The sequence below is a fragment of the Physcomitrium patens genome, chromosome 21, assembly GCF_059467195.1.
Source record: "Physcomitrium patens ecotype Gransden chromosome 21, ASM5946719v1, whole genome shotgun sequence".
NCBI lineage: Eukaryota > Viridiplantae > Streptophyta > Bryopsida > Funariales > Funariaceae > Physcomitrium > Physcomitrium patens.
Genome location: NC_143430.1, coordinates 10,495,065 through 10,638,580, shown reverse-complemented (window position 1 = coordinate 10,638,580; position 143,516 = coordinate 10,495,065). Strand labels below are relative to the sequence as shown.

Genomic DNA, 143,516 nt, shown 5'->3' with positions numbered 1-143,516 from the left:
TTGTTTAGATTTTTTTAGGATTTGGATAGAATTCAGTCAAGAATTGACTAGGATTTGGTTAGATTTTGTTTAGGATTTGATTAAGATTTTATTAGGATTTATTTAGGATTTGACTAGGATTTGATTAGATTTTGTTTAGGATTTGATTAGGATTTGATTAGGATTTGTTTAGGATTTGACTAGGATTTGGTTAGATTTTGTTTAGGATTTGATTGAGGTTTGGTTAGGATTTTTTTAGGATTTGACTAGGATTTGATTAAGGTTTATTTAGGATTTGATTAGAATTTGTTAGGGTTTGACTAGAGTTTGATTAGGACTTATTTAAGTTTTTTTTAGGATTTGATTAGGATTTGATTAAGATTTGTTTAGGATTTGGTTAGGATTTTTTAGAATTTGAGTAGAGTTTTATTAGGATTTGATTAGAATTTGTTAGAATTTGTTTAGAATTTGACTAGGATTTATTTAGGATTTGATTAAGATTTGACTAGGATTTGTCTAGAATTTGACTAAGATTTATTGAAGATTTGATTAGAATTTTTTTAGGATTTCTTTAGGATTTAACTAAGGTTTGATTAAGGTTTGTTTAGGATTTGATTAAGATTTGTTTAAGATTTGATTAAGTTTGATTAAGATTTTATTAGGATTTTTTAAGGATTTGACTAGGATTTATTTAGGATTTGATTAGGATTTGATTAAGGTTTAATTAAGGTTTCTATTTTAATATTTTATTAAGATTTCATAGCTTGACTAATGGCTTCATTGAATATTTGAGGATTTGGCATAGATAACAATTACTCCTTGACATTGTCTCTTAATTTCCAATGAAATTGGCTCATCAACACATCTTCTTCCTAATTTATATTACAAGCTAATTATTAAAAATTTGAGGCATATATTGATGCAGAATGCATTCTTTATCAAAGGCTTTGAATTTTAGTTGTTGAAGAATGAATCTTATCATGTTCACCAAATGCTTCCACAAATACTTCAAAATTATGCAATGTAGAAGAATTCTTTTCAAATAATGGAGTGAATGAATATAAAGCTTGACATGAGAGCAAGGTTCTAACCAAACTAATATAAGATACTTTAATGGAATATTGTTGAGGTTGAAGTAAGGTAATTATTCGTACTTGATTTACAAAGCTACAAAATTTTGAGTGAGTATTATTGAACTTTTTTGAAAGGCTGATCCTTTATTCTTTTCTTGTTATTGTTGTCAGATCATTGCCTTGAGTGGATGCACTTCCTATATTTGTTGAAGCAAATATAGTCATTTGAGAATTTGGAACCTCTATTACAATTTGATGTAATGGTTGATGTACTCTAGTCCCTTAACTATTATGTATGGTCATATATAGTTCTTCATTTTGCTTCAATAAAGTCTCTATCCTGATCTTCAATGCTTTAAGAGCATTAATAATAGAATCTAACTTGATCTCTTTGGAGTTTGTCATATTGACTTTAGTACCTTTTGCTATAAAAATTTAAAGAAATACATGTATTTAAAGGAAAAAAATAAATAAATAAATAAATAAATAAACTGATCTATGGTATAAAGAAAAGAAAAGAAAAACCAAAAAATCAAAAAAATATTAAGAAAAGAACGATATTAGTCTTGGAGAGGATAATCTGCAACCTCTAAAATACTATAGTACTTCTAAGAAGAGCAATAATCGACTTCCTATCAAGAAACACTAAACTTCTAATATTATTTTATGATAGACTTGACAAACTATTAGGGACCATATACAAGATAAAGATTCAAGACCAAGAAATGGAGTTAGCTCGACATTAGAATAATAATTGGCTACAAGGCAAGAAGGTCCTAAATAGACCATAAGGAATAAATTGTCGAGACTAAGGTTCTCCTCAGCCTCAACTCTTATATATACTAGGTCTTAGGAAGCTTCTTGAGAAGTTTTTATAAAACTTAGAAACAAAACAAGCCTAATATCTTTCTTTGAAAACTTCTTAGAACCTTCTAGAATCTCTTATATCCTTCTTCAGTGGTATGTATATGACAAATACCGGCTCTTTAGATGAGTAACATCCTTGCAGTCAAATATGGATACTTTAGATAGATAATATTTCACCTTTCAATATACCTCACATCTTATCTTTAAGATATTTGTAATGTATTTTTTTTTTTGTCGCTTGAGCTACTTAAAGCGCAATGTTATAAATTTGAATGTAGATGTTAATGTCGCTTGAGCTACTTGAAGCACAATATTATAAATTTTTTATTCTTTGATTTGAGAATAGATGAAATTTTTTAATACCTCAAAAAAATATTATTTCTATCAAGTTGCATGAATTTCATCCCATAGTTCTTATAAGTCGTCTTCCATAGAAGTATGATTATATCTCAATGCTATGAGTTTATACTATGATTGGTAAATCATACAATCTTTTTTCTTCAGCTATAACCATAAACTTTCTAATTCCAATAGAGTATTGCTTGTAGATATCAATAAGGAATTGCATAGATGTACTATGTCTTAATTCAATTACTTCATATGGAGTTATAAAATCAGGTTGAACTTATAATATTCATGAATTTTATCTTGACATGCTCTTTATGGAGTTATAACCTCATAGTTGCTTCATTGGTTATTCCTACCAACTTGTTTAATGTGTGACCTAAGATTTTGTATTATAATTTGATGTCTTGACTTGCCACTTTCTAAGTTTCTTCTTTTAAGTTGTGGTGTTGTGAGTCCATTATAATAGTAAAGATATCAATATTAATATGGAATTTTTTGTCCCCAAGTTCCTTGTCATGTCACTTTTATGGATGTTTATTTTTGGTGTCTTCCTTTTGCCTTTCTTTAAATATTTTTGATTGATCTTCAAGGTGGTGTTTATCCAAACTAAGCAACATATTTTCAATACTTGGTTATATACACTAAAACTATAAGGTTGATAATAGTATAAGAATATTGATCTTTGTGGAAATAATTCAATTTTCATGTAAAGGCATTGTTAATAATTATGCCCTCGTCTATTATTTTTCCATCTTTTGTTAAGAGATACATGTCTACAATAATATCCAAAATAATGTTGATGATAATACACTACAAATGGAGATATATTCCTTGATTTTGCACATGATCTTTACAGTATGTATATTATATCTACTGACTACATAAATTTTGTTGCTGATAATGTTGTTGTAATTGAGGTATAGCTACTCACACTTGAGTCCATAGTTGGTGACCTTAAAGAAATCAAATCCAAATATTACCTTAAGCTAATTTATGTTCTACACAATCTCCTTGCCTTTGATTATGCCCAAGTACTAGTTGTCTAATGATTTGCATTGTACCATACTTTGAACAAACTACAAGAACCAATTCTTATTTATAGTAGTTGAGAGTTGGTGGTAATAACTTTGAAATTCTATATTGTCAATTCATTCATTGTCTTATATGTCAATCCATGCTTGGATCTTGGGTGCCATAGAGAATTGCATATAAGAACAAGGTGTTGCTGCAAAGAGAGAAAAAAATATTAGAAATGAAGACTATAACAAGAAGATATAAAGATAAGAATTTGTGGGTACAAGATTTCAAGACAAGTGTATTGTGAGATGATAAATTATTATTATGAGGTGTTTGTATGAGGAACCACATTGATATAAAGATTTCCAAATGCCATCTTGTTGGCCATCATTTTCATTGTCAACAAGATGGATTGCTTTGTAATTATATTGTGTTTAAATTATGAAGTAGTGATGTAAGCCACTACAATCTCAAGGAAATATGTTAGGTACAACTTAAAATCGTGATTTTATGATGATTCTAGGTTATTATTGTTCTTGAGGATTTGACTAACATCTTTCAAAGAAATAGCCTACATACAAGTAAGGATCTAGTTCATAAGCTTATTTTAACAAAACTTATTTGTCTTATGATAGTAGCATGAAGACAATAGTTGTCTTGATTGATTAATAAAACTATATTATTAAGTAATACAAGCTAAATTCTATATAATCCATGCCATAATGGATTAAATTTTGTAATTTAAATTTTTGGATTTTAGAAGTATCAAATAATCAAGTCTCTTCTCTTAAATTATTAAGGTTTGTATTTCTTTTTATAAGATACAAACAATTTTTTTTAACTAAGCTTAATTTTGGTCATGGCATTGTGGTATAATTTGCCTATTTATTTGAAATCTTCTACACAAGCTACAAGTACTTTGATAGCCAAGACTTGCAAAGTTATAAGTTTATTAAATATAGGTATAATGTATTTTATAAAAAGTAAGAGTTGAATATCAAACACAAATTCAAATGGAATGCATTCCATTGAAATTTTATAAGCCTCACAATAGGTCTAAAGGGCAAACAATAAATATTATTCTAGTCAGTCTTATTTTTGTATATGAAGCATTATAGCATATTTATAATGGTTTTGTTGGTGGATTTTGGCAAGCCATTGCCTTAAGAGCAATAGATCATAGATATGTGATGTTTGATGATGAATGTATCTATAAGTTGTTTGATTTTCTTGTTTACAAATTACATGCCTTGATCCAAGATTATTTCAATTCAACATCCAAACTAGATAATAACACTTTTATAAAAAAAATTGGCAATGATTTAGGTGATATTAGTTTTCAATGTACATGCTTTGAACAATTTGGTGATATAATCAATTTCCATGAGTATATATTTATTTTTTTATTATATAAAAAATTTAATAGATCCAATAAAATCCAGCCTCTAATGTATAAATGGAGCAAGTAGTAATATGAGTTATAATAGGACTTGCTCTATTTATATAAATCCGAGTTTGATAATTTGACACAAACGATATAAAAAAATACACATAAAGACGTCCTTATACAACATAGATGACTAATATTATGCAATAAGAAGTTTCTTAATGGTGGTATCTACTATTTAGTGTCTTTCTATGGAACCATTATGTGATGCTTACATTAACTCATATTGTTGTGTTGTTGGGATGTATAATCAAGTAATACAATCTATCTTGAGTTTATATAGATTATTGTCAATATATATATATATATATATATATATAGTAGTATTCAATATCTAAAATTGAGTCTATATAATTTTGTATATGTGAATGGAATATGTCCAATAGTTAAATATGCAATGATATTGTACATCTAATTGTTTGCAAGAAAAGTGGCATTTACAACAGTATTGCATCTATATGAGCCTTGGAATAACTCATTGATATCCAAGTCCCTTATCATATAAGAGGCTCTCAAGACATAAATGGAAATCATGTTTTGATTTCTTAAATCCTAAATCTATTGGACTCACTTATATTATTAGTAAAAACAATTATACTTAGGATGCTTAAAATCACCAATCCAATGAATTAGTGTAGGAAATTTGAGACAAATAGTAAAAATATGGTTTTAATATAGAACTAAGTCCTTGATAGGATTTCTTTGAGAAAGAATTTTAAAATAAGTAGTTGCTCCTTAATTGAACCAATATAGTTTTATTCTATTAAAAATCAATTGGATTAGGAGCAGAATGTAAACTTGAAGTAGTCAATTCAAAACATTAGAAGATAATAGAAAAAAGAAATAGAAGGAGAGAAGAGGAAAAGAAAAGGATGAAGAAGAAGGAGAAGGAAAAAATAGCGAAAAGGAAGATAGACAACTAGTAGGAGAGAGTAGGGAAAGAAAAGTAAAAATAGAAAGAAAAGTAGAGAAAGAAAGATAAATCAGAAACAAGAAGGGAAGGATGGATTGGAGGGCGGGAGGTTGCCCCTGAATTCCAGCAGCCTCCCTGCCGCCGATAGGGGTCGGGGCCGCCCAGGATCCCATCTCTCTTGTTTTCGTTTTTATCCTCATCACACTTCCCCGAGCTCCGAGCACTTCGGAGTTCCCTTTCCCCTCTTCCTTTTTGTTCCGTGTGAATGCTGCAGCACTTCCTGATTCTCTTCTCGTTTTCATTGAGTTTTTTTTTGTTTTTTTGTGTATGAGTATACGCTATGGTGCAGCAAACAATGGCGTTACCATCTGTGCAACCATCTGCTCGCTGCTGTGCAGCAAGTAAGTCGCATGACCTTCGTGAGCGGCTGCGAACCAATGCGCCTGGTTTTTTCTTGGCTTTTGGAAGTTCTGTATCTTCCGGGCTGTGTATTGGAGACGGTTTCTAGCTGTGGCTTGGTAGTGCATTGTCATTGCTTGTGTAGCGGTGGCCTTGTTGCGGTCGACATCGACGACATGTTCTAGTCTTCCTCGTTTTTTTGCATTTGTAAAGTGCAGCTATGCAATTTGTTTTTTCCTCCATTTATTGATCAGGCTGCAGTGGAGAAGTGATATCGAAGGGTTGTAATCTGTGACACTATTTTTTCCCCCTGAATTCTGACTTTCCGCCAATCGCATCTTTGTTATTTTGCCACGATCCCTGGTTGGTTACTGTTTCCAAATTTGTGTGGGTGCTATTGTTACTAAAATGCCATATAGCAATATTTTTGGCGTACTTGCTACTGGCGATATACACGTGTCAGCAAAGTGCCACGTATTCCAGTCTTGAATTGTGCGACTGGACGAGGAATCTCGATTTAGGTGGTTGCCGTTGTGCACAGTGGGGTTGACTTGCGGCGGCTACTCTGAGCGATGTGGAGGGTGTATGCAAGAAGGAGCACTTATCTGTGCTGCAATTGGCTCTTGGTTTCCTTGAAGTCGGGTGAATAATTGTTCCCGCAGGGTATGATTCGGCTGCTCAACCTGAGTTGTGCCTTGAGAGTCCCCTGCAAGGAAGATTGCTGTTATTGGTGAATAGTCAACAATAATGTGATTCGATATCATCGGAGTTGTCATTATCCATTGAGAGCTCACAATTCCCATCAAGATCGTGAAGATTTTTGTAGTACATCGAATCCTTAATTCAGTCTCGATAGAGCATTGGCTACAGAGAAAGAATAGTTTGAAGTTCCTGCTGATTCAATGAAGGCGATATAAAGGTAGCATTGTTCTAGCTCAAGCCTTGTTGCCGACGAATGCATCTACCTCATTGGTATTGACAAGTGGGTATTCATCAATCATCTGAAGCATTGAAGCGTGAAGCCCAAGCCCTTATTGGGCTTCGTAGGGCTTAGAGAGCTTTTTGCATGACCTTCTTATTAGTTAGTATATTTAGAGACAAGGTTAAATCATTCTTGGTTTTGTCTTTTTTAATTTTTTTTTTAATTTTTATAATCAATAATCTTTGGTTTCTTTGACTTGGCACTAGCCATTCTTCTACTTTATTATCTTATAAATATGTTTGTACTTGGTTTTTACAATGTTTTATAAATTATCAATAAATATTTTGTATTATTAAGAATTTTTCTGGATTAATGTTTTTGACCAAAAACTAAACGTGGCTTTAAAAAGTTTTTCAATGCTCATTGACGCGTGACAAAATATTTGATAAAAGGAACATAAATAAAATAACTCTATTTTGTAGCATTCTAGATCAAAATAATTTGTCCAATTTGAAATATTATTCATAGGAAGAGACGCTCTTCCTTCTTTACCTTTTAACTACAGCTTCATATATACCAACCTTCAGGAATCGCACTCACATGTATGACTTCATGTACCATTTCATAGTTATCCTTATGTATAATACAAAATAAATAAATAAGTTAATAAATAAAAGGCTGCTTAGTTAGTTTGTGGTGGTGTTGATTTGGTTGCACTAATTAACCAAGGGACAACTGAGGACAATGAATGATCCGGACACTCAGCGCCGAACATCACACACCAACAGGAGGGAGTGATGCAAGAGGAGGAGGACGTGGTGTGTTTGAGGAAAAGAGCGTTGGCCGTGTGCGCAGTTAGTTGGCACTGCCTGGTTTGGTTTGCTTCCGCCGCAGTTCAGATCCGAAGGAGAGCACGAGGGATTGAGAAAGGGAGGGAGTTCTCTCGGGGTTGGGTTGAGTTGGGTTGGATTGGACTGGACTGATCAGGGAATGCGTCTGGTTCTGTGCTCCATCAGGTGTGTTCATTCATCTTCCTCGACCAGTCGTGGCCCCTTCACTGGATGGGACTCAGTCATGCGTCTCCCCAGAGCCCACTTGACTTAGTACACACCCAACTTCCCTCCCACTCGCCTGCTCACAGCACTCGGATTTCCATCTGCATCTGTTGGTCACACTAATGTCCCTGTCCGGAATTGACCAGCAATGGCCTTCACAATCTCCCTCCACCTGCCTCATCACCTGACTTGACTACTCATTGGATGACCCTGCCGCAACCGCCGACGTTGCGTTGCGTTGCACCTCGCCCGCACGACGCACTGCCGATTCTCGCATTTGATGCTGGTGATCAGCGTGGTGAGGTCATCAAAAGCTGCTGCTGCACCAGCGCTCGCCGCGAGCTCATCGCTTCGACATGGGGCCAACTTGGCGGAGACATGCAGACGGAACGGGCGATGCTCGATGCTGGTTGTGCCTCGAAGCTTCCACTATCGGGCTGCGGTGAACCGTGGCCTAGCCGCCGTCCTCGCACCAACAGCATCATGTCGGGAACTCGGTGACGGGCGACAACGGTCACAATTCTCTCGCGGACGAGGAGTGCCCAGTTCACTGCTCGCCTAGTACCCCGGGGCTCACCCAACGCTCAAGAAACCGGCGCCGGATGCTCGTAACCTGCCGGTTTTACGCGAAAGCGAATCATGACGCAGAGTAACTCGTGATCACACTCAACAGCTTCGGTTGGTACCGCAAGGACACTGCACCTGGAACCGAAAGTCGATAGGTGTACGTCGTCACCTGGCATCCGGCAACGCCGCTGTGAGTGGACGATGAAGCGGGCGCTACTGTGGTTACCGTGGTGCGTCAGAGGCAGCCGGGGTACGCATGGATTGTGCGAGGCGGGGGATTTGGTGAGCCGGACTGCGGTGCTTGGCCACGACAATCGGGTGAACGGTGTAACGGGCCTTCAAGGATTCAGCTTGTTGGATTGGACATGACTTTTCCAGCAGGGGTCGGCGCCCTCTCCGACTCTGGCATGCGTGGCCTGTGCCCTTCACCGATCCGCAACTTCGCCCGGCGTTTATACTTGAAGAAATTGCTTTACATATTGTTTCTAAAGTAAAGCAAGGGCGTTTGATGATAGTGAGTGTATTAGTATCTACTTATTCATATAGTTTTGTTTTGAAGGTCAAAATAAAACAACCTACATGTTATTTTAGAAAATTATACATGACCTTTACGATTTTTTTAATTTAATTAATACTGAAAGTTGTCTAAATTTAATATTATTGGTTTTTTTATTTTTTCTTTTTTAGATAATAGTAGTACATAATGTGGTAATGAAGTGAATCTTAATAGTAACTGATTTTGTAAAAATAAAAATAAAAAATAAAAAATTGTTTTACTTTTTCCATTGATGAATGATTTTATTCTAGTGTGATTTGATAGAGATATTTGTCTATCTATTAGTTTGTACTTGCTTACATTAACTCACAAGTAAATGCAAACCAGCTATTTGAACATATGCAGTTTATTTTTTATAAAAAAATAAGCTGCATATGTTTTTTATAAAAAAATAAACATATTATAAAATGTAGTTATCAACTTAAAAATGCAGCTGTAAAAACTATGGAATGTAAGATACTTAGGTAGATACGTTATTACCACATTGCAATATGTGAATAGAAATTATTCAGATTTTATGCTTACTAAAAAAAAAAAGATTGGCGTACAATTTATTCTTAAAAATTCCTTTTTATATTGGCTCGGGCTTTTAAAACTTCAGTAATAATTCTGATATAATTCGTAAGAAAGCGATTTACCATACTTTGTGATTTTAATGGACTTCATGTCATTAAAAATTTAAAAGCAAGTCTAAATCCTTCATAAATCTGGTATTTTTTAAATATAAAAATATAGAAGTGCCATAAATTATTCATTTACTTTTTTTTATGATTAGTTATAATGTCCACTGAAAACCCATTACACGAATCTGAATTTAATGTGTTTTTACCCAATCTTCCAACCATTCATTTAACAGATTTAAAAATGTTAACTAGAAAACAGTCGTGAAATGAATGTCAACTTTGTGGCAGATGTAGTGACTGAAATGAAGAGCAGAAAATTGTTGGCTGTTAAAAACTGGAGGCGTACACTGACATGAATTTGACACTAAAACTTATTCATTGGCATCCACATTCAAAAATAATATCATCCAAATGACTCGAGATCCAAAAACATCATCATCCAAACTGAGCCGCAGGATGAGCCCTCTGAGAGCTTCGACCACCATTAGAATGTTTTTGAATTGGGCGCCAACGCTGCAGCTGGGAACAATGTTGGATATGTAATCGAATAGTTCCCTTGTGCTTTGAAAGTTAGGTGTAGGGATGGGCTTGGATACAGAATTGTAGTGTGAGCTTTGTTGCAGGGCGGGTGGTTGGAGCTTGTAGGAGCGAAATGGCGGTTGACAAGAAGGCGCCCGCCCTGTCCTATGAGGAAGAGCGGAAGCAGCGAGTGATGGAGAACAAGAGAATAATGCAGGAGCTCGGCTTGGTGGACTTGTCGAATGAGTTGAAAAAATTGAAGAAGGATTCGGCAAAGAAGCCTGTGAAACGGAAGATGCTGGTGCAAGATGTAGCGGGATTGGAATCGCGGCGATCGTCGCGAGTTGCGGCTAAGCCCGCGGTGAGTTATCGTGACCAGCTGGACCTCTTACCTGGATTTCGTGCACGGTCGGGGACAGGAGGGGAGAGGCAGGGTTTGCCACGACGGTATCTGTCTGATACTGTGCGCTTGGCCACCATTGAGATGGCGGAGGAGGCGTTCAAAGCCATCAAGAATCCTGGATTTGTAAAGGCTATGTTACATTCCCACGTTTCTAGTTGTTTCTGGCTAGGACTGCCGCATCATTTTTGCAAGAAACATATGCCGTATGAAGATGAGAGGTTTACACTGGAAGATGAGGATGGAAAGGAATGGGAGTGTTTATATCTTGCTCGTAAAACAGGTCTGAGCGGCGGTTGGCGTGGCTTTTCTCTCGACCACGATTTGGTGGACGGAGATTGCTGCATTTTTGAGCTTGTTCGTCCACTTCGATTTAAAATCTATTTTTTCAGGTGTAGTGAGCAAGAGGATAGGGCAGAAGATGTAGAAGAGAAGAGATCGGCAGTGAAAGCTGAAAGCAAGAAGGCAATGACTGAGAAGAAAGCCAGCAAAGCAGTAACCAAGAAGAAACCAGGATTTTTCGAAGCCAGAAAGTCGAACAAATCTGCTTCAAAGAAGCTGGAAGTTACGGACGAAGAGGACGATGAATATCAGTCTCCAAAGAGGTCTGTGAATCATGATGATTCTTACGTGGTAGTCGCTTCTAGGGCTTCCAGCCGCAAGCGTGTCGAACATGAGGACGATGTTGGCAAATGTCTCACTCCACCAAGGAAACATTACAAAGGAACAAAGTCCAATCATCTGAAAGGAAATCAAGCTGACAACCCAATTGACCAGGAAAGTGTACAAAATGAAGTCGACGAAAAAGGTTCAGGGGAATCCGCTGCTGTGACCAAGACGAATCAAGCAGGTTTAGGTCTATCATCCGGCAGAGTGACCAGAAACTCTTCGAGAAGATCCTTAGGTACTTCGTAGGCGACATGAAGTGTGTTGTATTGACAGTGAGAAGGCAACACTTCAGATGAACTAGTCACGAAGATATTGTCTGTGGCACAAAACTTTTGCTCGGGCATTTGTGCCGGTAGTCATCGTAATTATCCCTCAAGCAGCATTGCTTCATTCTCAATCTCTACAATTTTTGAAGAATTGAAATCTGGGAATTTGAGAGTAGACAGAATCGATTCATGTACAGCGGGGGATTTAAACGACAGATCAAGTGAAAGAGATATGATGTACAGTTCTTGATAGTGCAGATCCATTACCATTCAACTTAAACAAAAGAAGATCGACTGTTGGAAAATTACGGTAGAATGACTTGCATGTGATCCAGGGATTTCGAGCTTCACCTTCATTGGTTTGAAAAGAGCAGGAAGATGCTCTCACGCCACCAAGTGACGCTAGGTACGTATTCAGCTTTTTCCCGCTATCAAAAGCTTGGAATAACCTTCGAATTTTTTTTGGAAGGCTTTTCATTGCATGGAATTTACGCACTTCCGTTGAGGATTTTACGATTTTGTTTTATTAGCTCTTCAATTATGTAGTGCATAATGTGTTATGCCTTCCCGGCAAAGTGAGCCGTGTCTTCGGATGGGAGAATGTTTTAGTTAGATCCTTTGCTGTTGGAATGAAGACAATGACTTTGTAGTTGGACTTTTTTAGTCTCGAATTCCAATGGTCAAATATTCGCAGAAGTAGGTACACATACACACATTGTTAATTCATTGTTAATACATTGCTAAACTTTGCATTAGAAAATGTCTGCTTGGGGTTGTTTGCATCTCGAACGATACAAGTGCGATTTTCAACTGCTATTTAATCCTCTGACTTCCTGGGTGGAGTTCAATGCATTTGAACGATTGCAAGTACTACTGCTAAGAACAGCTGGCTCATTCTATGAGTTTCTCTAAGGAGATGTCATCATGATGCAGCAAGTCACAGGATTGCCCGATTTAATTTTGCCTTCGTTGTTGAAGTTGGTGAACAAACCTTAGGTGTCGTCAAATTTAGTTGAGTTGTAGTTTTTACTTTCAGGAACTTATATTTTCTGCGATGGTGTAGGCTCTAAAACTTTGAGCAATCTTTTCCTATAAACTTCATGGTGGTGAGAAGCTTGTTGTGCGCTCCACTCTTGTTCTCAAAATCGGTGGAATAGAACATTATCAGATATTGCTGTAAGTTTGTAAAATAAACAAGTTTTCAACGCCATCGGCAATGCTGGTTCTCCGCTTGTTGCCTGGGTTCCTTAATACCATTCACAGCAAGGTAGAAATAGAAATTACTGTGGAGCCTCACGTTTCTAATGTTTTTGCGTAGTATGTACGAAACACCACCTAGATAAATTAGCATGGGATGTTGGAGTGCAAACCAATACATCCTACGATGAGAATTGTCGAAATCAATCAATATGATCCACCGACACTGAGGTTGTCGGCAACCAGATTGACCTAAGCAGGGTTGTTCAATTTGAGATGTCTTCCAATATCATCCACATCATCAACAGTAGCTGTATCCTCGCCTTCTAATTGATCCAGCATATCTTCGAAGATTCCGAAGGCTCTCTTTTTCGTGATCTCGTCACTCGAATCATCGGGACAGAGAAGCATCTCTCCTAGGATGTCGTTAACGATAGGCTTGTTCCCAATTTTTTTAATATAATACTGAACACCAGTCAAATTTGACTTGATGGAGTTGCGATGAACTAAAGGTGCGTCATCCTCAAAGATAGAATGTGTGAACAATAGAAGTGTTCAAAAACACTTGTAAATGACGTTTGTGAGAACGTTGGTAGTATTCAAAACAAAGGCAAGGGAGAAAGTTTAGTTGTTTGATATAAGAGTTTGTTGAGGGACTCTCTACAGTGCTTGATGCTAAATTAAAACTTGTTGTAGCCAAACTTGCAGCACAAGCAGCCAATGCCATGGCATTGCCAAGAGTCTTTGATTCATCATGGTCCATCATTGTTACAATACCACACAAGTTAAAAAAAAGAAGGAAACAACCTCATTGTTGCTAAACTATGAAAGTATAAGAGCAAATATAAAAAATCATTGGAGGTATTATTGCTATTGATAAAAAAATTGATAAAGCTTGTAATCAAAGATTTGAATAATTCCTTGAAATTTTGGTTAAAGCTACAAATCATGAATAACTTTAAAATTGTAGCTGAAAATATGATTATATTAGATAAGTGGAATGATTTCAGGATGGAAGAAGGATCTACTATAACAACCTATCTACAATATGTAAACTTATCCTTGAAACAATTGAAGGAAATAGATAAATATTCTAAGAACTCAATTATAATACACAAAATTTTAAATGAATTATTAAAAAAAAATTGACATATTCAAAAGTGTTGTTAAAAACAATGAAATGATATTAAATATTGATATATTTACTAGATTATTTCTAGCCAAGGTGATGATTTTCAAAAAAATCAATTCTAGTTAGAATCCAAACAAAGTATTAATAGTCAAGTTTATGAATGTGTTATAATAAAACAAAGCACGTGGAAGCTACTTCAAAGGTCCAAAAAGATATAGAACTTCAAACTATAACAAACAACAAAACTTTGAGGGTGGAATAAGTTTTAGAGGACAAAATATAAATCTTAGGAGAAACATAAGGATTTATGACAACTTAATACACCATTATAGATGCAATGTTATATTATGTGTGTTCTTGCTTGAGAATGCACCAAATACTTAGTTGAAGAAGGTAAGTAAAAATGCAGCAATAATCCTATCAAGTCTAATAGAATCTCAAATAAACTTTATGTAAACCTTAATAATCCTAATCAAACTTTGACCAATTTAACATAAATTTAAAAGAAGTTATTAAAAAATTACAAAGAAGTCCTAAATTAATATAAAAAATAATAAGAATTCTTAAAAAAATATATAAATAAACCTTAAAAGAAATAATAATAATCTTTAAAAATACTAAAAATAAAAACTTTTAAAGAAATAGTAAAAAAATCCTGAAAAAATACTAAAAATAAAATCTTAAATAAATTCTTATCAAATCTTAATTTAATCCTAACTAAAATCTTAATGAATCTTAATCAAACTCTAGATTTAATCCTAATTAAAATCCTAAATAAACCTTAATCAAATTCTAGATAAAATTCTAATAAAACTCTAATGAATCTCAAATTCTAAAGAAATTCCAAATCAAATCCTAAACAAATCCTAAACAAATCTTAATCAAACTCTAAATCTTAAACAAACTCTTAACAAATCCTATAGCAGATTGAAACCTCAATAACTAATAATCAAACTATTGATAATAACTCAAAATTTTCATACTTCTTAATATCTTAGCTAGAAACAAACATAAGAAAAATGAAATTGATCGCACTTACCAATTGAGAGAAATGCAAGATAATCCAATTGGTTGTTAAAGGGCCTCCTATTCTAATATTCCTTTCTTGAATTATTGAATTGCTTTCAAATTTTAACCAAACATTGGAAATTGAGTCTAATATCTATACAAAAAAATTTCACTTCAATCCAATTGAGAAATTGCAAAAGAACTTAGAAACACTCATTGACCTTCAAACTCCAATTTTTGAAACCTCAATCTTCAAAAACCCTCATATACTTCAATCTATCCATTCGATTGATTTCAAAATTTGCATATACATTTATAATTACCACACCAACACATTGTCAAAATTTTATCCTTGCATATACCACAAAACTCAAGAAATCCTCAAATTTATAAATATATTTTTATTTCTTAAACTTTCATTCTACTAAGAACATTACTAACTATAAAAATACCTTAAAATCTCAATACTGATTCAAATAACATGAAACTAATGCCTAAAAATCTCTTCTCTAGTCTACTTTTAATTTCCACTCTTTAATCTACAAAAAAACTCCAAAATCATTATATAGATGTAGTTTTGTATCTCCGGGTTTCATTTCAATCCTCGTTGATAACTAGTCTTCTTTGAATATTATTATTATTTTTGATAATTTGAGGTAAGTTTTACTTTAAAATATTTTTAATTCTCTCTTAAATATGTCTATCAATTTTTTATCTCATTTATTTTGATTTGGCTCATTTATGCCTCTACAAAGTAAATAAAAATTCTTTTTATAAAAGGTAGTATTAAGTCTAAATCTTTTACTACCTTTCTATCATTTATTTTTATTTTTCTATTACATCTTTCTATGAGGCTACTCTATAATAATATCTAGATTTTTATTTTTTACTATATAGTGATGTTATTATACAATAGCAATGTATCAAGCTATCTTGCTTGATTATGTGCCTCAAATATACTTATAATTATTTAGATAATATGAAAAAGTAGAAATATATAAAAATAGTTTAATTTAACAATATCTTATGAAAAAATTTCTTAGAAGCTTCAAAGACATGATTTCACATTTATACATGTCTAAAGATGATTAGTAGGTTAAAAACTTGGCCAACAAGTTAGTCACATGTTATATATATATATATATATATATATATAATAATAATAATAATAATAGCTTGTGGTATAAGCTAACAATATAGTGTACTTATAAGAAACTTATCTTGCAAGTTAAGATATATGTCTTATAAATTCAACACATGCTAGAGGTCCTATAAAACATTGCTACATAATTTTTAGGTAAATAGTATATATAGTGGCAAGAGTGAAGTCTTCTTTATTCTTGTTAAGTCTTTTTTTTGCTTCTAATCTAGTTTCAAGAGTCTTTAGTTTTTTAGCCTTTAGCAAAAGCCATTCTAATTTTTATTATATATATATATTTTTCTATTTCTAATTTGTAATTTCTCTTTGATTCATTTTTTACTTATTTATATATCTTCTTTGAATTCTTATCCTTGACAGATTGACAAGATATTTAATTCATTATTCTTATTTTATTTTTAGAATTAAGTGAATTATTCCACTTTTATTAATGTATTTCAAATATTATAGAGTACTTAATTTAAATTAATATTTATTTTTCTAAAATTTATTTATTTTCTAAAAAAATGAATTATCTCTCTTTGTCAAAATCTTCATTTGATATTAGAGATTGGAGATTATTATTTTTTTATTTTACTTGTGGATTTATTAAATTTTTTGAAACAAAAAAAAAATCATAGATGTTACACTCGATAGGAGTGAGAATAGATTTGCAACTATCACAAATCTTCATGAGCTTGTTAATACTCTTAAGCTAAAATTTTCACACATCACTAATGTCAACTAGGGAAGCACTATTCCTATACATAGGGAAGGAGTTTAGAATCTATGCCAAAAAATTATGTAATTGAAAGAAGTAAGTAGACTCACCTCACAACCAAATCCAAGAAGTCTTCCTTCTGTAAACACAAAAGATGTAAGGATTAGTATGACTAAGAAGTTTGATGGAATAAGATCAAAATTTTGAGGATTTTTGCAACAAATTAAACTCTATCTAAGATTACATCTTTTGTAATATCTTAATGGATTTATTCAAATTAAATTTATATGCATACTTTTATCTAATAATACTCTCTTTTACTTTGTACTTTTGATGGAAAAAGATTCATGATTATTTTATGATTTGAATTCATTTTTACAAGTATTTACAACTATATTTGGAAAAGGTGATCCAAAAAGAGTAGCAAAGATCAACGTCTTATCTTTACAACAAAGATCACAATCAATCACTATATATGCTGCTGAATTCCAAAATCTTACTTATAACATAGACTAGAACAACAAAGTCCTTATTAATCAATTTCAATATGAGTTAAAGGATAATGTCAAAGATTTGTTATTAACAATGCTAAAAACAAATTATTTGAAATAATTTATTGCTTAAGCCATTGCATGCAACAATTGACTATTTGAAAGGCATCAAAAACAAAGATTTAATCAAAAAAGGATAAATCAAGTAATAATGACAATTTTTAAGTTTTCAATAACTTATTTGTTGAGGCTACAATCAATATAAATTGATATGGTACGTTTTAAATTTCACATTGTGCAAGAAAAGATTCAACATTCTCAAGAGGATTTGTGCTTATATTATAGAGAGGCTAAGCATACTACTCAATATTATCTAAAACAAAAATGCAATCAAAAAATGAAGAGCATGGTTGCTAGAAAATACAATGTATTAAAAAATAAGTTTTTTTAGCTATAATAAGAACCATGTAATTGGAATCATGTGTAATATCTAAAAAAGGTCATATTTTTTCTTCAAATCTTTTATCTTATTTTATAATAGATGTATGCTTAGGACCTAAAAATAAGAAAATCTTTGCCTTATTAGATTTAAGTGCCTCAACTTATTTTATATACAAAGATTTTGTCAAAAAATAAAAATATCTTTAATTAAAAAATTAAATCCATACTTGTAAAAATCATAGATAGTCATTTTTTATCTTTTAAAAATATTACCTATAAGAATACTTTTTTAGATGTACTGATTAAAGATAATAATAATATAATAGTATTTAATGTGATAAGATCTCTCTTTAATCTAGTTATTTTAGGATTATCTTAATTAGAAAAATAAAAATTTTGAATAAATTGAATTTTTTGTAACCTTGACTTTTCATGTTATTTAATCTAAAATTTTGTTAATCAAGTACAAATCCAAAAGTTTGATACATCCAAATTCCTACTAATAAATGCAAGAGATTTCACACCAGCGGCAAAAAAAAGGTCATTTTTTGCTATACACGCCATGTCTAATTTTTATAGTAAAAAAATATTAAATAGTATCTTTAGCTAGTATCAAGATTTTTAGGATGTTTTTAAAAAGAAAAATATATATATTCTTTTAATGCATTGATCTTATGGTTGTTCAATTGATCTTTAAGAAGGAGCTCAGTTGCCATTTGAATCAATCTATAACTAATTATAGAATAAGTTGAATACACTAAAAGATTATATTGACAAGAACTTGGCCAAAAACTTCATATATCATTCAAAATCTCTAATGGGAGCTCCTATCTTATTTGTAAAGAGAAATGGTAGATCTTTACAAATGTGCATAAACTATTGAAGATTTAATAAGACTACTATTAAGAATAGACACTCTTTACTTTTGATTTGAAGACTTCTTGACCAACTCAATTAAAAAAAGATCTATACAAAAATAGATCTATGAAAAGCATACAACTTGGTATGCATTAAAGAAGGAGATGAATAAAAAATTATATTTCAAACAAAGTATGGATAATTTGAATATAATTACATGTCATTTGGATTCACAAATGCACCAACTATTTTTCAACATTTAATCAATAATATGTTTTGTGCATTTCTTCATGACTTTATTCTTTGTTAATTAGATAACATATTAATCTATTTTAAGAATATTGAAGAATATAAATTTTATATTTGTTATTTATTACAAAAATTAAGAGATGTAAGATTATATACCAAGATAGAAAAGTATGTGTTTCATACTACTCAAGTTGACTTCTTAGAATACATTATTTCAAATGATGGCCTTATAGTGGATCCAAAAAATCACAAGAACCTCAGGTATTTTATGTGAGCATGTATTTTGAATTATTGTCAAGTCCATTGGAGCATGTCTTTATTATGAATTATTTTTAAGATCACTTATCAATTCAAAAAACCACAAAATTTGTTAGATGTCTTTTTTGAATATTTTTATCTTGCACAAAAAGAAAAAAGATATTTTTTTTATTAACAAAAAATAATTTTTTGAAGCCAAAGTATTTTCATCTTCAAGCAATGAAATCAATATTAATTTTTGATTCAACCTTACTCAAGGAAGTTCAATCAAATATTTCCTCTAATCTTCTTGTTTATGATATTAAAAATAATTCTTTAAAGTCTTAAAATACTTCTAAGTTTAAATTTATAAATAATATATTTTATTTTTAAAAAAATTATATATTTTAAAAAGTAAAGTAAAATTCTATATTCTTCAAGCTTGTCAAAACTTTCCAATAGCTAAATATTTTAGATATAATAAGGCTTAGGAGCTAATATTTAAAGATTTATGGTGGCATCAAATGTGGAAGGCAGTCAAAGACTTTATACAACTATAATAGATTTGTTTAAGATCAAAAACTCCTTGTTATTCACTTTATAGACTTTTTCATCTATTATTTATTCCAAAACAACCATGGTCTTTTGTTTCTATAGATTTTATTATAGAACTTCTAGTCTTAAGTTTCTATAATTTAAGAATCTTGTAAATACATCAAAGAAGGTTCATACTTTTCATTAACGACATCCATCAAAATCAAGAAGAAGGATAATAAATCTTTGCTATAAAAGAACTATAGTTTATGAAAGTTTGTATCCAATTTTCTATCCTTGTTTGAAGTTTTTAAGTATTTATGGCAATAAGAAGATGAAAAATCAATAGTCAATAGATTCAACTAAAGAGCTATTGTTTGTTGACTTGTTGGATGATATATTATAATTAATACAAATTTTAAGAGAATATAATCAAGATAAAGATCTTCAAAAAAGACATGTTCTTCTTTAAATAGATAGAGAGATACAATACATTTGTCACATGAAATGCATATCAATAGCTTGTTGTATAAGTTAACAATGTAATACACTTCCAAAAAACTTATCTTGCAAGTTACGACATGTATCTAGTAAATTATACATATTTTAAAGATCCAATAAAATATTGCCATGTAACTCTTAAATTAATAGTATATATAGAAATAAGAGTGAAGCTTTCTTCACTTAGGGCAACACCTTCCTAGTTTTTAGTTTTTTTTAAAGATATTCTAGTTCTCTTCTTTTTGGCAATAGCCATTTTAATTTCAATAAAATATTATTTTTGAGTAAATATCTATTCTTTTTGAATTATAAAAAAATATATTGAATTTTTGGGTTTTTGATATCTATAGCTTTCACAGTTTGATAAGAGTACTAACTCATTATTCTTATCTTCTTATTAGAAGTAAATGGACTATTTTACTTCTATTATTGTATTTTGAAGGTTGTAAATTATCTACTTTCAATCTAATATATATATATATATATATATATATATATATATATTGTAATAATTATTTTTTCTTAAAAAAATAGACCACCTTTTTTTATAAATTTTTTTATTTGATATTAAAAGTTTTAAATTACTTTCTTCTAATTTAATTGTTAGATTTGTTTCAGTTGTCTATAGAAGAAAAAATTATAGATACTATTCTTGGTAGAAGTGAGAAAAAATTTGCAATGACTACAAACCTTCATAAACTTGTCAATACTTTTGGGATAAAAATCTCATGTATTTCTAATATTAACTATGGAGGTAGCATTCCAATACCTATAAGATAAGTCAATAATGAAGTTCAAACTCTATACCAAGAAATTGTACAATTGGAAGAAGTAAGAAGATGAAGTTCACAACTAAATCTGAGAAGTCTTACTACTACAAGTATGAAAGAAATAAGGATAAGTATGGCAAAGAAGTTGGATGGAATAAGATCAAAATTTGGAAGATTTTTACAACAAATAAAGATCTATCTAAAATTGAATCCTTTTCAATATCTTAATGGATTTATTCAAGTTAAATTAATAGATGCAATTCTCTTTGAGAGTATTCTCTCTTGATTTGTATCTTTGGTAAAAAAAGATTTATAAATATTATATGATTTAAATTCATTCTTAAAAGTCTTTATGGTCTTATTTAGAGAAAGTAATTGAAAAAAGATAATAGAGAGAAAATTCATATTTTTATGACAAAGATCATGTTGAGCCACCATATATATTGCTAAAATCCAAAACCTTGCTTGTAACATGGATTAAAATGAAAATCCTCTTATTAATAATTTTGATATAAATTATAAGATAATATCAACGATTTACTATTGATAATGCCAAAAATAAAATCATTAGAGAAATTTATTAGTAAAGCCATTGCATATGACAATTGACTCTTCTAAAGATGATAAGAACAAATATTTGATTAGAAAGGTACAAGTCAAGTCATGGCAACACCTTCTAAGTTCACAGAAGCTTATTCATCAAGATTAAAACCTATGCAAATTAACATGGTATGTTTCAAATCTCTTATTGAGCAAAAAATATTCAACACTATCAAAAAGGATTGTGTGTATATTATAGAAAATCTGAGCATACTATTCAATATTGTTCAAAGAATCAATGCAACTACAAAATAAAGAGCATGGTTGCCAAAAAACATAATGTGTCAAAAAACCAATTTTTCTAGCTACAATAGGAACCATGCAATTAGAATCTTGTATAGTATTTGATAAAGGTCCTATCCTCTCATTAAATTCTTCATCTTATTCTACAATAGAAATTTATTCAAAACCAAAAAATCACAAAGTCTTAGCTTTATTAGATTCAAGAGCATCAACTTCTTATATAGACAAAGACTTTATCAAAAAATAAGAAATATCTTTAATTAAAAAAATCAAATATATACATGTAGAAGTAATAGATGGTTGTTTGTAGTCTTTTAAAGATATTACCTATGAAACTATTTCTTTAGATATAGTAATTAGTAGTAATAATAGCTTAATAATATTTAATATAATTATTATTTTTTTAATTTGATTATTTTAAGATTATCGTAGTAAAAAAAAAATATAACCTTTAAATAAACTAGATTTCTTATTATTATATTGTAATACAACTATTTGATAAAAATATAATCAAAAATAAAATTTTAATTAATATCTAATCATTTTGAATCAATAATAATTTAAGACATTTAAATATGACTTTATAGAAGTGTCTTAGTTCATTTTCTTGTCTTAATAGCTAGTAGATTAATGGTTGGTTAATAATTTTATCTTCTTGGCTATAAAAATTCTTTTATTATATTAGAGAGACTATACATTAGTAAAAATAGGATAAAAGAGATAAATAATTAGTATGATTGATACTAGAATTAAGTTGAAGATAAGATTGGACTAAAATAATTCCTAGGATAAGTTAGATTGATATCCAAGGGTTGACTATTTGTAAGACAAGGTTGAAATCAGACCTCTAGCTACTAAAACCAATGCCTAGGATAAAATATGGAACATTTGGAGATAAGAAATTAGGATTAAAGAGCTAACTTTAAGCTTGTTCCAAAGACATAAGGTTTATTTTCATAGGATTTGGAATGACTTTGTTGTTTAAAGTTAGAGTTTATATTAGTGACTTTGAATTTATGCAATACAATTAGGGCTAGTACTGCTAGCTAGTTTGTATAATTGATATCACATCTATAACTCAAAATTTTCTAATACTTGGTTGATTACGTGTGCTAAGTGTTTGTAAAATTTTGTATTAATTTAATGGTGCGGTAGAGAGATATTTGATTTTTGATACAAGAAGATATCAGAAGTTGGTAGTTTGAGGTAGAATAGGATTTCTATGATATTTAAAGTTCTACTATTTGAAATAAGGTGGAATTTGGCATTCTATTAGAAGACTTAAATATCAAGCTATATACCAATTTTTTACTAAAGCTAGTAATTAAAGAAGGAGAAATCACTATTGGAACATTTGCATCAACTTTCAAATTGGCAGTTGAGTGATATTAGTGCGGTTTTTTGGATATATTCTCACAATTTATAAGTTGAATTGAGCTAAATTTTTTTGACCATGTAGAAGACTTATAGTAACATTTTTTTGAAATTTTTTTCATCAAGTAGATGGTTAAATTAAGAATTATAACTTTTTGAAGCTCAATAATTAGAATTAAACTTACAAAGAAAAATCAAAATTACCTAATTATAAAAGTAATAAGATAATTGGAGTTTGTGTATGATTGAGGTTACTAAGAAGAATGTTGTTGAGTACTTTGATATGACTTTAAATTCAAATTTCATTCTTTTTATATGGATGAAACCTATTAGGATTTTTTTAGATATTTGTAAAATACAACTTCACCTTCCACAATCAAATACTTGGTGCATTTTCAAATAAGATAATATATAATATGATATCATAACCTTGATTTTTTCTATAGTTTAGCCTAAGATTTTTCTAGTCAAATAGAAATTTATAAATCTAATATATCCAAATCATAGTTGATAGATGCAAAAGATTTCATGCATGTTATAAAAGAAGAGTCAAATTTTGCTACATATACCACACCTATTTTTTATGGAAAAAATATTTCAAGTAGCATTCTAAACCAATATGAAGATTATCAAGATATTTTTAAAAAGAAAAATATAAATATTCTTCCAAAGCATTGTCTTTATAATTGTTCTATTGATCTTGAAGAAAAAGCTCAACTACCATTTGGACTAATCTATAGCCTATTACAAAAAAAGTTGTATTTACTCAAAGAATACATTGATAAGAATTTGGTTAAAAACTTTATATACCATTCTAAATTTTTAGTAAAGTCTCTTTTCTTATTTGTGAAAAAAAAAGATGGATCTCTACAAATATGTGTAGACTATCAAAGAATCAATAAGATCACCATCAATAATAGATACCTTCTATATTTAATTTCAAGACTTTTTGATTAATTCAATTAAGCAAAGATCTATATCAAAATAGATATGTAAAAAGTATATAATTTAATACTGATTAAAAAAGGAGATGAATGAAAAACTAAATTTTAAACAAGATAGAGGTATTTTAAATATAATGTCATGCCTTTTGGACTTACAAATGTATTAATTTCTTTTCAATATTTAATAAATAATGTCTTTTGTAAGTTTCTTGATGACTTAATCATTTGTTATTTGGACAATATCTTAATGTATTCTAAAAACATACAAGAGTATGAACTTTATATTTTTTATGTATTACAAAAACTAAAAAATATAAGATTATATGCCAAGTCACAAAGTATATATTTTACACTACTAAAATTGAATTTTTAGGATATATTATTTCAAACAATGGCCTTATAATAGATCTTAAGAAGATCTAGACTATCATGGATTGGAAGATTTCAAAAATAGTCAAAGATATGCAATATTATTTGAAACTTGCCAATTATTACTTATTCTTTATTAAGATTTTTTTTCAAGATGTGGCTCTTCTTATATGTTTTAAATTTAAAGACATATTTGAGTAGGATAAAAAGTTGAAGTACCTTTTGAAGCCTTAAAGTTATTATTTATTTTTACATCAATCTTCTATTTTATCATTTTTTTTAACATATTTTTTTATGGAATTAGACTCATCAAACTTTACTATGAGTATGGTCTTATCACAAATGGAAATAGATGATAAGCTCTACTTCATAGCTTTTCATTCCAAAAAAAATTCAATAGTCAAGATTAACTATAAGATCCATAGCAAAGTATTTTTTGCAATCATGGATTTATTTTAAGAATGGTGTCATTATTTACAAGATACTTTAAGTCTAATCATTATATATATAGATCTCAAGAATCTCAAGTACTTTATATTGATACATATTTTGAATAATTGCCAAGCCTATTAGAACATGTCTTTATCAAGATTTGATTTTAAGATCATTTATTAATTCAAAAAAAAAAGTTTGTCAAACACCTTTTTTAAACATTTTTAATTTGCTCCAAAAGAAAGAGATGCATCTTTTGATCAAAAAATAATAATTTTCTTGAATCCAAAACATTTACATATTTGAGCAATGAAATCAATATTAATTATTGATTCAAATTTTTTCAAGCAAGTTCAATTGAGTATATCCTATGATCTTTTTGTTCATGATATTAAGAATAATTCTTCAAAGTTTCAAAATACTTCTAAGTTTGAGTTCAAGAACAATCTATTCTATTTTGAGGAATAATTATGTATTTCGAAAGATAAAGTATAATTATGTGTTCTTCAAGCTCGTCATAACTTTCTAACAACTAGATATTTTGTATACAAAAAGATTTTGGAGCTAATATCTAGAGATTTTTAGTGGCTTCAAATATGGAAGATAGTTTAAGACTTTGTACAATCATGTGATATTTATTGAAGATTAAAAATTCCTTATCATTGATCTTATAGACCTCTTCAATCATTACCTATTTTAGAATAATTATGATCTTTTGTTTTTATGGACTTTATTACAAATCTTCCAATCTTAGGTTCTTTTGGCTCTATATTTATAATAGTAGATTGATTCACCAAAATGGCACATTTTGTATCATATACAAATTCTATCACAAGTGAAGATGTAACTAAATTTTTGTTTGATAATATTTATTGCTATCATGGATTATCTAAAAATATTATATTAGATAGGAGGATGTGATTTATGTTATAATTTTTAAAAATTCTTTTTAAGATTTTGAAGGTAGATATAAAATTATATTTGACTTTCTATCTTCAAATTAATCACGAAATGGAATAAATAATTTAAATTTTGAGGTAATATTTGAAGTATACCATCATCTATCAATAAGATAATTGAACAATTTTTTTACCATTGGTAGAGTTTGCTTATAGTAACATGATACATTTTTCTATTCAACAAATATTTTTTATTTTTAATTATGGTTATCATCTATAACTTGATACTTTTGACTTTTTAAAAGTTGATAATCTTATAACAAAGGGTTTGATGACTTGTTTATCAAAACTATATGCAATAATAAAGGTACAATTAAAAGAAGTTCAAAAAGAACAAAAGATTAATACAAATGCTTATTGCAAGAAGCAACCTCAATTCTATGTTGGCAATAAGCTATGATTACTTTGTTGTAATATTAAGACTAGCTAACTTTGTGACAACTTGGATTATTATAGACTTCAACTATTTTTCATATATGAACAAATTAATCTAATTTCCTATTCATTATATCTATCGAAATCCATAAAGATCCATTATGTAATTCATATATCTCTTCTTGAGCCATACTAGACAATAGATATAACATAAAGACAACAAATACCAAATCTTCTTATAGAAGTGAATAATAATTAAGAGTATGAAGTTGAAGAAGTTTTAAACTTAAGGTAGTATCAAAATCGATTACAATATCTTATTCATTGGATAGATATAATATTAATAAATGCATATGGGAGCAAGTCAAGAATCTTATAAATACAACAAAGAAGGTTAATACTTTTCATTGATAACATCCATCAAAATCAAAATAAAGAATAGTAAATCTTGCTAGAAAAGAACTATAATTTAGAAAAGATTATATTTGACCTTCTATCATTATTTGTAATTTTTTTGTATTTATAGCACTAAAAAGTTAAAGAATCAATAGCTAGTAGACTCAACTTAAGAACTATTGTTTGCTAACTCATTGGAAAAGACATTGTAATTATTATAGCCTTTAAGATAACATAATCAAAATGAAGAACTTCAAAAACAACATGTTCTTTCTCAAATAAATGGCAAAATATAATACATTTAGTATTATTATCTTAGAAGAGACTCTCAATGTTTGGTGATTTTATTAGAGGTAGGAACGTCTTTTGATGGTATTACAAATGTTTTATTTGAAAGAAGTTATAAAAGCCTCAATAATGATTAAATAAGAAGGCAATTTTTTTGCCTCAAAATTGGATATTATCAATGGCTAAGAAGATCTATCAACTATCTTTAAAGGAAGCAAAGATCAAAAAATGTGGCAAATATAATTTGCCACATCTTGAACTTCTTCAATATATAATTACCGCTCCTCGTGGAACTTGTTTTTAAAAATGGGGGTAATATCATGGATATTTCTATACTTATTTAGATAATATGAATAACTAAAAATAGATAAAATTATATTATTTAAATATTATGAATAGATAAAAGTAAGTTAATATAAAAATATCTTATAAGAAAGCTTCATAGATATGATTTCACTTTTATATGTATCTATAGATGATTGATAGATTAGAAACTTGGCTAACAAATTAGTTGCATCTTGCATGTGTTGATAGCTTGTGGTATAAAGTAATGATGTAGCATACATATAGAAAACTTTCCTTGTAAGTTAAAACATATGTCTTGCAAATTGTAGAAGTCTCAAAAGTCCTATAGAATGCCACCACGTAAGTTCTAGTTAGATAGTATCCATGGAGGTAAGAGTAAAGCCTTTTTCACTGTTGTCAAGACTTTTTTAATCCTTAATCTTCTTTCAAGAAGTTCTAGTCCTCTTTTCTTTAACAATAGCTATTCTAATTTCATTACTATATTATTTTTAAGTAAATATCTATTCTTTTTTGATTTATATAAGAATATATTGATTTTTTGGTTCTTTAATATTCATATCTTTAATATCAAATTTAAACCATAAAACCTTTAGAAATGATACATGTATATTTTTGTAGACCTATTGAAAAATCTCTCACAAGTTTATAATTTTTTTTAATACTAAAAGATAATTATTTTAAATTTTTATGGATATATTTTCTAAAAATCAAATCAAAAAGACTTCATAGATTTAAAATTTTTTCTATTTAGATAGATAACTAATTTTGTAGGTGAATTGAAATTATTTGTAGTAATAAATGGAAGAAAGTTCATCTCCATAAATTTTCTATGTTTTTGAGTAAAAAAGATATTTGACAACAACTACGAGTGTCATTCATTTCACATTAGAATAGAATATGCAAAGAAAAGAATAGAACTTTTATAGAAAAAATAAGAAGTATGATATTAATTGTTCATACTCTTAAATATCTTTGAACTAAGACAATAAAAATAGCTATATAAGTTGCTAATATGTCTCTATCTAAGGCCAATTAAGAGATCATGCTTCATAAAAAACTATTCAATACTAAAGCTAACTTAATCTACTTGCAAATCTTTGGATGTTAAGTCTTTGTTTACTTAAAGAGACATCAAACAAAACTACAAATGAAAGCTATTACTACTATCTTTATAGAATATGATGATATTCTAAGATTTATAGGTACTTTGATTCAAACACTAAGAAAATCCTACTATTGAAGGATGTATAATTTGATGAATCTAGTCTTGTAATTGATGGAATATTGAATCAATCCAATAATATATTCAAAGAAGAGTTGCATCAATATACAGTCTCAAATGACTATAAGGTATCTAATTCTATTCTTACAGTAATAGATATGGCCATAGAAAATTATCAAATAATTCATAAGAACCATAGTTCATGTGACACTAAAAATACATTGTCAATCATTGTAGACCTATCTTTAAAAACGAGAAATAGAAGTCTTATTGATTAAACTCCAATTAGTGATACTTGCATATTGTTATTAGTCCCTGATATGGCAACATCTACAAACCAAGAGTTAGTAGATGGCATTGAATATATAACTATATAAGAATCAAGACAACTTAAGTGACAAAATACTTGTATAAACAAACAATTAAATAGATATTAGAAGAAATGAGATTTAGAATATTGGACAATACTAGTTGAAGCACCGACTATAGAATTAGAAATACTATCATTCAACTAATGAAATAAACATCCTATTTAGAGAGAAACTATGGCAAAAGAATTAGATACAATTAAAATGGATAGAATATAATATCTTGTTGACTTATCAAATGGACAAGAGATGATATCTACCAAGTAGGTATATATTATCAAACATAAGTCAAATGGATCTATTTTGCAAAAGAAGGCATGTCTTGTAGCTAAGAGCTTTGAACAAACTCAAGAAGTGAAGTAAATTAAAATATTTGCTTTTATTTTATATTTAAAAATAATTCATAAGCTAGTGGCAATAGCTGCACACAATAGTTGGATACTTTGCCATATTCATATTAATACTACTTTTCTACATAATGATTTACAAAAAATATATATATTTCAGAATCATGAGAAAAAAATTATAAAAAGACATAAAAATAAGGTTTAAGTTACTCTATGGATTAAAGCAAGGTCTCTGAGATTGGTATCAAAAGATTGAAAAATATCTTTTAAAACAAGGATTTATTAGATAAATGGCAGATAATAACTTATACTTACTTATAAATAAAGATAAGATCTTGATCTTAATCCTATATATAGATAATTTTATATGCTTAAGCAACAATTAAACATAGATTAAGTAAATTAAAAAATAATTAAAAATAAAATATGAAATATTTGATATAAAAGATGGAGATTTAATATTATACTTATTAGTTGAATGTATATATATCAAAAAGATGATCATCTTTCTTAACCAAAAAAGATGCGTCACGGATATGCTTACTAAATTGAATATAAATAAAATTAAAGTTAATTCCTCATTGATGAAAAAATATCTAATTCTATATAAAGATATGACAAATGAAAAATCTATGGATCCTATTAAATATAGAGATATTGTTAGACAATTAAGACATATTACTCAAATCAAACTCAAAAACTCCTACTTGATTGGTATAGTCAACAGGTTCTTACAACATCTACAAAAACTTTACCTAAAAGCAATAAAGAACATAGTGAAATATCTTAAAGAGATCCAAGACTATAATATTTTATACAAAAAATAAAAAATCAATAGACTAACAATGTTTATTGACTCACATTACATATCTTCTTTCAATGAAAGAAAGTTAATTAGTGACTATATGATTAGAAAGGAAAATATTTATTATGTTACAAGAATAAATCAACAAGACTTGGAGTAAAATGACAAATAACTTAGACTTGGAGTATTTCTAACTTAATGTCTATTCTATTTTAATATTATTCTTTTTATTCTAGTAATCAACAACATCTATTATAATTAATTTTTTTTTAGACAAATGATTCATAGGACATGTAGTTCCAATATGCTTGAGTACTTGAGCACTAATTAATATCACAATAATGACAACTTACATACTAATTGGCTAAATGCTAATATAGAGACATTAGTTCAAGGATGGTTAAAGATCTTATCTTAGTTGATAAGTGATAAGACAAAATTAAATAAAGTATCAAGTTTAACTAACAAGTAATACATGCCCAATGCTAACACAATGTTGTATTTTATGAAGTAGGCTTGAAAATGCACCAAGCACCTAGCTATGGAAGATAAAATAAAATTTGCAATAAGAAAGTCTTAAAACTTTTAATAGAATCTTAAAAAAAATATAATTAAATCTTTAAAATATTAATCTAAAAGAAATTTTAAAAAAAATAACAAAATAAATATAAAGAAATCATAAATCAATCTTTAAAAATGAATATATAATAAAAAAAACTTATGTGAATCCTAATCAAATTTTTAATGTAATCCTAAATAAATCCTAATTAAATTCCAATCAAATTCTATATCCTAAATAAATCCTAAATAAATCTTAAACAAATCCTAACCAAATCCTAACCAAATCTTAATAAAATCCTAATCAAATCCAAACCAAATCCTGATAAAAACCTAAATCAATCTCAATCAAATCCATATGAAATTTTAACCAAATTCTAATGCTATCCTAAATTAATTCTAATAAAATTTTAAACAAATTCTAATTAAATCCTAATATGAGTCTAAATAAATCCTAACTAAATCCTAAATCCTCACTAAATCTTAATAGAATTTTAATAAAATCTTAATCAAATATTAATTAAATCAAAATTAAATCCTAAATAAACCTTAATCAAATCCTAAATAAATCCAAGAAAATTCAAGTAAATCCTAATCAATTCATGTAGCTATTTAAAATTTCAATAAATTCTAATCATACTGTTGAACTTAATTCAAATTTCATCTATATTTTATGCTATAAGCAATTAATAAGTATAAAATATTTTTTAAAAATCAAATACACCATTTAAAAGAAAAAAACTCTTAAACTTTTTGGATGTTTGTCCCTTTCCTTCTTCAATCTTGTTGAACCATTCAATTGCTTCAAAAATTGGTTAGTCTATAGATTTTTATGTCTAAATTAGTCTCATAAACTTTTACTTCAATCAAACTAGTAGATTTTTCAAGACTGTAAAAATCCTCAATGATCCTAAATTTCAAATATCTGAGATCCTAACTATTTAAAACTCTTATATTCTTCAATTTAACTATTAGATTGACATCAAACTTTTCAAAAACATTAAATATAAGCATAATAAAAAAATCCAAAAGTTTCACTTATAGATGTACTACAACACTTACATAATACTCAAAATTATAAACTTCTTTTTATTTCTCAAAATCCAAAACTATTAAGTACATCTCTCAATTTGAAAAGCTCTTAAAAACTCAATATATCTCTAAACTACATAAAATCAAGTCTTAAAAAATCTCTCACCAAGCTACTTTCAAATCTTACTCTTTAATTAATCAAAGAATCCTAAAATTATTATAGGTGCATAGTTTTGTGCTTCATAATTTGATTTTGATCTTGGTTTATGTTTTGTCCTCTTTAACTATCAATTCTTAATATTTTGTGATAAATTTTATTAAAACCTATTTTTAATTTCTTTCTAAAGATGATTATATAATTTTTTTTAATATATTTTATTTTATTTTATTTATGGCCTTATAAAGTAAGTAGAAGCCTCTCCTCTAAGAAGGAAACATTAGCATTTATTAATATTTATTACCTTCTAGTCTATTAACTATATTTTTAAAGTAATTTGCTAAAATATTCTTGTTTAAGCTCTTCTATAGTATAATCTTTTTTTTCTTCTTTAGCATAATAGTCATGTTACAACACAACAAAAAGTAAGACAAAAGAAACTAATTTTAGATACTTTGCAGGTATTCTATTAGAATCTTTGGAAAGTGATCTTTTTCTAAGTTATCTACACTAATCACTTATGTAATATAATCCACAACTATAACATCAACAACATGCAAATAAGCTCTATTAATTCTCTACAAGATGTAAACTTAGCCAAAATAAAGGTTTTGAGTCATAGACACAACATTATTCTTAGTACAAAAAACTAACTAAAGAATAACTTCAATAACTATATTGTCAAGAACAAGTAGAGCAAAAATATTAGGAATAGTCTTAAAGAGGATAAAAAAAAAAGAAAGCTCATCTTGTTCATTAAAGAAGCCCAACTCAAACAAAAAGTAAGTAGATGTCCTTATAATGTCCTTATTTTTGCTACTAATGACATTAAATATTGTATTTAGGTCACTATGTGTCCAGTTCGTACATAGTACTATTTGTATTCAGTAGAACATACATAGGGTACTGTAGTGTACGAAGAGTATTTAAACCTTTTAAGGGGCTAGTCTCAGTATCTCTTTTATGTGTTCCCCATTTGTCTCGAATACCTTCATTCTCAGCATAAGTGAATACCAAAAAGACAAGACAGACTGTACAGCTTTCGACGTCGCATAGCATTCACACACTTGGATACCGAGTTGAAGAGCATGCTCAAATTTGTGAGGAGTACGCAGCTTGGCAGACATCGGATTGCGAGAATGTGCTGGACTGGAATACTTAAAAGATTGGCTCAGTGTAGAACCAGATAACTTGATATCGAACGGATTGAATGTCGTATTTTATTCGAAGAGAGAACGAAGGGAGTATGAAATAGAAACGGAACAGAAATGATATAGAGAAGCGGTGTTGGAGAACCCGGTAATCGGTAAAGAAGCTGGCTCTGCTGATGGTGGCAAGAGGGCGGCCTCGACAGTTTTTGGTGGCTCCTCGACAAGGTTATATGTGGCAAAATGAGGCGCAATACACCGAAACGCCACATTTGAAGTGGCCGACGCATGACCCATCGGGCCATGCTGCTTGGGTGACTGGTTAGACAAGTTGGCTGGACATCGGGGAGTGCGGTGGGTCCGGTGGATCATGTTAGGGTTAACGACCTCCAGGATCAGAGATGGGACTGTGGACGAATCCAAGTTTGCTTTCCGTGATGTCGCGGCGACTGCTGATCGTCACGAGCATTGTCTTGCACACGCAGCTGGAAGGCGCTCTGGCATTGCGGTCAAATATTAGGGGCGTTACGCATAGTAAGGTTCTGATTACACAGTCATTTACAGGTGAAACAGTTACGGGGGTAAGAAAAAACATATAACTGCATTACATGCAATTATTACAGCTGACTTATAGATGATGTTTCATGCACGTCTCATGAATTGATACATATGAACAGCAATGATCGTGAGTATAGTCAAGATTTTGGTATCGTAACAGATTCACTTGTGCATATGCTTCGAGCCAGTCCACTTCAGGACATATGGTGTTTACTTCTTGCGCAGTGATTGTGCCAATTACTACCACACTGATAGTCTCCAACTTGATCAAATGCCAGAAACTGGATTAAGAAAGGTAGATCGTATTAAGAACTGTTCATGGTACCGGATTCCAAATATATCTTTACCTAGACTTTCAACATTTTCCCCCTCTCTGGAACTCTTCTAGCGTACGGCTGATCCTGACTAATAATTTTTGCCACTCAGGAATCTCGAACAACGAAGGTATTTGGGACCTTGACCACAATATCATACATGTGCATGGTTCTAATGTAAGCGAATGATTTAGGCAAGGAAATGAGATCGTTGGTACAATCGCTTTTATGGTACTGTCGCAGGTTGGGGTCACCAGCATAATATCGAGTCCACCCCTTCTCTCTCAGTTTCTGCTCAAGCTGATCGTAGTTTATAATTGACTCATTTGTTGCCACATGGACAAGCACTTTGCGCCGAACTCCAGTCATGTTCCTGCCATCCAGTGGTTCCGCAAGTGGATTTTCAACGAGTTGTGTAAATCCGTCCTTGAATATCCACACTCCCCCCATTTGATACAGTCGTATCTGGTATGCTGCAGTCTTTGATCCTTTCTGCACATGCAATTCACATCCGCGAAAACAAGTTGCCACTGGAAGCTTAAACAAACAACATTTCATACATGGCATCTCATAAATATTCTCTATAAGTTACGGATATCTGCATAGGTGGGGCTGCACTATTGGAAAGCGTCATGGAGATAACGTTGTAAAGAATAGTGACTCCAAACAACAGATCAAAAGTATCCGATTCGGAGCAAAACTCTAAGCTCACTTCAATTTAGAATTTAAGACACTGAAAGCAGGTAGAACTCAGAGAATGTCACAAACATCTTAAATCTGTCCAAGTAAGGTTCTGTTAGTTAACTCACTATCTCTGAAAACCCATCAACCACAAAAATCGTTTCTCAGGTGACTACAGTTAAAGCAGACTGATGGAATTGTGAATTCTTCCTCTTAATATTGTATCCAGAAAGCATTAGACTTCTGCATAGCATCTATATTGTAAAAGATCTCACTTTAAACCTTCAATGACGGCGTCGACAAAGAGAACGGATTCAAACTTGGCATGAGAGGGAAGTGAGATCCAAAAAACACCAGGACAATGACAATTCCCATGTAGTAACTTGCGACTTCTCAATCATCTAAAAGGAAGAATGTCGCTGGAAAAAATAAAAAATAAGAATAAAAAGGAAGCACAAAACATGCGAAAATTCATTCCGTTCGATCGAAAGGGCCGGCACAGCCCAATTGCGCACCCCAGATCGACCCCAAAGCGATCGCAACTTTCCTCACGAAGAGATCGAAAACTGGAGCAGGACTAGTCCAAATGGTGTTTGGTCCGGCGCAGAGAATGGGGCGATCGGCAGGAGGATGGATGAATGAATGAAAAAGGTCTTGCAAGGCCATGCTTGGATGAATAAAGTCCATAAGAGCTGTTGAGCTTTTTGCTGCCGTGGCACTACATGTCGCCTTAAGTGGCCCGCGCTTTACATGCAGGCCAATGGGGAGGGGCCATTGGCCCCAGTATCCGGTGCACCCCTCAGACCCCGATTCTTATCCTTAGCCCAGGCCAGGGCCCTCCCTCTTGATGCTTTCTGAATGAATTAATGAATGAAAATTTTGCATCCATCTCCCCTCATTGTTTCGGCCCTTCTGGCCTTCGTTCGCAATGGCCCCCACTCACTCTCCTTACGGGGTCCCCTTCCTTACGGAGTTGTATGGAAATTCGCTACCTCGTGGCCTCCAGGCCTCTCTTGTCACGAACTTTACGTGGGAGTTTTTTTGGGAGGTTTTAGGGTTCCCCTCTTAGGGCTTAGGGTCATTGTGCTTGCGTTCATAGGGTTGGGCCTTGAAAGAGTTTGGTCATGTAAGAGTTACAAGAAAATTAAGACAATTCTATATGTAAAAAATGATAGAATGTTTTTTGTAAATATTTGGTACCAATGAAATGGTTTTGTTTGAGTTTTACTTATTGAGAATATTCAATTGGATCTAAGAACACAATTAGATTTTTTATTTTATTTTCAATGAAGGAAAAATGTAGCAGTACACTTATTATAAGAATAGTTAATTGGATTAAGGAATTTTATATTTGTATAAGTGTATCCGTTATTATAGTAGAAAATATAATTATTGAAAATTCAATTGGTGAAAAAAGCAATCAAAATTATTTACTTTTAGGATTTATTAAACACTAATTTAAAAATACTATTGTGTTTAAATTCTAAATAGACCAAAGCATACTCATATGTATAATTAAAAATACTTCTAGAACTCATAAAAATATTTTTGGTTTATTAGTGTAAAGCAATAATGCTTAGAGTACATACAACATAGTGAATTTATAATATTTTTTAAATGTAAAAATTTATAAAATCTTAGATAACAGTTAATTAATAATCTCAATAATAAATTACAAGATCCTTATCTAAAATCTTCCAATATTACTAATTAAATATTTGCTAAATCTTTTGTATATTTATTTCATTAACCCAATACATTTAAATTGATATATTGTAGAGGCTAAAAAATTCAAAATCAAATAGAATAAAAACATTAATTAGTAACAAATAGTGCATTTCAAAAGCAAGGATCTACATAATATTGTTAATAGTTACAACTTGTAGTTTTAAAAGGATGCCTATTTTTTTTATTTGATTACAATTTAAATACAATCCAAAATGTATTTGATGTATCGTATCCAATTTCATGACTTTTGTAAGTGCATTGGTACATATAAATAATACTTCTATGAATGATTAAAAAACATTAAATTTAATTTATTATATAAAAATAATTATATTTATTCAATAAATAGAAATAAAAAGAAGTCGACAGAATTTTTTTAGAAATGTAATAACTTTATCAAAGAATAATAAGAAAGCTCCATAAATATATTATAGATTTATAGATGCTTTTAGGTATGCTATGTTGTTTTAAAATAAAATAAAAAATAGAAGTTTTTAATATTTGAGAAGTTATTATAAAAACAACCTTCAATTTAGATGCTTAGTCTACAAGTTCTGTGATCTTTATAAAGCTTCCACATAACTTTTTTATTAACATTTATGTAAAGAAGCCAAAAAAAAGCCATCATTGGTCTTATCAATGCCTTTTGTGTATTTTAGTAACTATTTAAGATTTTTTAGTTCATTGTACTGACCAATAGTCATTTGAATATCTTTCTATTTCATAAATATATTTTTGCAATTTTTTTTTCAAATTTGTACATGAGTATATTGTGTTTTTAGAAGTTTGTTAAGATTCATATCTTTAACAACAAAATAAGAATAAAATATATAATATCTAAATATAGAATATACTACTAACTTTTTACATAAAAACAACAAAGTATTTTTAATAGTGCAGATTATTATTCTCTGAATCAATATTTGTTTTGTGGTATTATATTATATGCTATTATATTTTTTTCTTGCTTCTGCTGAAATTCTTAAATTATTGAAATCATGGACAAATTAATATAATCAAAGAATATCTTAACTAAAATGAAAGTTTTAGAAATATTTTAATCTATAAATAGTAAATAAGATACAATTTGTGTATCAACCAATAAAATTTAGATTTTTACTATAAGATAAGTTCCATATTTATATGTTCATTACCTTTTTAACAACTAAAAATCAATGTAAAGTAGAATTACATTATGTTTAGCAATACTTTATTTGCATATTACAATATAATCTAAAGAACTGGTTCAACTTGCTTAGTCTTCAAACATATAGTCTAGTAATTGATTTTGATATCAAATGCAAAAATCAAGTTTTCAAGTTTTGCTTCTAAAGTTGTATGATAGCATCCCTATACTTCCATCCTTTTGTAAAAAATAATTAATTTTTCAAAATATAGAATCAAACTAAAATACAATAAAATATAAATGTATATATATATATATATATATATATATATATAATTATATTTATATATATACATATTGATAAGAAGGATTAGATTTAAGTTGTAGAATATTAAAATTTATTGCTCAATATTGTCCAAAATAGAAGAAAAAATTCTAATAATGAAACTAATTCTATTCAAAAAAAATTAAAATTTATCCAATCACAATAGAGATTCTAGAATTAAATTTGTATATTTTGTTATTTTATGAAAGTTGTCTCTTGATCTTTAAATTATTTTCTTAACTTCTAATAAGTATATTTTATGATTATAAATTTTATAACTTATACTTTGATCTTATTAAATTTTAGAGTCTTTTCTTATTTATTAAAAAAACTCTATTGAATATTATATAAAATCTTTAATATAAAAATTTAACATAATATATATAAAAATCATGGATAGCTTACTATTATCCTTTCAAAATATCACTTATAAAAACTTTTCTTAAAAAATATAAATGTATGCTTATAATTGTTTATTATTTGTTAATATTATTTAATTTCTAAGTTATCTTATTGTTTTAGGTTTATAATGGTTAAAGTAGTAAAACCTTCAAAAAAACTAGACATTTTGTAGCCTTTGATTTTTTTTAAAGAGAATATTACAACAAAAGATTTAATCAAAGTCTAAAAAAATAAAACTTTTATTTATTAAAATAATGAAATTTAGATAATATCTATTCCTTATTCAAGTGGTGCTTATAGCATAATTATAAATTAATATAAAATATATTAAAATATATTTAAGAAAAATAATTTCAATGTTATACTTAAGCATTTTTTTTACAATTGTGCAATTGCTGTTTAAAAACAACCTCAACTACCATTTGGTCCAATATATAACTTGATACAAATTAAAATTAGTATCTATAATGAATAAATTAATAAAATACTACAAGAAACTTTATTAAATACTTAAAATTTTTAAATAGTATAAAAATGTGTAAAAAAGAAAAAATAAAACAAAATAAAACAAAATAAAACAAAAAAAAATCCCTGCAAATATTTGTAGACTATTGTAGACTCAAAAATTAGCCATAAAAAAATAAAAATAAAAATAATCTAATTTTTAATTTTTCATATTTTGAGGTATTGAACATACAAATAAAAATAAAATTCATACTAGAATAAAATCTTAAAGACAATATAGTTTAATATGTATTAAAGAAAGAAAAATATATAAAAAAAAATTATGATTTGAATTAGATATAGCTACTTCAAATGCAATATTATAACTATAGGACTTAAAAGAGTTTTAATAACTTTATTTTTTGTAATAAATGATTAATTTTGAAAAAAATTAGATAGTATTTATATCTTATATTTAGCCAAATTCTTATTTATTCTTAAACAAAAAAATAAAATAAAATATAAAATATAAAAAATATAAATATAAAAAAAATCTATGCCTTATATAATAGAAATTTACAAAAGCAAGATTACATGCTAAGATGGAAAAATAAGGTCAAAACTATTGTAGATTGAAAAACTTCAAAAATTGTATAAAATATTTAATAATTTTTGAGACTTGTAAATTATTCTTAAATATTTATTTAAATAAATCTTTAAAAAACTATTTTATTCATACAACTAGTTTTTAAAGATATATTAGAATAAGATGAAGATACAATTAATATTTTTAGATTTTAAAAATTTTACTATAATTATTTTTTATATTATTTAATATTCAAATATAGATTTTTATAGAAATATATAAATCAAAAAATTATTATCATAATAAATATAGATATTAAAAATATAATAATTATTATTTTTATAACATTTTTAGTAATCAAAGTTAATAATAAAATACACAATTTAGAATTCTTTGTTTTTTTAAATTTATTTTAAATTTTGAAAGACAATTATAATTTAGTATAAAATTATACACATTGAGAAAATCTCAAGTATTTTATATCAATATAAGTTTTAAATTCTTGCTAAATTAATTATTATACATATTTTTTAAAATTTTATTTAACATCACATATTGACTTTGAAAAAACAATGTTTATTAGATGTTTTGTCTAGATAATTCTATCTTGAACTAAAATAAATTTGCATATAATCAAAAATAATTCATCTTCTTGATAAATCAATAAAATTTTAATATTAAACCAATTACAACTTTGAAACATAAAATTAACAATTTTTGTTGATCCCAAATATCTTAAAGAAGTTTATTTAAGTATTTCAATAGATTCTTTTGTTTTCAAGTTTTAAAATGTCTTTGATGATAATTGAAGTAAATTTTATTCTATTGATTTTTTTTTACATAATAACTATTTTTCTAAAATATGAAGTGCAATTATATATCTTTCAATTATGATATGAATTCCTAAAAATAAGATATTCAAATAAAATATATTTATTAAGTTTATTATAAAAAATAAATAATAGCTTCAAATGTAAAAATTTGTCTAAGAATTTGTATAATCTTGTGATATTGCTTTTAAATAAATATTCTTTATCATCAACCATATGGCCTTTTTAAAAATTTCATATTCTGAAGTTAATCATTTTCATTTTTTGAAACAGATCTTGGTAAAAATCTAATAAATTTAAGTTTTTATAATTTTATTTTTATGATAATAAATTATCACCTAAAATAGTACATTTTTAACTATGTAAAAAAACTACCACAAATAAAAAAAAATATCTTATTTCTTATTGAATAATATCAATTAGTTTTATAGATTTTTAATTAGTATTTTATTTGATCAAGGATCTTATTTTGAATCAAAATTTTTAATATTCTTCACAAGATATCACAATAAGAACATATTTTCTTTAATGATTTTATCTTTAAACTAATGAACAAACCAAATAAATGAATCAAATATTAGGAATACATTTGTAATATACTATCATTTGCAAAATTTATAAATAAGAGGCATTTTTTTAAAAAAAATATAAATATGAAGCATTTTTAAAACAAATTATAATATCTCATGCATTGCTACGGATTTGATATTATTTCACCCTTTAAGAAGCCATCTAAAACTCTTAGAAATTTTGTCATAAATATTTTTTGTTTTTTGTTTTTTTTGTTTTTTTTTTTTTGTTTTTATAAGGATGAAGTTAATTTGATTTAGTTTCATTGACCAAAGCATAACCCAATCTGGTGTGGACATTGCTATTTTGAATCTATCTTCGATCTTAAAGTATTTATTTTTAAATTCTACACACCTAACAAGTACATGAATCTAATTAAGCTTGGGATTTTAAGGTATTTTTTGTTAAATTCTATAATATGTCAAGTACATAAACTTAATTAAATTTTCAAAAAAAACAACATATTTTTGTATTAGTGAAATAAGAAAAAAAGAAAAATACATACATATTTATAAAGTGAAAAAAATACCAATATGACTATTGCTAAGTACAAAAAACTAAAGAAGTAAAAATTGCAACTAAAACACAAAAAACATGCATATACATGTATGGGTCTTTGCTTGGACTACAAACTTGAATTTTGAATTTTTTTGGACTTGCGCCATCTCTTCATTTGAGTCCTTAGGTACAGGTTTCAATCATCATCATAGCCTAATCAATGGAGATTGATTATTAGTTGCCCGCTCCTCCAAGCTATTCAGTATGTTTTTCTTGTTTGAAGATGCCAATGCGTAGGGATCCACAAGCTCACAAGATTCTCATGACCACAAATAGGGAACCTAAAGTGGAGAGTTTCACCACAGAGCAGCGTACACACGCATGCTGTGTTGAATTGCCCAGTGGGTATTCGATTTGTTAGTAATGACGGTTCGAAGTTTAAATTATGTTCTGCATGCAAAACAGCAAGCAGATTAACAACTTTACAAGAGAAATGCAGAAGTAGCAGAGTAAAGCCATTAAAATTAGATTTCAATATCCGTTACAGCAATGAAAGCCAACTTGGAATCTCATTCCTTTCGCAGCTCCCAGGTTAGTCCAGCCACGCTGAAGACCACCGTATGATTACTCACGGACGCTTGGCTAAGAGGACTTTGTTTTCAGGCGAGACTGTATCAGCTATATATTCCACAAGTTTAGCTTGCATGCCTTTTTCTCTGAGCCATAAGAGCCTCCCTGTGTCAATCAGTCGTTTACATTTCCTACCTAGCAAATATCTTTGATAAGCATCCATGGCATTCATTGCTTCTGATAGCAATGCCTTCGCACGTACAGCTCCATTCACTGGCTCCCTGCGTTGTTCATTTACAGGAGATCTTTAACTACATCGAGTGCAAAATGAGAAAGCTGGAACAATCCATGTTTCTACTCTATGTACTTTTTATATCTTTAAAGTTCACTTCTTTTGAGGGTACTGGTAACCACAACACTTTCCTTTTACATGTACACCAGAAACTTAAAATAGTACAGGACAACAAGGCAGAAGCTTTTGCTGCTCTGTCAAAAGGCCAAGTATATGAATCTCAAGTCCCTCAAAAGCCTTCATAAAGAACTGTAAAAAGTGATGCAGCACCAAAGCAAATTGCGGACATACCTGTCTTCCATCTGGACGGGCAACTGTTCTATCGCTTCAGACGTGTAACAATCAGGCAATTCATGTTCGTGAGTGCCTGAAAGTGCCCAACTTGTCAACCATGTGATGGCATGGAAGTCGTCCTTCGAAAATTCCAACTCCTTAAAATACTTTTTATCTGACAGTTCAAGTTTGAGTGGATCAATAAGACGCCGATCAAACAGTGGAACACTAGACATGTGACATGAGTTCCAAATGAAGCTGAACAAATGGTTCCTGAAAACACGTTTTAACCCCAAATCATCTCAGGGACATAGACTACAAGCAAACCAAGACAATTTTATCGATGATCAGAGTAGTCTTCAGAAAAAGGAAAGAATACTGATTAAGACATAATAAACTTTATTTGAACCAACAGAAAAGGAACCGATCGACTGTATTGGCATGACATGAATAAAACCTCCAAATTTTAAGAGTCGAAGTGCTACAGTGCTTTAGTCCAGTTACAATAGCTCGCGTACCATAAGTGAAACACATAGTGCACATTTGTGTTTGTCTCTACGAAGTCCAACGCTTCATGTAAACAGATGCAAATGTGCAATAGCTCTCAACACAGGAATGCTGAAGTGGCACAAAAGAAATTCATGAGCAACTTACTGACATATGACTTCCACTGGCACAAATGATGGCAGCATGTGGCAATTGCAATCCCATCAACAACTGGCTTGACCTGAGACTGTGCATCCTTCTGGTTGGGAATTGTTTCTTTTGAATTCCTCAGCAGCGGTGTGTCTTCATCACTTAGACAGCACCGTAACGATAAATCTACGTTCACATCCAAAGTTGCACCGTCAGTGAGGAATTTTGATTGAAATTTGTAAGATTTTCAACACATCACAAGTGGAAACAGCAGAATGGGTCTCGACCACATGACACACATATAAAACACCTAACAGTTCTAAATCCAGGACAGTAAGTAGACTGGAAATGGCGTTCACCAGTAGCAGGTCCACATAAATGTTTACTAATCGCAACCACATGACAGTCTTGTAAAAGACTGACTTGATTTAAATTCAGATCCTCGACTGCAAAACAATCAGAATCCCGTTAATAAGCATTTGCTTCTAACTTACTACGCAGTCAGTTGCTGTAGTAGCTCTATAGTGTCGTCACGTTCGTATCAGTATATTAATAGCTTACAAGATTCAGGTAAACAAGCACAAAACCTCATGTGAAAAGATACAAAGGGATTCAGCAACCATCGCCCATACCTTCATTTACTTCCTAAACAAGAGGACTATCACAAATTTTCAAGCCAGCTACTCATACTCAACTCGCTACTTTGCTACAAGTGTTGTTACAGAAGTTAATAAAGCTATTCAAAAAGTAAAATATGGCCAGCACTTACTGTCCAATCTCAAGCGTTCCAAAATTAGTCCGTTAGAATGTCTTATAGTTCTATCCGCCTGCACACAAATAGATCAATAAGAACCGACCCATGGTTCCTTCCGCGAAAAGAAAATAACCAATGTAGTCAGAGCACCTCAAGCCAAGCATTTTCACAACATTACAGCAGACTATGCAGTACAAGTGGCAAATTTAAATGACCCGTGTATAATTACTTTAAATTTGTAGGCGCGGCGTTCAACCATAACCACTTTATGCACAGTATAGCAATCGCACAGCATCTGCGACAGATAGCCCCGTCCAGCACCAAGTTCAACAATGGCTCGTTGCATTGGAGAATGAGAAGCAGAAGTGGTCTCAGTAGGAGTGCTTCCTCTGCATGCTAAATCTCCCTCACAATTCAAGTTTTCTAGAAGCCCATAGGCTTCCATATTTCCAAGCAAAGAAGCTTGCTGCAAAGCGTGTTTCTCTTGATAAGGTATTCTTCTGCACACGGGCACAAGTTTAAGTTAGGTGAGATTTAGGAAGAATCCTCCTGTGCATTTCATAGCCTTGGCAGAATAATTTGGTTGTTACGAGCTAACTCTCCAATACTAGACCTGGTAATCCAATAAGGTACAGATAGTACATACCGGTCCCTGTCCCCATCTAGCCATCTCCTGCAGGCTTGGGGCTGCGTGACCGCCTCCTCAACATTCTCCCCACAAGCTTGAATGAAGGCTTTATCAATTTTAGCTACAAGATGCTCAAAATCTGCTCGTGACAAGGCACTAACTGCTGCACGTTTAGAGGCAGAGCTTAGAAAGTGGTTGGTGTTAGACAAGGCTCCATCTTCTGGCAACTTTTCTTCACTATTCAAAGACCTCAACTTCAGCGGGATACCATTCGACGATTTTTGTGGCTGCACAACGACGAAAGTACATTAATATCATCTTCAAAGATGACGCCCAGAAGGAAGATTTGCAGTAGTTAATGTGTCCACTAACCCCTATTTATTAGCTTCGTCTTAATAATTAATACGGTGCTGAAGCTTTAGAAGCCTAATAGTTACCTCGCCAGAATTAATCCGCTCAATAGAACCAACAGGAACACCATCAAGTGTGTCGTCAGCATCATCATCGCTCCCAGCATTTATGCCCTTGATGTAGTATGATTGATGCTCAAAACGATCGAGTTGCCTGGCGGCCGGACATTTCTTAACATGACTCGCAACATCTTCCTGCAAAACAGTGCTGCACTTTCACAAAATTATGACACTAGACTACGATACAGCAATTCCTCAATCTGCTGCTACCAACAAACTCCCTGCTTCTGAAAACTATACCTCCGCAACAAATTCTCTACTGAAAGATTCATAAGCTGTCCAATTCGACAAAATATCAACATTCACTTAGGAGTTGGGAGCGCACTGGGATGGATCAATAGGACATGGAACCCTAGACTGATTTGGTGACGTCTTGTGATTGCCGCAGAATCTGCAATAATGAATTACCACTATCAGCTCAAATTCAAAAAAAGAGTACTACTCAAAGACATCTGAAAACGTCTTTTTTAAAGAAATAATTGACTATCTTAAAATGATTGCGGAAGCCACTGCTATATATATGAAGATTTCTGAATCCCAAGCTAGGTAATTGAGGTATCAATTAAAATCCCAAGAAGTTCTCCATCAAAAACCCTAAACTATAATGAACACAGCCATACGTTAAAAGATGGGAATCAAGCGACGTACTCGAGCCCTGCCAACGCATGCGAAGCGCAGAAACGCCGCTTCTTCGGAAGCCATGACTGGCACTTCCCTGGCTCTTGACGCTTCTTAGACCCGTCCACCTTCACACATTCTTCGCCCACCCCATCCTTGCCATCTCCAGTTAAAATTTCACAATTGAGAGCATTAGAATCCATGGTTACTGAACCATTCTCTATTCCGAAGATCCTCGCAGACGAAAGCAATGACGACGACGACCACTGCGGCTGCACCAGCTGCATCGGCGGCGGCCACACAGGCAAATTCGAAGACGCGTTCGTAATCCTCTCCACACAACTGGTCCCCCCTGCTCGAGCATTCCTGTATTTCACCAGCTGCACACTCCCACTGCCTCTAATCAAGGCCCCAGAACGAAGCTGCAGAATGCGTTGCAGCCATGCCACACGCATCGGTCCCCATCAATACTGTATAACGACGTTTCTCTACAGCAACGGAGAACGACATACGAACGGCGAATGACATCTAGTCCAACGGAAAATGTACCAAGCAATAGCAAATTCTCACAAATACCTGGGTGCACCTACACCGGCAAAATACCCATTAAGGGAAGAGCACAGTGGATTGTCCCCATTTCTGAAGGGTAGCAACAGCTGCAAGCCGCCGGCGTCGTCTCCGAGGCTGGAATCGACGAGGATCGTCAAAGCCCGTGTGCCCTCTCAGCCTGGAGTGGCGGCGGCTGTGAAACTATAGCCTGTGGGTTAGCTACAACGAAAACCTGTAACAAACCAAACCCATACCCAGCACGAATTCATTATCCTAACCTAGGAAAGCTATGTAAGAAAATCACTCAGCCTACGTCGCCGAGATAATGCTTGCTGCCCACTGGCATGCTTCAGCGATGCGATTACATGTTGGGATTTTTTGAAATTCCTAGTTTGGAACTCCACCTCAGCAAAATGTACCCAACCGTCATGAACCGGCTGGCATGCGCTTGACATACGCCGCTGCGTCCATCTCTCATGTGCACGGGCCCAAAGACATCTCGGACCCTTTCCCGCTATTCTAATCGATTTACACATACCCAGGTACTCTGTTTTTTTCTGTAAACTCTCTTGGGGTTCACGCATTCGGATATTCCCACGGCGCTCATTCGTCGAGCCGCCTGTGAGAGAATGGGAGTGGGCATGTTGCGCTATGAGCGATGGTGTCTGTAGGTTCGGAAAGTTATGAAGCTTGCGTGTTTTGTGTTTGATGTGTAAACGTGAGAAATAAGTCTTTTATAGACGTCGATATTGGTGTGGAGTTCTCGTTATTGTCACGAAGTGTGCGTTCCTGGCACTGAGGATTGGGTTTTTCGAAGATTTAGACGTCAGGGTTTATGTACACATGGGTAACGTGTGGATCATTGTGGACTTGCTTGTGAGTGCCTGTGTCGATCGAAGACGCGTCGTGCACGGGTTTAATTATTTTCATAGAAATGGGTTGTGAACGGTGTGAGCATTGAGAATATAGTGGAGTTGCATGAAACCCTAGGTCGAAGAAATGCATTTTCTGCTCTGCAAAGGGTGTTTTGGAGGAACTCCATGGAAATTTCACAATCACGTGCAACGGTGTCATCAAAGCAGCCACGTTTCGGAATTTTGCATCGACTGAACCGGCCTCAGCTGCCTTGTGTTCTCGGGACCCTGCGCTACAGAGTTACTGTGAATCTTCTGCTCTCTCTACTTTTGCCAACCATCTTCAATTTTTTGAGGAAACCTGTTGCCATTACTGACTTTTTGGGACGTCCTGATTTTCATATCAATATCTGTGCCTATGAAAGCTCTTTAATAAGCCTAGTTTAAAATGACACGAAATGAGCCTGCAAGTGCTTCGGAAATATGAAACACGCTTCATGCATTTTTGTTGTATGAGTAGTGCATTCTCGTGACTTGTATTTAGTGTTCCCCGTGGAAACGCCCTAGTAAACAGGCACACAGTTCTCAGTTGCTATTCGCCATTCCTATCGTTATGATCGTAGTCTAGCATTTGAATGAATGTTGCCCATTTGAAGTCGTATTGTTTGCGTACACTAGCTGAATGTAAACCATTGTTTTTGTGTTTGAAATTGGGAGGACTGGAGCTGGTCTGGAAAGTCCATTTTTCTCTTCACCCCCGTTTCCTGCCTGTCACTCCTCTACTCTTTTGTCATTGAATTCCTGATTTTTGCCGAACCGTTCTGCTGTTCTTCGGAATTTGTTATTTTTAACGGGTTTATCTGTCATGATTCAGGGCATACTTGGAAGCACAACCCCTTCGTATTAGTGGAGTTTCAATGGTAAAGAAAGAAAGTGTCCTACCTTCAATATCGGTTGGTACGAGCATGGACGATATAATGAGAGACGTCCATGGAGCTATCGAGCGGGCGGTAGAAGCACGTTCGGAGTATTTGAAGCAGGAAGTCACGTGAGCGCTATTTCAAAGTTCCCACATTCTATTTCATGCAATTGCACCTTGGTTCACAAGATTTTGATGATCACTGACGGCCTATGCCTTGATATGCAGTGTTTGCCGTATAGTCAAGGAGTCGCCATGTTTGTGCGTAATGAAGCTTAAGTGCTTGATTGCAACTGTGTAGTGTACACAGAGTTTAAATTTTTGTGTGCTATAATTGCAGCACGATGACTCTGGCACAAGCACGCCGGCTACTGGAGAAGGATCTAAATGTTGATCAAGGATTTTTAGATTCTTACAAGGAATTTGTTAAAAAACTTATCAACAAGGTAATCTTCCGCGCTTATGTATCATTTGGGACGCCATTATATGTTCGTGCTTGGAGCAGCTCATTAATCTGAACTCTGTTATTATGTGCACGTGTCGCTCTTTATTCGTGACTTATTTGTAAGGTTCTTTTGCACTTGAAACTTATAGCAATCTCCGATGAGTATCAAATTACTTAAAAATCGGTATGTCATTGATATTTCCCAAATGCTGTCCTCCAGGTTTTGCAAGAAACCCAGGCCGAAAGCCTAGCAGTGCAGAAAACGGAAGCGGTGATTGATGAGCAAGACAAAAGCAAGGAGACTGAAGTTGAGAATTCCGCCAACCAAATGCCAAAAATGAAGCGGCTCAAGAAAAAGAGTGGAAGCGAAGGCATAGTGGGTGAAATCGCGAAAGATCAATCTGATGATATCGGAACGTCTAGTGCGGAAGAAGGGTTAAAGGAACCTGAAAATGACAGCCATTCGGATGCTAAAGTTGGAGCGGACATGGAAAGTTTGATTTTGGAAGCAGCCCTCAAAAGGGCTCCGGATTTCAAAGCTCAAGCAGAGTAAGAGCAGCTTGTTATTTCTCGTGCTGTTTTTTTGTTCAACGCATTCACTTAAGCATTCAGAACTTTGGCTGTGTCGTGATTTTTAAAATAAATCATAGCACTTAAGTTTTGGTTATTTTTCAGATAAGTATTAGTGCGAAGTACACTGCATTATTCTTTCCAGTACCGATGATATTAAAAGACACTGTTGCTGTTATTTTTTATCAGATCCTTGACGCTTGTGGGTGTACGCCGTTTACTGGAAAAAGACCTTGGCATGGAGAAAGGAGGCTTGGATGTGTACAAAAAGCATATACGGACAGTCTTGGATCAAGTATGTTGTGTTTGAGCACCTGTTGATAACGGATTCGCAGTTCTTGATTACATCCTGAAATTTATTTATTGAGATTCAAAGTGATGATTGTTCTTTCGGTACCAGGTAGTAACAAGGCTATGAGCTACTTATGATCTACAGTAGTTACTCTGAATCCTTACAAGTAGTGAAAGGTAGAAGACAAATTGGATGGAATAGACTTGGTTATAAGTTTCCACGGTGGCTGTCAAAGCCGTCTTTAGTTAGGCATATCCGCACCTCCTCACGTGTCGTACACTAATGTCTGAGCACCATTATTTGCGGTTACCTGCAGCTTTTAAATGAAGAGAAAGAAAAGGAGAAGCTAGTTGCTGTTACTACTTCGAAGAAGAGAAAAGCATCTGCACCTGAGGTTAAGAAGAAATTGAATAAGTCAGGTAAGAAGCGAAAACCTTCCTCTTCGGAGGAGATGGAGGAGAATGTCAGTGGTGAAGAATCTGTGAAAACTCCCAAGGTGCGGAATGGAGGAAATCGGAAGACGACGAAGAAATCAGTGAAAGAGAAAGTTGAAGAGGAAGATGCTAGTGGAGATGACGATGGTATGGACGAGGATGGAGGGTCTGATGAAGATGTGTCTAGATCCGAAGAATCAGATGATGAAGAGACTGAGCGTAAGAAAGTACCAAAGGTAATGCATAATTTTATGTAGTTGGACTCTTGCTTGATACATTTTAAATTGCAGCAGTGTAATTTGAATACTATAATTCATCAAAAAATGAATGTAGAAGCGATTGGATTTTGGATTGGCAGACAAAGAAGCCTGTGGAATCGAAGCCTGTATATGGCAAGAAAGTTGAACTCTTCAAAAGCACTATTAAAGCTTGTGGTATAACGTAAGTTTCTTCTTCAATCTTTTCAGTTACCTCGCTGTTACTTCTGCTTTCATTCTGTGTTGCGTGTTAACGTGTCTGCCCTTGTTGGCTTGGGGATCAGCTGAGGCACGCAGGTTTTAAAGTATTATGCATACTAATTATAATAGTCAAGCATGCAAATACTTGGTTTACTGAGATCCAGAATATGTCAATTCTACAGTTGGTGTGTTACTTTTTCATTTACTTTGTGCTATACGTATCCAATCCTATTTAGATGTTCATGTTTGCTTTCTCTTCTTCTCTTTTCTTACTTAAAGAGACCTTTTCCAGGGTGCCTCCAAGTGTGTATAGGAAAGCTAAACAAGCTCCAGAAGAGCGACGGGAGGCTGTTTTGATTAAAGAAATGGAAGCAATCTTACTGAAAGAAGGTCTTACGGCTAATGCGTCGAAAGACGGTATGTGAAAGTAGAACAGTATCCGATGGATCTAAGGGTATTTATGGTGTTTCTGAAGTTTGTCATTTAGTTTCATTAGGTTGATCGGTGCTGCACTTCATTACTCTGTAACGAACATTTTTTCTCTGTGCATGGCAGATATTAAGGCTGTCAAAAAACGGAAAGAGAAGCTAAAAGATCTTGAAGGGATGGACACCAGTAACATAATTGTAGAATCTACGGGGCGGCCAAGGCGAGCAGCAGCATCTGCAAATAATTTTTTCGCTCCCAAACCCAGCAAACCAATTGACCTTGGTGAGGAGGATGAAGATGAAGATGACGATGAGGAACAAGAATCAGACTCTGAGGAAGGTATATCTTATGCTGCAGAATACTCCTGTCCCAAAACTGTCTTTCCCTTGCACCAAAGAGGTCAGACTATGCGTTCAGCACGTACAAAATGCACAGCCAAATCTTGTGGTTCATATAAGTTGCTCGTACAGAGTCTAGCGTTTATAGTACTTCGTGTTGGGATGGCTATTTGCTGACACGGTTTTACGTTGATGTCGCAGATCCAAATGTGGAACTGCAAGATGACGATGACGATGACGATGACGAATATGTGAAATCATAATGATATGCTTAGCCATCCTTACTTTTGGAGCTCCTAATTCTGTCCAAGGGTTCTGCTCAAGCACCATGTTACTCTTCAAACTTACTGTGACTATGTGTATGTAATTTTTTAGAGGATTATCGGATATTCGAGTTCAAGAAGTCGGCATGTTGGAACACCTTTGAGTTGGAAGGCACAAAAAGGACTAATACTCCAATCAGATTCAACTTGGAACCCAACCTAAAATGTTAAGTGTGTCTGGAAATAGTTTTTAAAGTCAGCACATTTTTCTTGAGCAGGCGTGGTTATGAATCACTATTTGCAAGTACTGGTCTTCTGTCATTATGTGCACTTCAGCATGATATCAAGTTTCCAGGACAGGAGTGTAATCCACATGGGACTTCAGAGTTAGCTTATAAAGAGTAGTCATTTAGTGACATAGTTTACGGTGAGGACATACTTAAAATACTAGACGGTGCATGTGGGTTAAGGATTTCCAGCATTCTTCTGAACCAATCAAGCAGCTGCAGCACTTCAGAGCAAGACACTCCAAATACTTTGTCCGATCCTACTTCAACAATTTTAGAAACTTTGTAGGTGGATGGATGCACATGTCTTGACGTGATGATCACAGTTCAGGATGTGGAGTTGGAAAGAATTGCTATCCTTTGGATACATAGGTAAGGTTATCGTTCTAGGACTTGTATTCTGTCTGTCTGTTTCCAAGTATGGAAAAAAATTGGATATCTTTGCACGGCTTTACCCTGTCATTTAGTTTAGTTTGAAGTGAATCAGGTGAGTTGGGTTTTTAAAGGGCTACCGAAGCTTAATTTCCTACAGGATTCATTTGGCATTCTTGTAGGAGTCGGGGCAAGCGTGGTTCCATTGTGACACTCTTCTGAATTTACTTCAAAAGGTGACGAAATCCATGGAAGGGGCTCATTATGGAAATTTTTATGGAGTCCTTTTTTCATTTAAAGAGAGATTTAACTTTGACACTGAAAACAACAATAGTGAAGCTTCTTATCTCATTCAAAAGTTGGAAATAGATACTTGATCTTTGTATGACTGTTCTTTGTTGAGGTACATAGATGTGAATTGACGTGAAGTGAATAAATATGTAATGAGAGACTGGATATTATTTCTTCTTCTTTTTAGCTGGTTTTTTTGCTTTATTAGATTTCTTTTTCTTCTTTTCCATTCTAGCAGCTTTTTCATTTGCAATTCTCTCATTTTCCTAAAAAGATTTTGAATTTAATTGTTATATCCATGCAAATGAGTTAATAAAATATTGAAACTAATTTCAAAGGATGATTTCTTGAATATGATGAAGATGCATGCACATCAATAACTGATTCTCCAGTTATTTAATAAATTTTATCATGGGAAATTGAATCCAGGATATTATTAGGGTTTACAATGCAATTATATTAAGATTGATTCTACATTGTTGTTGGAACACAAATAATTTTCAATGGTTTAGGTACTTATACAACATTAGAGCACATATTTATTGCAAAGTAAATGCATAAAATTATGTACATATATAAGTAGTATTTGCTTTTACAATGACTTTTTGTTGCATTAATCTTGCAACTTCCATTGCAGCTTCTTCTTCATCAATGCATTTCTGTGCATTAAAATTTATTGTGTGGTTAGTAATATCCTCATAAATTAAATTAATTAATGAAAAGAATAATAACTCATCATAATTCATACATTTATAGTTTTAAAATAAGTGTAACCTTGTTCATTATTTTCAGCAATACAGACCTCTGTAGCTAATACTTCATCCACTTTCGATTTGATCCAGGCTTCTCTTTCCACCATTTGTTTGTATGCTTCCTTAAACCATGTTTCAATACACCCATGTGTTTAGCTACTAATAATGGAATGTCTTCATAAAAATTGATAATCATAATAAACATTCAAAATAAACCAAAATAGTCAATTTATACATATGGACATTTGTCTTTAGTATTATTGTTAAATAAATAAATAAATAAAAGGTAAAATGAATGAACACCTCTTCTTTCATCTTTATTAATGTATTTTCCAATTGCTCAGCCTCTATTTTTTCTTCCAATTCTTTCTTCAATTTCAGACGTGCAACATCTCCTTCGTCTCTTACTGATTTAATCTAAAGTTGTGTTTACTTGTTTACTTACTTTAAGGAGATTGTTTCATGTGTATATTTACAACACATTGATGCAGAGGAAATCGTTCTTATTTTTATATATATTTTTCTCTTTTGAAATGAATGGTTGTGTATTACAACCTTCATTTTAATTTTGTGGTCTGAGGACATTTTGATAGCATCATTTCCAAAATCATTGCAAAAGGTCACATTGGCTCCTTCCTATCCAAAATAATATTTCATAATCAAATTATATGTGTATATATTTATGATATTGTTTGAAATCTCCATAAAAGTAATAAGGCCTTAATCAATCTAAACTCAAAATAATGTCTTGAATAATAAATAAAATATTATATATATATATATATATATATATATGAGATTGAGGAAATTAGTTGATGTGTACCATAAGTAATAAGGAAACAATTTCTTCATGATTATTACTACATGCCAAATGTAATGGAGTGTTTTTGTATTCTCCTATTGCATCTATATTTGCACCTCGGTGAATAAGTTCTTCAACAATATCTCCAAATCCTCTTGTACACTACCTAAATACAAATAAGAATGAATGTGTTGGACTTCAAATGTGTTGGACTTCAATTATGGTTTTAAGAAAATCTACATCAAGAAGAAGGAAAAACACTTTTTGTTCCAAAAGAATCATGTTTTCACATTAGGTTTTGATCAAACACAAATATTGATTAATTAGTATAAAAATGCAATAAAACCCAAAGTTGAATAATATAAGATTTAGTGGACAAGGTTCATACAGCCCAATGCAATGCTGTGTCTCCATACACATTAGCCAACTTTACATTGGCTCCAACATCCAACAATACTTGAGCAATCTCTTTGTACCCACCTTTAATTGCTTTCATCCTAAGTACATTTATCAAAATTCAAATATATATATAAAATATATATATATAAAATATATATATATATATATATATATATATATATATTCTCAACCCACATTCATAGAGAAACAACTTCTTTACTCTATATATATTTGTGTGTGTGTATATTCATTTTGTGGATTTGAAGAAATTGAGGATCCATTAAGTTAATAAAATGCAGAATGGATGCACAAGGTGGGATAAAAAAATGGTGATTACAAGGCAGAATCTCCATTTTGTGGGTCTTGTATATTGATGCCTTCTTTTCGATCCATGGCAAGTTGAACTTCAATCAAGCTTCCTTCATCAGCTGCTTCACACATGGTTTTGCCAATTATCTTCTCTGCAAATATATCTTCTTCTTTCTCATCCTACAATCGAGATTAAGAGCACAAATCAAACTTTGAAAAACATGTAAAATTAAAACAGCACGTTATGTCACTCCTCATCACAGTGACATGAATGCAAATGTTTGTTTGAGGTTTGGTTTTTACCATTGGTATTATTTTTCTGTCTTTCAGGATTTATGAGTATTGAGAAGAGAAAACTCAGATCATGATGCCTGGATAGACTGTGAATTTTGAATGTACCAAAAGAAATATATGTGTATATATATATATATATATATATATATGATTTTGTTGGAGTTGAGAAATTTAATGGAATAAATATTCATCCTTATTTTTAAACTCAAATAATGCAGAGTTATAAAATAAACCAAAGAAATTTTAAGTAGGGATATGAACATGAATAATGCATATGTGTATAAGTATGTGCATAAGTATGCATACGTACATTCACCCATGTATTTAGAATTATTCCGCTGGATTTTTAAGTATTTTGTATTTACAATTTTAATTCATCAAAATATCTTTTCTCTGGCTACAAGAATCTACCATAAAAACTCGGATTTGATAAAGCTAAAGAAATGTTTAATACCTTTTGTGAAAAAAGAAATATATCTTTATACGTAATTACTCAATATTTAATAGATATGTAAATTTTACTTTTAAAATATAAGACATATTCTTGTGGTCATATATATATATATATATATATATATATTATTTTTAAAAAATAATGAAAATATTAATAAAATTCTTTATTTTTTTCTTATGTACATAATTTTTTATTTAATTTTCCGTTTCTAAGAAAATTAAAAACGGAAAATTTCATTTACAAAATTTTGAGATTCTTTCAACAATGCATGTATCTACCATTTAATGAGGATGGATTATTGTTATGTTACCAACAACTACATACTTCATTCTTTATTTGATCATTTATGTAAGTAGATTGATTAAGTCACTATCGTCAAGAGAAATTCAATCAACTTATGGATTTTGAATTTATCATTTTTTAATGTATTGCGATTTGGGTTTTCTATTTTCTATTTTCTTTTTTTTGTTATGAAAGTTTTTAGAAAAATTAATATGTAATTTGATAGAGGCATAATTTATTATATGTAAAGTATTAAAGAGTAAAAACTTAAAGTAGAGTTTTTAATTTTACATGTGGATAATATAATTGGAATTAATTTACGTGACTGCCACGTAGGCGTAGTGGTTACTCAAGCTGGACCCTACTACCGCCCCTTTGAAATGGGCGAAGGACAGGCATGGACGGGTCTAGGTGCACAAGTGACGTGGCGAACCATATGTTCCCACCTTGGGAAGATGGGAACATCTGATTTCAAATATATCTGACCGTTGGAGTGACTATTTCTATTCAATGCCGACATTAGTTGTGTTGGTAACAGTGTTCCCGAAGATTCCAATATCGGCATTGGGGAACTTTAGTGTGATTCTATTATTATCATTTCATGAAACAAAATTTTAGAAACAAACAAAATATATATATATATATATACATATATATATATATATATATATATATATTTTGCAAAAATAATGAATAGTATTATTAGGAACCAAGGAATGGGTAATAAATTATTCTAAATCATTGGTATTTTACACAAGCTTATAATTACTTTCATTGAAATGAAACCTATGCCTTTTCAATCTGATATTGATAAAATGATAAGAATAGTTTAATGAATTGATAATTGTTACAAATTTCTTCTTGGTAGATAAACTTACAGATTTTACCAAGCAACTTATGGGACAATAATCATCTTACTGCTCGACATAAATTGGTTGCTAAATTGCAACATCTGCGTGTGTGTATATACACATACAGTCAAATTCTAAGAACTTGAGTATTTTTAATTTAAGAACTAGAAATTATATCACAACCATTTGGACAAATTACTTTGTGATATTTTACTACTTGTAGAGTCAATATTTATATTCAGTATACTTAATCACTGCGAATGAATGTTCAAAATTACACTTTCTGCACTTTTCAGACGCTAAGGAGTGGCTGAGACCTGTCGATGAAAAGAATCGTATCAATAACATTGTTTTAAAATTTAACAAAACATGATGGAAAGTTCATTGAGCTTATCTCTTGAAACTGCACTAGAAATTAATCCAAAATTGGTTTGATTGCGAAAGTTACACCCAGATAATCAAGCACAAGGTGTTTCCAACACCAACGTCACCCAAGTAGAAAACTTCATATTTATTCCTCTTCTCAAGGTATACATCATTTCTTTCCAAAAAAATTAATTAGAATGAACGAGTAGGCATGTCGTCACACTTGAATAAAATTATTCTGCACTTCTGACAACTTGCTTAACACTTCAGGAACAGAGACCTAGACATTAGCTGCTTAAAGCACCTCTGCACGTAGCCAGACCAATGTACAACCCGCAATTCGACTAGAACGTTCGTCCATGCAGCGATATCTTCAAGCTGCGCAACAGCACAAATAATCTTCAAACTGAACCATGTGCGTGTGTGAACCATCTCCTGATGCAGAAATATGATAATGTCGCAGCTTTTAAGTATGTCAAACATCAACAAATCCAGTGGGAAACGGGAGGAAGTGGCACAAAGTCACGCCATAGACTTTACCTCCCTCCGTCAGCAAATGCCTGAGCCTAGATGAAATGAACGCTATTGTCTCCAGAGACAGGACTGTTATTGGAGACATTTAACATCTCTGAGGATGGAGGAGGTTTGATACAAGGTTGAGTATATTTGAGTGCCTCAACAGCGAAATCTGTCCACGACAAGGACTGGTCAACTCTCGGTTACTCCACATGCTCTAATTTAAGGATACACATCATGGAGCACTGGTGCAAACACCGGCATGCAACGGGAAACTAAAAACACTGTTTTAATAGCATGCACTGGTCCTCCTCAAAGAAGCCACCTGCATACCCACTCTGCCAATATCCTGCGAAACCCAGGCCAGATTATCCAGTTTGACCATCCTTCATCCTCCAAAATGCATCACACCCATCTTTCAAACCCTGGTCTTACAAGGACTCTCCACCTTCACCATGTTGTCGGGCAAGGTAGTTTTCCCTACGCTGCTTCTGCAAAATCAAATATCCCGAAAAACAATGTTCAAAAGCAAACGCCAGAGATGAAGACTTGAAACACCTTCAACAGGTCCATCATCCCCTCATACAAGCAGGATAGTACTCCTGATATTTACAACCATTGCAAATCAATCTTGAAAACACAAAATCAGGACAAATGATCTATGCTCAAACTGATCTGTAAATCTGTCATTGAGATTAGCGTGACCATGAATTCTTGACGGACATCTTCCAAAGCTCTAGACAATGTTGTCAAGATGCCTCACCAATGTCACTGGCATAACCAGAACTTCATAACATGTCCTTGCAGAATTGACTTACCCATTCATCAATTACAAGCCCCTCTACAACCATGGTTCCCTTGGGCATCATTTCTGCTGCAGGCCTCGTCCGAGCAGCTTCAGCAGCTTCAGCAGCTTCAGCTTCTGTTAGACGCTTTTGCAACCTGTCCAATTCCTCCTGTTCTCGAAAATATCACCAAGAGCTCATTCAGCTGAATGCATACGATTACATCGTATACGATGATCCCATCAAGAATAGTTCACAAGCTTAACTCTGAATACTGGAACTCCAAGTGAAGCTTCTGGATTTGATAGTTCCAAACACATCATGAGCTATTTAATTCCTCATCCTAGAGCAAAAAAATTGGTTTGACCACTGAGCTAGCTGCGTTGCCAAAAAAAGCCCTCTAGCCAGAATCAACGAGGTGCCACAAATTGCAAGATTGCTGTCATCAGATTAAACTTCTTGTTTTACGATAAGGTCTCATTCGGAAAACTGGAAAGTGTCTATTGTGAAATATATTCCGTCATCTTTCCCAACTCCATAAAACGAACTTGCAGGAAAGTTGAGTTAGGAGGAACTGACTGAAGATGCTTTTTGTGGATCAATGAAGACCACTTGAAGGATGCGTTCCACAGTAACCAACTCCCTTTGATCCTCAAACTGCAACATGTTACCACCATTACACAAATTAATTTCATTCCTGGATGAAAGATTCTTAGCAAGATAATCGTAACAGCTGTAAGTTCGTTTGAGGATTCGACACTGAGACCCTTCCCACATGCTCGGCACTCATGTCACATTTTTGTGATGAATAATTCTACAATGAAGCATATCGGGCGTATATCGATTCTACACCTCGTCCAGAACTAAGGTCTGCATAAGTTTCATTTGACCCGACCACTCAGTCTGGTGACTTTGAAATAAAAACTCACTAATTCCGGAGTGAAGTCCACCCCTGGCTCTACCGACAAGCTGACTATCTTGAACTTATCCTTGGTCTTTTTTCCTCGAGGATGTTCTCTCTCTGGCTGTTCCAAAAACTTCACGACTGCGACATACATTATAACCACATTAGCATCATGATATTTACGTCAAACTTGAACCAATACCGGCTATCCATTCCCATTTTTACAGGTGGCACAACCAAGAAATTAATCGAATCTCAAGATCGAGCACTGAACCTGTTGCAATGATGGTCGCATTCGGTGCAAGCACACCGCTAGGAGGACGCATGAAGCAGCTCTTTGGAGCCGTAGTTTGAAACTGAAACAAGAACCAAACACGCACGACTTAGCTTCTCAATCATAACTTACCATCTAAAATATTCGGAATTGCTGATGAATTCAATAATGATAAGAATGCGCCAGGCTACTTACCACCAGTGTTGGATTAAAGAACATTAGAAGCACATTTATGCCACGTTTGAGCTCCTGAGTGTGAAACGAAAAAGACTATCTAGTTCACTACTCTTTTACACGAGATATAATCTCTACCACCACCACAAGAAGTTCAATGAAGGGTGAGAATATCCTCTCACCTTAAATGCAACGTGATTGCGGCTAACATTCTTGATCTTGATTGCACTTGAGACTTGCTTGCCTGGTTCATCTGTTAACATTGGAAACTAAATGAATTGTTAAATGTGAGCCTAATCTCTCATCTCAACACGGAGTTTCCATTCCTAACAGTTTAGCTAGTTCACACACAGCAAGGAATAATAGGAGGCTTCATACATGCCGATTACACACTGGTATTGTAGCAAGTACAAACTTCCAAGAAATTTCCTACTTAATGGTAGAAAGGATATCATAGCTTAGATTGGCGAGGATGAATCTTGACTACAGATTTGGTTTTAATCAGTGTAGGTTGAGCTTTTTCAATGTCAGAAAAATGAGCTTAGGGGAATCAATGTTTTATACAAATTAAGTTCATGACGGAGTAGAAATAAGTAACAAGTGGGGATGTAACAAGTGAAGATTGACCTTCTCATGTACGAGGATATAAAAATAACATGCAGATAGTCGGTGTCTTTGGTGTTATGCTCTAAGTTTCCCGATTCCCTCCTATTAATTAAAATATTTTGCTGTCACGGCAACAGACGTCTGCCGGAAAATAATGTCGGAGAGGACCAGGCCTCTTCAACATGCAAATGTCGCTGTCACCTCCACTCATGAACTAATCAACAGGAGCTGTTCAAGAAAACTTTCAGCTGAGATGTCCCTTAGATATCCCTTCCATCTGGAGCTTAAGTGAGTAACGGAGAGTGTTGAACAAGAATTCGACAGAGAGACCATCGAGGTAAGTTTCAATGCATTCCGAAACGGGAAAAGGGCATATCCGAGCACTGTCTTCAAGCTTACATAAAAAGTGTAATTTCTTATCAGGATCAAGCCGTAGCCGTCTTCGGCTAATCTTAAACGCTCTTGCTATGGTTGACATTGAAGATGTGCTAGCTCTGGCAATTTCCTGGCTCTGGATGAAGGCACTCCGCTGTATTTCTGCTTGCTTTTGCTGCTCCCACGGCAACCTCAGCTTCCATGCTTGAGGCGACCGTTTCTTCTCCGGAGCCCCCATATTTTGAGGAGCCATGCTCATATTCCTCCAGCTCTAACCTACCTACCTTCAACTCAGCTTCAAGTCCCCTCACAGGAAACCCTGCCTCGGCAATCTCATTCCAGAAAACACTCCCTAACACGTCAACCTGTTCTACTCCTGCTGATTGCAGTATTCCATTTCCTGCCGCACACTACACCCGCTAGTCCGGATCATCCTCTAACCCTTTCTCCTCTCCAAGCTGCACTTAAGACGCCGCTCCCCTCCCATGCGCTCATCTTAACAGCGTCTAGATGGCAAAGGACAACAACCTCATCACCAATTACCATCACCTGAAAAACTGAGTGGCATACGAAAACTTCCGCTCCATTGTCTCACGAAACCATGCAGCGGCAATCATGCACCAAACTACCAGTAATCTAATGCTAATGACCACCACTGGTGATCATGATGACAATTGTAATGAACACTAAATGAGAGGGCTAGTTTCTCCGCCAGGGCTTTTCTAACGACACCTGCTGCTGCTGCTGCTGCAAGATAAGGCTTCACATGTCAACCATCATACGCATGGAGCCCAAACTTTCCGAGTGAATGCGAAGCTATGCAACGATGAACAGTGCACAGAATTGGAATTGGAAGCCGGATCCATGGCTATGGCGAGAGCCTGTGGTGGTCGTCCTTGTTGCTACAGTAAAAACAGTGGCTCAGGGCTCCAACCACCACTTCCACACCTCTCTCTCTCAACCCCCTACGAGCCTAGACCCGCACCCGGTGCTCTTCCGCCCGGGTCCCCACACAATCGCGGGCCGGGTTGGCTCACCTGCGGTCCACAACGACAGTGCCATGACTCATCCACGGCGCCAATTTTCCTGCACTTCATTAATTAATATTTCTTCATTTTATTTTCATGGAACCACATAATCATCAAAGTAAAAATATTTTTTATGAAAAATAAAAATAAAATTATCAGTTATATAATTAAGGATAAATGATACAATTTAGGCTATATATATATATATATATATATCTTATATAAAACAGCTTATAGAAATAAACCAACAAGATAAACAAGAGGATACAAAAACTATCTCTAATTGGTTGCATATCTCATTTTTTTCATCAAAAGTGAAGCAAGGGTTCAACTTTTGATCAATTAGAGATCAAAATTTACATGATGTTACTATAGAATAGCACTGCAAGATTACAATGGGTAGTTTATAATATTTTTTTGTGGCAATAGCATGTGTTTCCACTAGTGTGTATATATATGAGTGCATGGATATATGTCTATGCATATAGTGTTTTTACATTAAAAAAAAATTGTATAAAAAAACTATATTATTTATATATCCATACATGTATATGCATGTTTTTTTAAAATTTTTATGCCTATAAATATTCAATTTTGTATTAGTTTTAAAAAAATATGTCTATGATGTACTCTAGATGTAATATCTTTCTTTATATTTTATGTAAAGTTTTATAAGTATGCATTTGTAATATTGAATAATTTTTCTTTCATATTATATTTTTAATTGTGTACATTATTGTCCCCTATCTATTCTATTAATTTTCAAATATTAATTCTAGATTTTTTATAGATGCAAAAGGTTGCAATGAATAGATACAAATTTTCCTAAATCTTGTTAGAAGATTATTAAAACGTGAAATATATATATAATTGAAAAAAATCTAGCAAATTTCTTTTAATCACGTAATTTTTTAAAATAAGATCTCAAAGAAGCTCTAATCTGAATTTATTTAGTTATCAATGTTAGAAAAGCAACTAATGAATGTTTTAATTATCGTAAAGTAGATAAATATAATAAAAGATAATATCACATGATTTCATTATATTTTTAAGAGAATATTAAATTAATCCCAACTTTTATTAAATTAAATCACCTAACAAAACCATTATTATACCATCTCTTCTATGTCCTTGTTTTCAATTCCTCTTCTCTCTTCTTGATCCCCCTTCCTTTTTTGTATTCTCAATGCATGTCCTCTATTCTCATTGTCCCTCGTACTTATTTGTCATTCCCTCCACTTCTTATTCTCATCCTATGTTCTTTATATTCTCAATGCATGCCTTTGTTTTCAACTTCCTTTTATTTCAATTCTTTCCTCTTCTTTTTCAGTACTTGTTCCTTCTTCCCCTCCATCCTTCCTCCTTGTTTTTGTCTCCCATCCCGAAGAATTATTATTATCTCCTCGTCTGATCTATTCTTACTTTGCTAAAATAAATTTTTTTTAGACTATTGTGTGAGAAGGTTCCCTATTGATAATAATAATAACAAGTAATAAGACAATCGTAAAGAAGTAATTAAACTATCAATAAATTTTTTTCTTTCTTTTCAACTTGACTACTACATCTAACTCCAATTGCATTGAAAGCAAAACATCTGCCATACAAGAAGATGATAATGAGAAGAAACTATTTTAACATGATCTACTTACAAACATAACTACTAAATTTCTTTGTCATTCTTAATAAAAAAAAGGTTATTACTGCACTCTAATATGGAACAACAATACTCTTCAGAAGTATGTTGCTAATATTTTTTAACCCTCAATATCTTCTACAGATCTTATTTGCTTTTTCAAACTTGTAAATTCTTATAGAAAATTCCTAGAACTTATTGTTGAATGCTTGATCTTCCTTTTGAGCTCTACCAAGAACTATGAATCTATAAAATCTTTTCAAGTACACAAAAAAGATAATATTTTGTTATTCTACAAGTTCAATGGAAATAAATAAATATGATTGTATAATTTATCACTACAACATTGACCATAAAATTACTTCGACTGCCAATTGAAAGCATGCCTTTCAATTTCCATCTTCTCTTTATTTTGCCATTAGCTTTGAATATCCATGAAAAATCTAACAATAATAAAATCTTAATCTAAAAAATAATAGTCCAAAAATTAATATATGAATATTATAGTATATATATATATATATATATATTTGTATTTCAATTAAATTTGTATTTATATCATAATTATTTTTTATTAGAATCTAAATTATAATACTTAAGCATCTTAAAATAGAAAGTAAAAATCAAGTTGTTCTATATGATTTCAAAATAGTAAGGATAAGGACTAAAAGAAGATGTATAAAAAAGTAAAAAATGAATCAAAGAGAGAAGAAAAATTAAAAATAAGAAAGTAAATATATTCAATAAGAAGCTAGAATGGCTATTATCAAAGGCCAAAAACTAGATACTTTTAAAACTAGACTAAAACTAAGAAAAGAATTAGTAAGAATGAAGAAGGCTTCAATCTTGCCTCTATATATACTATCTATCTAAGAATTATGTAGGAATGTTTTATAGGACCTCTAATACATGTCTAATTTTTGAGATATGTGTCTTTACTTGCAAGTATCAAGGATATAAATCTCGGAGAAAGAAAATCCTTAAGACACTTGTGTATCACTAAAAAGAACTAGAAAGTCACTCAAAGATGATGTAATATTGAACTACAATAGCTATTGCCAAAAACAAGAAGACTAGAAAGTATTGGAACAAGACTAAGAACTAAAAAGATATTGACAAGAGTGAAGAATGCTTCACTCTTGCCTCCATATATATTCTTAACTAAGAGCTATGTGACAATGTCCTATACAACTTCCAAAACGTGTTGAATTTGTAAGACACGTATTTTAACTTGCAAGGCAAGTTTTTTATATGTGCATCATATAGTTAGCTTGTTCCGCAAGCTACTAGCACGTGGTTAACTTTTTGACCAAATTTCTAACTTATCAATCAACTACAAATATATGTAAAGTCAAACTCATCTATGAAGATTCTAGGAAGGTTCTCTAAAAGGTCTTATAAAGTTAACCTACTTTTATCTACTTTTATCTATTCCTATATAATTATATAAGTATTTACTAAAATATCTATATATGTCAGTGATATTACCTCTCCTTTCTAAGAATGAATTCCACGAGAAGCGATCTTCATATGTTGCGGAAATCCAAGATGCGATGAATTGTATTTGCCACATATTCTAATCTTTATTTTCTTTAAGGATGGTTGATAGGTCCTCTCAGCCATTGATAATATTCCATAACAAGAAAAAAAGACCACCTTGTTATTTCGTCATTGTTGAGGCCTTCGTAACTTCTTTCAAATAAAACATGTGGAATACCATCAGGAGTTGTTTCTACCTCTAATAAAATCACCAAACATAGGGAGTCTCTTCCAAGGTCATGATATCAAACATGTTGTATCTTGCCATCTATTCAAGGAAAGACATGTCATTCATGAGGATCTTCATCTCGATTTTGTCATCTTAAAGATTGTGACAATCACAATATCTTGTCTTGTAAGTCTATAAATGAAAGCTCTTGAGTTGAATCTACTGATTGTTGATTCTCCATCTCCTTAATTACACAGAAGCTACGAAGAAGGATAGAACATAGAGTGTAATCTTCTTTTGATCTTGTTTATTTTATAGCAAAGTTTTGTTATTCTTCATCTTAATTTTGATGGATGTTGTTGATAAAAAGCTTCAACTCTCTTTTTTGTATTTGCAAGATTCTTTGTTGGCTTCCATGTCCGTTCACTAATATCATATCCCCGCCAATAAACAAGATATTTCAACCTATTTTGGCACCTTGAATCTAAGACTTCTTTCACCTTGAATTCTTAATTTTTATCTACTTCAATAAGAGGAGGTGGCATTTGTCTTCTTTGCAAGATATTTAGTATCTTATACGGCTCAAGAATGGATACGTGAAATATAGGGTGGATCTTCATAGACATCGATAGATATAATCAATAAGCAATAAGATTGACTTATTTACAAATAGAAAAAGATCCCAACCTATGATAGTCGACATTATCAGAAGGATGAATAAACTTGATATTGCAATAAAGTAACCATACCTTAACACCTACATTGAATTGTAGTTGCTTCTTGCGATAGGCTTCTACATTGGTCTTTTTTCATTCTTGAGCTTCTTTTAATTGTATCTTCATTCTTGTATGACAAACAATTTGCTAAATCTTTTGCCGCAAAATTATCAACTTTTGAAAAGTCAAAATTATAAAGCTATGGATGATAATCATAATTGACAAAAAAAAGTGTTTGTTGAGTAGAAGAATGTACCAAATTATTGTATGCAAATTCTTCAAATGGCAAAAGAGTTGTCCAATCATCTTGATGATAGTTAATGGTACACCTCAAATATTGCTTCAAAACTTAATTCAACCCTTCTGTTTGCCTATTAATTTGAAGATGAAAATTTAGAGAAAGCTTTATATCCACCTTTAAAATCTTGAATAGGATTTTCCAAAATCTTAATACAAATTGAGTTCCCATATCTAATATAGTATCTTTTGATAATCCATAATAGTTATAGATATTTTCAACAAAAGCTTAGTTGTTTCTTTATCTGAAATAAATTTTGTAAATGGTACAAAATATGCCATTTTAATGAAGCAATCTATAATTACAAATATAGAATCATATAAACTTAAACTTGTAAGATCTATAATAAAATCCATGGAAATGGAAGACCATAGTTGTTTAAGTATAAGTAATAGTTGAAGAAGTCTATAGAATCAATGACAAGGAATTTTTAATCTTGAACAAATATCACATGACTAAACAAAGTCTTTTACTGCCTTTCACATTTACAGCCACCAAAAATCTCTGAATATAAGCTCTAAAGTCTTGTTGTATTTAAAATGTCCTACTACAAGAAAGTAGTGACGTGCTTCAAGAATACATAAACGTGCTTCATCTTCTGGAACATATATGCATCCTTTGAAATAAATTATGTTGTTCTTGAACTTGAACTTTGAAACATCATGAGGCTTAAAAGAAAGATTCTTGATATCATGAATAAGAAGATCAAAGGACATACTTGATTGAATTTGTTTGATAAAGATTGAATCAACAATCAATATTGATTTTATTGCTCAAAGATGAAAATACTCTAGCTTTAAGAGGATTGTTCTTTGTTGATCAAAAGATATGTCTCTTTCTTTTGGTGCAAGATAAGAGCATCTAGAAAGAACATTTAATAAATCTTCTTGTTTTCCAAGTCAATATGTGATCTTGATAATAACATGCTTCAACAGGCTTGGCAACAATTCAAAACACATGCCAAGTTGAAATACTTGAGGTTCTTGTGATCCATATATATTATGACTAGACTTGAAGCACCTTCTAGATAATGATGCCATTCCTAAAATAAATCTACAATTGCAAGAAATTCTTTGTTGTCGATCTCATAGTTAATCTCCGCTGCTAAAAATTTCTTGGAATAAAAAATTACTAAATAAAGTTTATTATTTGTTTCTATTTCTAATAATAGTATATCTAAGATAAAATTTAATGTATCTATTTCCATAAAGAATGCCATAGAAAAGTTAATTTCATACAAAGTTGATGCAAAAGTAAATTCTTTCTTCAAAATAATAAATGATGCTTCTGCTTCTTTATTCCACTAAAGTTTGTCTTCACAAGTCAAATGTATAAGTAGAGCTGTAACTTGAAAAAAGTTCTTGATAAAGATTTGATAATAATTCGCAAAGCTCAAAAAGTATTGGACATCTCTTATTATTCTTGAGGTCTTCTAATTTATGATAGTTTGGACCTTCTTTGGATCCATCACAAGGCCTTCATTAAAAATGATGTATCCCAAAAAGCCAACTTAAGTAGTGTAAAATTTACACTTTTTTATCTTTTCATATAATCTTATATTTTTTAGTTTTTATAACACATGACGAATATGAACTTCATGCTTTTTAGTATTCTTAGAATAGATTAAAATATTATCTAAATTATAGATGATAAAATCATTAAGAAACTCACAAAAGACATTATTCATTAGATGTTGAAAAGTAGTTGATGCATTCGAGAGTCCAAAAGGCATGACATTATATTCAAAATATCTATACCTAGTTCAGAAAGCAGTCTTCTATTCATTTCTTTTTTTTGACGTAGCCTAAGTAATATGTTCTTCATAGATCTATTTTTGTATAGATCTTTCTTTAATTTAATTGATCAAAAAGTTCTAAAATCAAAAGTAGAAGATATATATTCTTGATAGTCATCTTATTAAGTTTTCCATAATCCACACACATCCACAGACATCTATTTTTTTTCTTCACAAATAAGATAGGAATGTCAATTGAAGATTTAGAATAGCATATAAAATTCTTAGCCAAATTCTCATCAATGTATTTTTTGAGTGCAGCCAACTCATTTTGTGATAGGCTACAAATTGGTCTAAATGGTGCTTGAGTTCTTTCTTAAAGATTGATGGAACAATCATAAAGACGATGTATCAAAAAAATATCTATATTTTTTTTTTCAAAAATATCTTTAAAATTTTAATATTAACTAGGAATACTACTTGATATCTTCTCATTATCAGCAATAGGCTTGGCATATATAGCAAAAGATGGTCCTTCATGTATAATATGCATGAAAGCTCTCGTACCTACCAATAAGGATTTAGATGTATTAGACTTATGGATTTCTACTTGTTTAGTAGGACCTTGGACTAAACTATGGAAAAAATCAAGATTGCAAGAAATCCAATCAATTTGAGGATTATATCTTTTTAACTACAATAATTCTAAAATAATTGGATTAAAAGGAGATTTAATCACATTAAATATTACTAAACTATTGTGACCACTAGTTGCTACTTTTATAAGAATAGTTTTATATGTAACATCATCAGAAGAAAATGAACGTCCATCTATTACTTGTACATGCACATGTTTGATTTTCTTAATTAAAGATGTATCTTATTTTTTGACAAAGTCTTAATCTATAAAATAGATTGAGGCTCTAGAATCCAACAAAGCTAAGATTTTGTGATTTTTTGGTCTTAAACAAACTTCTATTGTAAAATAAGGTGAAGGATCTAAGAAGAAAATAGGACCTTTATTAGATATTGCACATGATTCCAACTGCATGATTCTTATTATAGTTGGAGTAACTCGTTTTTTGACACATTGTCTTCTTTGGCAATTGTGCTTTTTATTTTGTAATTGCATTTTCTCTTTGGATAATGTTGAGCAATATGCTTAGCTTCTCCACAATATAAGCATAAGCCCTCTTGACATCATTGACTTTTTTTTTGTTGTGTGAAGGATTTAAAATGTATTGTATCAATTTGCATTAGATTTGGCCTTAAAAAATAAGTTTTTGAAAACTTAGGAACTACCGTCATTATTTGATTTATTCTTCTCTAGCTATATCTTTGTTCTTGACATCTTTCAAATAATCAATTGTCACATGCAATGGCTTTAGTAATAAATTGTTTCAAAGATTCTATCTTTGATAATGTCAGTAACAAGTCTTTGACATTATCCTTCAACTCATATTAAAAGTAATTGATAAGGGCTTTGTCATCCTAGTCCACATCATAAGCAAGGTTTTGGAATTCAACAACATATATGGTAGCTAACCATGATCTTTGTCGTAAAGATAAGAGTTTGGTCTTTGCTACTCTTTCTTGATCATTTTCTCCAAATGTGGCCGTAAACACTTCTAAGAATGAATTAAAATCATAAAAGAATTACAAATATTTTTCCATTAAAAGTACAAATCAAGAAAGAGCATTTCTTGATAGAAGTGCACCTATGAATTTGACTCGAGTAAATCCATCCAAGTATTGGAAATGGTGCAACTTTAGATAGAGTTTGACTTGTTGTAAAAATTCTTGAAATTTTGATTTTGTTCCATTAAACTTCTCAAGCCTACTAATCCTTATCCATATCATGCTTGTAGAAGCAAAACTCTATAGATTTGGTTGTGAGGTCGATCTACTTGTTTCCTTCAACTGCACAACTTCTTATTATAGACTCTGAACTTCTTCTATAGACATAGGCATAATACCTCCAAGATTGACATTGAAAATACATGAGATTTTTACTCTTAGAGTGTTGACAAGCTCATGAAGATCTATAATAGTTGCAAATCTATTCTCACTTCTATTGAGAATAGCATCCATAATTTTTTCTTTTATAGACAACTCAAATAAATTTAAAAAATTAAATTAAATGAAGGTAATCTGCAACCTTTAATAAAAAAATTCTACAAACAAGAATAATCCACTTTTTTTTAGAAAAAAATCACCATTAGAAAATAAGATTTTTTATTTAAATGTAGATAGTCCATAATCTTTAAAACACAAGAATAGAAGTAGGATAATCCACTCATCTCTAAAACAAGACAAAAACAATAAGTTGGTACTCTTGTCAAACTATCAAGGAAATGAATTTTGATGAAGAAAAATCCTTAATATACTCATATATCATTGAAAAGAACTAAAAAGTCACTCAAAGATGATGTAATGTTAAATTACAATGGCTATTGCCAAAAACAAGAGGACTAGAAAGTCTTAGAACAAGACTAAGGACTAAAAAAGCATTGATAAGAGTGATGAAGGCTTCACTCTTGCTTCCATATGTTCTCTTAACTAAGAGCTATATAGCAATGTCCTATAAGACCTCCAAAATGCGTTGACTTTGCAAGAGACGTAACTTAACTTACAAAGCAAGTTTTTTATATGTGCATCACATAGATAGCTTATTCTACAAGCTATGAACATGTGGTTAACTTATTGACCAAGTTTCTAATCTATCAATCAACTACAAATACATGTAAAATCAAAAAGCATCTTTGAAGCTTCTAGGAAGATTTTCTAAAAGGTCTTATGAAATTAATCTACTTTTATCTACTTTGACCTACTCCTACCTAATCATATAAATATTTACTAAAATACCTATGTATGTCCGTCATAGCAAGGCAAGTTTCCTATAATTGCGCCATACTGTTAGCTTGTACTATAAGCTACTAATATATGTAACACATAGATGACATTTTTGCCAAGTTTCTAACCTACTAATCACCTATAGATTTATACAAAGATGAAACCACATCTATGAAGCTTTAAAAAGCTATTCTACAAGATATTATCAAATTAATATACTTTTATCTACTTCTATCTATTTATATTATCTAAATAATTATAGGTGTGTCTATGATATAAAGATGTATCACAAGAGTACCAATAACCAAAGCCACAATGACATAATATATCTTTAGTTCTATTTTCTTACATGTCTAATCAATCATTTAGAAAGAACTTTCCAATACAACAAGCATTGTCAAAAGAGAGAAGATTCTAATCATGTCTAAGAATATGTTTGTGTCAATTTGTATGGTTGTCGTTGTCTTAGATGCAATGAAAAGTAGAGCTTCTAAAATTATATTTAGATCCAATCCAAACTAACTTATTAATCACTTTGACAAGATCCTACCTTGAGCATGAACTTCTTCTATGCTTGGTTGCTATCTTTAGAATGTAGGAAAGAAAGTTGATAATATGACAATGTTGGAGCCCACAAACTTTGATAAACATTGGTTGTAATGCATTAACCAGGTTTGCATTAACCAAGCCCACAGTACACCCGCAACTCACAGATGGTGCGGTCAGCGGATATAGGTGTTATCGGGATCACGCGGGTATACATCCCGATCAGGATATGCCCGGTTCTCAACCGACGCAAGGATCACCTTATCTCAATTCGAGGACCTCCGCCCGTGAGGCACTTCGTCATGGGGATGTTTGCAACGAGTTTGTGAGGCCAGTTCGATTCCATTTCGCAATTGCAACTCCACCGTCGTCGCCATGGTGTCGCTCTCCACCGTCATTACGGGCCTCTCCATCTCCTCCAGCTCTGCCTCGTTCGTTTTCTCGGGCGAGTCTCGAATCCCCACCCATGCGGACTCTTCCGTCTCGTCGCAGAACCCTGCGGGGTTGGTCATTGAGGCTGCGCACAAAAAAGGGTCGGGGAGTACCAAGAATGGCCGTGACTCCAATCCTAAGATGCTCGGTGTGAAGATTTACGGAGACCAAGTTGCGCAGCCAGGAGCTATTATCGTACGCCAGCGAGGGACTAAGGTGAGAATGGGCCATGACAGTGACAGTGCTGGCAGAGATTTCAATGACGGTAGCATCTCGGTAGTGTTTTTTTTCCGTAGCTGGTGAGTATGCACAATAGAGTAGGAATTGATGTGCTGATTTTCGTAATGGTCGTGCGCAGTTTCACCCTGGTAAGAATGTTGGAATTGGGAGGGACTACACTATCTACTCGTTGATTGATGGGCTTGTCAAATTTGAGAAGTTTGGGCCTGACAGGAAGAAGGTACGTGACTCACTAGCTCAAATTCGTTGTCTAAGCGTGCTCGCTTGCAATTTTGAATCGACTGCTGACTCTCCTGAGATAGAATTCAATGTAATGGACATGAATGACATTTTGCACATTGCGGAATCTCATCGTTTAGGCTTGAATTCCCTCGGTCGCACTGCTATGACTTATGCTCTGTTTGTAGTGTTCCTAGACTTCAGCCGAACCCTCATCCTACTGAAATTTTAAACTGCTCTTGCAACATTGTTCGAATGTGAGTGGACTTAGCAGTTGGGTGTCATATGCAGATTAGCGTGTACCCTGCTGAAGCGAAGGTGGAGAACCCTAACAGCAGGCGAGTGAGGATGCGAGAATTTTTCAGGGAACGTCGTGAGCGTCGTAGGGCTTACCAAGAAGGCTCAGAAGTATTCGAACCGAGCCTTGCAATGGCTTCAGCGGACAGCGTTGACGAATCTGATGAAAAAGCACTCTGTTAGTTTGAATGGATGCTAGTGTTTTGAGCAGCTGCTATGGCCTCGTCGTCCTGCACCTCCTCAAGTGCACAATTCTTTCTTTTACAGATTTAGATTCCTGTGTTGGACCTTACATTAGTCGACAGCCCCGATCAGTATCCTTGAAGGTAGTATTTAGGTCTGTAGGAAATCCCTAGTAAGGTGAACCTAATGTTTGATTTTTTTTGGTCCTACCTTCAATGACAATATTCCTGATTTCTGTGGACGAGATTGTTCTCACAGGTCTGAAAGTTTCCTTTAGGTCATGAAACTTGGAATCGTAAATGAGTTTTGAAGCGAATGTTATGCCCAGCGTGCTGACTATGTGCTTGAAGGAACGTTGTCACAGTTCCCTCATGAGATGTGGCAATTTCTGCATCTAACCTATTGAGCCTCGGAATGAATTTCCCCATCATGTACCAGTTAATTGTCATTTTCCGTGGCGTGATATCCTGAAGTGAACGATAATAAAAAAAAATGTGGAAGTGAACCAATCTGACATAGATGATTAAATTATGGCGGACGAATAAAATGTGTAGACTGGTAGATCAATACTTCGACCATTCACTGAAATTACATCTATTTAATATGGCCCCTCAGTGTGTATACATAGCGTCTCGATGACTTGTGGAATTCGACAGTTTTACGCTGATATCAAAGACCATATTTAGTTGCTATCAGCACCTCCAGTTGCTCGTAAATACGTTAGTTTCGGAATGTAACGTCAGAAACTACATCTTGCACATTCTGTGAAAAGTTGCGAAAATTTTAGAAAATTAGCATTCGCACAAAATCTTAACAAACCGACCTGAATGAGTTGAGAAGTGCCTCTCAGAATGGACCTTCGTTTCTCTATGTAGCGGATAGTTTTTCAAATAAATGTGACTGTTACATTCGGTACATCACTTTCAAAACAAAACACACACAATCTGCAGAACTCTGAACATTACGGCATTGTGAAGTGTAGTAAACGAAAAGGCTTCGTAGCTCACTCCTTCCTGACAAAGGAAGCAGTGTTCCAGACGCAGCAAGCAGAAATTGTGGACACTTCAGATCATAACTATAATCATCCACAAACCAAATATTTCATATTGCCGAACCGTGCAGTGCGGTGATCATATTGAATTGCGACAGAACTCTGCCTCTGCTACAGGGGTACAAAAGGGTTGTGAATCTAGTCGAAGAGAGAGAATCCCATATCGTCATCGCTCTCTTCCTTTTCCTCCACCTTCTCTTCCTTCTTTTCCTCAGCAGCTGGTGCAGCAGCACCGCCCGAGGCAGCAGGGGCGGATCCTGCGGAAAAGCCACCGCCGCCTCCTCCACCTATAACAACCTAAAAAAACACGGCCACAAGAGGTGATAGTAGGGTGAGACTGACATGCAATGCTTGGAGGTGAAAGCATTCCGAGTGCAAATAATTATACCAAGCCACAGGTGGGTGTGAAAGGGTCGTTCATAAGAGAACATCGAAATGCACTGCCGCTAAAACCCCCAACCCTACAGGTGGTGCTAATGATCGAGATTCAAGGGGAAGGACGTTATCAAAAGTAAATCACGTTTGTCTCAGTATTTTGAGCCTACCCCGGCAACCACCTCCAATCGAGGGGGGGGGGGAGAGAGAGAGAGAGAGAGAGAGAGAGAGAGAGAAACGATGATAAACCCTAGAAACAAACACTTAAGCTTTCCGAAACGTTCAAACATAACAAATCACTCAATCCCCCGCACACACACACAAAATCAGAAGGATTTACCTGGGCAACACCAGAGTCGGGAGTAATCAGGGAGAAAGAAGATGAGATGGCGCCTGATCCAGCGGTCGTCAAGGCCAAGTTAGAGAGCTTGCGCTGGAGCTCCCAGGTGGAAGCAGAGCTGGCCTCAAGGTTGGCCTCGCCGCCGTGCTGCTTGGCGGTCCATGAGTCGCCTGATTTCTTAACGATGAAGGTGAAGACGGCCATGGTTGCTACTCGGTTTCCGGCCCTTGCACAGGCGATGGACGGGACTCTTGCCAAGGTTCACGCAATCACCCAAAGCTCGAAGAAGGAGCAATTTAGGGTGAAATTTGGAACCTTAAAGGGTGATTCGTCTAGGGCTTCCAGCGAGAGAGACGCCGCTCGCGGCCGATAGATATCCGGAACGGCTCCAGTAACCGGACACATATCCGGAAAAATCCCATTTTTGTCTTCCGGGTATTTTCATTCTCTCTTCTGCTTTCCGGTCATTCTGAGTCCTGCGACATTGACGAGGAAATGTGTTTCTGCGATGAATTTGAATCACAGCGACCTACGAGTTCGGTTCTGTTGGCAGGCTTTTAGAAGCACGAATCTTCCAGCTGCCGTTGAGCCTTCGGCAATCCCTTTGGGGCAGAGAGCGGGAATGCCTTCGAGTGATTTGCGATATTCATGAGAAGTAGTTTTTCGTTGTATCACTTCCACCCACAAGGTGACATGCGAGATGTTGCTTGTGATAGGGAAATAAATATACAAATGAATAAATTTTCTACCGGGAAAGTCAACTACGATTCTTGTTACGAAGTGAGAACTTGTGGACAGAGTTGCTGTTACGATGTGCAAATTTTTTGACTGGAATCGCCCCATTATTAGCAACAGTGTGAAGCTCAAGTTACAAAAAGGACTTGACATCGTTAATTGTACATGAAGTTCGGATTGTTCGAGCTTGGTCGATTGCCCTCCTTCCATTGACACAAATCAGCGAATGAACATATCCTGCATGGCGCTTACGAAGCTCAACCTGGCGGTGTTTGTGGCAATCAATGTGAGATCAGTGGGAGAGGAGAGTGGTTGTGTTTGTTTTATTATATGATCATTAGATCAGATCAACACGACGTTTCATATAATAAATATTCAACTTTATGACTACCATACTAAAAGAATAGAACAGGGAATTAACAGAAATAAAAAAGTAGAATTGAAACACACCATGAACACAACTTGAGTTTGAAAAATGTATTTTCAATTATCAATGATACGACTAATTTCAATGTCAGAAAAAACACATAATCTATCTTTTGTCAGTAATTAAAAATATTGAAAAATGAAAATACCAAAAATAACTCTAGACTGAATTGTGTGATTCTATTTTAACTATAACACATAACATAATTGCTTTTAAGAATTTAAGTTTGTTAAGTTATGACAACTAAAATTTTAAACGTTATTATTATCAATTTATATATATATATATATATATATATATATGTATTTTTTGTACATTTATATACATTTTTTTCTTTGTATTTTCATTTAGTGATATGTTAAATATTAATATTTGACTTTGATGTTAATTTCAAAAAACAATTTGAAAAACTGCAAAATAGATATTTTCACAGAATTTCTTAATAACTCATACAGATTTTGATGTGATATAACCTCAATAAATAAATAATATCCTTTGACATGATATATAGAGGAGTTATATTTCAAACAGTTTATCTTTGCATTAGGCTAGACCAAGATTGTTATAGTTTCGTCATTAGCTAAAAATAGGTATATTTTAATGATTCTTATATAGAAGAATAATTTATTTTGGTATGGTTTTAAACTTTTTTCTTTTTTCTTTTTTCTTTTTTAATATGACAATGCAACCCTAGATTTAAATGTCCAAAAATGAAGTCCTCTATTTACACATGTGCTGAGAGTTGGGACAAAAACCTTTTGTTATGTTTGCATTTCTAAGAAAGATGTCAATCAACTATTTGTTTGTGACATATAATTGTTCAAATTTAAGCATTTAAAAAAAAATCTAGGATGGGACATTTCATCACATATAATTATGCAGAAATTTGTTTTAGCCTTCTCATGCATGGTTGGAACCTGACAAGAAAAATTTGTATTTCTTGTTAGGTCTGAGTTTTCAATTACTTTGTAAAACGAACACTAACATTTCACAGTATATTAAAAATATAAAAAAATATAAAATCTCATTATTTAAAAGAAAAAAGCAAAAAACAGTAAGCACTACACATGTATGTTTTGAAAAAGAATCATGTCTGTAGTCTTTCATCTACACACCAATGACCACATTGAATGAACAAACAAATAGATTGAAGATGCATGGTAAACACATATGCATATGTGCACTAAATAAGTTTACAATCATATTATTGAAAATCTATTGAAAACTAGTAGAAATCAATGCCATTGGCCATAAAAAGATATAAAATTTTAGTTTATAAAAACACCATTGATTTCCTAAATTTATGCCTCAATAAAAAAAATCTTTAGATATTTGCAGCCATTTTACAACTTAATGTTTATATCAATAATAATACCATCATAATTAAAATAGTAAAGGATATAATTTCTCTAATAATTTTAAATATTTTAATGACATTCACTTAATATGTTTAATTTGTGTATCTATCAAATCAATACACAACTACTACAATTAAAAAATTCATCAACATAACCAAAATCAACTTTAATTATATTAGTAGATAAAACATAATTCATTATTTTGTAGGGATTTAAAATATTTTCAATCTTTTTTTGAAATATCCTATTAATTACATCTACAACATTGTAAAATTGAACAAAAACATAAATATATTAATCTTGGATTTTACATATCATTTGCGGAAGATTAGTATATGAATAAAGTTAAAATCAACAAAATAATTGTATTCATTATCTAACAAAACCAGCTCATAGAGGCGGAAGACCTAAATAATTGGAAAGAGAGAAGAAATTTGATAATGCCATACTCAAATGTCTATTGTTTCTCCTTCCACATTTTCTCTTTTCTATCCTCCTCTTCTTCCAAGGTGAAGTTGTTCTTAATATTAAATATCTTTTATATCTCTTCTAATATCTTCTCCTTTATTATGTGTTACAAATATACAAATTTATTCTAATATTTTCCTATATGATTAAGTAGAAGTAAATAAAAGTAGATTTATTTCATAATATTTTTTAGAAAAGCTTCTTAGAAGCTATATAAACATTGCTTTTACTTTACATGTCTTTGTAGTTGATTGATAGGAAAGAAACTTGGTCAATGAATTAACCACATATTGATAACTTGTAAATCAAGTTAACTATGTAGCGTACATACAAAAAACTTGCCTTGCAAGTTAAGATACATGTCTTATAAAGTCAACAAGTTTTGGAGATCCTATATGATATCACTGCATAGCTCCTACTTAAAAATATATATGGAGGTAAGAGTGAAGCCTTTTTCACTCTTATGAATGCCTTTCTAATCCTTAGTCTTGTTTCAAGTCTTTTTAGTCTTCTTGTCTTTAACAATAGCTATTCTAATTTAATATTGTATCATCTTTAAGTAATTTTTTAGTCTTTTCAAGTGATACAAGAGTATATTGACATTTTAATTCTTTAAGGTTCATGTCTTTGATATTATTTTTGCTATAGTTTGACACATCAACTCCAATTGCTTGTAATTTGAATGCCACTACTTTGTCTACTTCAAACATCTTGTCATTTGAACTTCTTAATTTCATGTATTGCTTTGTCATTGCTACAAACTATCCTGCCAAGATCCTTGCAAATATTCTACTACAATGTCATTTGAATACTTGTTCTTAGATATATACATTTACTTCAATAATTACTTATATGATTAGGTAGAAGTAGATAAATATAGATTAATTTCATAAAGTCTTTTAGTCAAGCTTCCTTGAAGCTTCATAGATATAGTTTTGACTTTAGATATGTTTGTAGGTCAGAAACTTGGCCAACAAGATAATCACATGTTAGTAGCTTGTGGAACAAGTTAATTCCATATAATAGCTTGTGGAACAAGTTAATCATGTGGTACATACACAGATAACTTGTCTTGTAAGTTAAGACATGTGACTAGCAAAGTCAACATATTTTGGAGGTCTTATAGGACATTGCCACATAGTTCCTAGTTAAGAGTATATATGGAGGCAAGAGTGAAGCCTTCTTCACTCTTATTAACACTATTCTAGTCTTTAGTCTTGTTTCAAGACTTTCTAGTCTTCTTATTTTTGGTAATAGTCATTGTAGTTAATATTACATTACCTTTTGGGTGACTATCCAGTTCTCTTCAGTGACACAAGAGTGTATTAAGGATTTTCTTTTTTTGACATTCATATCCCTAATAGTTTTGATAAGAGTGTTAATATATTATTTTTGTCTTGCTTTAGAAGAAAGATTATGGATGCTATACCTAACATAAGTGAGAATAGATTTACAACTATTAGAGATCTTCATGAGCTCGTCAACACTCTTAGAGTAGAAATCTTATGTATTTCTAATGTGAATAATGGAGGTACTATGCTTACATCTACAAAAAAAATTCAAAGTCTGCGACAAGAAGTTGTACAATTGATAGAAGTAAGTAGATTGACCTCTCAACCAAATCCAAGGAGTTTTGATTCTATAAGTATGATAGGAATAAGAATTAGTATGCTTGAGAAGTTTGATGGAACAAGATCAAAATTTCAAGGATTTTTGCAACAAGTCAAGTTCTATCTAAGGTTGCACCTTTTTCAATATCCTAATGGATTTACTCAAGTTGGATTCATAGACGTACTTCTATCAAGAAGTGCTCTTTTTTGGTTTGCACCTTTATTGAAAAAAGATTTGTGATTCCTCTATGATTTGAATTCATTCCTAGAAGTATTTACGATGACATTCAGAGAAAGTGATCAAGAACAAGTAGTAGAGACCAAATTCTTATCTTTACGACAAGGATTACGATCAGCCACTATATATGGTGCTGAATTCCAAAACCTTACTTACGATGTGGATTGGAATGACAAAGCACTCATTAATCAATTTTAAAATGGATTAAAGGATAGTGTCAAAGATTTGTTATTAATAATACCAAAAACAAAATCTTTAGAATAATTTATTACTTAAGCCATTATATGTGACAATCGATTATTTGAAAGGCATCAAGAACAAAGACTTGGCTGAAGAAGAATAAGTCAAGTATTCTCGGCAGCTTCCAAGTTTTTTGAAACATATTCATTAAGGTTGGAACTAATGCAAATTGATACAATATGTTTTAAAACTCTCATAGAATATGAAAAGACTTGACGTTGCCAAGAAGGTTTATGTTTATACTGTGGAGAAGCTAAACACACTCCTCAATATCGTCTAAAGAAGCAACACAATTACAAAATGAAGAGCACAATTACCAAAGAAAATAATGTGTCAAAAAACGAGTTTCTTCAACTACAATAGGAACCATGTGGCTGGAATCATGTGCAGTACCTAGTAAAGGACCTATTCTTTCTTCAGACCTTTTATCTTGTTTTATAATAGATGTACATTTAGGTCCTAAAAATCACAAAGTCCTTGTCTTATTAGATTCAAGAGCCTCAACTTGTTTTATAGACAAAGATTTTGTCAAAAATCAAAAATACCTTTAGTCAAAAAAACTAAATCCGTACATGTAGAAGTCATAGATGGTCATTTATTGTCTTCTAAAAATAATACTCATGAAATCGCTTCTTTAGATATAACAATTAAAGATCATAAAAGCATAGTAGTATTTAATGTAATAAGATCTTTCTTTAATCCAATTATTTTAGGATTATCGTGGCTAAAAAACTATAATCCTCAAATAGATTAGGTTTTTTTTAACCTTAACTTTTTTGGTAGTATAATCCAAGATCGAGTTAGTGAAGTAAAAGTACAAAAGTCTAAAACTTCTAAACCTTTATTGGTAGGTTTGAGAGCTTTCATGCATGTTGCAAAAGAAGAGTCATCTTTTGTTATATATATATTATGCCCATTTCTAATGGTGAAAAAATATCAAGTGATATTCTTAGCTAATATAAAGAATTCTTAGACATTTTTGAATAGAAGAATGCAGATATTCTTCTAGAGCATTGACCTTATAATTGTTCAATTGATTTATAAGAAGGAGCTCAATCACCATTTGAACCAATCCATAGCTTATCACAGAATGAGTTGCCTACATTAAAAGAGTATAGTGATGAAAAGTTGTCAAAGAACTTCATATGCCATTCTAAATCTCCAATTGGAGCTCTTATCTTATTTGTGAAGAAGAAAGATAGATCTCTACGGATGTGTGTGGATTATCGAGGACTTAATAAGATCACCATCAAGAATAGATATCTTTTGCCTTTAATTTCAAGACTACTTGACTAACTCAATCAAGCAAAGATCTATATCAAAATAGATCTACAAGCAGCATACAACTTAGTTCATATCAAAAAAAGAAATGAATAGAAGACTGCTTTTTGAACTAGGTATGGATATTTTGAATATAATGTCATGCCTTTTGGACTCAGAAATGCACCATCTACTTTTTAACATCTTATAAATGATGTTTTTTGTGAATTTCTACATGATTTTATTGTTTGATATTTAGACAACATTCTAATCTACTCTAAAAACACAAAAGAACATGAATTTTATATTTGTTATGTGTTACACAAACTTAGATATGTAAGATTATATGCTAAGTTAGAAAAGTGTGTATTCCACACTACTCAAGTTGGCTTTTTAGAGTACATCATTTCTAACAAAGGCCATACAATGGATCCCAAGAAGGTTTAAACTATCATAGATTGGAAGATTCCTTGAATAGTACGAGATGTATAATGCTTTTTAGACTTTGCTAATTACTATTGAATCTTCATCAAGAACTTTTCTCAAGTTACAACTCTACTTACACATTTGACTTATAAAGACAAACTTAAGTGGAATAAAGAAGCAAAAGCTCCATTTGATATTTTAGAAAAGGAATTTACTTCTACTCCAATCTTGTATCTCATCAACTTTTTTAAGGTATTTTTTAGAAATATAAATACGTCACACTTTGCTATGAATGCCATATTGTCAAAAATGAGAAAAGATGATATACTCTACTTAATAGCTTTTTATTCCAAGAAATTTTCAGTAGCAAAAATTAATTATGAGATCCATGACAAAAAGCTCCTTGCAATTGTGGATTCACTTCAAGAATGGCATCATTATCTAAAAGGCACTTTAAGTCTAGTTATTATATATACAAATCATAAGAATCTTGAGTATTTCATGTTGGCACGTGTTTTAAATTGTCGTCAAGCATGTTAGAGCATGTCATTATCCAAATTCAATTTCAAGTTTACTTATTGACCAAAAAAATAATAAGGTCTATTAGATGCCTATCAAGGACAAAAACTTGATAAAAATAAATAAACAAGTGAGACTTTTCTTAAAAAAAGATGACAAAATAGAAATAACTAAATATGTATATTAAGAAAGAAATTAGAATGGCTATTGCCAAAAGACAAGAAAATTAGAGACCCTTCAAATTAGACTAAAATTAAGAAAGGAGTTGACAAGAGTGAAGAAGGCTTCACTATTGCCTCTATATATACTATCTACCTAGGATCTATGTGGCGATATTCTATAGGACCACCAAAAACGTGTTGACTTTGCACAACACATATCTTAACTTGCAAGGCAAGTTTTCTATGTGTGCACCACATAGTTAGTTTGTTTCAAAAGCTATCAACATTTGTGGCATGTGGTTAACTTGTTGACCAAGTTTCTTACCTACCAATCAAGTATAAATACATGTAAAGTCAAAGCATTGTCTATGAAGCTTCTAGGAAGCTTTTTTAAAAGATATTATGAAATTAATCTACTTTTATCTACTTCTACTTATTCATATCACCTAGGTAATAATTATAGTAAATATATGTCTCTGACATTACTCCCCTCTATTAGAGATGAGTTCAATGAAGAGCGGTGATCACATGTCAAGGAAGTCTAAGATGCGACAAATTGTATTTGAAACATACTTTGAACTTTGTTCTCTTCGAAGATGTTTGATAGGACCTCTCAACAATCGATATTGTCTTATATCAAGGCAAGAAGACTATCCAATTATTTGATCATTTTTGAGGCCATCATAATTTCTTTCAAATAAAACATTTGAAATACTACAAGGAGTTGTTCCTACCTCTAGTAAAATCACCAAACATCGGGAGTTCCTTCCAAGGTCGTAATACCAAATGCGATGTATCTCGCCATCTATTCGAGGAAGAATATATCGTTCTTACAGATCTTCATCTTAATTACGTCATCTTGAAGGTTGTGATAATGGTAATGTCTCATCTACATCTTATTTCTTTTATAATGAAGGTTTTGATCTTGATTTTGATGGATGTCGTTGATGAAAAGCCTCCACCGCCTTTGCTACATTTATAAGATTCTTTACTGGCTCCTATGTGCATTCACTAATATCATATCCGCACCAATGGATAAGATATTTTAATTTATTTTGATGTCGCCTTGAATCTAGAACTTCTTCTAGTTTAAACTCTTCATTATTGTCTACTTCTATAGGAGGAAGTGAAGCTTGTCTTCTTCTTGGTATATCTACTGTCTTATATGATTCAAGAAGAGATACATGGAATATTGAATGGATTTACATTGACTCCGATAGGTATAAACGATATGCAACTAGATTGATATGTACAGAAATAGAAAATGGTCTAAGCCTTAAATAATCCAACTTGTCACAAGGACGAGTGGTTTTCATATTGCGACAAAGTAACCATACCTTGTCATCCATGTGAAATGGTGGTTGTTCCTTTTGATAGACATCGATATTGATCTTTTGTTATTCTTGAGCTTCTTTTAACTATGACTTTATTGTTGCATATAGCTCAAAAAAATGATTTGCCAAATCTTTTGTCATAGGATTATCAGCTTTTGAAAAGTCAAAAATATCAAATTATAGATGATAATTATAATTGGCAAAGAAAGGTGTTTATTTTGTAGAAGAATGTATCATATTATTATAAGCAAACTTTGTCAATGGCAAAAGAGTTGTCCAATCATTTTATTGGTAGTTGATGGTACATCTTAAATAGTGCTCCAAAACTTGATTAATATGCTCCATTTGTCTATCAATTTGATGATGGAATGCCAAAGATAGTTTTATATCTACTTTTAGAATCTTGAAAAGAATTTGTCAAAATCTTGATACAAATTGAGTTCTCCTATTTGATATAATATCCTTGGGTAATCCATGATAGCAATAGATATAATCAAGAAAGATCTTAGTTGTTTCTTCACCTATGATAGATTTCGTACATGGTACAAAATAAGCCATCTTGGTCAAATGATCTACTATCATGAATATAGAGTCATAATAACCTGAGATTAGAAAATCCATGATGAAATCCATAGAAACAAAAGACCATGGTTGTTCTAGAATGGATAGTCGCTGAAAAAGTTCGTAAGGTCGATAACGAGAAGTTTTTGATCTTGAGCAAACATCACAAGATTGTACAAAATCTTTGACTGTCTTCCACATTTGGAGCCACCAAAAATCCCTAGATATTAGTTCCATAGTTTTATTGTACCCAAAATGTCCTACTGCTAGAAAGGCATGCCGAACTTGAAAAATACGTAATCAAGCTTCACCTTGTGGAACATATAGGCCTCCCTCAAAATATAGTAGATTGTTCTTGAATTCAAACTTGGAAGTATCATGAGACTTTGAAGGGTTTCCTTTATTATCATGAATAAGAGGATTAGAAGACATACTTGACTATACTTGCTTAATGAAAGTTGAATCAATAATTAGTGTTGATTTCATTGTTTGAAGATAAAGATGCTCTAGCTTCAAGAAAATTATCCGTTGTTGATCAAAAGCAACATCTCCTTCTTGTGGTACAAGGTAAGATTGTTTAGAGAGTGTATCTGACAAACCTTGTTGTTTTTTCAATCGATAAGTGATCTTACATTGGAACCTTGACAAAAACATACTCCACCGGGCTTGGCGACGATTCAAAACACGTCTGGACATAAAATATTTAAGGTTCTTGTGATCTATATACACAATGATTAGACTAGAAGCACCTTCTAGATAATAGCGCCATTCTTAAAATGAATCCATGATTGTAAGAAGTTCTTTATCGTGGATCTCGTCATTGATTTTGGTTGCTAAAAATTCTTTGGAATGAAAAGTTACTAGGTGAAGTTTATCATCTATTCCCATTTGTGACAATATAGCACCTAAATCAAAGTCTGATGCGTCTATTTCCATAAAAAATGGCTTAGAAAAATCGACGCAATACAAGATTGATGCACAAACAAAGGCTGTCTTCAAAGCTTCAAATGCTACTTTCGCTTCTTGATTCCATTGAAGTTGTCTTTATAAGTCAAACATATAAGTGGAGCTGCAACTTGAGAGAAGTCTTTGATGAAGATCCGATAGTAGTTGGTAAATCCCAAAAAGCATTGAACATCTCTTACCATTTTTGAGATCTTTCGATCTATAATAGTTTGAACTTATTTAGGATCTATCATAAGTCCATCATTTGAAATGATGTATCCTAAGAAGTTGACTTGAGTAGTGTGAAATATATACTTTTCTATCTTGGCATAGAGTCCCGTATCTCTTAATTTTTGTAATACATGACGAACATGAAGTTCATATTCTTCTATGTTCTTAGAATAGATTAATATGTCGTGTAGGTAATAAATAATAAAATCATCTAAAAACTCCCGAAAGACATCATTCATTAGATGTTGGAATACTAGTGGTGCATTTGTAAGTCCAAAAGGCATGACGTTGTAATCAAATGTCCATACCTTGTTCGAAATGTAATCTTCCATTCATCTCTTTTTTTGGTGCATACGAGATTATATACTTTTTGTAGATGTATTTTTGTATAGATCTTAGCTTGATTCAATTAATTAAAGATTCCAGATATCAAAAGTAGTCGATATTTATTCTTGATGGTGATTTTGTTGAATTCTTAATAATTGACACACATTTGTAATGATCAATCTTTTTTCTTCACAAATAAAATTAGAGCTGCTATTGGAGATTTGAAATGGTGTATGAAGTTCTTGGCCAGATTTTCTTCAATATACTCCTTGAATTCAGCCAACTCATTTTGTAATAAATTGTAGATTGGTCCAAATGGAGGTTGTGCTCCTTCTTCAAGGTCAATTGAGCAATCATAGGAATGATGTTTTGGAAGAGTATTCGCATTCTTCTTTTCAAATACATCTTGAAAATCTTGATATTGGCTTGGAATGCCACTTGAAGTCTTTCCACTAGTAGAAACAAGTGCGGCATAAATGACACAAGGTGATCCTTCTTTGGCAGCATGCAAGAAAGCTCTTGTACCTACAAATACAAGTTTAATTGTACTAGACTTATGACTTTCTACTTGATTAACTACCCTCTTAGTTATACTCTGAGAAAAGTCAAGACTATGAGAAGTCCAATCTGCTTTAGGATTATATTTTTTTAGCCATGATAAACCTAAAATAATTGGATTAGAGAGAGATCTAATGATATTAAATATTACAAAGCTACTATAACTATTAGTTGCTACTTCTATAGGAAGGATTTCATGAATAACATCTCTTGAAGACAATGGACGACCATCTATGATTTCTACATGAACAAGTTTAGTTTTCTTCACTAAAAGTATGCTATGTCTTTTAGTAAATTCTTCATCTAAGAAACATGCTGAGGCTCCTGGATCTAACAAGGTAGAGACTTTGTGATGTTTAGGTCCTAAAATTACATTTATTGTAAAACAAGGAGAGGATTTTGAGGAGAAAATAAGACCTTTATTAGGTATTGTATAAGGTTCCAATCGCATTATCTCTATTGTAGCTGGACAATCTTGTTTTTTGGCATACTGTCTTCTTTGATAGCCATACTCCTCATTTTATGGTTGCGTCGCTTCTTTGGGCAATGTTGAGCAGTGTGCTTAAGTTCTCTATAATATAAGCACAATCCTTTCTAAAAACAACAAGTCTTTTCTTACTCAATAAGAAGTTTGAAACGTATCATATCAATTTGCATATCCTCTACTTCCGAATGTATGTGTTGAAGAGATGTTGGTATTGCCATTGAATTATAATAATGTTGAGGTCTACTTATATGGTTTTCAGATTGAAATTCAAAAAGATGATTATCGCGCTTCATAGCAAAGTCAATTACTTGACTCAATGTTTGAAGATCAAGTAAGTTGAGCATTAATTATTTTACTTCATATTATAATCCGTAGAAAAATTGGCTAACAAGTGTAGTATCATCCTACTTGATATCAGTTATAAGTTATCAAAATTTTGAAGCATACAATGTTATTGATCAATTGCTTTATTGCAAAATGTGGATCTTGTTGATTGCAATACAAATTACAGCATGTTCTCCATACATTGATTGAAACTTGGCCAAAAAAGCCTCCAGATTATCCAATATTGGATCTCGTCATTCAAAAAAAGATAAAAATCATGATAATGGTATACTTGAAAGAAGTATATCAATGAATCTAACTTGCGATCTTGAAGTTGGATAGCTTTGGAATTGAAGTTCAATCACAAGTTGTACTTGATTGATAAATCGTCTAAACTTTTATCTGGTGCCATCAAACTTCTCGGGTAGGATAATTCTTGATTCTCTAATACTGGAAGGATGTTTCACTATAGGAGAAGGAACATGATTTGATACAGATATTGAAGCAGCTCCAATCATTTTTATATCTTCATTAGACTAAAAGCAAGAAAGGAGTTGATAAGAATGAAGAAGGCTTCACTCTTGCTACTATATACACTATCTACCTAGGAGCTACATGGCGACATTCTATAGGACGTCTAAAAACGTGTTGACTTTGTACAATACGTATCTAAACTTGCAAGGTAAGTTTTCTATGTGGATGCCATATAATTAGCTTGTTTCACAAGCTATCAATATGTGTGGCATGTAATTAACTTGTTGACTAAGTTTCTAATCTACTAATCAAGTACAAATATATGTAAAGTCAAAGTAGTATCTATAAAGCTTATAGGAGACTTGTCTAAAAGATATTATGAAATTAATCTACTTTTATCTACTTCTACCTATTCATGTCACCTAGGTAATAATTATAATAAATATATGTCCGTGGCAATGCCTTTTTTAGACATTCTTATCTTGCATTAAAAGAAGGAGATGCATCTTTTGATGAACAAAAAACGATTCACTTGAAGCCTGAGTATTTTTATCTTTGAGCAATAAAATCAACATTGATTATTAATTTAACCTTTATCAAACAAATCCAATTAAGTATGTCCTCTAATCCTCTTGTTTATGATATCAAGAATCTTTCTTTTTGGTCTCATGATATTTCAAAGTTTGAGTTCAAAAACAACCTTCTCTATTTTGAAGGATGCCTATATGTTCTAGAAAGAGAAGCACGTTTATATGTTCTTCAAGCACGTCATGACTTTCCAGTAATAAGATATTTTGAATACAACAAGACTTTAGAGCTTATATCTCGAGATTTTTGGTGGCTGCAAATATGGAAGGTGATAAAAGACTTTGTACTATTATGTGATACTTGTTCAAATTCCAAAATTCCTTGCCATAAATCTTATGGATTACTTCAATCGTTACCTATTCCAGAACAATTATAGTCTTGTGTTTCTATAGATTTTATCATGGATCTTCTAATCTCAGGTTCACATGATTCTATATTCATAATTGTAGATCACTTCACCAAAATGGCATATTTTGTACTATGTAAAAAATCTATTTCAAGTGAAGAAAGAACTAAGCTTTTTCTTGACAATATCTATCACTATCATAAATTGCCAAAGGATATTATATCGAATAGAGGGACTCAATTTGTATCAAGATTTTGAAGAACCTTATTTAAGATGCTAAAAGTGGATATAAAGCTTTCTTTGATTTTTCATCCTCAAACTGATGGAGAAACGGAATTGGTGAATCAAATTTTGGAATAGTATTTGAGATGTACTATCAACTATCATCAAGATGATTAGACAATTCTTTTGTCATTGATAGAGTTTGCATACAATAATTTAGTACATTCTTCTACTCAACAAATACCTTTCTTTGTTAATTATGGTTATCATCTACAACTTGATACTTTTGAATATTCAAAAGTTGATAATTCTTTAATAGAAGATTTAGCAAATCATTTGTCAAAGTTAGATGCAACAATGAAGGTATAATTAAAAGAAGCTCAAAGACAACAAAAAACCAATGCAGATGCATATTATATAGAGCAACTATAATTCAACATAGGTGACAAGGTATGGTTACTTTGTCGCAATATTAAGACTACTCATCTTTGTGATAAGTTGAACTATTGTAGGCTGGGACCTTTTTCTATTTGTGAATAAATCAATTGTATTGGTTATCGATTACATCTACTAGAATGTAAGAAGATCCGCCCTATATTTCATGTATCCCTTTTTGAGTTGTATAAGACAATGAATATTTTGAGAAGAAGACAAATACCACCTCCTCCTATAGAAGTAGATAATAATCAAGAGCTCGAGGTGGAAGAAGTTTTAGACTCAAGGCGATGCCAAAATAGGTTGAAATATCTTATTCATTAGCGTAGATATGATATTAATGAACACGCATGGAAGCCAATAAAGAATCTTATAAATGCAGCAAAGAAAGTTGAAGTTTTCATCAATGAAAACCATCAAAACTAAGATAAAGAATAGCAAATCTTTGCTATAAAAGAAATAAGATGAAAGAAAGATAACATTCTACCTTCTATCTTTTTTTGTAGCTTGTATATATTTGTGATGCTAAAGAGGTGGAGAATCAACAATCAAGAGATTCAACTCAAGAGCTTTCATTTGCGGATTTATCAGATATGACATTACAATTGCCACAACCTTCAAGACAACAAAATCAAGATGAAGATCTTCAAGAACGACATGTCTTTCCTCGAATACATGGCGAGATTCAGTGTGTTTGATATCACATCTTTGAAAGAGACTCCCTATGTTTGATGATTTTATTAGAGGTTGGAACAACTCATGATAGAATTCTAAATGTTTTATTTGAAGGAAGTTACGAAGACTTCAATAATGATCAAATAACAAGGTGGTCTTCTCACCTTGGTATGGGACACTATTGATGGCTGAGAGGACCTATCAACCATCTTCAAATAGAGCAAAGATTGGAATATGTGGCAAATATAAATTGCCGCATCTTAGATTTCTTCAACATATGAAGACCACTCCTCGTAGAACTCGTTCCTAGAAGGGAGAGAGGTAATACTATATATATATATATATATATATATATATTTACTTCAATAATTACTTATATAAATAGGTAAAAGTAGGTAAATATAGATTAATCTCATGAAGTCTTTTAGTCAAGCTTCCTAGAAGCTTTATAGACAGAGTTTTGATTTTAGATGTATTTGTAGGTCAGAAACTTAGTCAACAAGTTAACCATATGTTGGTAGCTTGTAGAATAAGTTAACTTTATATAATAACTTGTGGAATAAACTAACCATGTGGTGTATACATAAATAATTTGCCTTATAAATTAAGACATGTTGCTGTCAAGGACAAGAACTCGATGAAAAAATAATTCACACAAGTGAGCCTTCACTCAAAGAGAGGTAACAAAATATATATAAACAAGTATATATATTGAAAGAGAAACTGGAATGGCTATTGCCAAAAGACAAGAAAACTAGAGACCCTTGAAACTAGACTAGAAGCAAGAAAGGAGTTGACAAGAGTGAAGAAGCCTTCACTCTTGTCTCTATATATATTATCTGACTAGGGGCTACATGGCAACGTTCTATAGGACCTCCAATATGTGTTGACTTTGTAGGACACATGCCTTGACTTACAAGGCAAGTTTTTCTACGTGTGGGCCACATAGTTAGCTTGATCTTCAAGCTAACAACATGTGTGGCACATGGCCAACTTGTTGACCACGTTTTTAATCCAAAAAGTCAATTAAAGACACCTATGAAGTCAAAGCAGCATCTAGAAAGCTTCTAAGAAGCTTTCATATTAAATATTATAGAATTAACTTACTTTTACCTACTTTTACTTACTTCTACCTATTTGTATATGTAATTATTAGCTTACATGATTATGGCCGTGATAGTGGCTAGCAAAGTCAATATGTTTTGGAGGTCCTATAAGACATCACCACGTAACTCCTAATTAAGAGTATATATGGAGGCAAGAATGAAGCCTTCTTCACTCTTGTCAATGTCGTTCTAGTCTTTAGTCTTGTTTGAAGTCTTTATGGTCTTCTTGTTTTTTACAATAGTCATTCTAGTTAATATTACATTACCTTTTGAATGACTTTTTAGTTCTCTTCATTGATACAAGAGTGTATCAAGGATTCTCTTTCTTTGAGATTCATATCCTTAACAATACTCTAAACCATCTAAGTCCACTATAATCTACACACTTGCAACTCCTACTTTCTTATGTTACTAATCTTATATTCTCACAATATCAATATAAGATTCTAAACTCCCTTATAACACTAAGAAGATCTTATAATATGATTGCATTTCAATTATGACTTGTATCATGTACTAATTTTTATGTTTGTTTACTAAGACACCACAACAATTGACAAACATTCACAATCTCATAACTTCAGAATTTCACTATATATTACTCTCATAACTCATTCATGGCTTGACTACCAATCTATCATAGCTACGGTACACAATCAAATGATTTATCTACTTCACGTCCATAGTTGTATCAAAATTCATTCATCCATGGCTCAAGTAATGCACCACATGCCCAACAACACACTTTGTCTCTAACCATAACTACCACATCTTTACAACCCAACATCCAATATTTTACAACTTCGACTCTAGTGATTCAAGCCACAAATTGTATTTCAATGATATTCAATACATTCTCACACACTTCTCTTAAGGAATCAATCTTCTTATAATTTTGACAATAAAATACAAAAAACAACTTGCCATTGCAACCAATATGGTTAAAAATAAAACAAAACCCTAATTACTCAAACTTACTTATCAATTGCTAGTTGCACAATATAGACAACATTATTGAGCAGTAATATTATACATACAATTTGTTGCATTGTGACAAGTTATTCATCTAACAAAAAATACTAAATAAGTGAAATAGAGCAAAGTGTATACTAATAATTTTAGTAAATATTAGAATTTAAAGAAAAATAAAATGTAATAAAATACTTCATCATTAAAATTACTATTTAATTCATTGAAAAACTCTTGTTCTTCTTCAAACTCATCATTAGCTATGTCTTATGAACCAACGTATAACAACAACAAAATCCTAGCAAAAACAATTCAATAGATACTTTCTTTAAAATAACCAATCAAAATACATTTTTATCTTTTATCTTCTATCTAAGCTATTTTATATAATAGATCTTAAAATGATATCATTCATTGTATATAAATCTAATGTATAACTTCATTTGAAAAGTCCTTTTGTTTTATTTATTTATAATTCTACACTAATCAATTATCCTTCTTCTATTAAAGGGTGTCAATCAAATTGAAAGTATGTGGGATAGTAGATAGTGAGGATTGTGAAACTTAAACCTATGGTCATGAAGCAAATGTTTGAAAGGTGTAACATTGTGCCTTCAAAGGTTGAATTTGTTTGTTTGTTAGCATCTTTTTTCATGTCTTATCTTTGGCAAAACTAATTAGTTTAGCTTTGCGTGTTTCTTTAAATCAGTCTTGATTACTCACCAATAAATGTTCTCTTATCCCATCTATCCTCTTTTAGCCAAGTCTTATGAAACACATCATATCCTAGTTCACAAGCACAAAACATGCAAAGCATGGGATGTCAAATTTGCAGTAATCTCCTCTACAACAATTTTGCTAATTGTTGCCTTAAGTTCATGTTTGAGTTGCCGTTTTTACTCATTTGATGCCCCTATTCATTGTATTTTTGGTTGTTTATAATATCAGCTTTTATTATTACCTACAATTTATTTGTTTATTTTTATGTTCCATTTCCATGCTACAATCTCTTATACATTATCAACAGGTTTTCCAAACCTGATCCACTTGTTCCCCCACCATTTCATTGCCCACGAAGTAATACCCGAAAGCACTAAATTATACACCCTAAACTTTGTTCTACAGAGGTTAGGGTGAATAGTTTAGGAATATTCCACAAAAGATCCACGCAGACTTCATTCGTCAACATCCACAATAAGAATCATCCAATCGAACAGGTTTACATCACGCGAGGAAATCATCAAGGATAAACAGAAGCGGGCAGTCATCCAGGAGAACCCTAAAAAATTTAAATACCCTAACCGGATTCCAGACCCTGACCGGGGAAAAAGACCAGAGATAAAGAGCTTCTTTTGTGCGGGGATATTTCGCACTGATTGCTACCCCCCAATGCCCGCCCAATTTAAGATATTTTACTGCATTTAGCCCCTTCTGGGTAAGCATGACTGACTGCTATCAGCATCTTCCACCTGCTCCCCTCCCCCGATATCTATCAAAATGGCCAGTGCCAATCTTCCACCCTGACTTCAGATCTACGTGAACCCTCGGCCGGTAATCCACGTGGGACCAGCTCCGGGTTTCCGAGTTTCTCACCCATCTAGAAATAGCTTGGATTTATTCTGTTGTTTGCCTCAACGTGAAATGAATAGCATCGAACCCGCTGCGTAATCTGCGGCTCCGATTTGATATTTCCATATTCGTAGAGTGAATGTTGTGTTTCGTAGAAGGGGAGGGATGTATTGGCATTGGAGATATTGTATTGGTATTCGAGCCTTCGTAAATTGATGCCTGCGAGTGTGCTGTGGAAGAAAGGTGTTGTTTGATCGTTGTTTCCGCCGTGTGTAGCCTCAGCGTATTCCCTTCACTGTGCTTCGAAAGTTGGGAAAGGTGAAGCGGAAGGAAGGAGACGCGGGGGGTTGTAGCTATGGGGATCGAGCTCAAGCAGCAGGGGTCTAAGTTGCAGGGATTGTCGGCCTTGCGAGCTCAGTATGAGCCCCAAATTCCGCCCGCATTGAAGGTGGCTGTTGCATTTTCTTGCATTGATTTTGTGTTGGTTTTCGCATTGAAGGATTGTTGAGGAGGATGCGGGAGATAGTAGGGGTGGATTTGGCGAGTTTTTGGTGATAATCACGGTTGTGGAATGGCCCTGTTTTGGTTTGCATTATTTGTAATGTAGGTTCTGGTTCCGCGTGTGGTTTTTTATTGTTTTTTTATTCTGTTTTTCTTTTCTTTTTTTTGTTTGCGGAGGAAGTAGTTGGCCTTTAGTAAGGCAATGCTGGAAGGTCCACTCTTCGTTGTAGATAGCTTGGGGAAGGGGAGGATGTCGTTTCTGGAATGTGATTGATCGGTTGCTGTGGCTACAGAAGGTTTTGCGTTACTTCAATGTGTTTTTGTGTACATGAACTTTGCCTCGGTTATGTAGATTATCGTGTGTATTGTGGAGTGACTTATACGGTTGTGTGCTAAGAGCACCAGTGTTATTGTCGTTATGCTTATGTATCCGAGTCAACCATTTTGGAAGCATTGGGGGCCGTCATGAAGTGGTTTCTTGACCTGTGAGTGGTTGTGCTGCAGGGTGGCAATGTGAAGGTTTCTAAGGGCGATAACACCACCGCAGCTGATCCATCCGATCGCCTCGCTGTGAGCCGGGCCTATCCACATACTTATGGTCAGCCTCTGGTACACTTGGTGTCCGAGGACAAAGCGGCAAAGCATTCTACTCTCAGGTGTGCAAATTATAAGTGTCTTACAAATCTTTCTCTTGGCATGTATATTGATAATCAAGACGGATTTGCATATCGGTCTGTTTCTCTTTATTTTTTAAGGTGCTGTTAACTCCGCTAGCTCTGTGGACGAGTTGAGGCCTTCAGAAGGCTAGATTGCTAATATTAATCTTAATTGATTAGGAATTTTGTTTTGGCGCTGTCGATAGATTCATGTTCTCGGCATGAAATTACACGTCCAATCAATTATTGTTGTTGTTCCAACAGGATCGGTGTTGCTTTTTGCGGGCGGCAGTCACCCGGAGGTCATAACGTTATTACGGGATTGTTTGACGCTCTGAAGAGTCAAAACGCTGACAGTGTCCTGATTGGCTTCGTTGGTACGTATCTATCTGTAAGGATAAACTGCCAGACTACTAGCCCAAATCCCATTTGCTTTGCCTGCACTTAGTGGGCGCTGAGCTCCCATGTCTTATTGCCTCACTCACATTATTCAATACACAGTACTTGTATGCTGCTTCTTTAATCCATTATCTCGGACAATGAAATGTGAACGACGTGAGATTTGTAGTTGTTGGCTGCTCAGAGAAGAGGAGCATTCATTCGAAAGCGCCATGACGCTTACAATTTTAGATGCTTAAAATTTCCAATTTACTGAAACCCCTACGCTGATAAGCCTTCGTATATATATATATATATATATATATATATATATGTGTGTGTGTGTGTGTACTGCATCGCATCTTCAGGCCAGATTGTCTTTTCTTGCCATGCTAGTAATGAATAGCTCATTGTGTTACTGTTCTCCTGATGAAATGCGTAGGTGGCACGGAGGGCATATTTGCCCAAAAGACTGTTGAACTCACAAATGACCACCTCAAGGATTTTCGCAACCAGGGTTAGTTTATCTCTTACACGTCAATCACGCCATGAAATGAGGGTGGGCTACGAAAGGTTTTATATGTCATGAAATGCTGGTCTCTTACAAGACACTGTTGCAGACATTCGATATGTTTTACCAAGTTCTGTGGAACAATGTTGGCTTGTACAGGAGGTTATGACCTTCTAGGGCGAACGAAGGATCAAATTAAGTCCTCTCAGCAAGTGAATGATGCTAAGGCTGCATGTGAAGCATTGAAGTTGGACGCCCTTGTCCTTATCGGAGGTTTGTTCTCTTCTGTAAGGTTTTGGTGTTAGTTTTTCTCAAAATTTGGTCTGGTTGTATTAACATCCGATAGGGGCAGCCTACTGAAAATGGTCCAGTGTGAGCACCTGTTCGAGTTTCGTTGCCAAGTTTGTAATTCAATATTGTCTTCCTGATGTAGATAACATTTAATTGAAGACTTAACATCCTCAATTTCTCTCCTTGATGTATGTCGGCTTAACTATTTGTACATTGTATATTGATAATTTTACTTTGGAATTGTCTGGGCCAGGAACTGGCACAAATACAGACGCTGCACAACTCGCAGAATCTTTTTTGGAATCTGGGTGTACAACAAAGGTTATTTATTACCACATGATTCCACATTTAAAATCTGATAGCATTGTTGGATATATTGATGATCTGAGAGGGTGCTATGGCGTCTTACCAGTTTGTGTATCGCTAGACACCGTGAGCGTCGATGATCTTACGAGTTCAAGTTTTAGAAATATGTGTGCAGCCTAGATATATGACTTGCTTATCATCGAGCAATTATGTTCAAGAAGGATTGTTTGCAGAGCAATAAATGTTTTTCTTGATTTTATCATTGTGGTCTTAAATAACCTGCATTGATATTTGAGATTGATTTGTCTCTATATTCTATATTTGAATGGATTTGACTTTTTCTCTTATGGTTCTTGCTATGCCCTTTTGCAGGTGATTGGAGTTCCTGTAACAATTGACGGGGACCTGAAAAATCAGTTCGTTGAGACAGATGTTGGATTTGACACTACTTGCAAGGTTTTTTTGCGCTCGACCTTTTGAATTTATTTTCTGGATCGAAGGGAGCAAAGTTTATGTTCGATGCTGAGTGTCAAGTCGTTAGCATGCCGTATGCGTAATTTGTGCAGCATATCTGGCGTCAATACTGACTCCGTTTTCTGGAACTTGTGCATATCTCGTTTGAAAGTGCCTGAAGTATTTAGTTCTTTGTTCGGGTTTGACAGGTGTATTCACAGCTTATCAGCAACATCTGCACGGATGCACTGTCTGCTGAAAAGGTGGCGACTTATCCTTCAAATGTCTTCGTTATTGTATTGAGTTTATGTTCACTAAGATTTTACAGCTCTTGTTCCACCCCAGGATACTATGAAATCAATACTCTTGTCTCGTTGTAACGAGCAGGATATCTTGTATTAATGTTTTCATTCAAGTGTTTGCACCTTACGTGAGTTGTGGGACATACTGCAGTATTACTACTTCATCAGACTCATGGGAAGGCAAGCGTCGCATGTATCACTGGAGTGTGCCCTTCAGTCGCAAGCGAACATGGTGAGTCGTAGTTCATAAATAATCGAAAACCTTCTGATCTCATATAGAGCATGTGGTATGGGTAGGGTTACATCATGCCGATACGACTGTGAACCTCCTAAAGACGTGAGATGGATGCAGGTCTTGCTGGGTGAGGAAGTGGCGAACTCGAAGATGACGCTCTTTGATGTGACCATGCAAATATGCGATGCTATACAGGCTCGGGGAGAACAAGGTAAACCACATTACCCCAGGAACATAGTGTGGTACTGTGCTAGTGTCTGACACACAACAGCCAGATCTGTTAGCGTCAAAAATACTCATATCCTATCTCAATCTGTTAGATAGCATCACACTTACCAAGCAATATTGAAACCTGCCTGGAATGTCTAGCCCCTGTTAGAAAGGCTGTAACTTTGAGATTGAAGTTAATATCTGCAGGAATTTACTTTGAATATGACAGGAAAGAATCACGGAGTAGTGCTCCTTCCAGAAGGTCTCATTGAGAGTATTCCAGAATTTTACGCCTTGTTACAGGTGTACTGCCCTCTCACTTTCAGTCCTGACTTACGTATATCTCCAACATTTTTGGCCTTCAAGCGGTGCATGCTGCGTTTATCTAGAGGACCACACTAATGCGGATAATGTTGCGTGGCATCAGGAAATCAATGGCCTTCTGAAACAAGATGAGGACATTGATGTTAACAATATATCTTCGCGTTTGACACCCTGGGCCGCCGCTTTGTATGATTTTCTCCCCATCTTTATAAAGAAGCAGGTAAGTTCTTGCTTGAAATATTTTTTTTTGCTTTACGTTTTTTGGCTTAATTTTTTCCAGCGCTGTGCGCCCTTTGGCCTCATTTTGAATAACTCGCACTTGTTGTTTATGCAAAGTTTAATTTTTGTCCTAATTTTTGTGCAATCTTTTTTACTTAGATAGTCGGATGCGTTTATCTGACTTCTAGCTGCTGTGATATTTCAGCTGCTTTTGGATCGCGAATCAGATGGTTCTGTGCAATTGTCTCAGGTAAGACATACGTTATACAAGTGCACTGCTGCACCCAGTGTCCTGGTTTTTACAATGTCCTTGATGTGATGAGAGAATTACTGTCAGCCTTATCAATTATGGTAAACTGAGAATTTTATTGCCTCTGTGCCGAAGTGTTCAATTAAATGCTGAATGATTACGCTGTCGCAGATCGAGACAGAAAAGCTTTTGGCACAGTTGGTAGACACCGAAATGACCAGGCGAACGGTAACTTTTCTGTCAATTATTTTGACATCTCCCTCCGGAATGAGTGCTTCCTTTTCGTTGTTCTTTTCTGGGAATATGTGACGTGATTTCTTCAATGTTAGTTTTTATCACTAATTAAAATTATACATGATGTATATTTGAGAATTATTAATTGTTTTAGGATTGAAATGGGTGATCATTCGTCATTCTTTGTCAACAACATCTGTTTAATCATCTGCTTACGATTGGTATTTTTCTGTCTGCAGAAAGCAGGATTGTACAAGGGGAAAAAATTCAACGCTATCTGCCATTTCTTTGGTTATCAAGCCCGAGGATCTTTGCCATCCAATTTCGACTGTAATTATGCTTACGTACGTGAAATCTATTTACTTAATGTCCTATTATTATGTTATGACGATTATACCTTGAATAAAGGTTTGGATTGAATCTGCATTGCTGGGCTGATCGTCCACCACATTCTGAGTTCTCGAATTCGTGTGAACAGACTTTGGGTCAAACTGCATACTACTTGGCACAAGCAGGTTTGACTGGATACTTGGCCACTGTAGCAAATCTGAAGCAGGATGTATCGGAATGGCGCTGTGGAGGAGCGCCCCTTACGGTGAGCCAATTTTTGCCATCAATAGTTTAGCGTTAACAATGTGATGAAATAGTTTAATTTGAAGCTCTTTAGAATCCTGCGTGTGGATCATAAATGAAAGCATTGCTTTGTCATGTTTCTACGAAACTGAATCTGTGGAATTCCGCGCAACCAAATGTGCAGGCAATGATGTCCGTAAAGCGATGGCTGCGGGGCCCTGGTGTTTCCCAGATCGGCAAGCCTGCCGTCCACCGTACCAAAGTGGACCTGAAGGGCAAGCCTTACGAGTAATTTTCTTCGTCATGAAATAGTTTAGAGACATGCTAATATTAATTTTTATGTTAATTAATGCATATAAGTTTTTGTATGTATGTGAATTGTCAAGATTTTGTTGTGATTTCTTCACTCAGTTCACATCGTGCGATAAGTTAACTCAAGGATTGTGTGTCCGCAGGTTGTTGACCCAGAAAGCAAGCTCGTGGTTGATGGATGATCTTTACAGAAACCCTGGTCCTATTCAATATGCTGGTGCTGGTGCTGATCTGAAAACGATTACGCTTTTAGCGGAAGATAATGACTACATTGGCAAAGTCCAAGAGCTATGTGCATACCTTGACAAGGCAAGTTAATTTGTTTTGAAAGCTACCAATTGTATCGTCCGGACGATACAAAATCAATCTTGTTCGAGAATATTCCTGGTGTTCCTTAATTTGGCCGTTCGGCAACTTCATCTTCATTACAATTAATCAGATGAACGTAATTAACCGTTGCCTATACTGTCAACTCGTGAATGTTTGCGGTTCTCTGACATGGGTTTTATGTCTTCTCTGTGCAGGTGAAGGAAATAGTGAAGCCTGGATGTCCAGGTGAAGTCCTCAAAGCGGCTTTGTGTTCCATGGCCTCAGTTACTGAAATTTTGACCGTAATGTCTGCCCCTTCATTTCGCGGTCGTACTCCATTCTAACGCTTCTTCGAGTTTGACACCCTTTAACTAGAGTTGCGAGAATCACTAGACATAAGCATGAGATATCTCTAGCAGGTGTGTTAAAGCGTCTTAAATCACTTAAAATGATTTGAGGAGCTCTCACGTTGTATTCCCATATCATTATATTGAATTTGTAAAAGCTCATATGCCAGCGGAATTGCAGTGTTGACTTTTACCCGTCGATCCACTGCTATCCCTTCATTTGGAAAGAAACATTTTTCTGATGCTTCCTACCTCTGGCTGTTACCTTAAAATGGCATTGTTTAGAGTGAAAGATTGTGTCCCTATTTGCTGCTCAGCTTTCGTGATTCTTACTATCACTTTGCATAACTATATTACACGTTTGCTCGTCTGCCGGACGAGTGCGTGGTTGTACGTGTTCAATAACGAGTGGTTCCTTGTGAATTGGGTGACTAGATTCTTTTACAAAGTTAGCTTCTCACTGTGAGGGCTACATGCAAGAAGTGATCGAACAGACCTGACTAATTGCCACTAATTTCTAAAAGCCTCTAATTGTGTGTAAAGCCAAAGGTTCGCTAATACTTCTCTGTGCAGGATATTATTCCAATCCCACAGCCAACAAACCTAAAATAAAAAAAACCCGCGTTTAACGTCAGTATTATTGTGATGCCCCGCAAGAAAATATGGTGACTATGGAATGGCCTTTTAGTCCAAGCTAGTGACAGTTGATGTGTGATATCTTACTGTGGAGAAATCGAAGATAATTTAACATGCTGAATGTGCAAATCCACTTTGTGGCGATTACGTGTATATTCTTACTCTTAACATCTTTGACCCATATTTGAACCATGTGTAATAGTCAATCGAACCTCAAGCCCTAAATCTACAGAACCTCAAACAGGCATGAGAAGTTTCGCCAGTGGCTTATTATATTTTCATATATTTAGGATTTCGTTGATTCTTGTGCGTGCGTGCGTGTGTCTGTGTGAGTTGATGCTGCTCGTCGTCACCTGGGCATCTCCGCTCCCTCCCTCTGGCTTTTTCCATCCCAGAGTCATCTGGCGTCAGCATTGCGAAATCCTCCTCCTCCATGGAAATACACCCAGCAGCGGGAATCTCTGGTCAAAGCCACCACACTTCCGCACACTCCCCCGAAAAAGACAATAAATAACTGTTATGTGGATGTTTGCAGCTTCTAAAGAAAACATCCGGTAAGCAATCCTCACTTCAGGAAGCTCCGGGAGAAGATTCAATCATCTAGGTCCACCTCAGTTGCCACTCGCACGATTTGTAGCTAGTTTGAGGTATCGGGATTGTTGAGTGGAAGATAACAGGGTGGGAGCTTGAGTTGTAACCCATTTTGTAGTATTTAGTTCCAGGAACTGGTGTCCACATGCGTCCATAGAGTGTCTCCCGAAGTGTAGATCTCGCCTTCTCAACGTTTGGGGTGGTTTGAGTTGTAACCCATTTTGTGGTATTTAGTTCCAGGAACTGGTGTCCACATGCGTCCACAGAGTGTCTTCCGAAGTGTAGATCTCGCCTTCTCAACATTTGGGGTGAAAGGGTGGTGGCGGAAGATTGGGGTGCAGTTGCTGCCGGCGACTTCCAAGGGGATTTTTGCTGCGCGGGGGTTGTGTAATTTTCATTGTGAACTTTCTGCATCTGAATTGTGCAGTAGTAGAGGAGTGAAGCGTATTGTGCCATTGGTGGGAGCATCGGCGCGGGAGGCTTTCACATCTTCTTCTAGTCCTCAATCCTCAGAAATAATGTGTGTATTCTTGCTCGAGATGAAGAACAGCTCTTGATTTCGCTTTCTCTTAGCGATTTCTGTTTTATATGTCCTTTTTTCATGCTTTACATCTCTAGTAAAGAACCTCGAGGTGAAGTGAAGCTTGTGCTTCATCCTTCATAGTAAGACAATTGCTTTCTGTCGCCAATTTTCGGTGCGAGCGCCCGCCAGTTGCTAAAGGAATCACGATTTATTGATTTTTGAATTCGCTACATTGGATGGTAATCTAATTCTACGCTTCGCATTGCCATACATAGGACGATGAGACACATTCCGGCAAATAGCTTGTACGTTTCCACTCCCACATGGTGGTTGGAGAGCCGCTTTCATTTCAGGTACGCTTCGTTTTTATTACTTCGAGCATCACTTGTGGGATGTTTCGATATTTAAAGCTGAAATTTGAAGTGTTTGTGGTGTAAATGTCGAGATTCCACCACGGCCAGTTTTTGATGTGATCCGGGGCGTCAGAGAGGGAGGTCTCGTAAGGTTTGGATTGAGAGCATGCGTAGTTTGAGGATAATACGCAGCATCTGTGCAGTGTAGTTATACTTAATAAGAAACTCTTGTGTCTGTTCAGTTTTGCAGAGTACTATAATCCAGCAAACTCAGAGTTCGGAGTCTTGCGAGTTCTGAATGACGATCTTGTGAAGGTATTACTCTCATGGCTGCGAGGGGTTAGATTCAGTGTGGCCAACCTGTGGTATAATATAGAGTTTCATGATCCTGTCATTTAAGTGAACATGGTGATAATATTTGTCATGATGCCTGGTTGAAGATTCAAATCCAGATAGCTGCAAATAAGATTGTCAATGCGAGTGATTATATTGGCGATCTAATTTATTGAGTGTTTGTTGATGGGCACAGCCCAAGGCTGGTTTTGGTACCCATTCTCATCGCGACATGGAAATCTTTACTTACGTTGTGCAAGGGAACCTAACGCACAAGGACAGGTGTGATATATTAACCCAGTAAATGAGCTCCTGTTCAATATTTCTCAAAGCTTGCAAATCTGGATCAAGCCCGACCGAAGTGGACTGATGCCAAATCACTGAAGTTATTTCGGAGTTTTAGACGATTGCTGAACCTTGCATGATCCACGAATCTTACAATCAATGTGCATCTAGCTATGTGGTGAAATCACATGCATGATACATTTTAGCTTGCTCTTCATTCTCTTGAGGATTAAACTACCGTGTTACGTTTTGTGGATTAGTATTGGAACATCCGAGACTTTGGGGCGTGGCGCGGTTCAGTACATGAGCGCAGGATCAGGAATTCGGCACTCTGAGATGAACAGCAGCGATGAGTTGTATGTGCACTACTCCTTCTACCGTAATTTCCGTTTCACTGAAGCTTCCTATAAAGAAACATCACATTTAAAACCAGTTAAACTGATTTGTTACTATGCAATTGAAGCTGACATAAAGCTAAGTTGGCCAGGTTGCGCTTCTTACAAATCTGGATCAAGCCCAATACAAGAGGTCTGAAGCCAAACTACGGTTCACGTATATTCAAGTAAGTGCAGATCCTTCCCATAACACCCAAAAAGAATTCTAGACTTTCAGTTTCCGTTGAGATTGCCGAGATATGTAGCCAAACCTAACGCATGCTAACACCACGATCTCATCACAATTCCATGTTTGCGTTGGCAGCAAAGATGATCGTCACAATAAGATCCAGCACGTCCTGACCGATTTCAACAAGATTGAGGGGGAGAAGGATTCGGGGCAGGGTGTCATCCCCATCCACCAAGACTGCAACATGTATGTCTCCGAAGCTGATCCAGGTGTTGCACAAGACTTTGTGCTCTCCAAAAACCGACAAGCCTACTTGGTGTGTATCGAGGGGAAATTGTCCGTGAGCGACTTGGTGAATCTGGACACACGTGACGCTGTGGAGGTATGTGTTTGGAACGATTTTAGAATTCAATCGAATATGCCAAACGGTCTGCGACGTGCATTGGGTGCAACTACTGCAGTAGACTAGCGGCCCAGTTACAATAGAACTCTTTTGTTGATTTAACAATCAAAGTTGTCAATGTTGCTCTGAAACGAATCCATTTTGGTATTGACGGCTTGTAGGAGGGTGGTTTGTAGCCCTCTCCCTCCGCTCCCGTGTGGTTATGCAACCATTCCACTAATGGATTCCTACCCATGCTTGGCTTTTGTGGCATAGATCCGGGCTAAAACTTCTGAAGACATGCTGCTACAGCTCAAGGCCGACAAGGACGTCGGTGCACACTTTCTTCTGATCGAGATGGCTTTAGGCTGAGATCTCAAAGCTTTCTAACTTCTGCATCAATAGACCGTCACAGATTTTAGAGACTTCTGGGAAGATGATAGAGTGGAACTTAGTATTGCAACCCTGTCACCAAGTCAGTCCACTTAGTGATGTGTGAGAGTTATACAAGACCAAAATTTGAAGAGTGATGTCTGCCAAAAAAACAAGCAGTTCTACGTGGAAGTTTTCAGTACCTGAGTAATATATTTATCTTCTGTATTATGATATCTTTAATATTTAAATAGCACCACTATTGAGCTTGTTATGGCTACAAAATAACAGTAAGGCCTGGCTCAAAGGTCAAGGCAGAGATCTGTACACAACACCTGCCTACTTACACTTAATTACATTCACCAATGCTTGTCACCTCAGAAACAAAACCTGCAGATTAGAGAGAATCTTTTTTCTCCTAAATTAATTAGACATGTAATTTTGGTTTTGGGTTCCCAAATGAGCTTCTGGAACACCCAGCTTGGCTTCGAATCCCACAGCGAGATAGAGCGAACCAACTTATCAGGGTGCCCTTCACCAGAGAACAATCGACCATCCTTCGAGGACCCACTTCCGGTAAATGGCTCCAGTGGGGTCAAACAGAGCTTGGCACCCGGACCCTTTTGCGGCTGGAATAAATCCCCAATTAAACTAATCACACTCACTTAATCCCTGCCTTTCTTTATCTGATTCTGCCTACCAGTTCATCACTTTTGTTCCTGACGCTTCCGCCTTATGGGGTCATGACATGAACGACATTTAAGACTGTGCTGTCTAGTAGACGAGAGAGAGAGAGAGAGAAACCAGAGCTTCGGAGCGTTGCAGCTGCTGCTACAGACATGGACGCAGTCGTTGAAGCCAGCGTGTGAGCTGTAGCATTCTCCCGATCGCTGTCTCCGTCCTTGTACTCAATGTGGTAGATCATGGTTGTTTCCTTTCCCATCTACCGCTTGAGCTGAGATACGTTCATTTTTGGTGTGTTGTGGAAAATCTTTGATGTTTGAAGAGATTTCGTGATTTGCACATTAGTGATGAGGTGTGGGTCTGACAGGAGTCTTCATTTTGTTCAAGGTCTTGATAGATTTTCTTTCATTTTGCCGGAGCGTGTTCTCCTCCGAATAGCGCTTTGCAAAACACAGATTGCTTTGAGAGTTGGGGTGTGTTGGTGATGCTGCACAAGTGCCGAGTAGGAAGAGAGGTAGCTTTCGCATTTCGAGGAAGTTCGGAGTCTGATTGACCATTAGCACTAATCGGTCAACCGCGTTTGATTGCGTTCAGTGATTTGGGTATTTGTCGTTTGATGCTGTGCGGGAGGAGGATCTATTAGAGGTTGGTAGTTTTTGTCACGCTCGTACGCACTCAAGCCCTCTGGAATTTTCCTTTTTCTAGGCTTTGAAGGCTTGCCTGCATGCCTTGCACTAGTTTTGCGAGATTTGTTGCAAGATTAAATTCCATTGACGTCCCTGATATTGGCGATCCGGAGTTGGGCCGAGCTGCGAGATTGAAGCCTCAGAGAGGTAGGGTCTAGGCATTTACCTTCTAGGGTTTGATATGCTTTCGGAAATCGGTGCGTTCTCTTTTGGGACATAGAGAGTGGATTTTGGAATTCGTCGAATGATTTTGGTGCGGCGCTGCTGACCTAGGGCGCCTAGGTTATTGATCTTCGCAATTGTTGTTGAGGTTTAACGTTTAGTCTACTTTGGATGAGTGGAATGGCAGTGAAAGAGTGATATGCGTGTTCTTGGCGAATAGGAGGCATGGAACCTGCAGCTCATTCTCCTAGTGAGGAGTACCGAGCCTTAGTTGACAAGGCTTACAGCAAGTTCGCTAGACTGCGGGATTTCCCACCCTACGGTCGAAATAAATGGGATCACTATTTCCACAAGGCCTTTCAGGTTAACCATTTCCTCTGTTAAAGCTCTTATAAATCAGCAAAAGTGAAGTGCATTCTATGACTACCTTGGTCATCCAGTCGACATGTCGAAGAAGAATGTCTCCTCTGAATGCTGTCCTTCATCTCGCTTTCTCTAGAAAACCACTGAATTGTTTATTTAGCTCATCGCATTAACTGGTTTGGAATTTAGTGTTGCTATATTGCATGCACATTATTTACTATTTTAATGTGTACTTACTTGGATGCTGTTATAAACATTCGTTAAAAGACTGGTGTGAAAAAAACTGAGATGTTTGAGTAATTGGGCCCTTGTTAGGTGTACTCCAGGCTATGGAAGTTTCAACAAGAGCATCGTCATCAACTGGTGGAGGTTGGCTTGAAACGGTGGGAGATAGGGGAGATTGCATCTCGAATAGGGCAGTTGTATTACAACTACTACCTGCGCACCAGCGATGCCAAGTTCCTTTCAGAGGCTTACATTTTCTATGAAGCCATCTTGACACGGGATTATTTCAAAGACACTGAAAAGGATGCCCCCTTGGCCAATAAGCAACTGCGCTTCTGTGCACGGTTTATTGTGATTTGCTTGCTTCTCAACCGGAGAGAGATGGTGCAAATGCTGGTGCGCCATCTGCGAACTCTTGTGGATGAATTCGGCCATACATACCAGGTGTTTTTTATGCTTTCCAACCAAGCCATTCATTAGTTTCTTCCTTCCTTTCCTTTACTGTTTTTTGAGGACTTCATAGAGTACTTGCTGAGAAGCCTCACCTGCCATGGGTTGGAAATGCTTATTCAAGCTTTGTGAAGTCAAACATTCCTGTTATTATAATAAAAGTTCCTTAAAAATCATGCTAGTTCATACATGACGTACTCTATGGTTACTCAAACTGTTTATTGCATTCTCCATGAATTCCTCAGTCGCTTTTCTTGACTAGAATATTTTCTAGTTAAGGGAAAACTAATCTTGGTATTTGGGTGCAGGGCGCTGACGCAAAGGAGTGGAAAGTGGTAGTGCAAGAGGTAATTCGATTCATGAAAGCTGATGCGGCATGTGAGTTGAGCAGGCCTTTGAGATACAGTGTGCTGCTGGATTCTCACCCTTCCTCAATTCCAGCAGTTGCCACCATGGAAGACATCAAACCTTTGCGACTGGAGGATGCAATTCTTGCTAGCTACTATCACAACGAGGTCAGTACTCTTCCCTGGTTTAATTAATCATGTTTATCCTCTCGCATCATCACCCTTTGGTATACTTTGAGTCTTTTGCAGCTCGAGCTGTTCAAAGAAACTCATTTTTTTTAAATGGAGAATTGAGCTGTGTTGGGTAGCGTCCAACACAAATTCTATTGTGTCCAATACATGCATATCATGTATATCCTGTATCCCCTAGGTGCAATCTGCATCAACTATAGTGACATCGAAGCTTCTCCGAAGAAACATATCACTTTTCTGATAACACTCATGTGCTGTTTATTTCGAATAATAAACGATGAATTTTTGCTTGCTTTCAGGTTAAGTTTAGTGAGCTATCTTTGGATACATTCCGAATGCTGCAAGCCTTGGAATGGGAACCCAGCGGTTCTTTATATCGCACACGTATCGGAGAACCTAGTAGTAGGATGAGCACGTCAAGTCACGTTGGAGTTGCAGAGGAAATCCCTGACCCTAGCTTGCCCCCCAATCCCCATAAATACATCTTATACCGTCCATCGGTCCAGCATTTGCTTCTCGTAAGTGAAAAAGCTTCTAGTTGTGCATTGGTTTCCTAGGGTCTTCTTGCAATTAATTGGGATCCTAATTTTGCAATTTGGTTGAGTGACAATAAAAACGCATGTCTCTGGAGTCTTCCAGAAAGAATTTGTGTGTTTCGAGGACAGTCGTAATCGTTGTTTGACATTAAGAATTGGTAATTGACAATTCCCAGGTACTGGCTACAGTTTGTGAAGAGATTCCTGCTAATTCTTGTATATTGCTTTATGTGGCTGCATCAGGTACTAAGACTCCTCGAAATTTTGTTTATTTTCTGAAAGATGTTGCATAATATGCAGACATTTACTAGTTTTCTGTTGGGGCAGTTCATGGCAAGACTTGATAAATGATCTGAGACACCAAAGTGATGACTACTATTGAAGCTCAAGTTCTCTCGGTTATGATTTTTGTTTCCTGATCTCTAGACTACGTCAGCACTGATTCTGGAGTGATTTTTTCTAAAATTTTACTGTGTTGTATACCTGGGGCTATGTCCCGTTAATGCAGGCAAGTCAGCTCGGTCCACGATGTCTTCTCACCCGTCCTCAGCAAATTTGATGATGGATATTTCATCTGGAAACAGCAAGGTTGTCTCTTTGACTCCTACTCTCAGCTTGAATCAGTTAACAATCTCTCATATTCAATCTTACATGAAGCCTGGTATAGGCGGTATGATGGCTGAGATTGATCAAAGTGACAATTCGGCAGCAAGTACCCCCGTAGACAGTCCTAAGAAAGGAACTGCTGGGGATAGAAGCTCAGCTTTGGATTCACCTGGTAGCCCCAGCCCTGGCCTTCGGTTGGGGTCAAGGCGTAGCCCAGGTAGTTTATTTTTTTGCCTTTCATTCAATTGTTTAATGTCCTGATGTATTTCCCAGGAATGACATTGTTACTGTAGACTGTCGATTGTATCGTACTGAATTGTTTAAACACTAATCATGAATTCTGCCACGAGCAATGTGGACATTTTGTTCTTTTTTCAGGTGATAATTTCCTTTATCCAAGTGACATTCTCCCGTTTACGCGTCGCCCTCTCTTCATCATAGTTGACAGCGATAACAGCTGCGTCTTCGAGGTGATTCTGCTACTCAGTGACCTGTTGGTATTTTCAAGTGCTTGCGCTTGTTCATATTTACATGATATTTTTTTATGCAAACAAGCATAACTGAAAAGAACATGAGAACACGGGCCTTGCTGACTTGTAGCTGCACGTGTGACAGTCCCTGAGTGGAAACGAGAGAGGAGAACCAGCAGTTATGCTGCTGTCGCCGAGCTTGCAGCCTGATGAGAAAGGCATGGGAGTCCCAGCATCTGTATCATATCCCAACAGCTGTGGCAACATGTTCACATTCTTCTTGACCGCCCCGTTTCTTGCATTTTGTCGAGTCGTTGGGATCTCGATTTCAACCTTGCAGAAGGTGGGTTCCATATTGCAGAGGTTTGGCATTTCCCACCGATGGCATTTCACTCTTCCATGTTGAGGAAAAGTTTCATATACTTTGTCATTCATGTGCATAAGCAGGGCCAATTGGAACACACCGAGAAGTTCCTCTCAACACTGCTGGCAGACTTGGGCAACATCCTCGCAGCGTCAACCTCAATCAACTACGCCTGGGCTCGTGTATTGCATGATCCTTTTCTTCGTCAACTTGTGCTCAGGTATGCAGCAAGCTTTGAGCATGTGATAGAGTACGTTCCTTCTCTACCTGAAGCTCTCAACCTAAAGTTAGCTTTACCATGTGGGCTGTTAACTGAAGCACTAAATTGGTGATTGTAGGTTCATTTTGTGCCGAGGAGTTTTCGCGCTCCATTCCAGGTTTCGTGACAAGCCCGAGTTTCTACCACGGTGTTGTCCTGCGCTCCCTGAGGAGGTCCTTCCGACTATGCCCACGGTAGAATCTCTGGTTAGCTACCTTGCGACCAGCGTAGGAGTGGCTGACCAGTTCGAGTTCTCGCATGCATCCATGAAAAGGTCTGGAGAAGGTTCAGAGGGAATGACAAATAGAACCTCTACCTTGGATAAGCCGCTTAGTTAGAATTCCCGTTCATGGCCTGATTAATGGAGGCAGCTAGGGTGTTCAAGGAGCTGCACCAAGTTGCCCCAAAAAATTGGTGCAGGTTTCGAAGTTGTACTGAGAACCTTAGAGAGTTGAGTTGTGGTCGCTCCATCGAAGTCGAGCTACTTCCGTGCTTCATTCATAGTTGTATGAAATTGATCCTTTTCCGAGTTAGCAAGTAGTCAATTATGTTTGTCCTCGCAACCATCAGGTTTCTATGCTTTAGTTTTTTGGAAATATGTGCGAAAGCAATGTAGTTTATCGGTTTTGTTGAAATGATCGAAGAATGGAGTGCGGCTCTCAGTCTACTCACCACTCCCGTCCCTCGCTTCAAACTGCTCAGTTCGCCACAACCACCGCACTGCAAAAAACAGCTTGGTGGTGATGTTATGGGAAATAATGATGAGGTTCTGCTTAGACATGGTGCAAGTCTCTGGTCCTCTATATGAGGCCATGGACCTCAAGCAGCCACCCGTTTCAGAATCACAGGAAGTTCGTACCCTAAAAGCTTTCTAAACCCTGAACTGACTTCGAAGGGAAAAAAAAGTTGAAAGAATCTGCGGTGAGATCAAATGCTAATGACGCGATTAAACACATCAGCAACCGACTCGCTGTTTGGAAAGCTCTAATCATCCTCCCAAATCGCTCTCGCGCACCCTGCACAGCGTTCATTCCGTCATGGTTCCGAAAATTATCGAGAACTTGTTCTCGGACATTAGGCTCTTCATGTAGCCCACAATGTTATGCTTGTGTGGAGCTCTCCCAATTCACATGAAAGTATTCAACGCTCTTGGACTAGACGACTGGAGACTGATAAATGCTTCTCCGTTACACCTCAAATCACTCGCTCGTATTCTGCTGCACGTGCCATTCCTGTGAGGGTGAGCCCAATTTCAGGGCCAGCGATGTGGAAGCATTTTTTCGAATCTACCTAATCCTCACTTTGTCCATGGCTAACCAGCACCCCACTGCACCACTGCCGTCTTCATTCTCATACTCTTCGATTCATCCGCTATGTGCTGCATCCACAAGAATTCTACAATGATTTGAGGACAAAGGGTTCAGGTGATCGACTAAGGCTTTAGTCACGTGTTCCCACCAACGTTGTTTCGTCGGGGTTTCAGAACCCGATACCCGGGATTGGCACCCGCCACTGCCCATCAATCGCCTGCAAACCCCAGTGAAAGACCATAAATCTGAAACCGCCTCCGCTAACCTTCAACGCTTTGTTAGAATTCTTCGTGTGTTCAGTGTCTACTTTTGGGTCCTTCATCAGAGTCCTCATCTGAGTTACTTCAGTTTACGAGTTAGGTCTTGTATAGGTTGTTCAGGGTTTTTGCTTTGTTGTTCGAATAAGTTGTTGGATCGTAGTCCAGCCTTTTCACCATCAAGGTAATTAGCATTGTCATTACCTTGTGTATAGGTGGGACTAAGAGTGATATTCTGCTCTACAGAAAGCCTGTGTTCCAGTTTGGTGGACTCGTGGTTCACTTTGATGCATACATCGTCGTTTTCGACGCTTTTATTCTGCCTGTCATTTGATTTGCATCTGATAATTGCGACAACGACACTCATAAGACTTTCCTATCGATGTCGGGAGATGTGTCAGTCAAAGGATGTTTCTGTAAATGTAATCTTCCTTCAGGCACCTTGAGCTTGCACCCATGATATAGATTGCAAGACATAAGACATAGCATTTTTGGTGGCATATTTTAACTCTACAGGTGCTTCCATCTCAGGTGTCATGGTCGTGGAGATGGTGGAAATTTTCGAAATGAATATTTGAACTTATAAGTAGCCGCCATCTCTGAGCCTCTAACTATTCGTAAAGCTCTGTTTGCACGAATGACTTCAAAGCCTGTAGAAGCAGAATTCAAGTTGGGTGGTTGTGAATGTGGTAGAAGGGCGATCTTCACCCGTAAGGCACCCAGTCCGGGAGACGGTGGCACCATATAATGTCCCGTCATAACCGATGCGTTGAACTGTGTTCACAGTGAGCACATTTTAAGTTGATTGTGGGTCCCTGATTTTTCATGATCTCGATGAAGAATATGCGAGGTGTTGTGTGCTGGTAAACTAAAAACGACCATCTGAGCAAATGAGCTTGTGCTTGATGACAAAGCAGTGGAGAATATACTAGGCGTATGAGCATTAAGTCTTCTAACCGCGTCTGGTTCAGCCTACAATGAAACGTGTAGATTATGTAAATTGGCAGATTTACAGCAGCTCTTGAAATGCAAATGTAATTTTAACATTCTCAAAGATTGGAGGAAAACTCCCATGTGGAAAGGTAGTAGAAATGCTACTTCATGAGGCTTTTCACGATAGAAAGACTTTCATTCATCGGGAGTAACGTGCAGCAGCAGCTGCCCAGGAACCTGGCAGCTCGAATCGACATGGCGTCGCTTCCAGGATCCCTCACACATTCTCGTGACAGGCTTGCAAACCTCGCGAATCCCAACCCACGTAACTAACTGGCGCTAGATGCCCCCTCCCCCCCTCCATGGGGGCCTCCCGATCCGACGTTATGGCGGAATTGCTGTCACATCCAACCCTAGCATGATGTGGACACATGAGGCCAGGCTCTGGAAAAGCCCCAAATGCATGCGAAAGATCAATATATTAATAACGCAATCAAACACTAACCAAATCCAACCCAAGAAGCTGCGGCAGCTCTAGGGTGCCACCAAAGCGTCAGCAGCAGCGCAGGCCCTACTCGCCAATCCACACGAGGGGAAGGGGCTCAGGGGGAAGCGCAAGGTCGACCCTAGAAAGCTGCCCGACTGGGGCACCCGAACTACGGAATCCGACGAAGAAGGATCTGATTCGTTTCTTATCTCTGCGAGATAGTTCTCTGATGTGGCCGATGAGGCCTATCAGGGATGGAACTGGTTCCGATTGGCGTGCGATCCCTATTTATAGCTGATCCATTAGGGCGGGGGATGCTGGCTGCAACTGCACCGGCGGAGTGGAAACACGCCTCTCACTCTCTCCCCCTTCTCGCTCCGTTCACTTCTTCCCTTGCTTTCATGGCGACATGCATGCACAACTCAACTCATGCAGACAGGCTCCGTCATTGGATCACGACCCTCGTCCTTGGGCTCGCATCCCGCGGCGCCTTTGGGCCCTTCAAGAGCCTTCAAGAGATAAGCGAACCCCGCGCAGGTGTAAAGTTAGCGTGTGTATGATTGAGCGTGAGGGCCAGAGAGAGAGCCTCGGCTATGGCCATCGCCATAGCCGAACCCCCTTCTCCCACAATACAGGGTCCCGTGGTGCGCAGACACCGGGTCCTCTCCCAAAAGCTCCTTTTTTTCAAAAGCTTCGACAAAAAGTAAAAGAGTATCCTTGGGTGCAGCTCCCCCTCCCCTCTTCTTTCCTCTCTATCTAATAAATACACATGGATGCATTAGAAGAGTTAGAGAAAAGAAGATGTTTATCGTTTTGTTGTGTTTAGAGGTTGCAAATTTGAATCCATTAAGTGGGAGTGGTGTAGAAGTGATGAATTATGTTTATTTAATGTGTATTGTTCAAATGCATTTTGTCTTGAAAAAAAATCTCCTTGGATTTTTTATATTTAAAATGATTGATTTTAGTAAAGTTAGAAGAATTTCAATTTGTCTAAATTTATAGGATTGAATAAATAATCTTTTGTAGTGCTCAATCCAAGGATTTAGTTTAGATAGTCTTTCAAATGTTGCTGTAATGAAGAAAAATACTTAAAACTGGTATTAATTCAAACAAAGAATTTGGATAGATCCAAAAACATTAGTATTTCTACTCATATTATTTTTCTATAGAGAAAGTCAGTAGAAATAGTCCAAAAAGAAGTCATTAAAAGAAAGATACAATATTCTAAATTAATGTGCATAAAGTCAATTAATCAATACATAAGGAAAAACTAGAAACAAGTTTGATGCATAAAATCAATTCTTAAATCTTATAGCTATAAGGATCTACAAAAAACCACATAGATTAATCTTTGTGACTTATGCTCTTGTTTCTAAATACAAAATCGTTTGATTAAGTTACTATAAAATATTCCTCATTTTTTTTTTTCATGCAACTTTTTATTTTTCCATCCATCATTTCTTCTCTTCTTCTCTTATTGTTTTACATCTAAACTTAAGATAATAAATCTTCCATGGAATTAACTATTTATAAATAAAAATTACCAATCATTATCCAACCAATAATTAAGTTTAGATGTTGATTTGTAAAAGCTGAATTAATTTACTTTTTTAACAATAAAACAATCTATGATATAAAGAGACCTTAATTTAAAACTAAATCAATGCAAAAAATGGCATCAAGAAGGTGAGAGACTTATAATAATTATTTCATATAAATATATATATATATATATATATATATATTAAAATTTTAAAATATATTTTATTATAATAAAATAAAAACATTATGTATTTTGTGTTCTTAGATTAAATAATAATATTATCTAAGTAAATAGAAACAAAAATATGGTTCAATAAATTACTTGAATAATATTATATAATGTGATAATTATATTTAAATTTGTATTGGGCTTTAAATCTACATTAGATTTGTTGTTAAAAAATATAACAATCAAAATAAATATTCTATTAATAAATATAAAATTAAGACGAATTCCATACTACTATTATATAATAACACCAAAAAAATCACTAAATCTAAAAAAAAGATACATTAAAATTATTGAAATATTTAAGATATTAAAATTAATAATATATTTTTTAAAAAATAAAATTTAGTAAATAAAAACATAATTAATAACAATAGATTTCTTTATAAAAGTAGAAAGAAAATTTTAATAGTATATTAAAGGCCGGATATCTTTTTGATCACTTCCAATAATTTTAATAGCCTTACATATTAGTTCATATTCAATTTTAATTTTTAAAAAAGTTTTAATATGAATAAATTATTTATAATTGATTAAATAAAATAAAAATTAAACTTATTTAGTATCAAAGACATAAATCATAGCAAAACTTTAAAGAAACAACATACTCTTGTGACACTCAAAAAGCGAAAGTAAACAAATTTAAAATAGATATAAGACAAAAATTAGAGTAATTATTGTCAAATAAAAAGAGACCAAAGAATCTTAAATTAGGACAAGAATACAAGAAAGGCATTAATAGGAGTGAGGAAGGTTTCACTTTGACCTCTGTGTATACTATCTGACTAAAGAGCTAAGTTGCAATGTTCTACATGTCATCTAATACATGTCTAACTTGCAAGGCAAATTTTTCATATATGTGCCACATGACCAACTTATTGGCCAAGTTTTCAATCTACTAATCACCTATAAACACTTGTAAAGTCAAAACTATGTCTACAAAGCTATTAAGAATATAATCCACTAAATATTATCAAATTTATTTACTTTATTTCTACCTAATTCCTCTTATCATCCTAATTACTAATGCCAATGTTGATGTTTGTGATCTTTAAATTGACATAACAAATATAAATATTTTTACGTGTTTTTAAATTATCAACTTAATAATTTTTCATTTAAGTTTCTATCATTTTTAGATAAAGATTAGATATAATTATATTATATAGAATTGAATATTGTAGCAATTAGAAAAAAAAAAAAAAAAATTGGTATTTTTGGTAATTTAAAATTATATTATTTAAGGTATTTAGAAAAATAATGAAAATACTAAAATATGTGTATAATTTAGAATTCTTAATTAAATCAAAAATATAATTCAAAAGTCCAAAAAAAATAATCATAAAAAATAGTAATATTTATCTTCAAAAAAATCTTTTATTAAGATTCTATATATTTAAAGTTAGTTGAAAGTCTCTTTATACAAATGCAAATGTGTAGTATGAATATATAAAAATTACTAAATTTTTATAGAATCAAATTAGAACAACAAACGTACATAAAAATTAATGTTGATAAGTCTTTAAAACTATGCATGCTTAAGATAATAAAATATTAAGAAAAAAGATAAAAATAATCACAAAAATAATCATATTTATTTTATAAAATGAGACTAATCTTTGAAGACAAAAAAAATAATATTTAAAGATAAAGTAATATATATTAAACTTTGATACTATACCAATTGAAAGAATTGTCATTGATATTATCTATGTTGGAAACATCCAAAATTAAGAAGAAAAAAAAATGCACTAAAAGTAAATGTTTACATTTCTAATTCCAATATTTCTTTCTAGTATTATAGACATAAAGTAGTATAGAATTTGATAGTTCAGGATTTCGATACAAAACTAATCATAACTTAGAAAGGCTTACAAACTATCCTTAGTTATTGCTATGTTATTGAATTCCTTATTGAATTTCAAATTGCAAACACTAAATAGAATCACACTTGATTGTGCTAAAGTGAATTGGTTGTAGAGAGAATCTATGTAAAGAAGATGTTTGGCCTAACTACTAGTTTGAACCAAATTATATATAACTCAACTTCAACTTGAAAAATAGTAAGGTTGATATAGATCAAATAACAATAAAGACACTCTAATGCACAACTGGTTCAAATAGAATTTTAGATTGAACAATATAAGAATAGTAATAAAAAGGTTATAACCAATAATTATCTTACCATAAACTTATATTACTATTATTTAATTTTGGCAACTAATCATCTTTGTATTAACAACTACATGTTGTCTTCATTTAATTTGCTTTAAACTAAGGTTTTGGTTTTTAGCTGGGTTGGATATATTGGACCAACTATAGACCTTGTTAGTCAAAGCTATTTTTTATTATTTAGACCCAATTAGTGTGGATTTCCAATTTAGTTCATTGGGCTGAGTAAAAATAATAATAGAGGTAAAATAAAGTATTTAATTGTAATTTAATAATATATTAATTTAATATAGTTTTAATAGTTAGATATAAATATATTATAGTATGTTTTGCTTCTATATTTAACTCAAATTAATATATTAGAGCTCATAATTATTATTCTTAAGGCTTTTAAATTCATACAGTAAAAAATCTAATATACTTGTATTTCATAAAAAATTAAACCAAAAGATCTTATTATTATATTATATTAGATTTAGTACATTAGTAAAAAATAAACTATTTTGAATAAACTTAAATGTGATTTAAGAAAATACCAAAATAAATTTATTACATCAGTATGAATAAACCTAAAAATATAACACTTATTCTATCTGATTCGTTATAACTCTGTCATAAAAAATATAATATTCTAATAGTCCAATACAACTACTCTTTATTCACATTCTCAGATTATTTTAATTTTGCAAAGAGAACTATGAATCTAATTTAATTCAACTCTTGACTAAAATTTTAGAAGTCTATTGTAAATGATATCTACTTATTATGCTGTAAATTAGATAGAAATCAGTTCTTTTATAGAACAAACTAAGAATTCTGGTACCCAGTTGATTTCACATTTTTCTCCTTCTTTACAAAATTGTAATTTTGGAAAAGGAAGGCCAAAATGAAATATTGAGAGACCAATTTTTATTACTGCTAGTCGTCCACTTAAGCAAAATGCAATTCGCCAACATGGAGAGTGCAAAACTGGAAGGAGAAGGTACAATTTTTTCATCCACAGGTTGACTAGATTTTAATTCATTTTATTGTTTACTTCATGCTAGGTTTTGCAGACTTCTCCAATGGATGAATGAAACCCTACGAATGAATCTCCACGGAAGTTCGTTATTCGCTTCTCCATGACGTTCCACCTCTCTCCCATAAATACCACGTGCTGCAGCAATAAAGGCGGGAGGAGAATGGATAGTCCGTCGCATCTGAACCGTCCATCCACTCAGACGAAAGTGACCACCGATTTCTTTCTTCGACGAACCTGCAGCGATGCTGAGGTGGAAAGTCCCCTCAAAAGGTGGCTGTGGGAATTTGCCTGGGACGGGCCGGGTGGTGGAACCCGGCGCCCGGTTGATTCCAGAGGTGGCCTGGTCATGAATGATGCCACGTGTTCATCACGGATACGATCGTATTCATTTTCTGCTTGTTTCGAAATCAAATAGGTTTTGGTTCTAAAAAAGAATTTGTGGGTTTCGTTCCCCACTCCAAGTATTCCGATTATTCAATGAAATTATTATATGATAGGGGAAACAATGACGTCCACCCTTTTCTTTTGAGTGTGGCTCCACAAACAATGCGTAGTGTAGTAGGAATGATGGGTATGAGGGGGGGAGGCTTCCTTATGCCCAAGCATTTGAGACCCACGTTTCTGTTGGTTTTTTGTCTGTAGTATGCAACTGGAAGTCCCACAGGGAACAATGATGCACACAAAGAATATTATAGTTGTTTGTTTTTTGTTTTTTGTTTTTTTCTCTCTCTCTCTCTCTCTCTCTCTCTCTCTCTCTAAATAGTGTGGGAAATAAATGCCGAAATTATCGGACCGGCTTCTTGACAAATTGTTGCTCTTTGAACACTGAACTGGGTCATTTCATTTTTTAAAACTATAATATGTATATTACTTTCTGAGCTTGAAAAAGAGTGACATCGGCAAACCAGAGAACCGACCACCGTCGGCCACCATGTGACTTGAATGGCGACTGCGGTGTGAATGGAGTTCGTGACCTGCTTATCTCATGGTTGACACGTGGCTAGAATGATATGGCGGCTCAGATTCTCGTCCACGGCCTCGCCCAATCATGAGGGAAATACAAATGCTGCGAATTGGCGGGGGCTTGTCCACGTCAGCTGCGAATCGAAGGGAACCCCGCGGTAATAGGTGGAAGCGGACTGGAGAGTTATCTCCTGAGCAGTCATCACGATTACTTTTTGTACCTATTTTTAAGCGTACTTTTTTCCGCTAGCCATCAATACTTGGTTGGATTGTTGTGGACTCAGGGGCAATGCCTTGCGTGTATTGTTGAGAATATTCAGTAAGGATATACGAAGGATTTCTTTTTTCTTTTTTCTTTTTCCCATGTTTCCATCATTTCGAAGTGCGAAGAATGAACGCCATGCCTTTTGTTTCGTAGTTTTGTTTGTACAAAACACCGAAAGCATGGGTTGTTTGTTTTTAGTCTCTCTTTTGGATCAAATTGTGTTGTGAAGTAACTTTCGTCTTGTATTATTCTTCAGATATCAAAACCAGGTTAAGAACATGGCGATAGTCTAACAATCCCTGAAATTAAGATAGAATAACATCTAGTATTACGTTCGTGTGTGAAAAGTTGTGAATCACATCACATTTTTTGTATGCACGTTTGATACTGTTCAGTTCTTACTATCGATAAAGACGTTGTTCAGATGGTATTGTATCATCGTTTTCATTGTCGAAGGGACGAACGGAGCATGAGTTATGCTTATCAAAGCCTTTCAGTGACTGGAACATTGCGTTCTTCAGCTTTTCTCAAAACCCAGGTGATCAGTGAGTTCAGGAGATGAAATCGCAACTGTATCGATTAAATTATTGTTTTTTCTATCCAAATGATGTGGAAGGATGAAGTGTCATAAGCATGAGGTGTGTGCCAGTTTTATTATATTCTCATCCCATTCGGAAAAGTAATCCGCAGTTGGCTTAGCGGATCTGCAAGAATATCCATGCACACTCACACAAACTTTCCCACAATGCCCACTTAAAATAACCAGGAGTCTATCAGTGGTGGAAGTTACAAAAGAACAAATATCATACGATTTTCTGACATGAGCAAGAGATTCAGTGTTTTCGTAAGATTAAATGTACGTTATATATAACACCTTTTATAAATATGGAGACATATGCTTATTATAAAAGAGTGGATACACAGTCAATCTTATCTCACTCAATTTTAAAGTATCCACGCTAGTTGCAATATTAGATGGTGCGATAAATGTATTAAATGAAGTGGGCCACCGCTCTCAAATGAAATTGCACCCAGAATTCCCTTTGATGGATGAGAGGATGCTCATTCCACAGTAGGATTGACTCTTTTCCAGGCTCATAAAAGAAGAGGGAGAAGGGAGGAAATTGCACATTTTAGGGTGCCTTTTATGGGCCATATGGTTGTTCCACACGAGCCTCACCTAATGTTAGACCACTTCTCCAGCACAAGTTACTTATCTAGCTTAAGGCATCAAACAAAAAATAAAAAATCGCTTACATGTTTGCATGCAAGAATACCCAACTGATTCTCATTATTCGGTTCAGAGACCGAGGACACAAGCCTCCAAATTAACATTCCTAAGTCAACAAAAATGAGCAACACACCTTCGAGCTGGGTAACTTGGATCGAGAGGAATTGTTCTATGAGTTTTGAACGAGCTGCTTTCTTTGAAAACACGAATGAATAGAAGCATAGAAATTAACCCACCTTTTTGTTTTTATCAGTCCACGAAACAAAGTTTATTCGTCTTCCATGCACGGTGGTCTTTAAAATATGGTTCTCTCTTTCCCTGCTACGCCGAAGCCTACGCTGAGCGTTAGGCAAAGGCAGAGGCTCTCATGTGTCGGAGATTGGGGTTTCACAAGCACCAAGGAAGATCCACTCATGTGTTCTCCCCCACACACCTGCCAGATCCTTTCGTCCATGAGGGCGGCTAAAACCAGGCGTACTGCATAAGCAAAGGGCCCTTCCGGGACAAAGCCAATCCGAATTTGGCAGCACCGCTCCACACGTCGGCAAACAAGAAGAAGGTAGTAAACAACCCTAAAATTAGAAAACACATGAAGAAGAGACACAAAGTCACGTATGGTGTAGTTGGAAGCATAATGGGAAAAGGGCCCCTATTCTTTTCTCCCCCACTTCATTCATCCATTTACCAACACATCCAAAACAGCATTCATCTACTCGACTTCAGAGTGCTTCGAAAGGACGAGAACGTACATCTAATGGCTTGTTGTTCGATGTGGATGAATACAGAATTGACTCCATACTGAATGGATGTATAATTGACTCCATAATGGATGGATTAGGGGTGCTGGAAGTGTATCATGCTCCTTACTGAATAGGCTTACTAATAATAATAAAACTCTCTTTTCTGCCTGGGTCAATTCTCTTGGCCCCTTATATTCTGGGGAGATGTCTGAAAGTCATGACTTATTATATTCTCTTTCACTTCTTTTCAGGGTCTACTCAGGGCCGGCATAACCTTTATACGCTCGTTCCATTATTGTGGACTGGGAGTTGATAAGCTGTGAATCAGGTTCTGGAGAGATAGTATCACTTTTCTCACCCCACCCCTATTTACGGAACAGTTCTTTCGAGGGATGGATAGTTCTTTTGAACCTGAGTTTCATCCCTTCTTTTGGTACCCAGTTTGAGTTAGCGTCAATTTCTGAAACTAATGACCCGCATTAACTTTCATCACTCATGGGTCCACCCCATTAATTTAGGGTTAGTGGATAAATGTATTTCCCTTCTTGGATAACACTCTAAAATTAGTGTTTTATGACTATGAGAAATTAGAATATATTCTTCAACTATACTTTGGTTTTTTATTTTATTTTGATAGAACTTTTCAAGAATATTGCCAAATCCATAACTGAGCTATCTGGTGATATGTTATTCTAAAACTATAATGTAAACAACAATTCTCTGTCTTAATTGATCATGTTTAGATACACAAAAGTTTTGATGTTTTGTGTATTATCAATATCCACCATACTATTCTGATCATACATGGTCCAACCCAGGTGAACACAAGTAAATATGGAAATACCAGAGTTAGAAGAAGGAAACATAAACAGCACAAAAATCAAAAATTGTCTTATAATATTTATTTGAATGCTTTATTCTCTTCTTCTTACTCAACTATCAACATTTTACAATTCCAATAGATCTGTCCATCCTTTTTCAGAAAAATATTAAAAAATAAGGATGATCTTGTAAATTTCAATAACAACTTTAGGTTAATATGGGTGTTACTTTAAACACCATGAAATGATGCATAGGAGCACATTTTAGAAGAAATGCGTACTTATCCATGTGTCACTTAAATTTACCATATACTCCCACCATCTGTTCTCTAAAAAAAAATACACTATTTTTTTGTGTTCATTGTCTGTGTGTGTGCATGTGCATTTGGACATGTATTAAAAAATGCACTGGTTCATTCATTCAACCCAAATTTAAGCAAAGTTGTACACTAAAAAATACATCAGTTTCAAGCTAAGAAAAAGTGTTTCGGAAATGTTGAAATTTTACGTGCTTACATCAGCCAAGGACATGCCTTCCAAAACCAATAAGAGTTACAAATAGTAATGACAATCTCTGCAATTTTAACAGCAACCATAACCACAGTATTTTTAAAAAATAAAGTTTTAAAAACTATGCATAGAAATTGATCAAATGGAATAACAAGCACTTGCTGTTGTGGTTGTTTGGTACAGCAAGAATGAGTTCCAAATAAAATAAAATAAAACTAAAACAAACCACAATAGAAGAATCCACAATCCAGTACTAAAATCATTGTTGGTATGCAAGATGAATGAGTACCAGAGAAAATTTTGAAAAACTCAAAAAGCTGTTCAATGATGATTCCATACATGATTATGTGGCTTGTGCATCATATTGAGGTGCTACTGAAACTGATTAAATACTCTCTCAGCATAACAGATTCATATATTTTGCTTAGATTGCAAGTTTCTAAGCATACAACTGTTGATTTACTTTGATCCAACTATTATTCCTTGCTTTCTCACTCTCTTCTTATATGCATAAATATACACATGTACTTAAACCAAGTATAATAATATTATTAAATAAACCATAATGAAAGTGGCATGGAAATTCCAATCAATTAACAGATATTCAACGATTATTCTGAGTTTCTAAGAGAGTGCCTCCAAGTGAGACATGCTTCCCGAGTTTTCCACAAACGATGAACGACTGAATACAATCCATCGACAGCAACATCCATCCACTGTGGTAACCCTCCAAATCCTTGCAGCAAATCGTGGGATGGTTCTGAAACGGAGGGCCCTACTCATGCCACGTGGATTACTTGACCTCATAGTTCCGAGGGGAGCAGCATGTGCAACTTGGCCTAGTTCCCACCAACTTTGGCAGCACTGGACTGCCGCCATTTTATGATAAGTAGAAGAAATATAAGGGAGAAATTGGGGTCGTTGCCAGCAGGGCCTACTACTCCCGCCAAAATCCCTACCCACCGGACCCGGCTTTATGTGGGATGCTCGTGGGCAGTGTGCACGGGTGCTATGTCCACCCATCCTGCCCTCCCCCCACTCTGACCCCGTCAAAGTGTAGTAACTGGGCCACTCACTAGTAAGTAAGTCAATAGTGAGTCGTCGGGACCCATGCTACTCCCTCCAAACCAGTCCAAACAACATGTTGCCACGTCGGATCGATGGAGAGGCTATGGATCAATGCGGATGAATGTTGTCGTGAGTGGATGATCCTTGGGATGTACCCCGTGAATATATAAATTATAATAAAATTTTCAGAATTATATAAGCGTGTATGAACAATACTGTTATTTGTTTATTTTTGAATTACATCTCATTAATTACATCAAAAGTAACATAAATATGTTTTGTGTAATGCATTTGCCACTCTTATTTCCTTAATTTATATACAAAGACCAATATACATATATCTACACACATGCATAAAATTTAATTTTGAGATTGTCTTTTAATTTTCCTTTTTTGGGTTTTTAGTTATTATATATATTTTTCTTTTACAACTATATTGCTAATCCACATTGTAATCATTTAATGCTTTTAGTTTTTTTAGTGTTTGTATATAATTATTGTATTTTTTGTGATTTAAGTATTTTCCATTCATCGTGGATTAACTAAATAGATAAATTAATAATTTAGGTGGTTGCATTACATTGTTCTTCAGTGAGTTATGCCATATTGAAACCTGTATGTAAATGAAATTTTCGCATAGCTTTAAGTACACTAGTTGTGATGATCAGAAGATCAGATTCTTGTTGCATTTAGTATGAAACTCATTGAATTCAATAAATACAAATTTGATAAAGTCAATTATATTACACACATGCATTATACATGTAAAAACGGTGGTGCATGAGAACCATTGAAAACTTTAGGTTGCAATAAAATAAATCAATACTAGAAGAATCATATAATTGAATCAAATTTCGAAAATTAAAATTTGAATCTCAAAGCTACTATTTCTTAATAAATTAAATGGCTACTACTTACGAGTATCTAAGAAGACGTACAACTAATAGTCCTTATTAATATCTTAATACACAACTTACAATTCCTCTAAAATGGTTTCAAATGTTATTTCAAAACTAAACAATAGGTTTAATTTTACTAATTCTAAAATGATGATTCGAATGAAATAAACAGTATTAAATGTCAACGTCTGTTAGTGAGTGTGGTACTTTGTTTTGATTTTTTTTTTGTTTATTTAAAAAAATATATATGTATCTTTTTGGCATGAAAAAAAATAAATGAATAAATCACAATTCAGTATATTTTGTATTTCATGAAGTTTATTTCTTTTATCAATTAGATTCAATAATTTTTTATCAAATTCTTATCTCTGTAAGCTAACATTAACTTCGTTCAATTATTCAAGTAATGTTGTATATTCAAAAACTATATGACTAATATAATTATATCTACTTATGAATGTTTGTCTTTTTGAAAATTAAAACACATGGATTTATTTTTATCACTCTACAGAATGTCATCAATATTAATGGCAAGGTTAAGCGCCAATTGAAAGGGTATCAATTGTATCTTAAGTAAATCAGATACCAAATATAACCTCAATTGACTGACTTAATAGTTTGTATGTTCTGCAGAAAGAACGTATGGCTATAAATTCACTGTATAATTTTAATTTATCATACATAACACTTGTATGAGTTTGCAAAAACATATTCAAAAGAATTCCAAAACATGAATGACTATTATAAAATAAAGCAAATGATAAGGTAAAAATACATGGATAACTAAAACTTTTTAAATATGTTATACCTTCACCAATTGTTTGATTATTGGTATAACTTTTATTGACGAATTATCATTTTATCTATCATTGTTTAAAAATTATAAATCAGAGTTGAATCATTATTTACTTTACTAGTAATTCATAAAAAAATGGATGCAGTTTATTTAGTACATGATTACTTGCATCTCAATTAATTCAATATGTGTATGTTATTTTAAACTTGAACCGAAAATCAAACCATAATGATTTATGTTTGAAAAATAAACTAAAAAAAATCCTAAATAAATATTTTTTAAGAAAAATATGAAGTAATTATTAATAAAGTGACAAGGTCTTTTTTTATGATTCATACTTGATTAAATAATAATAAAAAAAATACATTTGATTAGATAAGAAAACTTAGCCTAGCTTTTGTTAATCTCCAAACAATGTTGCATAAGAGTCTGCCTTTTGTAATGCAGATACATACATAAAATAAAAATAAAAATAAGCAAGACCAATATTTTTTTATAACTACAGAATTTTTACAGAGTAATATGGGTAAATTAACAGGACTTTTTTAATATCTATTTTTAGTATGGATACTAATAAGATGGCAATGAAATAATGTATGACATTACTATATAATGAAATAAGGAAGTCATATGAAACCCACATTATTAAAGAAAAAAATAAAACAAATCAAATAAGGAAAGTCGTTGGAAATTTGATCGCTATTCTCCAATCGAAGTTGGGAATGACAATGAATAAAACCACGTTCACAAATCATGGATGAATACAATAACATCCACATTCATCCGAGACGACGTCCAGGTGCAACTTGCTCGGGCAGGATGGATGGCTCTTCAGCAGCCACAGAGTCACCCGTCGAATCACCGGGTGACCCTGCGGATCGGACAAGGGATTGGGAAGGAGGGCAGCATGCCAAGAACTGAGCCCATCCTCATTTTTCAACGAGGCACGAGTGGAGCGTCCAGCTGGACTCATGCGTGAACTTCATTGGTCCCATCCTCGATGGTGCTGACTCGGACGGACGGTTGGTTTTGTCTGAAAATACGAGACACTATCACACGGCTCTCCACACTATCCCACATCAGCTGCCTTTTTTCCTTTCTCTGAGGCCCCGTTCGCCTTTTTGATGCCCTCGTGGTTGTCAATCGGCGGCACCGCGCGGTTGTTCTTTCTGCCGAGGCCGCGGCCGCTGACGCTGCTCCGGTCCCCATTCTACTGGGCCACACCGTTTATTCACGTACTTTAACTTCAAAAGTCATGGGCGTCACTGTAACTTTAATAATCTTGTAACATTTGTATTCCATTTGTTATTGTTTTCTACCTCTGATTTTTTTTTAACACTTACATAGTTTATTGCAATTCTAAATGATAGATTTAATGTAACATATGTCATGTAATTATAATTTTGGTGTAGTAAAAAAACTTAACCTTTTTTCTCTTTTAGTTGTTACCAAAGGACCTCTGAAAATTTTAATCATTGAATTAAATTGGCAGTGTGGTTCAATTATCTGTATTCGACATGATAAAAATTCAAGGTAGGAGAATGTAAAGTTAAATTAATGCATTATTGGACTTGTGGGATTGATAAATGGAAAGGAGTTTTATGAAGTCCAATTTTTTTAAAGAAATTCGACTTGTCTCTTGAGAAGCAACACAAGTGATGGACCAGAGCATACCTGATGAGACTAAGAATTAGCATAATTTTATCCAACAAAATCTGAATTATTACAATTTGAGGATAGTTTTATGTTGTATTGCATAATTTCAATACATATGTATACAATTTGAACGTAATTTGTTTAATAGACTGTGTGGTGAATGTACAAAAGAAATTGAAACCATTTGGATTGTGTTGAAACAGCCATAAATATATAAATACCAGTTAGATAGAAAGTTGTATTTAAATTTCATATATTGTAAAAGATATTTTGAAGTGACTATAAGTTTAATTATATTATATTTGTCAGGTTTTTATTCTATTAAAAAACAAATTCAGTATATGTATATCCTTTCACTGTGAGCTAATGCACTGTGGTATAATCAAATTGGGTGTTATAGAAATAAAAATCGATTAAATAGAAAAAAAATCATTTATTATATTTATACACATGTATCAAATATAGTTGCTGCATTACTTGTTCCAATATTGCACAATTTGTATTTGTTATCCAAATACTAGTTATTTTTTTATTCCAAATTATAATTCGTAATAATTGTTTTGAATTTAAACCTATCAAAAATTTATAAACTAATAACTGTCACACTGAAATCTGTAAAAAAATCTCTCATTATTGTAAAACAATTATAAAACATCACAATTTTTAGTAAAAAACTTGTGTATATACAAGCATATACACAAACATGCATACATACATCAATAAAATAAATAAGTAAGTATATATAAATATACATCTCAAACATTGAGGTGAATTCTATATAAGCTAGATGATTATAAAATTTAAACATAAATCTTTCTTTCAAAACACCCCATGTATTGGAATTCATGCATGGTTTTTTAATTTTCAATTTACATATATTTAAACTATTAGACCAGTTTTTTTTTTTTTTTTTTTTTTTTTTTTGTCTATGTCACATTTAAAATGAATGCATAATCGACTTTCTGGCAAGGCCAAATGATTTAATGTGGCGATTATATTTGATACATGGCAATGTAATCACTAAATTTGGTAGTTACAGTTTTTTTTATCCACCTTTTTAAACACTACAAGTTGTTGCAGCATGATTTATCCTAAAAGCAATCATAAAGAAATTGAAACTATTTTCATGATTGCCCTCTTTTATCTTGTTTTATTCTGATAAACTTATGTTAACACAATTATTTTGATAATATACAATGATAATTTAAATCCATCCACATTCCTAGATAGTCTTATTAAATTTTACTTTGATCATAATACCAAAAAATAAAAGTAAAAAATAAGAAAGAGTTGATGAGGTTAATTTCTTTTAATATCATAAGATTATATATATATATATATATATATATATATTATTACTACTAGTTTTTATATAAAATATATATATATATATATATATATATAAGAATATAATAATATATATATATATATATATATTATTACTACTAGTTAAGTAACATGTTCTGTTTCAAATTCTAACAACTAAGCAGTAAAATTTCCTCTTGTTTCTGACCACCTTTGAAGATCCAAGACTTTTAAAGTAAATTGAAATTTTAATTAAGAATAATAAATTGTAAAATATATTCATAGTATAAAATAAATAGTAGTTTTATTAAGAAAAAAACAGTCACAAAGTACAATTGTGAAACAACAAAAAAAAAAAATCATGAAATATTAATTTATAAATTATGCATTGATTTATTATAGAATTTAATGATTTGTAACCTTAAATTGTTACAATTTTAAGTTAGGTCAAAGTTGTTAATATGAATTTAATAATAGTTACTAAACTTACTATCTCATATAAAACTAATTCAATTGATATTGTCATAAAATATAATTGAGTTATCATACAGTGAAATTTAATAACACTAATTATGACAATACTTTTCTAAATTATTTTTACTGATATAGACAATGTTTTAATTAATTATTTCATGTTAAAAACACTAAAAGATTCATAACTACCAAATTTTATTTTTCTATATATAATATAAAGTAAGTTTACTAATTAAATAAATAATTATATTATATTATATTATTGAAAGTTCTAAAATTTGTGGTTTTGCCAAAGAAGATGATAAATATTATGTTTTTATATATAGTCATATCAAAATATTAATTATGTAGTTTGATATGTACATTTATATATATACATATATATTTATTGTTGTCTAAGAACTTTAGACATAACTAAAATATTCTCTAAAATTTTGTTTTCATAGATTTGTAAGGCTTTAAATTGAAAATGAAAGATCCAACAAGCAATTTGTTAATTTTAGATGCTAATTTAGTGCATTTATGACATGTTTGATTCTTTTCTAAATTTGTGGAATATTCTTAAAACCAAATATTTACATATTTTATTTGATATTAAAGAGAAAAAAAAATGTATGAAACTATGTATGAAACTATGTATGTTTTGTAGATATTTAATAGTATTACTATATTAAGTAGTTAAGCAGACAAACACAGCTGTATTGTTTCTAGATTTCCAACAATTTAGCAAGTCACTAAGTTGTACTTCAGAATTGATTATTTTGTTTTGATAGCTTAATTTTTTTAAAATACAATATTGGTTTTATACTTTAGATTTGGATCGTGGATGTAAATTATAAAAGTCAAGTTATAGTTTGAGAATACCAATTTTAAGAGCTTTAAGAACATAATATTTTTTTATTAACTAATTAATAAATTAAAAATATCCATGTTTTAATCTATCAGGAAAAAAGGATTGAGTAATAAGAGGTAATTTATCAAATCCTTCATCTCACTTTGAAACATAAATAATGGTAATTATCTTATTTCTGTAAGACATCCATGTTTATATCAATAATGTTTCAAAATTAAACACCAATTGCAATCTTAGAAAAGCTCTAATCCTTTTTATTTGTTCTCTCTCTATTTTTTTTATTTTTTTTATTTTGATTTTTTGGATATTTGCACTTGTATCAAAACACTACAACCATTATTTATGAATTTTTCAATTTCCAATAACAATTCCCTATCGATTTTCGGAATTTTAAAATTTTATAACCATTCACATTGGCACATTGCTCAAATCTTGTAAAATGCTAAAATTGTTTTATAAAAGTAAACCGTTAAATTTTTTTTGGTGTATTTGTTTCTTTCTATTTATAAGAGAATAATAATAATAAATTATATAGCCCAATCCTAACAACTGGCTTGGCCTGGAAATTGTTTTAGCACTGCCCAAAGAATCATTTCGGAATATTCTGTATTCAATTACCGAGTGCATAATGTAATGCATTTTGATGGATTGTTGCAATCAAAAACAATTCAGGTTCCCAAATGTTTATTTCTATTTCTATTTACAAGATCAATAAAAATATAAATCATATGATTAGATTACAGTAACCAACTTCTTTTGAAAAGTTTCTACACACCACGCAGTTTTTCCAATGATGTTTCTATGAAAATGTTCACAACATTGTAAACCTCGAATACAAAAAAACAAAAACGAAAAGGAATTAATGATGTAAGCAATAGTGTTAACAAGGCTCACATAACATGCTGAAACACATCAGTTATTTATTAATTTATTATGATATTTTCATGAATCTCATATCCTTCAGTTAAAAATAGATTCACAGATTACAAGAATTATTCCAGTTGTCCTCACAAGTGCAACTATGTCCGCGTCCCACACCCTAGCTCAGGGTTGCCACAGAAACCGACCAACCCAACTGACTCACTAGCCACCAACACACAAATATACAAGCAAAACCCTAATTTCTCGGAGTAAGCAACAAACTCTTATCATCCTCGTCACCCACCTTAGCACACTCCTTTCCCTCTTTGTTGCGTCAAGATGCAACCCAACATGAAATAATAGAGTTTCTATTAAAAAAATGGTCAAAGATGTGTAGGAGGGGGAGGGGGGGTATGGAAAGTATTAAATTAAATAAAAAAACCAAAAAGATGAGAGTGGGGGTCAAAAGCAGAAAGCATGGTTTTAATACCATGCTAAGAGACTCCTCATCAGCCCAACCCCTATACACCTCCATAGAAAGAAACAAAATACAATAATAAAATCAAAACCCTAATGTGCAGTGGTGGCCAAGTGGGTATTTGGGTACGGTGGCAATAAATGGGCGTGTGGGTAATGGGGGAAATAAATGGTATGGTCCAGGGGATAGTGTGGGTGTGGAGATGCTGGGCTGCTCTTGGGTCCCAACTAGTAGTATATATCTGAGAGGACCATCAAGGCAGAGGCATAAATTCAAACTTGAGGGGCTTCAGATTGCAGACAGACAGCACATGTACCTTAGAATAAAACAGGAAGCAAGCAAGCAAAAAAGCCTTTTGAAATGGGGTGGTGTTGCCAGTTTTGCAGTGCTGCTTTACTGTGTGATGTGGCTCTCAGGGACCCTGGGAGTTTCTGATAAGGGAGTTTGCAGTTCTGGTAAGGGGGCTTGAGTTTCTGATAAGGGAGCCAAAGACTCTTACAATACCTTCATTTTGTTTGCTGCGTTTCTGGCTTTTTTCTTAAACATAATTTTACCCACTTTGTTATTGTTACTGTTTTTAATGTGTATGAATTTTCCCTTGATTTTGAGTCTTTGATTACTACATTGGTTTAGATTGACATGTTTTTTCATACTTTTTTTCTTCTTCCAATTGCCATGTTGTTACAGGATGAAGATCACAGTGTTTATTTTTATTTTCATTCATTTGTTTGTTCATAGAGTACTGAAGCTGTACTGTGTGATCAGTGCGATTAGGGTTAAGTTGTGCTAGAAGAAGCATGCTTTTCCACTACAACTCAGTTGAAATCTTCTAACCAGGGCCACTAATTCACACACACTGTGAAATTGATACCAGCTTAATCAAAATGTTTTTATTTTTATTTATTTTTTAATAGGGATATTGTACTATTGACCAAGTAACACTTAGGATTGACATCTTTCTCTTACCTGCAAGAATTGTCATTAGTGGTTATGGAGCAGACAATGTTAATGCAGCTTCAGACAAAAAAAAAAAAAGGAAAAAGGTGATATGTAATTTGTGGATCATTTCATTGTTTAGTTTGGTATGTGTATGAATATGTATATATATATATATATATGCATCAATGTTTATTTTAAAATATTAATAAATCATATCATACCTAAAAAAAAAAACAATAATCATACATTGTACATCTTAAGTTAGCATTAATGGCAAAGTTGAAACAAGCTTGGAATTGGTGTTAAAACATCCATGGAAAAAGTAAAATAAATGAAGAAGGAAGAAAAGAAAAAGTTGCTTACAACTACCAAATCATGTACAATCTCTTTCAAGTCCAAGTGTTGGTCAAGCAAGGAGCATGTCCACATACAACTTTCACAACACATACTTCAAGTTATAGAGCTCAAAAACAGTATGTGGTTCAACTACTACTCTTTTTTCCTCCAAATTCCCCCTAATATGTCCATGCCCATCTCCCCCTTTGTATTGGAACTCCAACAGGACCCATGAATAAAAGCGCAACAGAAAGTAAAAGGTAATAAAGAGCTGAAGTTATCTCAGGGATCGCGGGAGAGGAGGGGGAGGTAAAACGGAAGTTACCACGGGTCCTCCGGGGCTGAGGCTGGGGCTGAGAAAGCAGACAGGTTCGAGGGGCCCACCGACGGATGGCGTGGTGCGAACGTGCCAGGTCGCCGCACCAAGGCAGGCGGTCCAGGGGAGAGTAGGAAGGAAGGTCACGGGCAGGTCGGGAAGGTGGGACAGGGCAGGAAAGGGCAGCGAAGGGTCTGCTGCCCCCTTTTTGCTTCTCCCCGGAATTCCTCCGTTGCGGCGTCTTCTTACCACCCTTATCACGCCCTCTGCTCGCCATCTCTCGCAATTTGCTGCTCTCGCACTCCTAGCTTCGCCTACTCCCCCATCGCTCGCATACTTCGCCACCTCACTCCCTCTCTGGCTTCGTACTTGCTTTCCGCTTCCTATCCCATCTCTGACTAGCAGAGTCCCGCTTGTCCCGCTTGTCATCGTTGCCTGCTCGCGTCTACGTCTGCTTTGTCTACTTCTCTCTCTTGCGTCCTGCTTTTAGCTCTCTGTTGTTGGAATTCACTCCCTTAGAAGCACAGCAACGTGATTAGAGATACCAGAGCCGGTTGATGTCGTGTTGAGGATTTTTTTTTTCTTTTTCTTGTCTCGGGTTGTCTTGTGTGTGAGTGAGTTTGTTCTAGTTAATCTGAGGTGGGAGACGTGTTTGCGCAGTGTCTGTGTGTGTTTTTAGAAGCGCGCAAGAAAGTGTATCAGTGAAGTTGATTTTCGAAGGAACCGGTCATCAGTAGTTTGCGCGATCTTGCTCGTGAAAGACTCCTTAAGGAATTGAAGCATTGTGAGTTTTTGGTTTCGGGGTAGAGTTGTTCTCTTGAGTGACGTTGTTGCTTGCCGGGTGTTGTGCGTGGAGACTAGTGAAGTTTTTTCTTGTTTAGAAGGGCGTTTTTCTCCTCGTTTCGTACTTCCATCGGCGTCTCTTCTTGGTCTTGCATTCTCTCGCAGGCCTTTGTGAGCGTACTATTTTCCAGTGGAATTCTTAAGGTTTCATCCTTGAGTCTTAGTTCTTATTTCGCGTAGTCTGTTTTCTTCTGTTGATAAGTTGTACTAAGGAAGATTTTCTCTCGTTGTCTACCGTGCTGTAAGGTCTCACTATGATACCTTCTTCTCTCTGGTGAGGTGCTTATATTGTCGAGGCTTTTGTACATCTAGGGAGAGAAAATCTGTAGGAACCCTGTTTACAAAGGGTAGAGCACTTCGCTGTTACAGTCGACGAAACGCTTGAGCACTCAAAAACTCGATGCAGTGCGCAGTTTCTCTTGAACCAGTAGCACTCCAGTCCATCGCTCCTGTCGCTTAAGTCATCCTTTGCTATCAGAAGTTCTTGTGTAGCTTGCTGGAGCCTGTAGGTTTCGAAGACATCTTGCTACCATGGACGGACCTGAGGCTACCCTTTTATTTTAACCGGAGCGATCGGTTCCCAATTGTGAAGGTATGATTTCTTCTACTTTACGGTTTAGCAATGTGTTCGTTTCTGTCAAGATGTCATCGAGTATCCCGCACGATCATTTTAAAATGAAGCTTTACATATTAAGAGACTCAACCACACATGAGCCGACAAAATCGTTCTGTAAGTGCTGTACTCCGTATCTGAAGATAAGTGCATTTTCAGAACGAAAAATCTCTAGAAAAATTAACACAATGCACGTGAGTAACGAATGCTACATTGTAACTTCCTTTACTTCACTAGAAATTGTTTCTGAACTATGATATATATTTTTTGTTTGTATTAAATGTGTTGAGAGCTTGCCTAGTTACACTTGTAAAATCTCGCATTTCTCAGCTCATGTTGTTGTGAGACTTGGATATGTTCTCGCATCATGCATGATGAGAATGAGGCTTGTGGATATGTGAAAATTTATCAATTCCTGTTTGTGCATTTCAGGCAGGAGAATTCCAAAGTGGAGCACATGATTCATACGAACGCCAGTACAAGGATCATCGTCAGGAGGAGGTCCGCACTCCCCATGCTCTGGACCGCTGGTCGCTCCAACTTCACTTGACGGGAACTACCTCCTGCCTCTATACTTGGTAAATACAACTCTGGAATGACACACTGCATGACTACCACTGTGTTGCATGTAGTTCGATGTGCTGAAACAACATGCTGCTGTTGCGGGTGTCAAAGTTTGGCATGAGTACGTCACATGGGCAGTGTTCTCACATCTGTAACGCCATGTTCTGCGCGAGAGCTCTTGGAAGTGGTGTGTACAATGTTAAATTTTAGTTCATTTCATATTCTGGACCGTTGTTATCTCGGAATTCATAACGTTTTTGGATCTGACGGAAAGTTTCTTGTTCATCTACAGGGCTACCAACGTATCTGGGGGAAGGTTATTTTTATTATATAGGCAAGGGTTAAGACGAACTTCATCACTTGGACAAAGTTGTTTGAGGAGGGGATTGTCTGAAAATGAGTTGCAATGGTTGTCGTGTCCTGCGTAAAGGATGCAGCGAGTCATGTATACTTCGTCCATGCCTTCAGTGGATTGACAGCGCTGATGCCCAAGGACATGCTACTGTGTTTGTGGCAAAGTTCTTCGGCCGGGCTGGCCTCATGAGCTTCATAACTGCTGTTCCTGAAAACCAACGCCCTGGTAACCAACGCAACCTACACATTAGACTTTTTCATTCTATTATTATTATTATTATTATTTTATCCTTTTTCCTTCTCTCTTAACGTAAAATCACTTTCAAGTTTTCTTTCAAAACCATTTGATGTAATGAATGTTTGTTGTGCATGCTTTTCTATCTACTAACGTTTTATCTCTGGTTTTGTTCAGCGTTGTTTCAATCTCTGCTTTACGAAGCTTGCGGAAGAACCGTCAATCCGGTTTTTGGAGCAGTGGGACTCCTCTGGGCTGGCAACTGGCAGGTCTGCCAAGCTGCTGTGGAAACGGTTCTGAAAGGTGGTGTCTTGAAGGCACCATCCTCATGTTCTTTAGGCTTTTCTGCTCTGCCACAAGGTCTCCTTCATCCTTCCAATCCCGGGAAAGATACATCAGTTACCTCGAAGGGAAGGGACAGTCTGCTCCCGAGCCTGATCACCTCAGCCAAGGGAAATATTCCAGATCTTTGCAAAGTGAGGGTAGGAGCAGGCCCTATTCTAGAGCAGTATCAGAGGACAAATGGTTATGAGAGCAAAGATCATGATGCCGCTGCTGTCAAATCAAGCTGGGATCGGAAGTGGGATATCAATGTTCAGCAACAAGAGTGGCCGAAGCATCAGCAGCTAGACACAGCGAAAGGTAATGTTAAATCTCATATGGTGGCGTGGCCTGAGGCTCTTGGAAACATCGTACACAAGGTTGGGGAGAAAAGAGACCGAGATTTTTCGGGGGCGCAGGTGCTGGTCCCTGCCCCTAGGAGATTGAAACCTTGCTTAGCGATTGAATATGGCATGAGCATGAAGGAATGTGCTGTGTATGATGATCAGGAAACCGTCGTTGGCTCTACCGAACATCTGGACCTCGGCCTGACACTTAAGGTGAAGGATGGCAAAGGGGGACAGATTACTGGATTTAAAACAGTTTACAGTCCTTCTGACTCTGTGAACTCTGAGGGCTCTGTGACCAGTCTTGACACTACACCTCGTCATGTCCATCATACCAGCTTCTCATCACCGATGTCAGGCGGGGACATGGATCGCAAACTGTTACTTCTTCTGTAAGATGTGTAGTTTTATCAAGAGTTCTCATTCAGAGGCATCTTTGAGAGCTCTTCAAGAGGAGATAGAAGTTTGAGAGTTATTTTTTGTTTTACCTTAAAAAATTTCTGTACTGTTTGATAATCCTGATATGCAATTTTCCTGGAGATCCTAGTAAGGTTCTTTACTACTTTGATATTAGTATCTCTTCTGAACAATTTATAGTGGACGGTCTATACACATGGGGGCGCTGGGTGAAGATTATGTAGAAGGAAGTGACCACTGTTTGAGCTTTCTGTCGTTCGAGCATCTAAATTGTCTACTCTACAATAGACGTCATAAAACTGACGAAGTGTTCAATTTTTGTTGATACGAGTGTTTGTTTATCTGCGCTTGTAACCTCCTCAAGCTGGTGAGCCATTTGAACAGGGGTACCAGTGCAGATAATGCCTCATCATTGCTTTGAATGCGGGACTCTAATGTGCTGGAGCAGTTTCTGGTGTGCTGGTGTACTTTTACATCATATTTGGTTTTGAAACTCGAATTTTATTTACACTTGTATTTCATTTTTTTTTTCCTTTCTCTTTCGTTTCTACTTTTGGCCAATGCACATCCGTTGTCTGTCGTTTGCGTGGCTAGATTTGATCTCATATGATCTGTTTTTTTTTTTTTTTTTTTTTTTTTAATATTTTTGAACAATTTTTATCATCATATATTAATGGGTTTACCATCGATGTACATGCTGTGGTGCTGGAGCACGGGATTATTGACTGCTGAACCGATCTGTCTTCTGAGCAGCACAGATTATTATCAGGCTCATGTTCTTCGCCAATTAGGAGTTTCTGTCGGTGCTAGTGTATGTCCAGTCCGATTTTCTTAAACTTTGTAGCGTCTTTAGTTTCTTTAAATTTCAAGCTATTTTAACTGAATTATATCATTTTTTTTGGGTTGTATTCAGGTTCAGGTGTATTTTGGCAAGGGCTTGTGCATTAATGCAATGTTATGCACCCTGTCTCAGAGTTGTCTTTCATCATGTGGTCCAATGCTGGACACTTCCTGAAGGAAGTGTGATCATTCTGAAGATCTCATTGTGTGCCTTTCAGTTTTGAAAGAGAGCATTTGTTACCATTGTGAAGTAGGCAGTGGTTTATCTGCTCCATGCACATCAAGTGTCATGTTGTTGGGAGTTTGTTGTGCCTTTTGCGTTCAAATACTGACTTGTATGTCTCTGTTGAATTCTCCACCTGGATGCTTTGGGCGATCAATTCGGCTTGGACGATATCATTCACCAGTTTCTAATGCCTTCAATTATATGCTAAATGAGCTGGTGTAGCCAAGGTCCTTCAACCTTTGTGTGCAGGTGCTTGGAGAGTTCACTGAGGCAGTTCCCCTATGAAGTCTGGGTCATCCAGGTAATCACCAAGTGCCTCACTAAAAGAGGTGATCTTCATTAACAATGCATATTGTTACACAGTCAATAGTGTATCAGCAAAGATCACACAATGCATCACAACAATGTAACCACAGTTGAATACTTTCCAAAGTGCAGATGTAGATCTAAAATCTCTAGCCACTTGCTTATCACGACACTTTTAATTTGGTTAATCGCAATATGCAAGTAATTGTAATCTTGCAGCTCCTGTTGTGTGAAAGTTGGTACTTCAATTTCTTCTTTTGAAGAGATTGGATTTGTGTCACTTATAACAGCTCATCATCAAGTTATCAAATAAGCATTTAAGTTATGAAAGTTAAGAATGTAATTGGGAAAGGAATAATGACGAAAAGTACCATTATATTTATAATCTACTGTACAGAACTGTAACACTTGCAACTGAGAGGAACACGATTAAAGAACCTAACACTGAAAAGTATTTGTTTATTTACTAAGAAGAGACTGATACTTTGATACAAAATTCTGGATTACAAAAGCGAGCAGTGACAAGATGAAGTGTACCTCTTAAATATTTGGGATTATATTTTTGCTATTGACTTATAAAATAAGAGAATAGAAGACTATACTAATACACGAATTCTAGTTTACAACCACCTTATTTGATTTATTTGAAACATCAAAAATTATATGCAAAAACTTATAACAGATCTTTGTAAACATGAACTGATTACATTTTTATCAAATAAAAGTACATGCAATATTGAAAAGAAATCTAATAATTTAAAATTTAAAATTCAACATTAGAAATGGATATTGAATACTACAAATGATCATTATGGCAAAGAGATTTTGTTTTATTTTACTATTCCTTCCCATAGTTATGAAGAGGTATCATGGAAGATTTATGGTACCATTTATATGGCTGCTAAGAAAAAGCTTCCAAATTAGGTACAAAGGAGGTTGAACATTTGTAATAAATCTTCATCCAAATAAAAAGATGAGGCAATTTATGGTACCATTTAAGGTATTTTTTTTTAAGATGATAAATAAATAAATAATTTTAAAATAGAATTAAATTAATATTTATTAACTTATCAAAGAAAAAAATAATTAAAAGAAAAATATTAATAATTTTTTTATATAAGACAAGAAACATTTTAGATAATCTAGGAGATTTCTTGTAAACTATACCTTATAAATAGTCCTTCTTTTTAAAAACAATCTTTCATTCAAAGCTATTTTTCATACTTTAAGAAAGTTTTTTTTAAAAAAATACTAGATTAGTTATAATTTTGGAAAAAAAACTATATCATCTTTCAAAAATAGATATTTTAATATTGTTTAGAATTGAATGCAAAGACATACCTTTATTTATGATAGAACAATTGTAAATTAAACATCTTTTATGATGATATTTAAGTACTACATGAATTTTCGAATAGAGTGATTTATATTAATCGTTATATTCATTAATATAAAATTACTAACAAAAATATTTTTGATAATATCTTGTAAAGAATATTAATACAATTATTTTTATTACTTTCAACCATATCCTCCCAAAACTCTTTTAAATTTGTGTAAATTAAGTATTTATTTTAAAATAAAGTAATTCAAGTAAATTAGTTCCATAAAAAAAATTTAGTATCAATATTAAAGTTACTACTACTATTTTTTACAATTATTTTGATAATTTTCTATGTATTCTAATTGTTTGATTTATTTTTGTGTTATTTACCTAATATGAATATCATGCTAATGATTGTCATTAATTTTTAGCTTGATTGAAATATTTTATATAATGATTTAATGCATGTATTTTTATTTATATTATTACTTTTTATATACTTTGTTTTATAAATAGTAAAGTTTTTTTGGATAAAAAATAAATTCTTATTATCTTTGTACTTTTATTTGTAATATTTATAAAATATATTTTTTTCTAGCAGAAAGTCACAAAAAACTATAAATTTAATTTTGTATTATTTAGAAGTAGTAGTATTGCATTTTTGCTCTTTTTTACTTTTTAAAAAAGTCATTGTAATAATTTCTTTTTATATACATTTATATATAAAACAATTTTATAAAATTTTGCATTAAATTTTTTAGTGCATATTGTAGCATATTAAAAATGATATAATATTTGATAGTGAATGTGATTGATTTTTTTGTATAATAATTTAACATGATTATTTTTATATTAAAAAATTTCAATTAAAAAATCTAAATATTTTTTCTTCTTAAAAAAATCTTCAATTTTAGAAATTCAAAATTTAAATTTAATCTTATTTTTATTTTTTATATTTATTTATTTTTACATAAATTTAGAGATATTTTTATTTTTATTATTTATTTTTAAGAGATTATTTTCCTATAATATCAGGAAAAAATTGATTTTGATTTTTGGTGAAATTTTTTATAGAATTTGAATCAAATTCGACATACTTTTTTAGTTCTATAATCTGTAGATTTTCCAATTGGTTTTATTATTGATACCATAAATGCTTAAATTTATCTAAAATATTTAATTTTTTTAAGAATTTAATTTCTTCTTTTGCTTCTCTATACATAATTCTCTATATACACTATTTATGTCAAAGTAAAAGTTGTATGTTTTTTGTTTTAGTATTATTTTTAATTTTTAAATTTATATTTTAAAATTTTATTCCGAAATTTTAAGATGTAAGAACTTCTTCATTAAACCAAGTTCATAGACCTACATACAAATTATAATTTCAGCAAGATGTTCAAAGAAATATTCATAAATTCTTCTTTTGGAAAAATTTATGCTTAATCTTATTAGCTCTCTTAGAACTCCAATGGGATTTTTTCATTTTCTTTTCTTTTAAATTTAGAAAATTTATTTAATTCAATTAAATTTAACATTCTTTTTTTATAATAGAATTTCTAATTCCTGACTTCTTTAATCTAGTCTATATTTTATTTTATTTTAGTTACTTACATTTATAACTTGTGTAACAACAATTATTTTTAACAAAATTATTATGAAATAGAAAAATATAAAAACTTTAGCATTCTTCATGATTTCTCTTGTACAATAATTCTATTGGCAAAAGTTGTTATTGTGTTTCTAACTTTTTCTTTTCTCATCATCATTCAATTTGTAGAGTTGCTTATTGTATCAATAACTTTATTAACATTACTTATGCTATTTGAATTTGTGGTTTTCTAAAAAAAATTCTAAATTTTTTCTTGTTGATTTATTGCAAATAATCAAATTAAGTAGTTTAGCACTTCCAAAAACTTAAATCCTTTGCTACTTCTTTAACCACTATCTATTTTCTAAAAATAAAATAGATTTTGATGCTTTCCAAAACTATAATCCAATTACTTAATGGTTGACAAAGTCGATTCTAATATTGTATCTATCAACCTCATTACCTTCTTAAACAAATCAATTCTACATCTTTTTGTATGAATCTGCAATAGTATAAACATAGTAAACACTTAGCTTTTCATCACCACTCTACATACTCATTTTGTTTAAGTAGCAAAAGTGCTTATCCTGATGAATGAGACGGATGAATTCAGCCACATGCTTATCCACACCCAATACATGAATGAGGAGGAGAGTGGACAAGGCGCTTTTATCAACAAAGATGAGCTGAACTATGAACCTTGAACTATGAACCTCGATCAGCGATGAAGTGGAATACTTGCTTACATTGATAAGTTCCTATGTATTGATTGCAAGGAAACAAGGATCAAATGTTGTTGCAAATCGGTCACTGACTACCGCAAGACCTGAACCATGTATGCCAAACCAACCGTTCCAACTAGTGTTCACGGTTTCATGGGTGCTGGATGAGGAACCACGCAGTGTCGCTCATCTGATGCAATTCGCGACGATACAATTCTCCCAAGTCAGAATCGCTGGTCCCACACGGCTCATCTAGTAACCTCAGCAAAGATCAAGTTACAAGTGACCCAACTAGAGCTGTGGTATAGAGCGGGACCAGACTTTTTAAGGCAGTGCGCTGGTGGTCCTGAAGGCAACAATATCTCTCCAAAGTCGACAGTTCTATTATCGATGTCGAAGTCCACGGTGTGCACCAGGACTCGTCTATTACGCTGACGTCCCGGCATGCGCAGTTACACAGTTTGTAAAAGTTGAAAGAGAGTTCTTTTTACTCTTTAAGACAGTCGAGATTGGTTTCAAAGGGAAAGGACGGTGGAAGCTCTAGTTGGGGATCACTGTACCTCACAGGCAGCTTTTTGGTGCGTGTGTCGAACTTGGCACAACAAATGTTTTTAGTTAAGAGGATCCACTGTAAGCATTTGAACCTGAGGGTTGAACAGATACATCAGCGTGGAGTCGTCAAGGGACAAGATCCCATTACCCGAATCGCACCATCGATGCAATGCTAAAAGACTTCGAGAGACGTTTCATTGTTGTTGAACAGGTTGTGGGGTTCTGGGGTGAGCAATATCACTACCCTGTGACCTCTTCCACTGCCATCTCGATGTGATTGAGGTGATGAGGATCAGAGCTCTCGATGAAGGTCTCGAAATACAACTGGAAAACTTTATACAACTTGTAGAGAGCCACGGCCATGAAGAATGATCTGATTGTCTCTGATAAGATGTGACAAGACGCATTCCTGAAGGTACCAATGTAAATAGTGGAGAGTGGGTCAAGGCTTATGTCATGAGAAAAGTAGAGCCCTTGCAAGTGGATGCAGCGTCTACTGAATGTGGGGTACCTTATCTACAATCCAAAACTATGTCCCGTCATTGAAGCGGTGCCAGTGACTACAACAATCTTGCTCCGTTGATGTCAATATCTCTAGTTGCTTCAACATCGCCTCCTTTTCTTTTTTGTTGCATGATACGTTTTGGCTAGTAAGTAGGCAATTTTCAAAGAATAATTAGTAATTTGATATTTACATGATAAGTTGCCTTAATTACAAAATTTATTGATTTTATATTACGGATTATTTTTATATTATTGAAATTATGCTTAGAATCTTCTTCTATATATATATATAATAATAATAATAATAATAATAAACATTTAGTTTTAGTTTTAGTTTTTTTTTTTTTTTGGTCTTTTATTAAAATTATATTTTAGATCTTTTTTTGGTATGTTTTTTTTGTTCTCATTTAAATCATAGATAATAGAGATAGAGATTTAAATTTAAAACTACTTGTGTTATTATAATCTATTATTGCCTATATATTCTACATGTAATTATATTCATGTAATTATATATTTTTATAAAAATCTTAACATCATGTTTTATTTTATTACTTTGTTAATACCATTATATATTCTTTGAGGAGCTTCTGTATTGAGATTTTTTATAATCTTATGACTTTAAGCTTAAGGATTTTGTAAGGAATTTTATTTATTTAAAAAAACATGATTGGTTTATAGTTAAAAAGTTTGTAATACATAGTTAGGCAAAATCAATATCTTTTAAAAAGATTAATACATCCAGGAAGACTAGATATTTATAATGAAATAAATAAGTAGTACTTTAAGCTTCTAATATATTTTAGATGGTAGTATTGTATAAAAATATAAATTTTTTATTCGATTATTTTTTGAATGGAATCCTAAAATATTCTATAAGTTGGTTCTAATTTCTAAATAATATTCTATAATTTATTTGAATTTTTTTTGTTGTAATCTTCATAAGTCTTTTTATTATCTTACACCTAGATCATGATTTAGTGTCTACAATACTTTGAAGTAAAATTTTGGAAATTAAAGTTGAAAAATAAAGATTATATAAGATATATCATCTAAAAATCAAATTAGAAGATTCTTCATAGAATTTTTTAATTTTATTTTTCAATGATCTTGTTTATTAAGATTTAGCCTTTTAATTTTTTTTATTATTAATTTTATAAATAAAAGAATAAAAAATATATTTTTTAATAAATAGATTAATTACTTCATATTGTTTTTAGAAGAAATAATTTTACAATCACAACCTTATGGTTGATTTCAATCACTTATTAATTTGTGCTTATTTAAAGATAAATATATTTTGATTTTTTTCTAAATCATATATTATTAATAAAAGTATTTTTAATTAAATATTAATTTTTGATTAATCTATGTATGGTAAGGACTTTAAACATGATATGGTATAAATCCCACTAATAGATTTTAATTGATAGATTTATTAAAGATTTAGTTTTAATTCATTTAAATAAAAAATATTAAGATTAAAAAGACTATTTAATTATTTAATTATTTATTAAAAATTAAAAGATTTATAAGTTATAAAAATTATATTCAAAAAATTTATAAAATATTAAAGATATGAATTACAAACAACCAAAATGTTAATACAATATTGTGCTACTTGAAGAGAGTAGATATTTATTCAAAAATAATATAATATTAAGATTTTAATGATTATTATCAAAGACAAAAAGACTAAAGACTCTTACAATAAGATGAAAAGGAAGAAAGACATAAAGAAGAGTGAAGAAGTTTTCATTCTTGTCTCTATATATACTATATAACTTGGAGCTACATGACAATGTTCTATAATGCTTTTTGACATATACTCAACTTTTAGAATACATGTTTAACTTGAAAGAAGTTTCCTACATGTGTAATATATAACCAACTTATATCATAAGTCATTAATATGTGGAATATGTAGCAAACTTGTTGGCCAAGTTTCTAACTTATTAATCATCTAGAAATATGTAAAAAGTCAAATATGTGTTTATGAAGCTCTTAAACATCTTCTTTATGAGTTTTTATAAAATTTATTCAATGTTATTTACTTCTATTTAATTCTTTTAATATATATATATATATATATATATATATATATATATATATTTGTGATATTATTCTTCCATTTAAGAATAAGTTCTATGAAGATTGACAATCATATATTAAAAATATCCAAGATGCAACAAATTATATTTACTATATATTCTAATCTTCATTCTTTTTAAATATAATTAATAGATTCTTATAGCCATTAATAGTATCTCATACTAGGATGAAAAGACCACCATGTTATTTGATCATTGTTGAAATCTTTGTAACTTCTTTTAAATAAAACATTTAGAACACCATAAAGGATTGTCCATACTTTCAAAAATATTGCTTCACAATAGAAGTCTCTTCTAAGGTCATGATACCAAATACATTATATTTTATGATTTATTTTTAAAAAAAAATGTTGTTCTTGAAGGCCTTTGTTTCTATTACATTGTCTTGAAGGTTGTGATAATTTCAATGTCTTGTTTGATAATTCAATAAACAATAGCTCTTGAATTAAATCTATTAGTTGTTGATTCTCCATCTCTTTAGTACCACAAGTATATTAAAATTATAAACAAAGATAATGAATAAAATAAAATCTTTATTGATCTTTGTTTCTTTTATAACAAAAAATTATTTAACTCTTCATCTTAGTTTCGATAGATATTATTGATAAAAAAAACATTAATCTTCATTGTTGAATTTGTAAGATTATTAAATGGCTCTTATGTACATTCATCAATATCATATCCATGCCAATGTACAAGATATTTTGGCACTATCTTGAATCTAAAACTTCTTCAATTTCAAACTCTTATTTATTGTCTACTTCTATAAGAAGAAGTGGCATTTGTCTTCTTTCTGGAATATCTATTGTTTTATATGGCTTAAAAAGAGATACATGAAATATAAGATGGATCTTCATACATTCTAATATTATGTTGCAATATGACTAATGGATGAAAGAAAAAAAATTACATTATAGAATATCTTATTTCAAATTATAATAAAAAATTACCTTAAAAATATAGATAATAGTCAAAGAAGTACTAAAACTAAAAAGTCATATTGCTGATTTTTTGCAAAATAGGCTTCTACATACTTTGTAAGACCATGAATAAGAAAAAATAAGATAGAATAGCAAATTTAGTATCATAGACATCTTAAAAAACAAGCAAATAGTAGCTCTTAGTAAAAACTACTTAAAAAAAATTAAATGTTGGTACTTAAAGACAATTGATTATGAAGTTGAGTCAAAATTAGACTTTGAGGTACAAAATTTTCATTCTTATAGCTAATCTGAAGTCTTTTTATTCATTAAAAAGTGTGATTTGAAAAAAAAACTAAATAAAGATTCTTTGGATGTTCATTTTGAAGGATTTGAGTTTGTAATGAATTTGTATGAACTTTGCAAAGTCAAGGTTGTTTCTGAGTGACTCTAAAT

At 33.6% G+C, this 143,516-nt stretch overlaps 12 protein-coding genes and 1 long non-coding RNA gene across 26 annotated transcripts; 7 read left to right on the top strand and 6 right to left on the bottom strand.

Annotated features, from left to right (window-relative positions):
• Window positions 1–10,269: 10,269 nt before the first annotated feature.
• On the top strand, window positions 10,270–12,380 carry LOC112273970 (B3 domain-containing protein Os06g0194400). The gene has a single exon (XM_024503084.3). It carries the CDS (start codon window positions 10,419–10,421, stop codon window positions 11,598–11,600), a length of 1,182 nt encoding a protein of 393 aa, XP_024358852.1. The 5' UTR covers window positions 10,270–10,418; the 3' UTR covers window positions 11,601–12,380.
• A 21,280-nt stretch (window positions 12,381–33,660) lies between these two features.
• Window positions 33,661–34,955, bottom strand: LOC112273990 (flowering-promoting factor 1). Its single transcript, XM_024503114.3, has one exon. The coding sequence runs from the start codon at window positions 34,257–34,259 to the stop codon at window positions 33,801–33,803; it is 459 nt and encodes a 152-aa protein (XP_024358882.1). The 5' UTR covers window positions 34,260–34,955; the 3' UTR covers window positions 33,661–33,800.
• A 6,421-nt stretch (window positions 34,956–41,376) lies between these two features.
• Window positions 41,377–45,842, bottom strand: LOC112274211 (uncharacterized). 2 transcript variants are annotated; one of them, XM_024503480.1, is made up of 11 exons: window positions 45,700–45,842; window positions 45,154–45,503; window positions 44,831–44,896; window positions 44,473–44,653; window positions 44,054–44,322; window positions 43,637–43,907; window positions 43,423–43,480; window positions 43,013–43,099; window positions 42,672–42,839; window positions 42,036–42,192; window positions 41,377–41,733 (listed from the first exon to the last, which is right to left on the bottom strand). In XM_024503480.1, exons 2-11 carry the CDS (start codon window positions 45,408–45,410, stop codon window positions 41,511–41,513), a joined length of 1,737 nt encoding a protein of 578 aa, XP_024359248.1. In that variant the 5' UTR covers window positions 45,411–45,503; window positions 45,700–45,842; the 3' UTR covers window positions 41,377–41,510. The 2 variants fall into 2 exon arrangements, with proteins under 2 accessions (XP_024359248.1, XP_024359247.1); XM_024503479.3 differs by lacking the exon at window positions 45,700–45,842 and having other exon boundaries at window positions 45,154–45,669.
• Window positions 45,843–46,075: 233 nt separating this feature from the next.
• LOC112274212 (uncharacterized) lies at window positions 46,076–51,411 on the top strand. 3 transcript variants are annotated; one of them, XM_090245646.1, is made up of 11 exons: window positions 46,081–46,214; window positions 46,663–46,826; window positions 47,401–47,574; window positions 47,786–47,891; window positions 48,111–48,439; window positions 48,650–48,755; window positions 49,069–49,422; window positions 49,545–49,627; window positions 49,937–50,061; window positions 50,200–50,412; window positions 50,613–51,411. In XM_090245646.1, exons 3-11 carry the CDS (start codon window positions 47,444–47,446, stop codon window positions 50,672–50,674), a joined length of 1,509 nt encoding a protein of 502 aa, XP_090101772.1. In that variant the 5' UTR covers window positions 46,081–46,214; window positions 46,663–46,826; window positions 47,401–47,443; the 3' UTR covers window positions 50,675–51,411. The 3 variants fall into 3 exon arrangements, with proteins under 3 accessions (XP_024359253.1, XP_090101772.1, XP_024359251.1); XM_024503485.1 differs by lacking the exon at window positions 46,663–46,826 and having other exon boundaries at window positions 46,076–46,214; XM_024503483.3 differs by lacking the exon at window positions 46,081–46,214 and having other exon boundaries at window positions 46,368–46,832.
• LOC112274214 (uncharacterized) lies at window positions 50,922–54,341 on the bottom strand. Of its 5 annotated transcripts, none has more exons than XR_012216327.2 (9): window positions 54,190–54,341; window positions 53,915–54,066; window positions 53,567–53,675; window positions 53,200–53,340; window positions 52,932–53,012; window positions 52,680–52,783; window positions 52,427–52,498; window positions 52,221–52,283; window positions 50,922–51,890 (listed from the first exon to the last, which is right to left on the bottom strand). XR_012216327.2 is itself a non-coding variant. In XM_090245647.1 (9 exons), coding segments are annotated over exons 1-9 (762 nt in total). In that variant the 5' UTR covers window positions 54,193–54,341; the 3' UTR covers window positions 50,922–51,888. The 5 variants fall into 5 exon arrangements, 3 of the variants coding, with proteins under 3 accessions (XP_090101773.1, XP_024359254.1, XP_073385882.1); XM_090245647.1 differs by having other exon boundaries at window positions 52,196–52,283; window positions 52,680–52,793; XM_024503486.3 differs by having other exon boundaries at window positions 52,680–52,793.
• A 1,922-nt stretch (window positions 54,342–56,263) lies between these two features.
• On the bottom strand, window positions 56,264–60,666 carry LOC112273869 (vesicle-associated protein 4-2). The gene is made up of 7 exons (XM_024502887.3): window positions 59,792–60,666; window positions 58,969–59,039; window positions 58,613–58,694; window positions 58,364–58,479; window positions 58,014–58,091; window positions 57,468–57,605; window positions 56,264–57,140 (listed from the first exon to the last, which is right to left on the bottom strand). The coding sequence occupies exons 1-7, from the start codon at window positions 60,024–60,026 to the stop codon at window positions 57,081–57,083; spliced, it is 780 nt and encodes a 259-aa protein (XP_024358655.1). The 5' UTR covers window positions 60,027–60,666; the 3' UTR covers window positions 56,264–57,080.
• A 9,923-nt stretch (window positions 60,667–70,589) lies between these two features.
• On the top strand, window positions 70,590–71,896 carry LOC112274372 (large ribosomal subunit protein bL27c). Its single transcript, XM_024503817.3, has 3 exons — window positions 70,590–70,932; window positions 71,075–71,176; window positions 71,467–71,896. The coding sequence occupies exons 1-3, from the start codon at window positions 70,660–70,662 to the stop codon at window positions 71,653–71,655; spliced, it is 564 nt and encodes a 187-aa protein (XP_024359585.1). The 5' UTR covers window positions 70,590–70,659; the 3' UTR covers window positions 71,656–71,896.
• Window positions 71,897–72,754: 858 nt separating this feature from the next.
• Window positions 72,755–73,698, bottom strand: LOC112274373 (large ribosomal subunit protein P3z). Its single transcript, XM_024503818.3, has 2 exons — window positions 73,422–73,698; window positions 72,755–73,003 (listed from the first exon to the last, which is right to left on the bottom strand). Exons 1-2 carry the CDS (start codon window positions 73,623–73,625, stop codon window positions 72,845–72,847), a joined length of 363 nt encoding a protein of 120 aa, XP_024359586.1. The 5' UTR covers window positions 73,626–73,698; the 3' UTR covers window positions 72,755–72,844.
• Window positions 73,699–92,262: 18,564 nt separating this feature from the next.
• Window positions 92,263–98,656, top strand: LOC112274296 (pyrophosphate--fructose 6-phosphate 1-phosphotransferase subunit alpha). Its single transcript, XM_024503648.3, has 19 exons — window positions 92,263–92,462; window positions 93,020–93,171; window positions 93,436–93,548; window positions 93,992–94,066; window positions 94,220–94,333; window positions 94,605–94,672; window positions 95,030–95,113; window positions 95,320–95,373; window positions 95,564–95,644; window positions 95,765–95,858; window positions 96,087–96,160; window positions 96,285–96,401; window positions 96,606–96,650; window positions 96,822–96,878; window positions 97,124–97,228; window positions 97,363–97,479; window positions 97,642–97,745; window positions 97,913–98,078; window positions 98,294–98,656. Exons 1-19 carry the CDS (start codon window positions 92,370–92,372, stop codon window positions 98,420–98,422), a joined length of 1,842 nt encoding a protein of 613 aa, XP_024359416.1. The 5' UTR covers window positions 92,263–92,369; the 3' UTR covers window positions 98,423–98,656.
• A 723-nt stretch (window positions 98,657–99,379) lies between these two features.
• On the top strand, window positions 99,380–102,693 carry LOC112274298 (uncharacterized). 3 transcript variants are annotated; one of them, XM_073529875.2, is made up of 9 exons: window positions 99,380–99,615; window positions 99,887–100,172; window positions 100,451–100,528; window positions 100,771–100,843; window positions 101,058–101,143; window positions 101,407–101,502; window positions 101,634–101,708; window positions 101,846–102,092; window positions 102,369–102,693. In XM_073529875.2, the coding sequence occupies exons 2-9, from the start codon at window positions 99,907–99,909 to the stop codon at window positions 102,462–102,464; spliced, it is 1,017 nt and encodes a 338-aa protein (XP_073385976.1). In that variant the 5' UTR covers window positions 99,380–99,615; window positions 99,887–99,906; the 3' UTR covers window positions 102,465–102,693. The 3 variants fall into 3 exon arrangements, with proteins under 3 accessions (XP_073385976.1, XP_073385977.1, XP_024359417.1); XM_073529876.2 differs by having other exon boundaries at window positions 99,458–99,615; window positions 100,080–100,172; XM_024503649.3 differs by lacking the exon at window positions 99,380–99,615 and having other exon boundaries at window positions 99,641–100,172.
• Window positions 102,694–103,193: 500 nt separating this feature from the next.
• LOC112274295 (uncharacterized) lies at window positions 103,194–108,341 on the top strand. Of its 5 annotated transcripts, XM_024503646.3 has the most exons (12): window positions 103,225–103,390; window positions 103,854–103,981; window positions 104,184–104,359; window positions 104,675–105,028; window positions 105,343–105,549; window positions 105,873–106,091; window positions 106,286–106,352; window positions 106,618–106,932; window positions 107,094–107,185; window positions 107,331–107,528; window positions 107,633–107,769; window positions 107,888–108,341. In XM_024503646.3, exons 3-12 carry the CDS (start codon window positions 104,222–104,224, stop codon window positions 108,144–108,146), a joined length of 1,986 nt encoding a protein of 661 aa, XP_024359414.1. In that variant the 5' UTR covers window positions 103,225–103,390; window positions 103,854–103,981; window positions 104,184–104,221; the 3' UTR covers window positions 108,147–108,341. The 5 variants fall into 5 exon arrangements, with proteins under 5 accessions (XP_024359415.1, XP_024359414.1, XP_073385974.1 ...); XM_024503647.3 differs by lacking the exon at window positions 103,854–103,981 and having other exon boundaries at window positions 103,194–103,390; XM_073529873.2 differs by having other exon boundaries at window positions 103,239–103,981.
• Window positions 108,342–110,431: 2,090 nt separating this feature from the next.
• Window positions 110,432–110,955, bottom strand: LOC112274299 (uncharacterized). Its single transcript, XR_002967383.3, has 2 exons — window positions 110,814–110,955; window positions 110,432–110,721 (listed from the first exon to the last, which is right to left on the bottom strand). It is a non-coding gene; the product is annotated as an uncharacterized LOC112274299 (long non-coding RNA).
• Window positions 110,956–130,566: 19,611 nt separating this feature from the next.
• On the top strand, window positions 130,567–134,386 carry LOC112274443 (uncharacterized). Its single transcript, XM_024503952.3, has 4 exons — window positions 130,567–131,705; window positions 132,159–132,304; window positions 132,583–132,870; window positions 133,057–134,386. The coding sequence occupies exons 3-4, from the start codon at window positions 132,687–132,689 to the stop codon at window positions 133,941–133,943; spliced, it is 1,071 nt and encodes a 356-aa protein (XP_024359720.1). The 5' UTR covers window positions 130,567–131,705; window positions 132,159–132,304; window positions 132,583–132,686; the 3' UTR covers window positions 133,944–134,386.
• The last annotated feature ends 9,130 nt before the right edge of the window (window positions 134,387–143,516 follow it).

Bases quoted from the DNA above. Each gene is read 5' to 3' on its own strand.
- LOC112273970 (XM_024503084.3), top strand. From the start codon at position 10,419: ATGGCGGTTGACAAGAAGGCGCCCGCCCTGTCCTATGAGGAAGAGCGG.
- LOC112273990 (XM_024503114.3), bottom strand. From the start codon at position 34,259: ATGCCATGTATGAAATGTTGTTTGTTTAAGCTTCCAGTGGCAACTTGT.
- LOC112274211 (XM_024503479.3), bottom strand. From the start codon at position 45,578: ATGCGTGTGGCATGGCTGCAACGCATTCTGCAGCTTCGTTCTGGGGCC. The intron at 44,654-44,830 runs GTGCGCTCCCAA...GTGAAAGTGCAG, and splicing joins TGTCCTATTGATCCATCCCA to CACTGTTTTGCAGGAAGATG. The intron at 44,323-44,472 runs GTAACTATTAGG...GTCGTTGTGCAG, and splicing joins AGCGGATTAATTCTGGCGAG to CCACAAAAATCGTCGAATGG.
- LOC112274212 (XM_024503485.1), top strand. From the start codon at position 47,444: ATGGTAAAGAAAGAAAGTGTCCTACCTTCAATATCGGTTGGTACGAGC. The intron at 48,440-48,649 runs GTAAGAGCAGCT...ATTTTTTATCAG, and splicing joins GATTTCAAAGCTCAAGCAGA to ATCCTTGACGCTTGTGGGTG. The intron at 50,413-50,612 runs GTATATCTTATG...TTGATGTCGCAG, and splicing joins AGAATCAGACTCTGAGGAAG to ATCCAAATGTGGAACTGCAA.
- LOC112274214 (XM_024503486.3), bottom strand. The intron at 53,013-53,199 runs GTACACATCAAC...TATTTTGGATAG, and splicing joins TTGTTTCCTTATTACTTATG to GAAGGAGCCAATGTGACCTT. The intron at 51,891-52,220 runs GTAAAAGCAAAT...AAATCTTTTTAG, and splicing joins TAATGCAACAAAAAGTCATT to GAAAATGAGAGAATTGCAAA.
- LOC112273869 (XM_024502887.3), bottom strand. From the start codon at position 60,026: ATGAGCATGGCTCCTCAAAATATGGGGGCTCCGGAGAAGAAACGGTCG. The intron at 58,480-58,612 runs GTTCAGTGCTCG...TGTATGTCGCAG, and splicing joins TGCGACCATCATTGCAACAG to TCGTGAAGTTTTTGGAACAG. The intron at 57,606-58,013 runs GTCAGTTCCTCC...TTTCGAGAACAG, and splicing joins ATCCACAAAAAGCATCTTCA to GAGGAATTGGACAGGTTGCA.
- LOC112274372 (XM_024503817.3), top strand. From the start codon at position 70,660: ATGGTGTCGCTCTCCACCGTCATTACGGGCCTCTCCATCTCCTCCAGC. The intron at 70,933-71,074 runs GTGAGAATGGGC...GGTCGTGCGCAG, and splicing joins TACGCCAGCGAGGGACTAAG to TTTCACCCTGGTAAGAATGT. The intron at 71,177-71,466 runs GTACGTGACTCA...TGTCATATGCAG, and splicing joins TTGGGCCTGACAGGAAGAAG to ATTAGCGTGTACCCTGCTGA.
- LOC112274373 (XM_024503818.3), bottom strand. From the start codon at position 73,625: ATGGCCGTCTTCACCTTCATCGTTAAGAAATCAGGCGACTCATGGACC. The intron at 73,004-73,421 runs GTAAATCCTTCT...GTGTTTTTTTAG, and splicing joins CCGACTCTGGTGTTGCCCAG to GTTGTTATAGGTGGAGGAGG.
- LOC112274296 (XM_024503648.3), top strand. From the start codon at position 92,370: ATGGGGATCGAGCTCAAGCAGCAGGGGTCTAAGTTGCAGGGATTGTCG. The intron at 95,114-95,319 runs GTTTTTTTGCGC...CGGGTTTGACAG, and splicing joins GATTTGACACTACTTGCAAG to GTGTATTCACAGCTTATCAG. The intron at 97,480-97,641 runs GTGAGCCAATTT...CCAAATGTGCAG, and splicing joins GTGGAGGAGCGCCCCTTACG to GCAATGATGTCCGTAAAGCG.
- LOC112274298 (XM_073529875.2), top strand. From the start codon at position 99,907: ATGCGTCCACAGAGTGTCTTCCGAAGTGTAGATCTCGCCTTCTCAACA. The intron at 100,173-100,450 runs GTGTGTATTCTT...TGCCATACATAG, and splicing joins CCTCAATCCTCAGAAATAAT to GACGATGAGACACATTCCGG. The intron at 100,844-101,057 runs GTATTACTCTCA...TGATGGGCACAG, and splicing joins TGAATGACGATCTTGTGAAG to CCCAAGGCTGGTTTTGGTAC.
- LOC112274295 (XM_024503647.3), top strand. From the start codon at position 104,222: ATGGAACCTGCAGCTCATTCTCCTAGTGAGGAGTACCGAGCCTTAGTT. The intron at 107,529-107,632 runs GTGGGTTCCATA...GTGCATAAGCAG, and splicing joins CGATTTCAACCTTGCAGAAG to GGCCAATTGGAACACACCGA. The intron at 107,770-107,887 runs GTATGCAGCAAG...TGGTGATTGTAG, and splicing joins CTTCGTCAACTTGTGCTCAG to GTTCATTTTGTGCCGAGGAG.
- LOC112274443 (XM_024503952.3), top strand. From the start codon at position 132,687: ATGAGTTGCAATGGTTGTCGTGTCCTGCGTAAAGGATGCAGCGAGTCA. The intron at 132,871-133,056 runs GTAACCAACGCA...GGTTTTGTTCAG, and splicing joins TCCTGAAAACCAACGCCCTG to CGTTGTTTCAATCTCTGCTT.